This window comes from Leptosomus discolor, chromosome 4 (assembly GCF_034619465.1).
Source record: "Leptosomus discolor isolate bLepDis1 chromosome 4, bLepDis1.hap2, whole genome shotgun sequence".
NCBI classification, from domain to species: Eukaryota; Metazoa; Chordata; class Aves; order Leptosomiformes; family Leptosomidae; genus Leptosomus; species Leptosomus discolor.
Window position 1 is genome coordinate 14,068,573 of NC_141394.1, and position 125,959 is coordinate 14,194,531.

The 125,959-nt window shown below is 39.1% G+C and overlaps 1 protein-coding gene across 3 annotated transcripts; it reads left to right on the forward strand.

Annotated features, from left to right (window-relative positions):
* Nucleotides 1–13,260: 13,260 nt before the first annotated feature.
* On the forward strand, nt 13,261–108,531 carry PTPN13 (protein tyrosine phosphatase non-receptor type 13). Of its 3 annotated transcripts, none has more exons than XM_086464763.1 (47): nt 13,261–13,375; nt 22,717–22,886; nt 29,334–29,399; nt 31,836–32,021; nt 34,232–34,325; nt 46,749–47,312; nt 57,112–57,207; nt 59,082–59,181; nt 65,634–65,853; nt 67,072–67,146; nt 67,255–67,429; nt 68,423–68,576; nt 68,720–68,858; nt 69,269–69,421; nt 70,780–70,962; nt 72,153–72,315; nt 75,448–75,871; nt 76,044–76,141; nt 78,119–78,175; nt 79,452–79,544; nt 80,867–80,974; nt 81,706–81,837; nt 82,235–82,701; nt 83,691–83,834; nt 85,738–85,831; nt 86,633–86,718; nt 87,573–87,735; nt 88,677–88,891; nt 88,985–89,083; nt 90,582–90,943; nt 91,141–91,315; nt 92,639–92,797; nt 94,736–94,907; nt 95,010–95,220; nt 96,132–96,202; nt 97,319–97,380; nt 98,042–98,198; nt 98,527–98,703; nt 100,030–100,112; nt 101,311–101,366; nt 102,453–102,556; nt 103,672–103,850; nt 104,419–104,509; nt 105,172–105,509; nt 106,041–106,256; nt 107,386–107,448; nt 108,454–108,531. In XM_086464763.1, exons 1-47 carry the CDS (start codon nt 13,261–13,263, stop codon nt 108,529–108,531), a joined length of 7,587 nt encoding a protein of 2,528 aa, XP_086320889.1. The 3 variants fall into 3 exon arrangements, with proteins under 3 accessions (XP_086320889.1, XP_009954076.2, XP_086320891.1); XM_009955774.2 differs by having other exon boundaries at nt 103,702–103,850; XM_086464765.1 differs by having other exon boundaries at nt 98,533–98,703; nt 103,702–103,850.
* The last annotated feature ends 17,428 nt before the right edge of the window (nt 108,532–125,959 follow it).

The following is a 125,959-nucleotide window of genomic DNA, read 5'->3' on the forward strand; positions in this document are numbered from 1 at the left end:
CATGGACCATCTCTCTGTCTTTACTATAGATCAGGCAATCTGTTTTGTGTGGAAGGTCTAGTTAAGAGTTCTGTAAATCACCATTGTAGGTTTTTCATGTTGCTATCAAATTATACTGAAGCTTATGCTCTTTGTGGTGAGTGTCCTTTTCACACTCCGAATCCCATTCACTTTCTTGGCTCAGAAACATAAGCTTGGTAAGGATTTGAAGCTGGGCAGCACTAACGGGTAGATGAATCTCTTGTGAAAGAGAAATGGCACGTTTTCTCATCTGAAAGGGAAAGGACTAATAATCACATCACCTTTGAGGGCAGTTGAGACATGGGGAATATCATGGCTGTAGGACTGAATAAATTATGCGGAGTCTCTGAATTTAAGATGAATCATAAATTGGGTGTGTGTTAGAAATTTGTTCAAGGGGCAGTATAGTCAATTTAACAATTGTTAAGTCGTAAACAGCACACTGAATCATGCAGTATATAATTATATATTTTTCTGAAGTGCGGTGAGCAGAGTGACAGGCTGAGGGACTCTAGTTAACTGGTCAGGTTCTGATTAACTTGTATAATTTTGGTACAAAGCCATATGTGCTGTGTCAACTTGTGTTTTAGTTCAGTAGCAAATAACCATAGGCATTCCAAGTCTTCAAGTGGCTTTGTCTACTAATTAATCTGGAGCTAAAACCTCCTAATTGCAGGATTTAAACTAGACAGTATAAGCTGCTCGGAAGGTTTTTTGGCCTCCATAAAGAGCTCATTTAAAAAGCAAGCATCCGTGACCAAAAGACTTCATGTTTTATGTGGAATCTTTCAACTGAGAGGTATCTCTAGACGTCCTGCTAAATCAGTGGGTGATAGTTGTCACATGGACTGTACTGTTCCCAATATTTGGTCTATACTGCATCTACAGAGTTGAGTGGAGCAGATGGGCAATCAGTAGGTAAATCTTGATATGTGTTATCAGTTGCAGGAAATGGATCAACTGTGGGTGGTTGGATAAGGAAAGTCTACCTTTAAAAAAAGCAGTATTCAATACCTGCAAGATGGTGGTGAGTAACATGCTTAGAAACCCTGCTAAGGATAGATTTAACAGAGAACCTAAATGGCTTGAGAACGTGAGAAATACTGGTGTATGGAAACACCAGCAGCAGATGATTGAGAATTTTGTGAAATCCTGTAATGAACTAGTAAGGAATAATATCCTTCTTATAGAGCTTCTCTTCCTTTTACTGGGCAATGTGTCTGTTTCACAGCATGAAAGTATATGCTGCATGTTTTCTGCTCTCAGGTTTTTTTATGTCCTGCAAGTTGGTTACTAGTCTGTATGCAAAGAACAGGTACAACTTTAGCATTAAATTAATTTATGTGTGCGTGAGTATGGAAGGAAGTGAAGAAAGAAGGCATCTGCAATCTGAGAGGACAAACGATCACCTTAGTTGTCATGGATTCTGTGCTTGGGACAAGCAGGTGTTAGGCAGAAGAAGGAATCTCCACGTCTGCACTGTGTGCATCTCACTCAGAGCTCAATTATCTTCTGTATTACCAGTTTTTTTCATTATTGATTTCACTGAATACTGTTTAATATAGTTCATGTCTGGACCTTATTAGTAGCTCACCTGAATTACATTACATTGACAGATGCTCGGTTACTGGGTGAAAAAATGAGGTGTATCCTGTTCAAGGACATTAATGAATTTCCAACAGTCTGCTCCTCAGCTCAGTGTCACTTCACAAAGGGGAAACGTTATATATCACTTGAACAGCAGCTAAGTGCTTTCAAGAAATAGCAGTTAAATAGGTTACTTTTTCCCTGGAAAGTTGGTCACTTATGGAGAGAACTTGCCATGAAGTCTCTTACGAGGTCAGGTGTATACACAGATGGTGAATGCCATTGAAATGTTTCTCAAGAAATAATCCTACCCTTGAAGACTTGTTAGTGCTACACTTGCAGTACCATGCATGTAGAATGAAGAGCTGGTTTCTGGACAGATGGAAGTCTTGTTACTACAGTTGTAGCCCACCTGCTGGTATCAAATCGGTTTTCACAAATGCTTACAGAATCTTGCTTTAAGTCTGCCTTGGCCAAAACCTTTAATAGGCTTTGGAGACCCTCTAACAAGGCTTTCACGTAGTTGATGTTGACTTCTTGAAATAGATCAGTGTTCCTGCCCCTTTACAACTCCATTTCTCCTTCAGGGTTTTTCTCCTGTCCTGCAGCAGAAACTTAAAACAAAATTGAATTGTTTGGTGTATATGAAGTATGCACATGCAGACAAATGCATATGTACATCTTATATAGACAGATGGTAGCACAATACAGGCATATGTATATGCATGTATATATGTGTGGGGACACATACTTTCTCAGATGGGTGTGCACTATAAAAAGCACATTCTTCCTGAAGGCTGACGTAAAGTTCAGAGAGCCAGGTATGTAATCTCACTTGCCAGTGCTTCTCATTTCCTTAGAATTAGTCTGCCTTCATTTGAGGAGAATATTATGAGGCAGCAGCGTATCATTTGTTGTCTTTCTGATTGCTCTATGTAGAAACAGTCCTTCAATGGACAACTTAAATCCAGCCAGCTGCCTGTTCACATCTCTGCTATTCCCTCAGAGCATACGTGTTTCCTGATCAGGTCTCAGTGTGAAAAGGGGGTATCAAGATATCTCTGTTTTGAAGGGGTAGTTCACTTTAAGTTAGCTCTCACTTGGAAATGTATGAAGTTGCTTTATAAAAGTTAGTCACTGATTCCACCTGTTTAAAATTTCTTTAGCATAAATCTTTGTATATATTTTCACACCTGACGGGAGGATAATGTGCCGTAAATATTTTTAGTTGTATTTCTGGGCATATGAGAAGTATAAATCTCATGGCTTTACTACCATGTCTGAGTAGAGAAAGGCTCTCTGAAAGCAAAATTACTTTTTCTTTTTTCTGCTACAGAATAGTGAAGAATAAGACTTGATTTGCTACTGTGCTTGAATTAACATTTTTTCAGCTTACAGATAAGTATAGCAAGGATCTCTCAGCTTATGCCTTGTCCTAAAGATGCAGCTCTTCTTGTGTATGCAGTTCTTGACAGCTGAAATGTAGGCCTATGTTCCATCTTGTCTGTTTTTAAGGGTAGAAATCCGACTTTCACAATAAGAATTAGTCATCACTTGTATGAGTAATGGCTTTACTCCCAGACAGTGAGTTCACAGATAAGATATCCGTGGTGTCATCTAGCTGCAGACCTTGTAATGTTCTGTTCCTTTTGCCATGTCTCCCTTCTTTCTGCTGCCCCCCCCCCCCCTCCTCCCAAATGAATGAAAAAATCATGACTGTCTGGGCAAGCAGCACACTCTTTTTTGCCCACCTGCGGCAAGTCCTAGGATTCTGTTGCACTGCTTGTATTGTGGAGCATATGCAGTTGCTAAAAGAAATTAAATTTCCAAGGAATTGGGAATATTACTGTCTTGACATTAAAGACTGAAGAAATGGTGCAAGATGGATCCTCCAGATATACAGCACCCTCAGGCATCCTAAAGTTTGAGAACATGATCGCTTCCTTCCCCTAGCTGTAGGCCTGCTTCAGAATGTTCCTGACAGTTAGCGGGAACTAAAATGTCATTCAGGATCATGGCTGAGGGGAGTGTTGTTATTCAGGAGACAGTCCATCTCCATCAGTAATTGTTTGGATTCTCATCAGCTGTTTTCACCAAGAGTCATAAGCAAAAAAAAAAAAATTGGGAGTGAGGATGTAGATTGACTTAGGGCGTTGGATAAAAAAGCCATTGGGTGATTTGTATCAGCGGATTAGTTGAAGAGAACACTTGCTAAGTGGTAACTTCTAAATTGGTTGGGCTCATTTTTTTTTTTGGTTTTCATAGCAGAAAAAGTACAAACAAGTGCAGTTTAGTAGAAATACTGGTAGATGGAGTGATCCATGTGGGAGTTTGTTAGCTCTCATATTGAGCTAATCTGTACTTAAAAAAATCCATGTGTTGTCGCAGTGCAGCTTCTTTGCCTGTATACGCCTAAGGTAAAGCAGTGCTGGAGGAACCAGATGCAGATAGATGTAATTTTCGAACTTGTTCTGTTACTTGGCCAGGTTTTTTTTCTTCTGGATATCTCGTTTGTTGCCGGATGTTGTTTCCTTCCCAGGCAAGTCATATGAAGTAGCTGTTAATATGATCTGTCCTCTGGATACTAGAGGTGTATTGTGGTTGAGTACACAAAGTTATGCTCCCTGCTAGCAGATCACTTTCTTGTTGTGAGTGTGCAAGGGTGCTACTTTCAAACTAAAACCACAACAGAATTGTTTCTGAAACCAGTACATTTCTCACGAGTACTATATGTTAGATTGTTCTAATGTATAGAGAAACTGTTTTGGTGCCATACTAAAGTATCTCTTCTGCTAATTTCTTTTTCCAAAATGTCTGGTGCTCAAGTGTATAAGGCTGACAAATATTTTTTGCTCACATCTACCCTTCTCCCACAGGGGGAAGAAATTTTTAAAAAGTGAACCCTGAGGTTCACCTACCATAACAACAGCAAAAGCTATTTTTTTGAAGGATAGGATGTGAATATATAGGATTAAAGAGTGGTTTTGAAATAATGTATGGTGGGGTCAGTCTTCATACGTGTTAAGAGTATGTTGACTTTATCAGTGATTTACAAATATACTACAGTCCTAACACTATTACTGAGGTTGGTGGATGTTAAAAATTTTCTTCCCAATATTTTAACACATTAATATTGTGATATTTCTATACTTATCTGACAGTAAGCAATTTTCTGAGTAAAAAAAAAAAACCAAACCAAAAGCAAGCTGTAAAGCTTCCTGAAGTTGGCTTTCTAATGCCACATTCAAGAAATTTCAGGACTCTTACTCTCTTGGCAGATCGTGCTTAATTTCTTGCTTATCCAATTGTGCTGCCTTCATTTACGCTGGTTATTGCGTTGCTGCAAGGGGCTGTTGTACTGAAAAGAGGCATTTATAAAGCAAGGTACCATTCCACGTTACTGAGACTGGAAGGATTAATATGTAACAGAATCTGAACCTTTCTAGAGAGTGCTAGAGAGTTTATCTAATGTACTAAACGTCTTATCGCTTCATTACCACAGGAAAGACCTTAAGCTAAGCTTTTAAAAAACCACTCTGGAGTAAGTTTATCCATTAGGGAAGTTATCTGTTGAGCAATACTGGCTTAATTTGCACCTGTTAAATGAGTGAAACTTGTAGAGTCACTGAGTTTCTAGCCTGTGCCAATTTGTGTCTTGGTGTTAAATACTTGATCATTATTCTTCTCAAACATTGGGGACTGAATACAAAGAAAATCATCTTCGTGGTGGTATGAAAAACCAGTTACTCTGTACAATATTTGACTTGCTCATCAGAGCCTCATTTTCTTACTTGTAGATACCTTTAAAATGCCACAGATGATGGGAAGTAGTACTTATTGACTCGGAATAATGTGTTGTGTGTGTGCTACTGGTTCTGCTCCTCTGACAATAACTTTCATTCCCTCTTCAGCTGTGCTGAGAGCTGCAAGTGAATAAGGACAGACTTCAGTCATGACCTTTTTATAGTATGTGAGGAATGCATTGCTCTTGCATGCAACAATGGAATAACTGCTGGACAAAAGCTGGAGGTGCCATTCTTAGTTTCTCTCTGCATAGTCTGTCCTTGCTGCGACAACAGTGTGTATCACTCGCATAGACGTGGCAACAGTTGTGTACCCCAGTGTATTTCATGAAGAGCATTACTGTCACTGTGCACTGAAAAAAAGCAGTATGGAAGGACACCAAGGAAGGCATCTTCATCAAGGCTGCTGTACAGCCTGGAATTTCTCATAAGTGAAGTTATATGGTAGACAGTACATCACCGCATCATGCAGTTGTGTTTTCAATAGTAAGACGTATTTTGCTTGTGATTATTTTGTGTCATTAGAAGAATTTAATGTTACACGTGAATAAGAGTATTGTTGGTTGATCTGCTATATAAAAAGTGTTACTATTGCCAAGCTGTCTTGCAGTCCTGAAATTTCTGCTTTTCCATTTATAAAGCTTGTCTTAGTCACAGGTCCTCTGTTCCTACTTAGCAATTAAAATGAAAGTTGCAAGTATGAGAATCACACCAAGGAGACATGCCTCTCCGAGGTGGAGCAGATCAACAGCAAAATAAGGGAGTTGCCCAAGGATCTTATACTGACAATTAAACTGAGAGAGGGGTACAGGAGTCATGCCCCAATTTATGTGGATTAAGCTTACTTTGTAGTGATAATTATATACTCTTCTGAATACAATTTTAATATCAGATGTGAAATGTCAGCTACGCTGATGTATAAAAGAACCTTCTACAGTTGCCTAGAAAACATGACTTTCATTATTATATATGTTTTGGACTGGATTTACTAGTTTGCCTTACACAAAGCCTCAGATAAACTTGTTTATCTGGTTCTGGTGATAGAGAGACAGAAAAGCAAGGGAGGGAGTCAGCAGTAACCCTTGCTTGTCTTCCATTGTGAGTTCAGTTCAGTGCCAAAAGCTGATTCCACCTTCCAGGAAAGCAAGCAAGCACTTCTGGAGTGGAATAAACACTGCTTGCCCTGGAGGGAGGTGCAAGCCAAGATTCTCAATATATTACATTGTTCTGTCTTCCAGACATGGGAATACAAAACTGATTTAAGGCTTTGGAAGGAGAAATGGTAATATCTCATCTGTTACAGTGAGTGTGAGAGCATCTGTATGCTCAAAGAAAAGGCCGATGGTGCCTATACTTCTGGAAGGGTCCTCACATTCTTTATGTTTTATCATGAATTTGAGCTAGTTTCTGATCCTTTACTTAGGAGGTTTGAGCTGAAGCAGCAAGCTATCAGTTTGAAAAGGAAATGCAATTTAAAAGAAATTTTCTTGGTATAGTTTGAGGACTGACCCAGGAGCATGCAGCTGTTTTGCTGGTACTTCATCCTGTCTGACTACAGGAGAGAAAAAGGAGAACATGGAAGGAAAAATGTGAGTGGAAGAAACTACTCTCTTCCACAACTCAGGGGAGGAAGTTCTTGGGTGTTCTAATCTCTGCTGACCTGTCCAAAATGAAGGAGGAAGGAATAGCGGTTGAATGAAAAGCACTGCGGAAGTGTGTGTGTTCGCAAAAACTTAGATTTACACAATTTCTGGCAGCTATTTAGAAACTTAAAAAACCCAGGGAGAGACAGGATTTGCATCTTGTGGGGCTTTTTGTCCCCTCTTCATATCTATAGAAGTGAAAAACGTCATGGCACAAGGGTTTGTTTCCTTATCCTTCCAGACGATAAATGAGAATAATATGCAGTAATTATCTTGAGAGCAGGATTCTAAAAAAAAAAAAAAAAAAAAAAAAAGATAATTCTTTAAACACAGTTCACTTGATTAGTTTGTATATGTACCTTGATTGCATACTTGACTTGAATATTTGCAAATAATGCCTTATTTTGTGGACAGTCTATGCAAATGCAGCTGTAGAAAACCACATTTTATGTACATACATCTAAGTGTGTGCATGTCTGAAAATAAAGTTTCAAAGACTGCTGAAGCACAAGCTTTCTAACGTGGCTCCAAGGTTCTGCACTTAAGTACAGTTTCAGCAACAGTATTATTGGGGATAAACTAATTGATAGATGCATTCCAGGTCTTCTTCGGGCGGGCGTGTAAGATGAGGGTCAATGTAAATAAATAGGATAGATGGCAGCATTTTGAAAGTACAGGGCGTGGTAATGACTCCAGATGCTTAGGTTCTGAAGTGGGAGAGGCCAGACTTTCAAAATTGTTTAGGTATAGCTTCAGTTCAGTTTCATTGGGATTTGTGCATATTGAGTGCTTTTAGAAAGCACTTCACACTCAGTCAGTGATGAATAAAAGTGTCAGTGTTTTATTTTTAGGCAGCTAATCATACCTTTAGAAAGGTGAATTTTAAGAGGTTCTTTTGGGCAAAATTGTCTTGTTGAATGAGCTTCTGCTTTCAGGCATTTGTGTCTACAGAGGCGAGGCTGAGAAAGGGCTCTTTGCTTATCTGCTAAAAGAACTTGGAAATTGCCACTTTTTGCCTAAGTGTATCTGTGGAGCAAAGGGGCAATAACACTCGTATTTGGGACAAATAAAGTCAGCTAGCAGTGTTGTATATAGGAGATGCCTGATGTTCCATAGGTGATGTGCTTTTAACACGGGTTGTTTGGACTGTAGAGTGTAGGGGCAAGGAGGTTACTGAGTTTGCTTTACAGGGAAGAGACAGAACTACACATCCCACTTATCAGGGAGTGTATAAATTGTCTGCCTTAGAGGGAGGAGCTGGCAGTTGGTCCTTATGAGGTAAACAGGCTTTTTAAAGGAGGTGTTTGAGATATGGGAGAGGCCTTTGGCTTAAGCAGCATTCTTTCTTGGAACTGTGCTGCCTGTATGGCTTAGGGCTGAATGGTGTGGAGGGTGAGAAATTGCACTCAGGGCTTGTTGATACAAATGATTTACATCGGAATTTACTCTCTTGTCCTGGAGCAAGAGAGCTGCCTCCACATGATGCAACTCCTTTCCTGTGGAAATTGTGCTCCTGTATGGTCCTGTAAGAGTAAATTCTGTCCCAGAGAAAGCAACCAGAAAGTAATGTTCGTATCTCCAGTGTTAACTAATTTGTCCACTGTCTTCCTACATTGTCTTGTGTTCTCTGCTGTGTGAATGTCCCATTTTTGGATGTTCTGTGGTTTTGAGGTGTATGGGGAATCCCCACCTTCACAGTTCATGTTGAGTTCGTACCACCTAGCCCTTTGACATGCCTCCTGATCATGGCTGCACCTGGACTTCTCACCTTGTGAAGCAAGGTGCAGAAACAAGATATGCTTAGCTTTGTAAGTCTCCTGATGCCATCTCCAGCACGTTGATGTGGCTTCATATTAAGATGCCACCATAATACTTACAAGGAAAATCAAAGTGAACTGATCTGTAGAAGGTGTACCTTTCAATGTTCTTTAATCTGTCCATTTTTGTTAGAAGGACTGAAGAGGAACAGGGACACAGATCTTTCCTACCTTGAATGAAGAGCAGACAGGGAGAGGACTCATTGCAAGAAAGTGGCCTGACAGCAGTCCATTGAGAGCTCTGCTCATCTAGATTTCTTTGCCAGTCAACTTGATATCCTGAAAAACACAGGGACTGCCAGAAGCTTCTTTGGAAGTTTGAAGCAGGCTAGTTTGTACTGTTAATAAAAAAGGAAAGTCTTCATTTTACTTGCAGTTTTGTGTTCTGTCGTTTTAGGCAAATACTATTCAGCTTTCCTGAGATCCGCTCACTGTCTCTCCTTGGATTAGCCCCTCTTTGCTCAACTGAAATCAGCTAGAAGTTTACGCTTGATGGAGATAACTCATCTCTACTCTGTCTTCTCTTTCCTGCATTTTAAGAGGTTGCTATTCTTAGTCTGTTGTCCTCTGTTGCTACCACCCAGGTTCCTTTCTCTGAGTTCTTAGCCATAGGAGTTTAAATACAGATTTTAAGTAGTGATTCATTTTAATTGGAAAATGAACATTATGCAACTATATAGCCATGGATGTAACTCCTTAGAGGGCTAAGTTGTGAAGATAGGCAGCCCATATAGTTTTGATATAGTATTCTACAAAAGCTTTGTATGTTTTTCTTTTAAATAAATTACTTGATACTGTCGTTCTGTTGCAATTTATCAAAATGTTCAGGCATTACACAAAACCAAAAGCTTTTGTATATTGAGCACTTAACACTTCAGCTTCTGTATTCACAAAGGATCGGACGCTATTGAAGGCTTCCAGAATCTTAGGAGACAGCAAATTCAGAAGAATTGTGTGTTCCAAACATTATCATTCCTACAAATTTCTCCTTGTGAAAAACATGTGTCGTAAACAAGCTGATGGGGAAGAAGTATAATTTGAGCCAGGCACTTTCACTGTCAACTTCATTGTGTTAACTTCATGGTGCCTGACTACTAACAGGTGGACTGTACAGATGGAGAACTCTGGCCATGCATTTGCCAGCAAACATTTCACCCCAACTTGTTTCAGTGAGTTCCTTGGTGACAGAGAACAGTTTTGTGGAAGTTTCTTTAATCTTCATAACCAATGTGTTGCCCTGCTCTTTGCTGTGACTGACAAGCACTGCGGCTTTCCGATAGTTTTGAGGAAGAAAAGTTACAGGAGAAGTTACCAAAACAAAGTTACCGAAAAGTTACTGAAACAGATAAACTTCAATGACAGTCCATTCAAATCCCAACTCATGCAGTTTTGCATGTGGCTGTGTTTGTAATGACTGATGTTTTGTTGTGTTGTGCTTGAGCTTTCAAAACCAATTTGAAATGGTTTGGGTTTGGTGCATCGTGATGTTTATTTTTATTTGTCAGGCTACTACTATCTGTAATATACAAGATCTTATTGCTTACACTGCTACAGCTGAGGCCTGTGTGGCTGGGTTGGATATTCATGCACATTTACTGTGATCAAGAAACTGTTTTCTGTAGGATTCTTTTACTGTTGCCGTGGTGTGTTTGGGAGTTTGAGTAGACATGCTTATGGTCTCTGTAGTGACATATCGTAGGGAATTAGCTTATATCTGCTACAGAACAGTCCACACTATTTAATCACAGCTGAAGGAATTCGGATTTTGCAGGATGAAGAAAAGGGGAGTGGGAGAAAAGGATTTTGGGGGAGATTCTTGGTGGTAGTGTTATGTATGCTCAGCATACTTCCTTTACAATATTTAGCATAAAAAGTTTTCATTTGCAGATCATGTATTTTTAGTCCCTAGGAGAAGATGAAATCTTGTAATCTGAATAATCCATTTTGATTCTAGATGTACATACTGAAATTTGAGACAGTGCCATGAAATCACAAAATTCCCTGGTACAGGTGATAGACCAGGTATATGTGAATCTCATACTGACTAGGAACGTGTTTATCTCTGGCTTTACATCCATTTATTGCAAGTCTGTATTAGTCCCTAGCTTTCAATTTTGAGTGGTGTATTTAGTTTTTGGGGATTCAGATTTCATCTTTCTTTTAAATGTGCTCTGGATCTGTTTTCCCTTCCATTATCTTTTGATGATGACTTTTCACAGAATCACAGAATGTTAGAACATTAGTTGTTAAAAATATATCTGGCTTAGAAAATATGCAGAATAATTGAGTACTAAAAACTGACAAGCTGTGAAGTAGGGAAAAATAAACTGTCAGTGATGAGATGTAGCCAACAATATGTAATTTTTCAATAGCGTAGTATAGAATTCTAGCTGAAGAAGCTCTGGGTAGTCCTTTAGCAAGTATCTTCAAAGCCTTTGTTCTCAGCTAGAAAATGCAGGATATTCAGCCTTTTATATTGCCATTGTATGGGTATAAGCCTGGTTATCTGGAAGTAAAAAGACCATGGAAGGCATAAAACTGCCTAGATAGTTGGGAAACTAAATATAGCTAGTCAGCCTGTCCTCCTTGCAAATTGTTAGATTAATATCCATGAGTGTGCCTCTGAGCCAGGATTGCATGCTATTGGGGAGGCTCTGGCTAGTTTTTTGGAAGGGAGCAGGAGGAACCTCCAGCAGTACTGTTGGGTCATCTAAAGCTGTTGACAGCAGTTACTCATCTTGGGACAATATACATTGCTTGTGGAACTGTATTTTCCATTTCCAGCAGCAACTTTGTAGCCTTTGAGACCTAACAAACTCATCACTGATGATTGATGATATAGCTTAGGCTCTTACTGAAGCTCAGTGCCTCAAGATTTTATTGTTTGGGCTTTGGAGAGAAGCAGAGAGATAAGTGACTGCAGCGGCATCTCAATCAGAAATATAAATTGGCTTGAGTGCTCAGTCTAAGAACATTCAGTGTCCATAGAAAGCTGAAGTAATTAGGCAGACACTTTATTTATTTGCTCCTGAGCTTACCAGAATGATGAAGCTTTGCCTTTGTCAGAATATTTAGGGATGTGTTCTCCAGTTTTCAAAATGGTTTTGGACAACTGAGTATCGTGTTGTGGTATGGTGAAAATGGCTTAACTCTTTGAAAAAATATTAAATCCTGACCCCTTTTAGATAGGGGAGGAAGTCTTTATTTGTTTTCTGGGGGTGTAATAAGTAGAGCACCAGTAACGATTTTACTTTGTTTTCTTAAATGTATGAAGAAGCTGAACAAAGGAAGTAACCGTCAGATCCACAGCTAGCTAGCTTGCTTGTTTGCAGGTAGTGGTGCTTCTTACTTGGCCTTGAGATAGGAAAGGAAGCTCTTCTGATGTATTTTCACAGGGCTTTTTATACTAACAGCAATGTAACTGACTTAAGCCTGTCAAAATAATGTTAATAGCTGATTTGCATTAATAAACCTGTAAATACTAATCATTGTATCATTTTTTTTTTTTATTTATTTTATTTTATTTATTTTTTTTAAACAGCAAATTCTTGCCTGTAGCAGCAGGAGTAGGGAGGTGATCATACCCCTGTACTTGGCATTGGGGAAGGCCACAGCTGTGTTCAGTTTTGGGCTCCTCAATACAAGAAGGACATTGAGGTGCTGGAGAGAGTGCAGGGAAGAGCAACAAAGATGGTGAAAGGCCTAGAGAATAAGTCTTATGAATAGCAGCTGAGGGAACTGGAACTATTTGGCCTTAAGAAAAGGAGGCTGAGGGGAGACCTTATTGCTCTCTACAGCTACCTGAGAGCACATTGTAGAGAGGTAGGTGCTGGTCTCTCTTCACAGGTAATTAATGATAGAACAAGAGGGAACAGATTCAAGCTGCACCAGAGTAGGTTTAGGCTAGACATTAGGAAAAATTTTTTCACTGGAAGGGTCATCAGGCATTGGAATAGGCTGCCCGGGAAGGAGGCTGAGTCACCATCCCCTAGTGTGTTTAAAGGTCATTTAGATGTGGTGCTTGGTTTAGGGATGTACTTCGTAGTGTAATGTTGATGGTTGGACTTGATGATCTCAAAGGTCTTTTCCAACCTGAATGATTCTATGATTCTGTGACTAATGCCAGCTTGTTGAGTTTATTGATTTAGTAGCCTACAATATTAATATGGATCATTGTTTTCTTAACCCAAGTTTTTCTTCTTCATAATAGCAAGTGCTTAAAGTTCTTTATCATCATGGTGAGTATTTTGTAGTATTTATATTTGATGGGTTCTATTAATGTTAGAGAGTTTTTGTACTTGAAAGTTGACTATTGCTACTTGAGTACTACACACAAGGAGAAAGTAACTCGTGTATTCTTAAATCAGTCTGTCTCATTTCCCAGGTAACATGCATGTGTCACTGGCAGAGGCTCTGGAGGTTCGGGGGGGGCCATTGCAAGAAGAGGAAATATGGGCTATTTTGAATCAAAGTGCAGAGAGCCTTCAAGAACTCTTCAGAAAAGGTAAGCTTTTTTAAAGACTGATATATGCAGAACTGGAAACATCTTGGTTATGTTTGTGTCATGTAAGTGAACTCCCTTGTTCTTCCTGGGCTCTGAACCCAAATAATACTTGCTCCTAGGTTATCTTTGGGTAAAGTGCCTATCTGCACCCCAGCCCAAAGGATGTTTTCAACCATCACTTCATGTTCTCTCAGGACCTGTGGCACGTTCAATTTCATGTGACAACTTCGCTTTGGTAGGAAGCTACCAACAGAGTCTTTGCCTTATTTTGGACTCATTGAAATGAGATAGAAACACAGAAAGAATTATAAATAAGTCTGAGACCATTGGAGCACTTTGGTCTGGGACATACAAATAGGTACAATACAGTACAGTTATGACCAGTCTGCTCTGAAGAGATTTAGTCTCAAGCAAGACAAAGGTGAACCACTGAAAACTTTGACCAGAGGGCTAGATATCATTTTCCAGAATGCAATTAGCGAGACATATATAGGTACTGAGAGGATTGTGGTGGCTTGTTGTACTTTAAAGGAGTAGAAGTAAGTATTTCTTATCCTACACCCCTCAACTTAGTGGGCTCTGCAGAACTGCTAATGATTATGTGTTTTAGCACTAAGTTTAAGTATGGAACCCTCCCTCTTCCTTATGTTTTCCTTTCTTTAATATCTGCAAATCCTTAAGCCCATTTCCCCCTTTTTTGATTTTGATAGCAATAAAAGCTTAACTCAAAGATGTCAGAAAAATTCAATATTTAATCTGACTTCAGATAGATGTGTTCCTATGATGCATCTTAGTATTTCAGCAAATTTGTGGGAGTCATTTCCTTATATCTAAGCATGGATATATAAGCTTGTTCAGTTTTATTCAGGAAAAACTAAAAGCTCGCACTTTGAACATAGCCATTGTTTTGCCACATTGCTATGCAAGGGGCACATCTTCATTATTGAGGGCAAAATGTATTGTATTTTTTGCATGTGTTTGGCTTCCAAGATTGGTTTCATCAAGATTCAACACTTGAGTTGTTTCGGGTTTTGTTTTTTTTTTAAGATCTGTTTTAGGCAGTCTGTCTTGTACATTGTTCAACTTCTGAAAGTGGGCTGTGTTGATACTCACAAAGTCTCCAAAGAAGGCAGATGTGGGCAGAAACTGCCATATGGCATTTGAATTCTCGTCGCACTTGAATTAGCATTATAAATATGAAATTTTATCGACTTCTCTGAAATATTTTTTGGTAGGCAAATTATGGGTAGTTTTGATATTTCATACAAATTTCCCCTTTACCATGAGCTTACAGCCCATGTGTGACAAGAAGTGTTCCTTATTGGGAATGCGGAATTTATTGTTGCGATTTGACTGACTGTCCTGTCCCTTTGCTTCTTGTATTGCAAGAAAGGGAAAGCTGGCATCTGCTTTCCTCTCCCTTTCTCTCTTTGTTGTCTCTGAGAGAATCAGAGGAATAATTTTTTTATTATTTTTTTTTTAAAGAGGGCATATTGTTGAGACCAAGTGAGACCTTTACTAAAGAGAGATCTTGAATGATTAAAGGATTACTCCTGTACGCTTTACAGGAATCAACAAGTTGTGCTCCACCTTGAAATCTACCTGAAAGATCACAGTAGCATGAGTATGTAGTAGTGAAACCACTTAAGACATTATCCTAGGTCTAAATTCTTTTCAAGAAGGTAGTCTCCACTGAAAATAAGAGCTCACCCTTTCGTAGCCTGAGAGTAGTGCAGAAAAGAGTTATCGTAATTAATATGAAGGCTGCATGTAAGCATTGAGAATGAGAAACACAGTCAGCCCCCCTTCAGAGGGACAAGTACTGAAAGATGAGCGTGCAAAATGAAAGCTTGCCCCAGGACTTCTGGTATGTGCTTTTAAGGTAGGGCAACGTTTGCCAGCCAAGCCTGGCTAAGGTGGCAGAAGCTTCTGGTCTTAACTGCCTATCAGCAAAGGCTAAAACACTAATTCAGGTAAAATCAGTGCCCAAAGAATCTGTCTGTTCTTGGAGATGAAGCTGTTTTATTGAATTGTTTTTCTGCTACTTCAGCAAACTGTTTTCAGTTGTGTAGTATTAATTAACCTGGGGTATAGCCCTGTGGTAAAATGCACTTCAAGAGACACCCAAATGAAAGAGCTTTACTATGTAGCTAAGGTTGACAGACCTCCCAGCAAGATTAGGATAACCAGACAGTTTTCAATGAAGAGTTGGCTTCACTATGGAAACAATGTAGAAACCTTTTTTAGTCGTCATCTTGAATATCAGTTTCTGTGCTGGATTGTAAAGATGCGATGCAGAGATGCAGTAACAGAGAAGAATGCAGAGGTTCATGTAGGCTTGTCTGATTCAGTTTTGTTACTTTTTTTGTGGAGGACTAGTAGCAAATGGGGGATCCTAGAGAAGTGCTCTTCTCCTTGGTCAAATTTCAGCCCTAATATACACCATGGAAGAGCTAATCTATGACAGAGGATGGGTTTCCAAAATTTTTCAGAATTGACCAGTTGCTCCTGGACAGAGGGCAGTGAGATAATCTTTTAGCTTCTGCAATTTCACAGCGTGCTCAGTTCTGACCAGTCTCAGAGGGGCTCTTTTCTTCCTCCTTCTATAGCTCTGGAGTCCCTGACCATGTTGTTCTGTAACAAAACGAAAGCTTTGATGAGCATTTTCTGTGTTGTGTTTCATTAACAAAATAAAATAAGGTATATTGTTCAACAGTTTGTGGTCCAATTGTTTTGAAATGAGGGGGATAAAAAGGCCATGGAAAGCCTTAACTCTTAAGTTGCCATCTGTTGGCAGCCTCCCCATAGCAGCCTAGCAACCACACACGCTTAAAGGAATTATCATCCTGAGTAACCATTTATTTATTTATGTAATCCTGGTAGAGTTTTGATAGTCTGTTTGAGCTTGAGAATCCTTGCTATTACTCCATCAACTGAGAACAAATAATTTGTTACTTAAAACTTGTTTCAGGAAATTAGGGAAAAATGCCCAAAACAAGCTTCTGTTACAGATTTGGTGACTTCTTGATTTATAAAAGTTTTGTATGTCTTTTAGTGAGTCTATCTTCTTATCCATCAAAACACTGAATAAAAGAATCATAGAATGAAAATCCGTGACTTACATGGCTAATCACATACCATACCGTGTCTAATTCAGTGACCAATACAGAAATGTGCATATTTTTATGCCTATTTTTGTATTTACAATTCTAACAGACGTTGAACTCTTTAAAAATACAAATTGATTTCAATCTTTATAAGCAATAAAAGAGTAGATTGAAATGCCCAGTTGTTAATCACTGATTTAGATCAACTCTGGTAGCTGTCTTGTCAGTGTATTATAAGCTGTTAAACGGAGGAGAAAGACAATGTAGTACTCAGTTGCAGATCTGACATAAATTGTACTAGTGACGTTGAGATTAATCTGGAGATTTGAAAAGGCCGATACCAGACCTGCCCTTCTCTTCAATCTGTTTAATTGTCTGCAGTAACTATTTTGTTGTTGAGAGGGTGTATCAGTTGTTTCAGACATGCTCTATCTTGTCCTTGGTACTCCATGAGGTCAAAGGAACAGATCTTTGAAGTGAAGTATCTCAAATGTAAGAATAAGTGTAAGGAGCATGCTATGATCTCTGCTGCTGAGAATTATAAACCATGCATCCCTCTAATTTTGTAGGTTTAACTGAAAAAGACTTATCAAAACTTGAAAGACTTCATATGTTGCTCAGGCCACTCCTAGGCTAAAGTGTGTGTTGTGGATTCTGAAAATAGTTGGACCTTATGTTTCAAACATGTCAAAACATGTTTAAAAGGAGGGGGAAGAGAAGGGGAAAATATTAGTGATAATAGAAAGGTAGGTTGAGCAAAGAGAGACTTTACAAGTTGATTGTTTTGCAAATTTGTATATGGGAAATGATTTATGTAAAGAGAAGTGATACCCTCTGAAAGTGGATGTGAAGGACAATTGTGGTTTTTTAGGGACCTGTAAATCTTGTTGCCAGTAATATTGTTGCATCTGCTTAGCTTGGGTAAGTATCACGAAAAGAAGGAAGGTGAAGTATGAAATATGTTGATGGGAACTATTTAGTGATGGGTCCCAAGCAGTCATAGACCTAGAAGGGATGGAGGAGGAAATGGATTGTTTTGGTTGACAAGAGGGAAAATGCAATAGGGAAAAAAAAAATAATCCTAATTTTCCAGCCACTCCTTGCTGGCAGGTGTTAAATGATTGTTTTTTCCCTTTGCCAATAACTATTGAGGAATGGTTTTCTTTCACCTTCTGATAACTTCTGGTTGCTCAGAAGGAAAGAGATTAGGCTTTTGTGGGTTTTAGTAAGGTTTTTGTTTTGGTTTTTTTTTTTAACACAACCCCACTCCCCCACCCCCCAAATGAATCCCAGTTACTACTTGCGCTCTTTCCAGAACTCTGCTGGTTGTGGTAAAGGTAACAAAGTGTAGTGTGGTGTTATGCTGACCAGGGAGCAACTCAGGAACAATATGGATGATCTCAGAAATTAGTTGTTCACCCTATTTCTTGCTCCAGTATTCTCAGGAAAGAGTAAATTTCAGTTAGCCTCTCAGTGTTTCTCCTGCTGTTTTTCCAAGTGGCTCAGTATCACATTGGAACTCTCTGCTCAGTCCATAGTGCCAAAGGGGGAGGGAGCAGAAGTGCTGTAATGCTGCTTCCCCTGCACACCAGGCATGCAGGGACATGTTGCACCGGCTCAGAGGAGTATAGCGCATAGAGCGTAAGTGGTCCCTTGTGCTGGCATAATCCTGGCCTGTCTAGAGACACATTGGTCGTCTGCCTGCCTCCAACCTGGCCCAAGCATAGAAATCTTCAATTTCCTGTGCACTAGGAGAAATCTTACTTGTGTCAGTGAGGGCTATACAGAAAAGCAAAGAGAAAGATGAGTGTTGAAAGTCTTGTGTATGTTTTTGGATTGTTCTGTGCTTTTTAAATGTATTTCTTTTGTGTCCTGTAAGAGCTGAAATGTACATCACTTCCAACCATTTTTGCTAACGGCTGTGGCCTAAGAGAGAAGTAGGAAAAAAAAAACCAAAAATGAAGGAGCTTGAATTGTGTATGTAGTTTGGGAATTCAAAATTAACTGCCATCAATATTGTAAAATGGTTCTGTTTTAAATTTCTGCCTAAATGTACTGCCCCTTACAATGGGGGGGGGGGGGGGGTTCATCTTTGGCTACTTGTACCCTGTTAAACCATGTAAAGGACTGTTCTAAGAGTCTTTCATTTGTTTGGCACATGCTGTGTAGCTGAAGATTATTTCAGGTTTTATTGCATTTAAAGCCAATTCACACTCTCACTTTAAGTCAGACTACGTTTTTGTCTCTGTCTTGGCACTGCTTGATGAACTTGTGCTCTCACAAGTGTTTTGTTACCAAGTTGCGTAGTTCTGGAGTTAGCTCAGAGGGCTGGCAGCTCTAGCGCAGTTGAAAGCCTACTGGATAGAAAATTGACCAGGGGCCATATCCTGAACGCCAGTGTTTTAGAGTGGTTTGAATCTCTTTTTTTTTTTTTCTTTTTTTTCTTTTTCTTTTTCCTCTATATTTTGAGGAGTATGTTTCCCTTACTGCTCTTGTAAATTTTTCTGAAAGCCTAAACAGACGATGACATGAATATTATGACTGGAAACTGGTTTCTGTTGTTTTCCTATGGTTCCTGGCTATTTGATGCATTGCATCTTTGTTACTTTTTTTTTTCTTATGTTACAAACACGTGAAAGGGTAAGAGCAGTGTTACTTAAAAATATTTTTCTTAGGTTAAATCTGCATGGTAGGAGCTTTCAGACAGTTGTCTTGGATTGCGATGCATGCCCTAAGGAAATGAAGAATGAGTTATTTTATTCAAAATCAACCCTTTTTCTAAACTTACAGTTAATCACATTCATTATACCTTGCTTCAGATCATGAAGACTATTGAATGTGGATAGAAGTATTTCACATGGATCAATAAATTCAGCCTCTACATCTGTGGAGGACAAATGCATGCTCAAAAGTTTGTTTAAATTAGTATTGGGAAGACTTCAGGCTGTGGGGTTTTATATTGTTCTTAAAACTAAATCATGTTTTTGTCTCATTACCTCTTGTTTCTGTAGTATGTTTCAGAATATGAAGAGTTCATATGTATTTAAAGTCTTTGTCATACAAAATGTTAAGTTAAGAATAAAGCCTCCACATTACTTAACATTCCTGAGTTGGGGTTTTTATGCAGAAATCTTACAATATTTGAATTTTTTTTTTTTTTGTATCAGTGGTGTACACACACAGAACTAGTGAAAACTCCAGTAGTTACCTGCAGGGTTATTTTTGGAAGTTGATGGCCAACTAAGGTCGTCTTTCTAAAAATGTTTTGCTATATATAATGTAATATTTTCTCATGTATGTATAATAGGAAGGGTCGGAGGAAGCGGGGTTAGAGGTGTAGTGTAAAATGTCATCTGTTGGGGCTGGGAGGAACAGATAACGTTATTTTTGTTCTTAAATTAAAATTTTATTTAGTTCAGTCGATTGAACTCAATTTCAACTACTTCTGCAATACGTGGTGTTTAAAGTTCTTGCTGGGGGAGTTTTCTTCAGCTTATTTTTAAATGTATATATTTGATAGTTTTTACACAATATGAGGTATTTCTGAACTCTGGCTTTGACGTTGCCACTGCTAAGAGAAGGTGTCTGTAGAGGTAATGTTGTTTGCTTCATGCCAAGTGTGTTGCTACACACTGCAGCGAAACCATGATCTTGGACATGATGGATTATTTTTACTACTGTATCAAGTGGATATTTTATCCTGGTCATTAAAGAGTGTGATTCCAGGCTTAAATCTTTTTGTAGCTAGGGGTTGATTGGATTAGTGTGGGGAAGAGGGAGGGTGTGTACTGTGGCATAAGGATTGGTAATTGATGTCTGCATGAAATTTAGAATTTCTTCTCTTGGCCAAATTTGTATGATGTTGTTCAGGTAGCTCAGCAGATGCAATTCTTTGTTGTCAGTTGGATTGTATTTTTTTATAACACCTTGATGCATTCAATATTGGGAAGTATTTGAAATCACACTGGAGGAGGTCTAGAAACAGAAAGATACTTGTACAGCTTGTTAGTTGAGCCGTATGTTTTATTTAGTTTAGCTTATATTGACGTTGGTAGATTCAAGTAACATGGTGCTTTGTCCCTTGTGATTTTACTTACTGAAATAGGATAGGAAAACCCACTGAGATCTTGTCTTCTGTGTATAGGAGAGAGATTATCACATACGGTTTCGTCTTCATTTTTTTTAGGGTGTTTTATGTGATTTTAGACTTTTTTTTGGTTTTAATGTGACAAAGACCTCTGGTTTCCATGGGGGAGCTCAGCGGTTCTGTGTGAGAGCGTAAATTAGTTTAGACGACGAGATACCATCCATCAATTACTTCTTTTGGATCCAGGGGAGAAAGCTGGAGCAATGAAATACATTCCCCTGAGGCAAGAAGGCTGAGCCTCTCTTCTACGTCATAAAAATCAGAGTAGGGGGCGAAACCAGTTCAGCACTGTGAATCCTAAGCTTGTAGTACTGGCTTTCAGCAAAGTACAGTGGTATTTTAAAATTCATTAGAAAAACTGTAGCAAACTCCTTTGTTTCTCAGGTGGTTAAACAAGTTGCAATAACTACTTGAAGTAGACTCTGTACGATTTTTCCATTTCTAGCGTGTTTGTTGCCCTCAATGGTCTCTCTTCCTTTTTAAAGCAAAACTTTGCAATAGCTATTTAAGTATGTTCAGTCAAATGTATGTGTTAGTCTTAGACTGAAAAATGAATTATTAGGTTCTCTACCAAATGATATCTCTTATACACATCGGTAAGAGGGGAAACTTTCTGAGCTTCAGGATCTGAAAGTTGAGGTGGTTTTTCTGTATAATTGTACTACCAAGTTATTAGTATAGTTTTGCTTTGGTGTCACGGAATGTAGAAGGCCTAAAAGGATTCTTCTTTTGGAGGGAGTTGAAGAAATTGAAGGACCCAGTTGGTAGATCCTTTTACATCTGATACCTGCAAGCAGTAATTTAATACATTTCCTAGGAGATTAGAAATATTCTAGATTACAAGATAATTGAGTAGGCTAGGAACCAGCACTGTAGGAACATCCTGAGCTGATAGGAGAGTGGAAAATGTTAGTGGTGGAGCTGAAGGAGGAAATTATTATTCTGTTGTTGCTTACTATGTAGAGGGAAAAGGAAGACTTAGCCTTGAAATGCATGTTTCCTCAGATGTTTGATATATTGTGTGGCAGAAAACAGAGCAATTGCCTCTTTGCCTATGGAAAAATAACAGTTAACTTTTATTTTTACTTAGAAGCTTATGTCTCCTTCAGTGTTGTTTGAAGGAGTAGAAAAAAATATTTTGACTCTCTTTTGTGTCTCTCTTTCTTGCCTTAGTTAACTTTTACTTTCAAGGTGGATTTTGGGGTTTAACACCTTACTCTGTGTGTGCAGCCTGTTTCTTCCCTTTCCCCCCTGCTGCCTCCCCCCCGCCTTTTTTTTTTTTTTTTTTGGTAGGTCTGTGGCCAGAAGTTTGACAGCAGTGTTATCAGACATCAGAAACCTAGCTGGCAAATTGCATATTCATGGTATAGGAAGTTTTCTTTGCTGTTTTGGTTCTCTGATTTCAGTGCTTGTTTAGCTATTTTCAGGTGTTATTCACAGGGTTGGCATGAGTGATCTTACTAAGGTTTCAGGTTTATTCTTTGCCCACTTCCATTGCTGCCTAGAATTATTTTTTCTTTTTCACTTTTGAAATTTTTTTTTTCTTTAGGCTAAAAAAGACTTCTGTGCCCCCAAAATTCACCATTTTATCCTGTTCTATCAGCTACTCTAATAAGGAGTATTTCCTTTCTCTACTAACTTTGCCCTCTCTCTTCAGAACATTGCTGCTGCAGCAGTGCTGTATTAGCATAGCAGCTAACTCCAGTCTTATTGTAGGAGTTAGCCTTAATGACATGTACCCTACAAAACATGATCCTGTTACATGTTGACTGTAACATAAATGAATTAACTGAGGACAGCAGAGCTTGTAAATATTTTAGCAGGCTCTTCCTGAGTTTGGTTGTGGGAATTATAGCAAAGAATAGTCAAAAAAGATAGGCGTTACTCCTTAGTGTGATTAAAATTGAAATGGTGGTTGTGATTGTGAAGCACCATAGGTGGAAAATGAAGCATTAATCTATTCCATTAATAATATGTAGGCTAATATTAAATGTGTCTTTGAGCAAATGAAATAACATCAAGGAAGGGCATCAAACAATGTTGCTTTAATTTCAGGGTTGTTTGGTTTTTCTTCCTTTCAAATGCAGCTGATCCTGCTTCTCTGGGATTCATCATTTCTCCATGGTCTCTCCTGTTGCTTCCATCTGGCAGTGTATCATTTACTGATGAAAATACCTCCCAACAAGACCTGCGAGCATTCACAGCACCAGAGGTTCTGCAGAACCATTCTCTACCATCTCTGTCAGATATTGAAAAGGTACAGTACCTCTTCCTTGGCAGACAGCTGTTGTCTTTTGCTGTTGATCACTTCACAAAATAGCCTTAAACTGTCTCCCCTGTGGTTCTTGGTTTGTATGTGTAGTTGTTGATTTATTTTGTGAGAGGGAGAGGGATCCTCCTACTTTCTTCTTGTCCATAAAAGTGGAATAGTGGTTGTGGTTTGTATGCACATATGAAGTGTCTGTGCAGGTCACTGTCACATGTGTGCTAGTGACAGCCATACTTGGGCAATGGCTGCACAGAATAACTGACCATCGAACTAGTAGTAAGCAATACTTGGCCTTTTTCTGAAAGATTTCAGTGTCAATTTTTTTAAACTTTTTTGGCAAAATGCATCTGAGGGGTAAGCAAAAGTATCACAAAAAATGGGATATTCCTACACTGATGTCAGAAGAAAAAGTTTGTTTTAATTAACATAAGTATTCCTCAGTTGTGTGCAAAATTGTTCCTTTCCACCTTCCTTTTTTAACTCCTGTCCAAGGGTGGATGTTCAGGCAGGTAAAGTGTGATCTCCAGGTGACTGATATGCACAATCAAAATGACTAGCTTATCAAATGTTTTCTTAACAATAATTTGTTGCAGATGGTAATGCTTTCCCCAGAAAACCATTCCCTCGGCCTAGTCAAAGATATTTAGACGTGGGAGTAGGAAGGAAGCTGAGCTCTATTTCGGTGTCCTTGGCTTCTCTGGATCAATGATCCTTAGAGAAGGAAGCTAGCTGCAGCTAGTGTTGCAATCTGGGAACAATTATGATGTTTGGCAGTCTTCCTCCAGGAAGAACAGCAACATGCTCTTATTCCAGAGGAAACCAGTGTTGGCATCATTTGCTGTTGTGTGCATAGGAACTACTAAAACATGTTTTTCTGTGTTGAATATTTTGTGTTTGCAGCTTTTTTTCTTCTAAATCTTGTATATAGTTGGTTTTCTTTTGGACTGTATCACTGAATACCTACCAAAAATCGCTGTTTCCTCAGTTGCTTGCAAGCCCTTTAGACATCCTTCTTGCCCCATGGTATACTCAGAATTAATGGTATAATAAAATATGTATATAATTTTATCTGACAGAACTATAAGCAATTAGTAATCTAGGTTCAAAGTTTTAATAGAGAAGTAAAAATAACACTGTCATCACTGCAAATTTGGGATCACTTCTTGAGGACACAGCTGCCAAGCTCTGTAGTCATACTGTTGGAATTGTTTATCTTCTTTGAAGAGAGACAACACTGAAGACAGTAAGGTTACCTCTCCTGCCAACGGAAGTTAATATACAAAACAAGCCTTTAAAAACACCAGAAAAAAGTTTTGAAATTACATGTTTGTGACCTTTGTCAGAGCTGATTGCATTCTTTGTTCTGTGCCAGTATTCATTCTGTGTGTTACTTTTTTGTTTTTGAAATAAATAGAGAACAGTTACTATTAAGAGCCATGGAATGATGTTTCTTAATCTTTAGGAGGGGAATACTCAGAGGGACCACTGTGGCCTGTAAACGCCAGCACACAGCATATCAATAGGCCATGACCAAATACTGGCATTCTGCACATACACAGCATTGATTAATCCTCTCTGATTATGACTGGGTCAATTTATTTCGTTATATCAGTATAACCTTGCTTGCTGGAAGGTGATAACAAAATTAAGACTCTAGGCAGCAGCAACTATGTTGCTGTTTTCGTTGGGAAACAATTGAATGTGGAAATAGACATAAAGCTTTGGCTTTACGTAAGCAAATTACTCATACAGTCACATATAAACTAAATAAAACCCTTTAGCTTGTGATATTCAGCTTTAGTGTTAGGTTGAAGCTTCAGGCTTTGGGCTTGAGATGAATTAACCTGTTTTGTGTTTGAACTCTACTTGATTTCTGTGATGTTTTGCAAACACTGGGGGGAAGAAGTTAACTGTTCTGATAGCCTGGGATGGTACAAAAACATTTGAGGAAAACTTGCTGCTACCATTCTTGTTCTCAGTTTAAAGCCTTGTGGATAAATCACACAGCTGTTCTCCCAGTATTGTAGTCATATCTGGGTACAGTGAAGGACAGTCACAATCTGAAGATGGGATCTGAGTTACTCATCTGGCATTTGCTCATGTGAGACCCTCCAGCTGAATTCTTAGAAATGTACCGCTGTGTACAAAGAATTGAAGTCTTTTTAACGATTGCAATGGTATATGCCAGTGTATGTAAAAATAATCTTTGATAATGCATCAGGGAAAATAAAAGACCGGAGTAGCTGGAGTACTGGCCTATAATCCCCTGGTTGAGAACTACACTTTATAGTACATTTGTGCAAAATGATTCAAGTGTTATCAGTCCTCTTGGCCTTGCTTGTATGGAAGGAGAAAGCTACTGAAACATAGCTTTGTACAAAAACTTTTGTCCTGTTACGGCTTTTTTTGTTGAAGTTAGTAAGGCTGTGAAATAGCTTATATGCACATCCTTCTTTTTTTGACTGTTTCCCTTTACGTTTTTCTTAAACTGTGTGTTGGATGGTACGCTGGTTATTTGTCTTGATGTGTTTACTTCATGTTTCTTAGATCTTGCTTTGCACATGCTGACTGAGATGACTTTTAACATATTCAAACTTTTTTTGCTTTGTTCTGTCACAACTTGCTGTAGTTCACTGAATTCATTTACTGGGAATCTTCAGTGTTGTCCTTCTTGGTTGTTCTGAAATCGGACCATGTCTGAAAGCTGCTGAAGCCAGAAAAACATCTTGTTTCTTAAGGTCTTGTAACAGTGTGACTGGGTTGCATTAATCTCTTGAGTTATGACTTTAGTTGCTAACAGAAAGTAGCAGTGTATTCAAGGATAAATATTAGAAAAAATGATAGTCAGTCAATGGATACCCTTTTGATTCCAAGACACCCAGTCAATTGGAATACAAAATAAGTCTGAGATAACTGCAAGCTTATTGGAAATAGAGTAAGCAAGCCATTCAAAATTATAATGAAAGATTAATTTGGGAAATGAATTGAACGTTGATTTATGTATTGTAGAAAAAATTAGAAGTATCATAATACAAAAATTAACTAGAGATTTTTAATAAATGCTTTCATTTTTAAGATATGCATGTTACGTGCCTCTAAATCAAATGTTACCTCATCTGGAGAGAGAGAAGGGTGTTTTAAATATGATCATTTATTAGGTAGTATTGTCCAAAACCACTTAGGAGTTACTGGTCATTTGAAATTCGCAAAATTGTTGGGTTTTTAGAACCATTTTTCAATAGATGGTTTTTGCCTAGTTTTCATGATGGAATTATCGCTTCCGTAAGGAACTTGATGTAATGCTGCACACACCTTTTTTTTCTTTTCCCTTCCTGAGTATCTGACACAACCTAAGGCTGTCAAACTATAATGAGCAGTTAGAAATTTCTAAGGGAAACTGTCAAAACACCAGTCAAGCAGCAATATGACTGATTTTTGAAGTTAAGATATATGAAGTAGGAGAGAATTGCATGATATGTGTGCAGGCATTACGTTAAAATCCAAGAATGAGTTTAACTGGTATGTAGTGGATACATTTTTGTTTTCTATCTAGTAGTGGCTTATAAGTAACTTTGAAATGCTGTACTTGAAAAACATCCTTAATTTAATACAAGACTTGAAATACCATTGATGGAGTTGACAGAGTACCTCATCACAAGGTGTTTCACTTAGCTTTTATTTTGAAAGCTGGTTTCAGATAGATTAGTAAGGTAGCATGCTTTAGTTTAGAGGTCTGATTGCATGGTTGTACAAAACTATTTTGTTGAGGATGATGCACTTTTTGAGTTTGGAAATATTTTCCCTTATGTTGAAGCTTAGAATTATAGAATATCCTGAGTTGGAAGGGTCCCAGAAGGATCATCGAGTCCAACTCCAGGTTCCACAGAGGGCAACCCAAAAATTAAATCATACGTCTAAGAGTGTTGTCCAAATGCTTCTTGAACACCAACGGACTTAGGACTGTGACCGCTTCTCTGATTAGAATTAACAATTTTGGTAATAGACTTTTGAAGTGCTGTTCTTGCATTTTTGGGGGATGGGAGAGGTTGAGAGTCTTTTTTTGTTTGCACTTTTTGTTTGTTTGTTTTTTCTATGTGGTAGTTGTTTTCGGTATTTTTTTCTGAAAAGGTTTTTTTGCATGCATTGTTATCCTGAAAGTATATTGACCTTTTTCTGTGTAGCTGTGGTATATCTGGATATGTAAGGAAGACTTTCTAGTATTTCAGTTGAAAGGGTAATGGGTAATAAACCAGATACAGAACGATTTTTTTTGGTATTTGAAAGATAATGTTTCTGGTTGAATGGGGCAGCGGTATTAACTGAGAACCCTTGATGCTTGTCTGTGACTTCTGTCCTATTCTGTTCTTTGCATGGAACAGAGAGAGACCTTACTTCTGTGGCCAGTGCTTTCTTTCAGGGAGAGGAGGCTGATGGGTGAGCCTGTGTTAGGTACACAGTGATGGCGACATATTTATGTCTAGCATAAAGCTGTGTTTCATCTGCACCTGTGTACAGCACTGCTGCAGTCCTGCCAGAACAGGCCACTGGCTACAAAATTTGCCTCCTTATTTTCCCTTCTGAGCGCAATTGCAACGAAATTCTCCAGCATTCTTCTCCAGCTTTATCACAAAGAAAAACATTGTTTCTCTATTTTTCTCTACCTGAGTATCCTTCTTGCAAATCTGTGTTTGAATGCACACCAGCTGACCCTGTTCCTCTGTCTTCAGTGTTTGTCAGTCAGCTGGACTGCACCATACCAGTGAGTAACCATGTGTCAGCAGTATCTGGTATATTGCTGCCTTATACTGATGGAAACCTTTCTGTCCTGTGCTGATTCGTATGCTGTGCTAGACAGAGACCATCCCACAAGATTTAAGTGGCAGAAGTTTAGGACTGAAGTACTTGGAATCATAGAATCATTAGGTTGGAATAGACTTCTGAGATCAAGTCCAACTGTCGACCTAATACCACCATGCCCACTAAACCATGTCCCAGAGTGCCACATCTACATGTTTTTTTTATGAATAAAGCGTGATGAATATGTGAGAACAATTTTAATAGCATGTTGCTTTCAGGTGTATTTAGTATTTACTTCCTTACCATGTCACAAGGCTTTGTATTGCTCTTCCGAACACAGAAAAAGGAAACTTTTTTCTGTTTTACAATAGAAATCTAAAAATACATCGTATTTGCGTTTCTGGGTTAATTCCTGGCACAGTGCAGTAATGGTATAATGTCTTTCAAGCAATCTGGTCTAAAAAGAAAAACACTTATGCGTCATCCTTTTTCTGAGCCTTCGAGAATATGTTTTCTTGTCTTGAGTAGGCTAAGAGACTCCTCAGTACAGAAATGAATTCTCTTGTACAACCTTAAACTAGTTCTAGATGTGTGATTTTTAACAATTCTACATACTTAGTATGGGAAGAAGATGATTTTTATAATTTCATAGGTTCTGTTGAGTCCGTCCATTACCTTTGTGCATTCAATTTACACCTAAGTTTTTAAAATCTGTCTATGAAGTACCTGAGTCTGGACAGATCTTGTTGATGTATATCCCTAAGACTTAAGTAAGATATTTTGATTTTAGTTAGTGAAGAGTATGACATAAGCAAATCACTTCTAATTTATCTCTGTCCCTGTAATTGTTGTTCATTGCCTGCACAATTATTTAATAAACTTGTTGCTTTACATAGCACAAATATTAGTAATAACTTGGTAGAAAGAGCCATCACTAGTGTATGTTACCTATACAGTCCAGAAAAACTGCTTTTTTTATGCACTTGCCTGTTTTATTTTCACAGTCACCTACAGGGGCAGTATGTGTTTGTGCTCTTAATTCTGCAGTATTTAAAGGTCTTATTCCCTGTCTTGATGGGCTTAATATGTTAAAGATATATTGATGTCATTAATGTTGATATTATTCATTAATTATATGTGTAATGATTAATATTTGTATCTTAAAATATCAATAATAGATTAAGATGACTGCTTTATACATTGATACTCTTATGTTCATTCCTTTTTTCTCTGTGATCCCAATCTTAGCGATCTCTTGACAGACTACTATTTTGAGTCCTGCTAAGGTCTGCCTTGCCTTCAGACTGAAATTTTAAGGATCCTTGGACACAACCATGCAGTCTGATCCAGGCTGCTCGCATGGATTAGGTGTGCTTCTGGCTTCAATGTGAGATGAAAGCTTAAAACTGAACAGAGAGGACAGAGGCACTGATTAGATGCAGTACATTTTGTAGCAGTAGGATTTGCTTCTCTGACCCTCATGGAAAAGGAGAAGAACAATTTGAAAGACAACTGAGTTTAAATACCAGGAATATATATAGGCAAAATGATGTTAAGTTAGTTGCTCTACTTGAAAGTTCTGCTTTGCATTTACAGTCCCGTTCAATGGGTTGACGATTGTCTTGTGTCTTATGACAGGTCCATATTTATTCTCTCGGTATGGCACTCTTTTGGGGAGCTGACCATGAAGTTCCTCAAAGTCAGGTAAGTTTTGCTTAATATTGCAACTTCAGACTTGATAGTTTGACTGAATCTGCATTTGAGTTAACATGGCATAGTGTCATCATGAGACACTCAAGAGTAAGATTTCTTTCCTGTTTTTGAGAGCTTTTTCCTGTGGAGTGTGTGAGGGTGGTGGTAGTGTCTTACAGAAAGAAGGTGCTGATACTAGTTTCTGTTAATTTCCATGAAGATATATCTGGGCTAGTCTATCCTGTAGTGTCACAGGCTGAAAGACAACAGTTTAAGCTGCTGATAGAGGAGAAAATGATTTGTTTTGGTTTAGGCTTATATAAAAACAAATATTTAAATAACATTATTGCTTTAGTCATAATAAAGCAACTTGTTCTCTAACCTGCTGTAACTTCTGTGAGTCTGGACTTGGCACATACAGATAGTTACATTCGACATGAAAGGGTACGAATTGTTTGGAACAGGGAGGAGACTCTTCATACTGACTTGTCACTCAATGCAGACACAGTTGCAGGCTGCTTAGAGCCGAGTGTTACTACTCAATCAGGTTATTTCACACACCCAGCAAAACTTCTAGAGTGTCTTTCCAAAACTAACTGAAGATGATGTAATTTATCATCTTCCTGGGTGCTCCCTTCCCAGCCCCTAATTAAACTTCTAGAAGTCAATATCTAAAAGAGTGAAAATAAGATGAAATGTATCCAAAAAAGCATTTAATGATGGACTTGCAGTTGCGGGATTTGCCAAAGCGTTGTGCGGTTTCAAGGAGATAAGCTATTTCTGTTTCATGTTTGGGTTCAGTATTAATAGTTGGTGTTATGTATAAGGGTGAGGAAGAAAATTTTGAAAGGCTCTTTGGCAATTTAAGTGTTCAGTTCCTAATAGTTTATTTAACAGAGTGGTAGCTGGTTTCTCAGTTGTTCTGATTTGGAAGCAGCTGCCTGAATGCAAAAGTCAGAAAATTTGAAGCTATGACTGTTTTAGGGGTGCTTATTTGTAATGCTTACTGTGCCTGCCCCAAAAGCCCCAGTGTTTTCTTAGACAGCTATCCCTTTTCTTTGCTCTCCTGTCTTGTAGGAGATGAAAGGAACTGTATTCAGCAGTAGTGGGAGAGTGACTTAAGGTAGGTAGGGGTAGGTGTTCAGCAGAATGTAGGCATGAACTGAAATCCCCTTTTTCTTTGTTTATTCCTTTTATATTAGATCGTAGTAACAGGTTCACAGGTAATGCAAGGGGAAGGAGTGCTCTGTCTTTTGATATGACAATATTTTTCCAAAGACTGTGGTGAGGCATGCCTTGAAAGAAGAGGGGAGCAAAAGTCTAGATTTACCTTTGGGATGGTCTCATGTGGTGCCCCTGCCCTGTGGAGTTAGTGGAGGCAAAAGGACAGTCTGTGTATGGCATTAATTTTAAGTATTAATTTGCATGTGCAGATTTTCCCCATTTTTAATTTTTTTTTTCCATATTTGACTGCCTGTGGTGATTAATGAGCTGCTTCTCTGCTGGGAGTGTGGTTGAATACAAGAGTAAGGTTTACGGTTAATTAGAATTGCTAAACATGTAGGTGGGAAAAGCCTATGTTAATTAAATCAGGGTGGTCCATAATACTTTTTTTTTTTTTTATGGTACAGTTTAAGAGTACTGATACAGGGAAGATTGTAATGATTTGAAGTGCTCCGTGATGCAAAAAGCACGACAATGTTTGTACTTTGTGGGTAACCACCCACTTTGGGAGTGCTGCGCATCAGAAATCTCAAGTCCTAAGTGCCTGCAGCATCTGAGAACAAGTGTTATCACTGACTATTTCGTACCCTGAGGAGTGATATTCCACGTACAGTGTGCTGGATTAACTGAATGGGCAGAGGAGAATTAAATCTAGATTGTTCTTAACCGTAAGGGGGGTGTACTGCAGTTATGGAGCTCCGCTTCCTTAACCTGTGGCTTTGCTGTTTTATTCCTTACTTTTTTGTTGATATTGTTTGATGATGTCACTGGACTTTGGGAATTTTAACACTGCTGCTGCTGTAGCAAATGAGCATAGCAGACAGAGGGTTACAAAAGGGTTGTAATGAGGATTGAACTTTATGCTTGTGACTGGCAGAATGTTCAAAAGCTACAAAGAAAATTTCCCCTGTATGTTTTCACTAGTCATTAAGCACTTAAGAAAGGAAGGCATTGGTGTCCTGACCTTACAGATCAGGTAGCTTCTTTGGACCAGATTGTTGCTGAGGAGCAATGAAATCTAGATGCTGAGTGCCTGTCCCCTGATCTACAGCCGCTATTTTCTCACCACCTAGATGATGACTTTCAAATTGGCACTTGGATAATATAGGCAATAAGTCTCGTGAATAGTTATTTCACTGTGTTGAATGTCTTTTGTTTCTGTGTGCCCCACAAGTCACTATTAAAACTGATTCTCCTGTCCCTGCTGTTTTTGTTTGTCACTAGCCTATCAAACTTGGAGATCATCTCAACAGCATACTCCTCGGAATGTGTGAAGATGTCATATATGCCCGTGTATCTGTACGGACTGTTCTGGATGCTTGCAGTGCCCACATAAGGAACAGTAACTGTGCCCCTTCTTTTTCATATGTGAAACAGTTGGTCAAACTGGTTCTGGGAAGCCTGTCTGGGGTAAGTCTGTGTCAGCATTTGATGAATAATAAAGATGAGCAGGAAGAGAGCAAAGGTGGTAATTCAGAGTCACTCTGCAGTCATTTTTCCTCTTGTTTTATTGTGTTGCAATTTTGAGTGTTGAAAAGAGAGAATTGCTTCTCTCGCCTTGCAACAGTTTATGCACTTGACAGTTGCTCCTGGAATATGCATTCACAACTGCTGTTTTTGAGGAGGATAATTTTGTGAACTGTTTGTCTTCACTGAAAGAAAAGTAGGGAAAAACAGGAGAGCAAAAAAGATGATGAACAGAAAGGAAGGCAATAAGTAGTCAATATTGTTAGATAGTTCTCTGGCCAATATTTGCTTTCCTTGTGTTCTGTTTATAATTAAACAAATGCCGAGCAGTTTATTATTTCTTGAATGATATCCCATAATGATCCTGAATTTTATCTGATTTTATATCATTATAGCTCCTTTTTTTTCCCCCCTCATAGGGTTTATGGCAATGTAAAAATTGATGTCTGGAGAAACAGCACTGTAATTGCAAGAAAAATGCTTGACTTGATAATGCTTCCTTTTTTTAAAAAAAGAAGTTATGATCTAATTGTTAGATAGTTTCTTCATAAATCTGGTTTGGAAATGCTTGCATGAGGTGAGAGGTCCCTGCATTTGTCTAATATTTGGCAGCAGCCGATTATGACAGACCTCCAGAAATAGTGCTGAGCCTGAGCTCCACAAAGCATTGTCTAGTCTGTGAAGTTATGTCTGTCAGTCGGGTGCTCCTTGCCATAATGTCTGAAGTCTTGTGTAGTTGCCAAGTGGAGCTAGTCTGTGATTGAATGAAATAAAGGCCTACAAGGCCTTAATCAGTGAAGCTATTAAAGATCCAAACCTTAAATCAGGCCATGAGCTATAGAAACAGCCACTGTGGAGAGGGAGTCATTAGTCTCCAAGTTCTTAATGGCCCTTTCTGCTTAGCAAATTTTCTGCTTTTCCTCATCATCTTCTTGTCAACAGGCTTTGAGAGGGAGTCTGAGGTTAGTGTGACAGACTAATCTAGACCAGCCTGCCAAAGACAGCAGTAGTGGTCCCAAGTGCACATACTGAAATCCAATGGAGACCTGAATCCAGAAGCGTGTTCATGTCTCCTATACCATGTTGATAATGAAGGCGCGGGACTATTGGCACTTATCCAGTGATGAAGTTTTGCTAATCTTTGAGATTTCCTCCGTCAGTAACCTTTTTAACCTAATTTTTAACCTAATTCATAATGTGTCACTGCATTGGCTTTGCAAGAAGACAAGAATAAAAGAGTCAAATAGAACCGAGTGTTCAAAGGCTAGAGAGGTCTTAGCTCTAGAACTGGTCATTTGGTGGTCTACGAAGCACAGATAAGAGGTCCTGTTTGAATGTTTTCACTTTCCATGTTAATATACTCTGTAAAGGGCGATATGGCACAGGACCGATTCAATCTGTTTAATGTTAATTGAGTTGCATTGTAACTGTAATGGATAAAAGGCTGCTTGACTTCTCCTTCCCATCTCCCAGCTAAGCCGCTGTCCAGGTTATGCTGATTCCCACCATAAGAAAACATCTCACTGAAGATTCTTCATTGTAGCAAATAATCTCTTCTTTGAATGATTGTACACATGAAACAATTGGGGGGGGGGGGGGAAGTAGTGATTAAAAAAAATGTTAATGGGAGTAGTTAAGCTTGACACACAAAAGGAATGTGCCTCGGGCTAAAGAAGAGACTTGCCAAAAACGCATGAGATTTTACATGTGTAATAAGTTGTGTGAGGTATCAGCCTAAAACTACCGTGTACAAGACAGTTCTTCCTGTTACACAGAAAACTCATCAGACCCATCACAAGTTCCAGTCATGTTGCAACCATGGAACATGATTTTCAAGTGTTGCTGTCTCTTCAGTTTGCTGTAGGGCTGGAATGTCTTTGAGTTACAAACTTGTGAGTTTAATTTACACTTAGTGGAAAAAAGTAGACCAAGTGTGTAGTAAAAATATGCACTAATTATTCAAATACGGATAATTCTAGGGGATGTTCTCACTGATGAACCTGGTTTTTATAAAAAAAGTTTGAACTTCCACTCTGAACTTGAACTTAACTGTTTGACACTGACTTATGTTGTGCATTTACGTAACGGTCACTTGTTTCAAACCAATGTGAGCTCTTTAAATATTTGACTTTGCATGGCTGCCTGTTTTGCAGGTGGATCAACTCTCTTGCAATGGAGATAGAAAATTGCAGCCAGACAGGAGCCAGGCTATTCGGGAGAGACTGAGGGGAAAAGGGCTTCCCACAGGTAAGTGCTTCATAGCAGTAAGGGTTATGGCAATAAATACAGCCCTGTGGAAGACCAAATTTGTGTGGATTTTGTGGCAAAAGACATTGACTAGTGTAGAATTTGCTGACATTGACAGAACTCTGGTGGCTCAGTGTCTAGCTAAGTGTTGGTGATGGTGGCATAAGAATAATTGTTTCAAGAAAATAAATGTCTTTTTCCATTCCAGTGTTGATGGTAGGAACAGGTTTTAAAGGTTCTCAGTCAAAAGTTTTGTTTCTGGAGAAAGGGAATCGTTAGCTAGGGGAACAGGAAGCAGCTTTCCTTAGTTCCCTTTTTCCTGTGGACTCTGCTTTTTCTTCATAGGTCTCACTGCACACAGCCTCTTTCCCTGCTTCCCAGGCAGCCCTGAACTCTCTTTTTCTGCACAAAAAGCTTTTTTTCTGTCTCCTCATTTTTCCTGAAGAGAGGTATTATATGTTCCATCACAGTTCTGCTGTGCTTTTGACAGTGTGTGGTGGACATGGAGGCCAGGTAGGATTCTAAACACTTCAGGGAAGTAAGGAAAGAGGAAAGCAGGGGACAGAGAGGAAACAGAGTGTTTCAGAGGCAGACTGTTGCTGTTGCTGCTGTGGAGGAAAAGGGATAAAGAGATGTAGGTTGACAGCTGATGCTGGGTATGACTTCATTAGATGTCCTTGTTTAAGTTCAGTGGCAGAATCGGCTTTGGGCTAGGCTTCTCAGACAAGAGGTTGTATTCTTCCAAAAGACTGGTCTCTTATTTTTCTGGAAGAATTGTGGGGCTGGGTAGGAGCATCTTATAAGGCATCAGCTTGGACTACTCTAAGACGTTGCAATGCAGGCAGTGAGATGTGATAATCAGGTGAGACCATTCTGGCCTTAAAATGTTCACCTGTAAATGGAGTATCTCAGTGCTAGAATGTGACATCACCCACAAATACTCAACACCGTAAGTGTTAGCAACACAGGGTTTTCATCCACCTCACATTATCTCTCTGCCTATTTACCACCAGTAAGCTTGGAACAAAGTTATGTTGCTGATGTGCTTGAGCAGCTCCTCTGGTTTTTTTAGTTTTGTGTCAAGCAACAGTGCAGTGAATTGCAGGAGCTGAAATAATACATGGAGTTGCCAGTGGCAACAGAAACTGCGAAAGTTAGGCAAGCCAGTGGTGGTCTTCCTTTATTAATTGTCTTGGGATGAGTCCTAGGTAAGGTTTTTCTATCAAAAATTAGCCTAATGTCAGTGGTTGCCAGCCCTTCCAGTATGGCACTGTGTGTTTAGGAACAGTTTCTGGTACAGGCTGGCTCTTTGATTTCTGGCGCAAATGCACTGTTCAGACTGCTTTCTCAGGGTTTTGGTTTCTTATTAGTTTTTTCTTCTTTTCCAGAATATTTTTGTAGCAATAGGAAGATCTGTAGGAATACAGAGTTTGGGACTGGGTCGGTCTGGTTGACTGGATTTGGAAACCATGTAATGCCTTTTTTTTTCTGAACTTAAGCTTTTTGTTAAAATGAATTCTTACGCTGGTTCCCACTGATTTTATAAGGCTTGTACCAGAACCTTATTGTTCTGATTGTTAAATTGTTTTGTTTTGTTTGTTTTTTTTTACCCCTATTCTTCCCAATTTCTGGTGTTGTCATACTCAGTTTCTTTACATACCTTTGTTCTTTTGCCAGTACTAACCTATTCTGTATTTCCCTATTCCTCCGCTTTTTTTTGCTTTTTTAAAAAACCTTTATTTGTGCACACTACCATTTGACTACTGCCTCAAGCTTTGTCATTTCCATACCCTTTTTCCATCATCTATTCTGCTTTTTATTCCATGATCATCGTAAGGTGCATGTTTTGATAATGGTCAGAATATTTGTTAAGTTTTGGAGACATAGCAAGATTGTCTTTAAATTCTGTTCTTACTGAATTAGGAACCCTGATTGTTCTTTTCTTTGTTGTTTCTAGTTTTGTTTTCACTAATATCATTGAACAGTCTTTTGCTGGTTTGCTTTTCATTTTCTTAGAAAATCCCAAACTTTTGTTGTTCATTTGTTTTCCTATCCACAACTTGGTTTCAGCTTTTTAGCAGATTGCACTCCCCTCAGAAGTAATGTTTGTGCCCAAAGTCTTAAGTACAGCTAAACAAAAAAGCTTTTGGTTTAGGTTCTACTAAATTTTGGAGATCGATGTGGTAGTTCCGACCAGTATCTCCATGGCTTTCTGTCTCGGTACTAGGGTGAATAACATCCCTGTAATGTCTGAAACTTTCTCTGATGACTATGTCTTTAACTTAAAGGATATAGACTAGATGATCTAACTACTGTTTTTCTGGTGTATCCGCTGACTTGAAAAAAATGTCACGGCTGGAATTTTTGTTCCTCTCATCCCTGCTTTTTTTGAATCGCTTAGTATGTATGTCTTCTGAGGTGTTGAGAGGTGTTGCTTTTTATTTTAACTACCAAAAAGTTCAGTTGGGATGCTGTGTCTGAATCTGTGAAGGACTGTGGAGCTGAATGTTTGTCTCGCTACTGCATGCTCACTTGCCTTCTGGCTCTGCCTAGGATTTCCAGGATGCCAAGCAGAACAGGTTCCCTGCAGTGTGTGCACTTGTGAAATCACTGGACCATGGAAGAACGACCAGAGTTAAGGGCTGTTTGTCCACTTGGCTCAGCTGCTATCAACCAGTAATTTCAACATAAGATTTAAGTGACCTCAGTCAAAATCACTTTTTGAAAGGTTTCTCTTTTTAGGGAACATCACATTGTCTGAAGAGATCTAGTTAAACATAATCTTTACTAAAACAATATTTGTGAAATGAGTGAACTTGATAACCCCTAGACAATAAAGTTGGGTGAACAGTCCTCATCCTTTAAACCCTGTTTCAGTTAAGTTGATTGAAAGTGCATGCGTGTGTAGAGTTACAAATAATGTGTGGCACCACAGGGAATGAATGTTTGTGCATCACTGTTGCAGTGCAAACATTTTTTTGTCTGCATCACTCCAAGCCTGGTCCTGAAGTTATGAGTTACTAACGAGATGCTCTTGAATACTTGATTTCTCCTATTTTTGTCAAGATGAACTGTCAACCAGCAAAAATGTTTTTCATTTACTGTGTGGATTTTATAATATTTTGGTGTTACGCTCCTTTCTTCCCCCTGTCCCTCAAGGTAGAAAATCTTTTTCATGTTTTCTGTTATTTGAGTCTTTATTTTCAGAAAAGAAGATAAATTGAAGTCAATCATTCCTTTATTTTTATGTTCTGTCCTGCTTCCACTCAACCTGTTTCACTTTCTCTATATCACATTAATTACCTGTGGAACTCTCGATATTATTTTTCTCCTTTTCCCTAGAGGGTTTACAACCCTCTTGGCTCTCCCAAAACCTTTCCCAATTCTGCTTCTGTTATCAGTACCATTTCGTGGCATGTCTTAATAGCACCATCTTACTTCTCTGTCTTTCAGTGTTAGATAAATTCCTTGATCTCCACTTCACTGAGACCTCAAGAATACGGAATATCAGTAAAATACAAAACAGAACAAAACAAAACCCCTCACAACCAAACTGACTCTAGCTGTTTTCAGTTCCACTTATCATATATACTGAGTTATTTATTTGAATGTTAGTGAGGACACAATGAAATGGGTGTCTGATATTAATGACAGATGGCTCACATTTGATTCAGGGCAATTTAATGCTCTGTTATATCTTTTTCTGGAATGGTTTGCTGGTGCAAATTCTGCCAGTAATGGCACAGATCAGCTGCCCTGGGGGCACAGCTTCTAGATTTATGGAAAAACGAGCTGTGGAATGTTTTACTAATTATACCAATGATAATCTTATAGATTGAGGAGCCACAAACAGAAAGCCAGATGAGGGCTTAAGAAAAAATAGTAATGGCAGAAGGAAAAAAAAAAAAAAAAAAAAAGAGAAACCAACTCAGAAAATCAGATCCCTTTTTTCCTCTGTTGACACTGTACTGTTCTGCTGCTGTGTGTGGTTGAAATATACGCCTGCTATTCCAATTGCGAAACACCAGACACCTAGGAAGGTAGGAAGCTACTAGGCAGGATTACGATTCTGAATGAATGGCCTTTCTAATAAGTTAGAAGTTACGTCAGTCATCTTTTGTCTAAATATTTGGGTTTAACTTCCTCTGAGAAAACATTTTGGGCCCAGTTTAGCACTGGGACACTTCAGGGGCGGGGGGGCACCGCATAAGGACGTGTCTAATTTTGTCAGCATATTTAATGAAGTAAATGTGATGAGCAGAAGTCTGTCCTGGAGAGGATGGAAGACTTGTCTGATGCTCTGATGTGAAGTTCTGTTGAGTCATTGTGACAATCTTTAAGAGCGTTTTCAATGACTAGAATAGCTGTCATATGGAGAAAAAAGTAGCAGAGAGCTAAGGCATTTATTACGAACTTAAGAGTATCAGAATGTTACTACGAGTATTTAACTTCAGATAGCCAATAAATTATGCTAAGTTCATGAATATAGAGATGATTCGGCAAGAGAGATGTGCTCCTAGTTGGAGAGTAGCAAACTAATACCTTAGCTATTTGCGGTCTTTGAAAATGAAAATGAAAGATGTAAGATTTTTGCTTTAAGTCTTTGAAAGTCATTAATGTTAAGATCAGTTTTCCATACTGTGGTCATCCAAATTATAATTGCTGGGGCTTTATTGTTGGCTTAGGACAAATGTTTTGAAATTATTTTTCTACTTCACGTGTTTAAATTGGATTTTTTACTCTCCTGTGTTCTGAGGTTGGATATTTTCAGCTATTCATTTCCGTCTTTGTCTTGAAGGTAATTATTAAATTAATAAATAGCTTCATGTTAATATTCTACCCAATTAAATTTATTTTTTATCTCTTTCATGACTCGCTTTCTGTGGCAGGGCTGACTGCATAAGTAGTTTATTTTGAATTAGTATTACAGAATGTTTGCTTTTAGTCAAGTCATACTCAGAACACAGTATTTAGGAACTGACTTAGCCAGCAGAAATAGAAGTGGTGAAACCTGGTATGAGTCATCTGAATCGGTAACTCAAAACACATTAGACCTTAAGAGGCCTTCAAGAATTATTTGTGGAAGCTGCTTGATAAAATTCTTTGGGTGTGACAGAAGGCTAACTAACTGTGAGACTCTTCCAAACATAAAGCAAGAATTAATTCACCATGTTACTCTGACACAAACTATGGCATTCATCCTTCAAAAGGATGCATGGTCTACTTAAAGCCCAGTTGAAATCTCTGTAACTTGTACGTGCCTGACAGCCTGCTTCCCAGCCCTCTAGTAATTGAAAACCTGTACCTTGTGTGTGTTTATTTACAAAGTTCCAACTTATGTTGATGATCTGTAAACACCAAGAGCTTTGCAGAGATATTTCATCATGTAAAGAGATTTAGCTGACAGGTATCTTGGCTTTGCTTTCCTACTACGAGGATCTCCGATTTTAACTCTACTTGTGCAATGTGGTAGACTGTCATGAGTTAACCTTGTATGTTACAATGCTCAGTTGTATTGTGCAAAATTCTGACCTTCATCTCTGCCAAAAAAATATATGCCACATGAATACAGGCTTGAAATGAATTTAAAAGATTGTTAAGGTTCACCTTAACTGTATGTAACAGGAAATAATTGGAAGTACTGAACAAAATTTTAGATGTCGATTAAACTCCCTGCTTAATTAGACTACACGCGTTGTCAGGTGCAGCAAAAATGGTAGGTGTTGCAAACTGAATAAAAGATTCTAAGGTTGAATGAAGTTACTTTTAACTTTAACAAGAAATTCTAGCATTTAGTTACCATTCTCCGGAATATCAATTACTAATGTAGCTGCCCAGCAAAAACTCTCAGACAAAAGGAAATGTACCCTTTTGCTTTTGATGCAGGGAAATCGATTGTGGATCATATTTTAGTTCCTGATCTAGGTGAAAATGTAGCTTTTAGTCTATAAAGAAATGGTTTATAGCGATGACCTCCGTGTGCGAACTGAAACAGCTTACTCATTTTCTTGCTAAATGCAACCACACAGGTGTAACTTATCAAAAAATGCAGCACAAACTTAATTCCATTGACTTGAAAATCTCTCATCTGGAAATATTTTTTTTCTTTCCCCTGTCTCTTCAGTACTAGAAAAAAAGAACTGAGTAGGTGGAGAATAACTTCCAGAGTTCAGCAAAACTAAATGCGGGCCAGATGAAGATTTCTTGTTTAAAAAAAAAAAAAATTTAAAAAATCTTTCACGCTCCAGAAACTATGCTTGTTTTATTCCAGTATGTGTTTCTGTTTGCATCTAGCAGTACTGGTGGTTGATGTTGGTAGAGATCTTTTAAGTATAGTTGCTACTGCTTTACTGAGCGTCCAGCCTGGCAGTCACAATGGTGCTGAGGACAAACTGAGAACTCTGAAGACAAAACAAGAATGGACACAAATATGAGTGAGGAAACAAACCAGAGGTGTCAAATGCTGCCTCTGTGCAGAAAAGCAGCTGTATCACTGAGCTTCTCCTGGGGTATGCAGAAATCCAGGAAGGGAATAGCTGGGTGGCCCGTTGCATACTTGGTTGAGAAACATACCAAAAAAAAAAAAAATTGTCCCATAAACCCAAGTGGAAAAGAGGAATGGTGCAGTTGTCTTTTCTGCAGAGGTGCTGATGAAGGGAAGAGGTAAAGTGTGGCATTTATGAAGTGCTACTTGGCAAGGTTCGCTACCACTGATGCCTGGTTTCTGGAGCTATTTGGTTTTTTGATAGAGGAGAAATGTCAGTCCAAAGCAGAATGCAAATTGTTCTACAGGATTTATAGCTTGGCCATTACTTACAGTGCTTTCAACAGTCCATGTGTCCAGATTATTTCTTCCTTCGCAAAGAATGCATTGTTTTAGGAGTAATTCTGTCTGAAAGTTGGATTTTCTTCACAATTTGAAAAAGTAAAAGAAAGGAGGAGTTGCCGTTCCTAGCAGTCAACCCACAGGCCACATCTGGCTCTGTTGTCTTCTGTTTGGCTCTTAGCCTGCCCCAAAGGGATTGCAAATCCAGCTCCTCCATCAGCTACCCACTCATATTTGAGAAACTAACCACATTGTCTTGGGATGAGGATTTTTCTGTAATTCCATTTTCTGTACAAAGATGGTGTGGGAGATGTTTTTTAAACTCCTTTATAATAATTTCCTCTTTCAGACATTCCAGTCTGGCAGCGATGGTGTGTGCTTTCACACACATAGGGGCAATCTCTCGCTGTCCTCCCCCAACTCCTGTCTCTTTCTTGCCAGCCCCTGCGCCCCACATACGTGTGTGCATGTGTATGTCCATAAGCTTTGCTAAAATGGAGCTGAAAAAGGCATTCTGTTTTGTGCAAACAAAAGGAGGCAATCAGAAAGACTTTAAAGAAACTTAACCTGAGTTTATTCAGTAAAAACAGATACAGTATGCAATGGCACTGACCATGTTTGCACTTACATAATATTTGATTAATCGCCTGTATGATCAAGCTGGTACACAAGTAGTTGCAGACGGACTGAATTTAGTTAGGACCAGATAACAACTCTCTTGCTCAGAGGAAAATCAACCAGATTACTGTAAGTGTGAGTAAAAGATAGTTTGTGAATGACACTGATAATGGTGTCAAAGAGAGTGTAGTTGCATTCGTAACTGAAGACACCAAAGGAAGCAGAGCCATGGTCATTTAGCAAATGTAACATCTACCAGTTGAAGGTGTGTGGAAAAATAGATTTTCATTTTAGCACCACAAGGGAATTCTGTTGCGAACTCTTGATGATGAATTGCTATTTTTATTGTATATGTTCCCTCACTATATATTATACTTTGGAATCGTGCAATTACTATAATTGCATTTGAGTTATTTATAGTAATTATAAATAATTGCAGTAATGTAACATCGAGTGGAGAATAAACACCCAAGGGCAAGAATCCAGATAGCATTCAAAGGACTTTAGCGGAGAAGTAATTGGGGAAGGGGAAAGCATGCCTTTTGAAGTTACTTACGTGCTCTAGTATCTTAATTGTTAATGGCTTGTCCTATCACCGTCACTGACATGTAGGGAAGCACTTGTCAGTCCTGTTATACTCTTGGATAACTGAAAGGTGGAGTAGCTCTGTGTGGTCTCAGGTGAGATACTTAATGTCTTTAGTGAAGCCGAGATACTTCAGACGGGTCTCCAGAGTTTCCATTACAAATGCAAGCTTTTTTTTTTTTTTTTTTTTTTAAATGAAGGTCATAAGGTGAGTCTCTCCATCCATTATAATTTAAAGACATAAAAGTTCTATTATGCAGTCAGATTCCTTTTGATCATTAGTTGAATCTTTATTCTTTACAAAATATTTATAATTTTTTACTGGTAGTTCTTCCTTTCATTTTCCCACACATTTCATCATAAAAGCTGGGAAATAAAAGTTGGTGGATAAACTATGTATAGGCTTAATGAGTTTGGATTTGTGTATCCCATTCAACTGAAAATACATGCATTAAAGAAGGCTATATGATTCCAGTCTGCTCTGTTCTGGAGGCGTACTATTAGCTGAAAACTAGACATATGAACCTCATGCTGAAGGAGACTTACTGCAATCATTTAAGACCCTTGATCTAAGTAACGCTGAGATAGTGTGTTGAGGAGGTTCAGGACAAAAAGGTAAAAATACCTTAACAGTTGATTTTGTGACTTACAAAGTCTATAATAGTACTTTAAATAAGTAAGGACAGGTTTAAGTTATTAAAGATACAAGAATTAGGCTACACTGCCTAATCCGATTTTTTCACTGGTATCTGCAATTGAGTTGCTTCTGCACTGAGAAGTCTTGTCCTTGATCATTGACCTCTGCTCTCTGGTACCAAGAGCATCATGCGTTCTTGGCTGATGTAAAGTACGGGTCTGAAGGTTCTGTATTGCTGCTTTGTTTCAGTTTGCCTTCTTAGGATGCCCAACTTGAGCAGGCTGTGCACCTGCTTGCCCACTAGTGTCTTCTTTACCTTTCTTTGAGGATAATTCTTAAACAGCTCATGTTGACACTATGAGACACTTTGGGGAGAGCTTGTTGAAATGATGTTATGTAGAGAGGGATGGATTTTGCAAAGGTGGGAAGAAGTGCCAAGACTGGTGAAAAGCAGAAGTGGGAATGGGGAGAGCAATAAAGGAAAGATGAAGGATACCCAAGAGAATTTTACAGTCTCAAGGTTGAATACTAAGGACAGCTGTAGATTCCTTTTGGTACTATGTTAAAAACTCATGTTGACTGTATAAGTCAGTGTAGATATGAGTTAGACAGCAGAGTGGAAGAGCAGCGTGGAAGTAGAATGCCTCCTGCACTGCTTCCTAATGGGACAACTCATGTGCTGTCTCATCACACAGTTAGCTGAATGAGTGGCAAAGCTGTAGCTGTGAGTACTTTCCCAGTCACTACTGATGAGATAGCACTCATGGCATTCATTTTTTCTCATGAGGAAGCCCCAGGTGTGTGGATGACTTGGGGAACAGAAAGCATCTCTTGCGTGCTGAGGCAAGGAGCTTGTATCTTCTGAGCCTCTGCATGAACCAGAGGCAGCTTCTGTTACATCTAGTCTGAATGCTACAAGTCCATGGAAACTACAGCTTTGGTGAGGAGGATGCTCTTTCCCCTCTTACACTCGTTTGCACTGACAGCTGGGTTCTTTCACTGCAGTTCTGACCAGCATACAACAGATAGATTTATGTCTCTGGGTGTGCTATGGTGAGGATACCCACTGGTACTTAAAGTACGTTGTGGGCCTTTTCACTGAATGTGATCCTGAAACAAGATAACACTTCAATGTGCACGGTTGAAGTTCTTCTAAGAATGTTCTTATAAGTCGTGACCAATGATGTACCAAAAAATCTTGAATTTACAGCCTCCATAGTATATTGGAGTTGCAGCTATCTGTTTCTCTTGGGTTTTTCTGCTTTGTTTGCCACTATTTTGTTCAATAAGGTCTTGTGCATGTAAAGATTTTCAGTGTTGAAGAGGTGTGGTGGTTTTGGGGTTTTTTACATTTTAACAAGATACGTGAAAACACTGTAGAGGAGGTTGTTTTTGGTTTTTCTGCCTAAAATTATCTTGGAACTCTCGTTATTGGGGAGGATTCTTGGAGCTCCTTTTTATTTGCTTTTTTGGTGACCATCTTAAATACTGCATTATTTTGGGTTTTATCTCTCTCACAAATGACTGAGTTAAAATCCTGTTTAGGAATGTCTGTCCTTGATGTGCATGTATGTGAATTTGAAGTATGTGTTTGCAGAATAGGTATCATCCTGCTGCTTTGGAAAGATAGTGGAAACTTCACAGTGAATGGCTATTTTTAAAAGGCGTGTGTGTGTGTGTGTGTGAATATTATATGTAATTCACCAGCCTTATGAGGGATATATAGTCTGAGAATAAGATAATAATACAAGGTTTACCTGGCCACAAAGATAATTATGTTTTATTGAGTTTAGGATTAAAGCCGTATTTGTAAAATATGAAGTGATGTGTGAGATCCTTTCAGAAGATTAGTTCATTCTCATTGGCAAAGCTTTTTGTTTTATTCTCTTGGCTGGAACATGTAGGAACTGTGTAATTACTTACAAGACACTTTTTAGACAATCCAAACCCCAACGTTTTACCATCATGTATTTGTGTGTTGGTAAGAAGCAAGGAGCTTCTTGGTTGTGTTTAGCTTTAGTCTTGCTTTTTTTTTTTTTGCAAACACTTGTTGTTAGTTTAGTATCACAGAAATAGAAACTGAAAACTAACAACCTCTGTGCAAGTAGAATATCAGAGTTGAAAGGTGTAAAGCCATAAGCTTTTAAAGCATTTCTGAGTACAATTATGAGCATCCTTAAAGTGTTTAGTGAAACTCAATTCGAGAAGATAATAAACTCTAGATAAAGATCAGCAGGACCCTACTGTGCAAGTGGAGCAATTGATTTCAATTGTCTTTGGAGGACCAGCAGGCAAGCACCATAGAGCCGTCTTTGGGAGTAGTAGATACTGCACAGTAATTTACTTTGAGCTCATGACTGCTTTTTTTGTGAGGATGTCTTTCAGGCTGCTGCTTCTTAAAGATGTACATGGTAGTATCACAGTAGAGAAGGAGCTAACTCTAGAAACAGCATCACATCCCATACTGGCTCCACCTAGGTGAGCAAGCATTGCTTAGGCAACCCAGCATGGAATAGTTTTAGTTGAGTTTTGTCATCAGGAGTACCATGATGAGGTCAAGATTGCCATATTAGTGCAGTGTATATGCTGCAGATCGGAAAAGGTTAGACTTCTTAATAATTTTTGCAATGTACTTGGTCAGCTGGAGTTACGAGTAGATTACTGCCTGTGTGATATCTACAATAGACTTTGGATTTTCGCAACTTTAGTAATGCAGAAGCGTTAAAGAATTTTAGTTTGCTAACAGAAAGTAAGTAGCAGTTGGGTAGTCTTTAATACTGTTTTTTCTCTGTGATTTACAATAGTTACAATTCTTTTACTTTGAAATCAGGAAGGATTAAGAACATGGAAGGTAAACTTGTAGGTTATCTGTTAGTATTAAGAAATGTGATTGTACTTTACCCATGTTTGTAATTAATTTTGTAAAATCAAGCTAATACGTTGAGAAAATGTTATGCCCGAGACATACATGATCATCAAAACTTCTCCATGAACACGGTATGATATTCTTCAGAGAGCACATATTTCATTGATACTGTTCCACCTCTGACAGTTTCTTTTATTCTGGAAATAATTTCATGGTAAGGGAGAGGGAGAAGAGAGAGTATTCATTAGTATTGGATGATCCATTTATTAATAAAACATGAAGTATACAGGCTCATAGACTCACTTAGATCTTAGAAGCTTGGTTGGGGGAGACTGTCATCACCAAAAGTAGTCATTAAAGGAAGATCCGGGATTTTTAAAATTCCTAAGTACACAGTCATAATTCTCTTACTACTGACACTACTGCAGGGCATCTGTAAATCTGTAGAACAAACCTGGACTTGCCATTAAAAGTTGTAGGTGGTATCTTTGGGTGTGAGAGGAATGGCTGATTTCAGATTGTTCATTAAACTTTTGTTTTGGTGATAGTCCAGCCTATTTTCAAAATAAACTAATGAGAAAAATAAAACTAATGTGAAGAATACTTTAGGCATGTATATGATAGTGTTTTCATTTGTTTTTAAATGTTAATGCTGAATTATAGTAGGCCATAATTTTTTCTTGAGCACTTCAGAAATAAAAGAAAGAAAATGCCTGTCAGATAGGAAGTAGTTGGAATTCTGTCTTTATTAACTGAAGCAGCCCTTTAAGTAGCAGGCTCAATGTTTTGCATAGCAAGATCAAGGCCAAAATGTGTGCTCAGTGTGCACTTGTATTGCATTCTTGTGTATTAAGTACAAAATTACATACATGAAATGTCTCTTTATTCCAGGGAAAACGTTGGTGGTCGATGCACCTCATGGACACAAAGCTCATTTCTCTCAACAGACTATGCTTAACAAAGGACTGAGCAAGTCTATGGGATTTCTGTCCGTTAGAGGAACACAAGGCGAGGAGGATTTTTTCCAGGGCATTTCCACAGATTACACCTTGGGACAGGAAGATGTTTTCTGTCCTCATAGATGTAAAACCAGTGAGTTTCAAAATAAAGGTCACCTTCATACAGATGTCACTCCCAAGCGGAAAGTATGGGCTTCCTCCACAGATTTGCTTTGCACAACTGACAAGGCAGCTGAGAGTGACCATGCGGGAGGCTCTTGCAGGCACAGCCATCAGTGTGAAGCATTTACAGTACGGACTTCTACTACTACCAGAAACAAGGAAGCAAGATACTCTGATGGGAGCATAGCACTGGATGTCTTTGGCCCGCAGAAACTGGACCAAACACAGCATGTGCCTGAGACATCGACTTCTGCAGCCATATCAAGTGCCTTTGACAGGATAAGAGAGAGACAGAAGAAGCTGCAGCTTCTGAGGGAAGCCATGAATGTGGAAGGTTAGTGAAGCTTTTTGATTTTCTGAATATTCCAGTCATTAAATAAACAAAGATATCTTTATAATGAATTTTAATTCTCTTGTAGCAGCTCTTGAAATGTTGAGATCTTTGCTTCATCTTCTTTTTTTAGGTAAAGTGAAAGCATTGGCATGGCTGTTGCCAATAAAGATAAATGTGTTTGTCCAGATTGCTTACCCAATGAAAATAGTTGATCTTTGTAAGTCAGCCAGTATCAAGTTCATCAATTAAAATTTAGAAAAAGAAAAAAAAGTTGGTAACAGCCAATTGTCAAGTAATTTTACTTGAAGAAAAATCCTCATCTCCAGCTATTAGGGATAGATTTATACCCCAGAGGTCTTTATGCAGAACCCTGTAAGAGGAACTGCATATTTCATTTGCTATGAAAATGTAACGTGATTTTCAGTTGGATAGAAACTGAGAGCATAGTCAGATTCAGCTTGTGATAGGCCAGAAGGCATAACTTAGTCATTAAAGGTATACAGTAGAAGAGCTGTATGTACAGAGTTAGCTCAGTCATTTATTCAGGTGAATTCAAAATCGATACAGTTGAAAATTCATGGCTTCCTGTCCGTTGTGTGACAGAAATAACTGTGTGCAAAAAACCAACTTTTGCCTCCTTTTCCTGCACTGAGGTATAAACACGTCCTTATTAAGGACAGGTGATAAAGCCTTTTATCAAAGTTGAATTTCTAAAAATCCCTCTTCATGCCCCTTATGGCCATCTCAGGTGATGCTTATATGGCAGTTAGCATAGGAAGCCCATTCCTTCTTTCCTATGAAGGTGAGCCTTGAGCTCCAGGAAGAAGGAGAGTTATTGAAATAGCATAGGCAGTTTAAAAAGCTACGGTGATTTCTGTTCAAATTGTACAGACAAGACAGCTGGAGGGGTTTTTCTGCTATCAAATTAGTATCTTCTGATGAGAGTTACATTGTAGTGTGGAGGAAGGAACATAAACAGAAGTGGTACTGTGGAGATACCATTGTTTATCTCAATAGAAGTTCACCATGTGTCATTATCAACTGGGATGTCTGATGAGGTATGGGGAGGGTTGGTTGGTTTCTGCTTTAAGACTCTGAAATTGATGCGGACCAGCTCAAGTATGAGTCAACTTTGATCTTTGGAGATAAGCAACTGACAAAGTTTAAGGGGAGGCCACTCCCTGCATTGGGAAAGCTCAATAGCCTTGTTGTTCAGGAGCGCAGGTTTGTGTTGCACAACACCAAAACCAGAAGCTTGACCAAACCGATGGATGAGCAAGAGTTTATCATTCTCATTCAAACAGATTGGGAAATGGCAGAAAACATAACGTGCCTATGCCTTGTAGACTGAGATGGTTCAGATATGTGAAACTACTCAATTCATAAAGGGAATGGGTGAAAGTGTAGTCAAAGTAAACCAGGAACAAGGGCTTCGTAGCCACAGGAGCTGAGTGACAAATCTGTATAGGGGAGATTGAGGCAATAGATAATGGCTCACTGCCCATCCTTCTGAATTCACAGTCATCACTTGCTGGAAAAAAATGAAGATACTTTCTCAACAGGTAGGTGGGTTGCAATGTTCTCATCTTACAAGTTTTCTACTTTCAACAGAGGAAAGAGGTATGTTTCAGTCTTGAATTGAAGTTAGGAGTGTGTGTCTGCCATTTTTTTTTAGGCTCTCCATTATTGGCTTTTTTGGTCAGTTAACTACTTAAAGAAAAGTTTTCTCCAGAAAAGTTTTCTCCAGAACCTAATTGTGAATATGAGTTTTTAACAAGAGCCAGTTTAAAAGGAGTATTTTAGTAAGACAGAGGGAGAATACTTTTTCACATAGGAGTTAGTTGCTGTTGTGTTTTACAGGGCTTGAGAAGCCTGACTGAAAGTATTCTGTTCCACCTTAATGAGCATATGCAAAAGCCTTAATACATAAAGTCTGCTAGTCTATTTAAAGCCTCCTTTTCCGCCTCCTTTTCCGCCTCCTTTTCCACCTCCTTTTCTGCCATTCTATATTTTTTTACTATTCCTTATCTCACATCTCGTTTACAATGGATGAGTCCCTTGATCTTTCATAAAAAGAGTCTGTTGCTAGTTTTGTGTGTCAAAGAAATGAAAAATACAGTCTGAATTTCTTGTGCATTACCGTTGTATGTAATTTTCAAGCACTTAGTGGGTAGACAGATATTTCCAAATGTCAGGCATTGTCAAGTGTGTGTGGAATTGCTCTTCTGAGATAAACCCAGCCTAGCTGAGTGATATGAGCAACTGCATGGAAAGTTGCTCATATCAGCAGTCTTGATAAAGGTAGCAGTGGCAGTTTCTTGGGCAGCACTTGATGCGAGGGTATCTTGCTGCCCACAGCAGGTAGTCACATAGTGGATAGGTGGGCAACAACTAGAAATGGAGTGGAAAGAAGTCCACAGAACGTGACAGCAACTACTACTGTTTCCCTATGTGGGACACAGCACAACCTCAAAGGAGAGGCATTGAAAAGAAAAACAAAGAAAGAGAATAAGGTATTTTGAAAATTTGCAGAATCAGGAAAAAGGGTTCTGTTCAGCTTGAGCGGGGAGGAATGGGCTAAGAGTCACAGGAACAGGGTTGGTGGTTGGGTTTAGTAGAGAGGACACACTCTGCCTTCTCTCTGGTAGGTTTGGGGATATTTTCCATTTGGTTGAGTCTAGGTCTAGGTTACAGTTAAGTCTGTGTAAGATGTAATAAGCGTCTGCTTTCAGCTGCACATTGTTTTTCAGTTTTTGAATTGTGAATTGGCATTGGACTCTCTGCGGGTTAAACTTGGCCAGATAAAACTTTACTCCCCAAACTGTCAAGGAAATTAAGTGACATGTGGCTTATTTCTTCTTTAACTTATTTTGAGTTAAGCTGGCAAACTATTTGTTATTCATAAAACCTTAAGGAGCTGACTGTCTTGGAAAAAGAAAATGTTCTCATGCACAGGCTGTGGTATGCCAAGCTTTTACTCAGAACAGATTTTTACGATCCACATTATAAACTCATGAAAAGTAGAGTTTATAGTGGAAAGAATGACAGACCTTTAATTACAGCTGTGCTGTAAAGGAGCAATTAGTCTGCAACTCACTACAATCTAAACTGCACTATAATCTACAGTTGGAATGTCTCAGATTTAGCCTCAAAAGCCTTCCAAAGACAGTGTGATTGCAAGTGCCTTGCTTATGAATTTGCTGGTTTATATGTTCTTCTGCTGTATAGTTTCAGGGTTGAGGTTTTTTGTCTCTTGTGTACTCAAGATGATTGTTTATGCTTAGGTGCTTAGCCAGATGAGGGGGGAAGGGAAAGAGACTGCTCTTTGAGTTCAGATGTAGCCAATTCTGAACACTAAGAACAGACTCCAAAAATATGTCTTAATCTTGCCAAGAGATGGGAGAGTAAATTCTGCATCTCTGCTGTTATTGTTCATTCTTGCTTTTGTTATGTAGGTTTTGTGAGCTTAGGCAGAATTGTTTAGAGTTGTGAAGTTGTTAGGTGTTAAACCCAAGGAGTTTATCTGTTCCAGGAGAGGAAATTTTGGTTTTGTTGTTCTTTTGAAATTTGGAAGTTGTTGCTTGGCACCAACTGCTAGTGTTCCATTTCAGAGAGAAAATAATATTCTACCTTTTACATTTTGTAAGCCTGCATTGCCACTCAAGAACGTGAAGGCATCATCTGTTCCACTTTGCTCCCATCTTTGCATTCTCACCTGCAAAACTAATTGTATGTTCTGAGAGGTATGAAGTGTAAACACATTTCAGTTTTCGTATCTCAGGCCTGCCTTCAAATGGCACAATAGCAAGGCACAAAGCTGTGAAATAGTAGCTTTGTATGAATCTCTTCCTTTTATTTGCTTAGACAGCTGCCCCTACCCTTGTTTTGAGCATATGCATAATTAAAAGTGAATTGGTTTGTGTTACAGGAGTGAACGCGCATCCTTTTTTGTATGCAGCTTTTCTTATGAGGATGTTGTAAATGAGATGCATGAGGGAGCAAGGCGTAAAGATTGCCTATGTCCTGGTGGAATATAGGAGCACAAAACCAGTTAGGAGAGTAGGAATGTAGCTGGCTGTGGGTTAAATAGCAGTCAGGGAGGATACCAAAAATCTTGCTGAAGCTTTGGAATGCTGAATCCAGGGGTGGGGGAATGGAGGTGGTTTGGGAATATTCTCAAGCCTTTGTCAAGGGTTTTTGCAGTTAGGAAACATGTGAATCCCAGAGCCTCAACTTGTGTTTATCCCCCTTTCTTTTTTACCTTTGATTTTTCCAACTGAAAACCCAGATTATTAAGTCCTCTTTTTTTTTTTTTTTTTTTTTTTTTTCTTTTTTGTCCACTTACTGCTCTTTGCTTCATACAGTCAACAAGAAGAGGCAGTAATATTCTGTGTTTCTAGGGATGGGTCTCTGCCTCTGAAGTCGTCTTTGTCTTTATCTCACAAAACAATGTTTTCGTTAGCTACCCTGAAGACTCATCTGGACCCCATATTACAACTGCATGTGTTTAGGTGGGGGGCTGCAGTTAGGCATATTTTAAACGTCTGGATTTTGAAAGCTCTCTTAGTTTGAAGCTCCATTTTTGAATAAGGGGAAATTTCTGCAGGTCAGCTGTTGTTAGTAAATTTATCCCAGCAAATTAAGCCCCAGGGATTTGGATTTGGGAGCTTCTGTAGCAGTGGGTTAAATGGGAGATTAGATTTAGGGCAAAAGAGGAATAGCTGCTTTACAATCTTACCTCTGTAAATTCAATAAAGTGTGTATACTTTCTTTTTCTCTTGAATTCTATGTACTTAATTCATGTATAGGCTAAGCAGAGGAAATGCAAGTCATCCACAACGGTATATCTGTTTGCATGTGAAAGCAAATTAAGGCTTAGTTTACACATGTCTTATGACCATTGTGCTGCAGAATGATTTAAATTCAGTGGTGATGAAATGGATTCTCATGTGGTTGGTATGTCTGATAAGGGTAAGGTTCAGTTAGAACAATGTTCAGAAATTGTGTTAATGAAGCTGAAGGGTAGGATAATGGACTGATACTATTTTAGATAGAAAACTTTCAGTTGTTAACTTTACTGAGACTACAGAAGTTGGCTTTTCAAGGAAAAAGAAATGTTTGTGGGATTTCTGTAAAGTACAAGTACTCTGGCATCACCCACTATTATTTTTGTTTTGAATTACATAGTTTAACATAAGGTAGTAAAACAGCTCTTACAATTCCATAATTGCACAGCAAGGTGTCATCTCTGTCTGGGTTATCAAGCTTTCAACAGCTCACACATTCTGGGATTATCAATTTTTAATCAACACATTACATTCTCAGTTGGATAAAACATTTAAATTAAAACAAACAGTTTTCAGTCTGTGTCCATTTACATACCTTATACTGGATGGCATGATCCAGATTCAGAAAAGAAAGGTGTCTAAGTACAAGACACTGAGTGCTTATCAGACCGCAGAGTTGTTATTTTTAATCTGGCTGGTTTTCCTTGCCAGCCTAGCCCCAGAGATGTACGTTTTCTGCAATTTTACAAGGCTCTGTTTCTTCCTGTCACTCAGATCCTGCTAGACCCTATGTATCAGATGTCTGTTAGGCTCTCTAGGGAGTTGCCTGGGTGGCTGGTGACTTCGGCTGCATGTACAGCTTTTTCATTTAGAATATGGGTGGTGGAAATCTTGCAAGGTAAAATGAGCCTGCTCCCCTGGAAGGCTGAATGGATTAGTTTCCCTTGTTCTTGTTGGATACAAATCCTTACCAGGGATTTACTGTGGATCTCTGTGTTCTTCCTGTTAAACCTGTGCTGCCTTGCATAAGATAATTCAAGTTTTCCTAGATAAAAAGAGGAAAAGGAAGAGTAAATATGACTCTAACTTATTGATTCAACTCTTGTGAAAGAAGCAAGTCCCAGCCTCTCTTAAAGGACAGTTAATATGTTTTAAGTGGTGTTATAGTAACACTCCTATGTAAGAAAGACACCCACCAATAAACCTCAAAGAGCAAATGAGATCCTTCCCTGTAGTGAAGCTGCCTGTTTAACTCTGCCCTCTTCTCTGTACTTTTCCTTCTCTGTACAGCCAGTAATAATTCTGTGACAATGTGTATTTGAAAACCTGTGTACCTAATGTGAGTCATGTGTTCAGGATAATGACATTCCAGGCTAAATGTGGTTCTCTGATTTCTGTTGAAGTTGGCTGCGGTGGGGCTTTCTGTAAATTACTTGTCTGGGCTTGCATGTCTTGCCTTGCATAAATAGTGTGTTTTGTTATTTTATGCTACATTAGATGCCTGTAAGGTTGTGCTCTGGTGGCTTTGATAGGGAGTTTAGAAAAGCACTACTGCAGCACTAGGCAGCACAAACACAGATTCTTCAAGTTGTAATGCTTCATTCTCTCTGCATCATGCTGCTGCTGCATGTTAACTTATATTATTAGTACAAGTTTTATATATTTATTTTAGTTATGGACTCTTAAAACATGCTTAAACTCAGCTTTGTTTTTCTACTAAGGTATGAAATGACTTGAAGTGTTCTGGTAAGAGACTGTAATCTAAGCACTGAAATGTTAAGAAGGGTAACTGGTGGAATCATTTTTGCTACAATGTGCTTGATATTTCTAGAAGTTAAATCAATTCTGAAGTCTCTCTTCAGTCACCAAAACTAAAAAAGAAAAAAAAAAACAAAAACAAAAAAAAAGGAAAAAAACCCACAACACCACAAAAGTAAACACCCCACAAAACAAAACAACAAAGCATGGCCATTCAAAAATCCCAGGAAAAATTGTTTTATTGTTGTCTTTGGCTTTTATTGATGTCATGTTTCAGTTCCTTCCCAGACAGACAGGCTAGAAGTTTTCCCTCATTTTTGAAACTAGTGTATGAAAAGCTTAACTTTAACTTGATCCCAGAATTGGAACTTTCTGACCTTTGGAAGCCAGTTCTTAATTAGAAGTTTGACTTGGACATGATCCAGATGCCTTCTCTGAAGTTAAATCCTAATATGATATGTTAGAATTGAGGAGAGTTTGCTGGAGGAGAGGAGACAGCATAAATTATTTAGGTAGTTTTGCAAGCATTATAGATGCAGTAGTCTCAGTATTTACAGTTTAATTGAATGTTTGCAGGTCTGCAGTCCATAGCCTGTCCATGCCCCAGAAAAGATAAAGCTTGGTTAAAAGGTGTTGGGGGGATGTGCAAGGCGTGTACATAGACATGTACATACCAGCAGAGAACTGGAAGGTAGTTGCCAAAGAGAGGATGTCCCAGCAGCAAACAATTCCACCTCTGTATATATATTTCCCTAAACTGAGCAAAGCGAAGAAAAATCTAGAAGAATTACTCCAAATTTCAGGCTTCTTAATTGCCTTTAAATTTTGTCCTTAGGTTGAACAGGCTGATATTCATTGATGCAGCCCCATGTGGAAAGGTTGTAAAATGCCTCCAGAAGATGAGAATACCTTTGCTTGTGTTATTGTGATGAGTTGTATGGCCTTGCTTAAGGGAGAAAGATGTGACAAGAAAAGAAGGTAGTCCCACCTCTGTCTCTACTTGTGAATGATGGGATAATAGGTTTAAAGCTAGCTGGGACTTATGTGGCGGTCTGTGAAAACATTGAGAGAAGCAGTGATTGGGAGTCCTGCTTTATGTTTCTTGGCTCACGAACTTACCCGTTGGCCTACAGCAGGGTCCTAACTCCTGCTAACAGGATAAGTCAAGAGAAGTCAGATACCCTGCAGAGTCAGATATAACCCTACCACATACAAACAATTATTTTGTGGTTTAACTGTGTATTTCTGGTTTACCATTTTTTGCAAAATTTCATGTCTTGAAGAACCAGGAGGGAGCCACAATTTGTGTGCGATTCAGGAAGCCCAAGCTGCTGACTAAATGGGGAAAAAAAAAAAAAGTTTAAAATCTCATGTTGTATTTTATTGTTCCCTTTCCATCCTATTGCTTCAAAGTCAGTTTAGCAGACTTGAAAAACCTACAGCTAATAAAACTACTGGGAAAGAGGAGATCTGTTTTCAGTTAAACATTTCTGTACTGTAGCTCTGGTATCATGTTTGGATTAATGCCTCACTTAAAGGGATGGGAGGATTATAAAAATACATCTCCAAAAGCTAACCACTGAATTTGTGTTTTATTTTCCTTGTTAGGCAAGTAATTGCTAGATTGGCGGTAGATTTCTTTGTTGTAAAATCCAGAATGCTGAAGTAGCCATTGTGAAAGACTGAAGCAACCCCACCCCCGCACGCTCCCCCCAGTGAATTCTCTTCATCTTGCTGTAGGTTGGTTTGCGAATGCGCAAGTTGTATTGCTCCTTTTCTGAGACCAATGTGAAATGTCCTTAGGATTAATTGGGTTTTATGCTGCTAAAATGGGCAACTGTGATGGGCTGGTGGGAGGAGTTGGTTTCATGGGTTCATTGGTGACTTTCCTTGCTTTTCCCCGTTTTCTAAAAGAATCGTGTATTTGGTGGGACAGTAGGGAACCTTACAACCCAAATGAACTGGTAGAAACGAGGGAGATCCTGGCTTTTAAGGAAGAAGGTTTTGGAAATACTCCAAAATTAACATGAACTAGTTTTTAGCCTCGGTGTACTGCATTATCTTGTATTTTTTTCATGCCTTTTTCCTATTTGGAGTTTTCCCTTCTTCTGTAGGAAGTACGAATGAGTAGTACTGTGGCCTGTATGTCTAACTTTTCCTCTGACCTGATGCAGGTTATTCCACAAGTTTACTGTTCTTGCAGGATTTTTCACGAGGCGTTTTGTTTTCTAGATGTGGGAAGTTGGAACCTCCGGCTTCCTTTTGGCAGCGTCCAGACTCATCTGCTGATGTATTCCCTATTCTGTATTCTTAACATTTTATATTCCTTGCTGTAGTCATTTGCACTTGTCTTCACAGCAGTTACATGTGTTTTCTCTATATCATCACTTTTATTTTCAAAAACATTAACTGTTGGACCAGAGACAGCCTTCTGCAAATAAAGATACCGGAAGTTTTCTCTCACTTAGACAGTGAAGCATTGGTAATCCCAAAATGTAGGGACTTTTTTGTTTTGTTTTTGGCTTTTATGCACACTATGTGGTTGGTTGTTGGCTTGTGCATAGGAAAGTTTCTGGAGTTTGTTGCAAATGTTGGTACATACCCCTTCTGTGGAGTCCTTTGCTCCAGTATGTTATTTAAAGAATCCACTGAGAATAGGAACTGAGACTGCTATATTGATTTCTCATCACGTGCATTTAGCTATTCTGGTTAATTAAATATCCTATAAGGACTTATTAATTGATTGTTAATCATATTTTGTGGATGTTGAAGGTGAGCTGAATGGATTAGGATTTTCTGGTTCCTGCTTTTTTTTTGTCTCTGGTTATTTTTCCTTTTTCATTGTGAAGGAACCAGGGTTCTGAGTCCTGGTGGTTTCTTTCTACACACGAGGGGTGCGCCGAATGTTTTCATCAGTTTTGTTTGCAGGAGGGATTGGTTTTTGTCTTGGGCTTTGTTGGGTTTTTAAATATTAGTTTAAATTTGGAAGTGGTGATGAGAGAAGTTCAGAGGAGGTGGCTCTGTTACGACAGCCAAGAGAGGACAGGCAGACCACAGAACCCTCGGGCTTCAGGGACAGAATGGAACTGCACAGCATCCACTGAGTGTTTGCTTTACGACTTCAAAGCCACAGGAGGCATTTTAAAAGGTTTTCAAAAGATTTCAAAAAATTTCAAATGTTTTATTTGTGTTTGGTTTTTTGCATTAGAACTGTTGCTCTCTTACTCTTCTGATACCCTGATTTAAACTTCCAGAGCCTTTGAGAAGGTACAAATCTTACCACAGCGATGTTTATAGTACTTCGAGCGAAAGTCCATCTGTTATTTCTTCGGAACCAGATTTCAGGCAAGGTAAGACCTGCATGTAAAACGAACAGATGAACAAAAAAAACCCACCACAAAAAAAAGGGGGGAAAAAAACCAAACCAAACAAACCCCACACAGAAAACCTGAAGAAAAAAGTTCAAGGTGAAAAATAAACCCCAAAAGTATGAAGTTAAATCTTTAGTAGGAGGTTTGATAATTACCACTAATATGAAGTTGTAAGATGATCTCATGTAATTACAATATTGTGTACAGCTTACCATAATTGGCAGTCTGTTCAGAAATTAGTTTGACATTTAGCGCTCTGGAAGGGAACTTGGTAGGAAAAGCTGGAAATGGTTCACTTTTTACTGTAGTTCTTACTTTAAATAGCATGCTGTCTTCAGAGGCACAAAAATGATTGAGTTGTTAGTATACACTAACAGTAAATTGCAAAAGCTTTGTATGGCACAAACACGGTTTAATTATTTTTGTATCAATGGATTTTACCATGAGGGTTAAATGGTTGATAATTTATAGGCAAAGGATTTCAATTGAATGCAAAAGTAGTACATACTGCAGGCTGTTTGTATGATAAATTTAAGCAAGTTATATGGAATCAATGGCTTGGAAAAGCATGAGATGGTTTGATGGGTTGTTTGCCGATATATGGTAGGAAGGGGTTTTTTTATGCAGTGGAAGCACAGCATGGAAGGAAATGCTTGGAGCATTTTTTGAAAGAAGTGCTAAGAATTGTGAAAAGAAGTCAAGAGGAGAGCACAGTTGATGAAACGATCAGCTTTGCAGAATCATTATAAGAGACGGAGACAAACCATTTGATGAAAATCAGGAAAGAAAGCAATAGTTAGGAAGCTACAGTATAGCTGCACCATATATATTCTGTATGCACAGAATTCCAACTCAGCCTCCCTGTACTTAGTGTGCTCTCAACGTTCCTTGTCTTTGTCTACCCTCCCGCTCACTGAGCTAGAAGCCTAAGGAGCAGTAATAAGTAGCAAGCCTCCTGTAAATGCATTTCCCTTCATTTTCTTGCCGTTTAGAACAGGCTGTTTGCATTCCAGTCTAAAGTCAGCAGATCCTAAGTTGGTACAGGCAAGAGAGAGCTGCTTTCTGGCTACTTACTAGTGGACTCAGTGAAATGGCTGTCAAAAATAACTGTTTCTAAATCAATGTGGTTGTAATGTGTTCTGCAAGAGCACTCCTGCTAGCTCTGTTTATTGAGGGTATAGTATGAGGGTATAGTAAGAGATGAAAGTGAAGTAGTTTGCAAAACCAAGCTCTAAGTATAGCATCTGAGGTGCTGCTACAGAAAGATGTACCAGCAAAGGATGTAACTATTACAAAGCAGTTTAGTATATTGCCAAAAGAAAGAAAAAAAAAAAAATTATAAATTATAAGGAGGAGTCAGATTCCAGGGACAAAAATTAAACATGGGAGCTCAGCAACATACATACTGGTTTCTTAACTCCCTTCTTGAGAACTGGATGCATAATTACTTTACCTAACTGCTCTATTATCTATTCTGGAGTGGATTTGTATGATGTCTTTGCTGTGTATGTGTCTCAGCTCATGGCTGATAAAGAAATTTGTCGCCTTGGGAAGTTGGCTATGCAATTGTGTGGGGGGATTTTTTATTGTGGCTTCTTTTTGGCCTTCCTTAGTATTCTTCTTCAAAGGACTTTTGTAGTGCAGCTGTCTTCATTGGGGGAAACTGTAAGATTGCTTTGAAATCAAGTTCATAATGCTAGTTTATCTAATACTGTAATGCCATTGTGCAGAACACATGAATCTAATTCCTTCTAAGTAATCTCTTATGACTGATAAATCCTTGATTTTTGGATGGGATTACTCTGTGTGCTTTGCTGCCCAGTCAGGTATTAATTTGTCTTTTTGTTTGCTAGTGAGAAGAAGTGAAGCTTTCAAGAGAGATGATGCCAGTGGTGCTTTGCCAGGTGCTGATGATATCTCCACATCAAGTCAAGCTAATTCTCAGAGGGCAAGGTAAACCCCTGTGAAAACAACGTGTCTTGGACTGCTTTGTCCTTATCAAAGAAAGTGTTCTAAATCTCCAAGCAAATTTTTCACTCCCATCCCAGCTTCTGTTGAAGGTTTTAAAAACTAGCACTTGGTACTTGAAAGAAAATAGCATTTCAGAATTACAGTTTTCAGTCTGAAATAGAAGTCTCATGATGCACTGTGATATAGAGGTAAGTATACCAGTTAGGAGTCCAAGTTCAGTTCCCATATTTAATGGAGACTGGGTTGTACTCTGTCAAGTTACTGTATCTATCAGAAGGTCAGGGGCTATGTTCTGCTTGGAAACCTTAATATTTTTTATTTTTATTTTTAATAGACTTTTCTAAAATAAAGTTTTGAAAAGTATTACTATTAATACAGATTAATTTGCATTTTTTCTTTTAATAAGAAAATTATAGCATGCTTATTTCTTTGAAATAAGGCAAAAACCATACGTTTGGTTATTCTGGCAAACTCTTAGTTTATGCTGTTGTGTTTGGATTCATATTTTTTTAATACCTAATTGATACTCTACTTTTTTTTAATAAATGAGGCATGCCAATTTAGTAATAATTTGTGCTTTTGGAATTTATTTTTCTGTGCTGTGTATTTGAATATTTCATTGGTTTGGGGTTTATTTTTTCAAATGATGTTTATCAATATTGCTTTAAAAAGTAGGTTTTGCTTTGTACATCACCTTAATGCAGCATCCTTGTACAGCAGAAGTGTATCTTGCTATACCTGTTAGGTTTTCAGAGTGCTTCCATTCTAAATGTTTGAGAATTTTTATTGGCATTCTGCTTTTAGATAGAAAATTTTCTTATTCTAGTCTCTGACAGATGCTGAATCACCTTGGACTATTTTATCAAAATTATTCTCATAATCTTTTTAATAAGGGAAAAAGACAAAAAAAAGGAAAAGATACACATATTTTCTCCCTCTTCTGCCACCATGTTACAACAACAAAACCTTCTTTTGGCAGCTTTTTGCGTTGTTTGGAGTAAGTCGGGGGAAAGATTGCTGCTGTGCTCAGTATTTTGGGATTTTTATATGGTTTTGGTGTAAGTTGGATGGGAATCCTGCTGTGTCCTACTGAAAACACTTAGAGGTATCTGAGGATTGGAACTGTTTCAGGTGATGTGGCAAGGCTGTCAGATGCATCCTCTGTGTTCATTTAACAGATAGGATGATGTACAGTGAAGTAGGGCTTAAAGCCACGCTTTGAACATGAAATGAAATGAAAATAAACTAACATCTGCTTCTCGCACTATATTGTGTGCCTTAAATGGATCTGAGTAAGGCAGGGTCCGGATGAGCTGTGTATGAATGCAGATGAAGAAGAGAATACCTACTTGGAAATCTTATAGCTTTTGGTGATCTGCTGAGCAGCTCCACTGGTTTTCTTACTACTTACACTTTGCCTGAAAAATGCAAAGTCATTTAGAAATATATATGATGGCATTTCTTGCAGGGAAGGAGCATTTAGGCATTGCTTAGCTGGGTCAACATTGCTTTGGCAGGAATATGGTATCTACTTGTGTAACAGCACATGCGTTATGTGCAAGCAGTCTTAGAAATCCAGCCTGTCCTGATGTAAGAGGATTTTGGCTAGTATGTGAGTTTTTAGGGCAAATTTTCAAGAACTCGGGTTACAGGTTTATGTTCCCTGTAACCCTGATTAAGCAGCTGTAAATTTCTGCTTTGCATTTTATGCTGTCTTAGCACCACACTAAAATGGCAAAGTAGACTATTACTACTGTGTGTACAGAATGAGCATATAGCTCTCAACTTATTTGCCTTTTTTTTTTTCTTTTGTTGGACACTGCTAAGTCAACCTGCCTTCTTCTTTGACTTGAGCCCAGGAAAGCTGCCAATTCAACACTGTAGCTATGCTTCAAAATAAAGCGGCAGTAATTTGTGGATGCTGATAGAGAACTTTTGTTTCTATTTACAAAATGTTTCAGAAACGGAAAGCAGTATGTGGTGTGTAAATGAGTCGCTTTGTAAATGAATCAGGCCTATTATGCAAGTTAAAATGCCATGGTAAAACAGTACGTACTTTCTCATGGTTCGTTTTACATTATTTTACTTTATATTGCTTTAAGACTGGTACCTTTAATGGATGTAATTTGTATTTGTGTGAAATCTAGAAGGAAAATATTGTAAGTGCTGTGTAGACTCATCTGTTGTGCTTAGCAGTGGAATGAATTTTACATGTATGTAATTATACAGTCTTACTTCAAGGCTTAGTATTTTTTTGAATCTCCTATTTCTGCTTGGCCTTTCTTTGTGCCTTTGCTAAAAGATACAACTCTGCACTTGCACAAAAATGTCGTGGTAGGGTACCAGAGATAGTTCTTTACTGATTATCATAATTGTTTTCCATTTTCATAAGGTGAAGAAGCTGGGGTTTTTTATCTATGTACCAGACTATTAACTATAGCAAAGATGGAAAAATGAGGCTGAGCTTCTGAAAGCCAGTTTTACTAGCTTTTTTTGTAGATGTAATGAGGAATAGGAAAGCAGCCATGAGCAGAATTTGGTCCTAAAATAATACTTAGATAATATCTCTGTTAATTATGTGAGCTGAATGGAAAACAGTGCATGCTCTCTTGCTCTCTCTCTCTCTGTCTTCAACAGCTGTTAAAACTTTCCAGTGCTAACAAGTGTAAAAAGGAATACCATCAAAGATGGTACCTAGTTAAGCAGGGAGATTTCTAAGAAAGTAACTTAGTATTTTTATCCAGAACATTGCATGTTGCTGCCTTAAAATGTCCTGTGTTACAGAAGACCATGTCTTTTATAACTTTAGAAACATAAGCTCTCAAAGTAAAACTCTTCATAACAAGTTCCAAGGAGCAGATTCTCAGAGTTGACATTTCTCTTGCTGTCGTTTGATTTCAGGGTTTGGGGAAGTATATGTAACTTGATCCATTACTTGAATTCCATCAGCACATGGGAGCATGTTTCGGTGTTTTTCTCTGTGTTCAGAGATACCATCTGTACTTCAATACATATTAAATTTACTGCTCCTGTGGTATGTCCTTGGAGGCATTCTGCTTAATTATTCATGGAATTATCCTAGTAAAACTGAGTTGTAAATCAAATAAGAGGATTTGTTTTGAGGGAGTCCGCCACCAATATTAAAAAAAAAAAAAAAAAAAAGAAGTCGGGCTCTTCAGAGTTAACCGTCTGCGTAACTCGTGCTGTTTGGGAGAGCTGGCCTGCTCTTAAACTAGCAGAAGCCATAGGTTTTTTCAGTAGTACACTCAAAACCCTTCTCATGGTCTGTGACTGTCGTTATCCTTTAAACTTCTTGGAATGTTTTCCTCATGGCAATGGATACTTTTGTCTGTGTTTCCTCTTTGCTGCTTATATTCCCTATATTTGTCCCTTTTTTTTTTTCTTTTTTTTGTTTTTCTTCCTTTACTATTTCTTCCTTTTTCTCTCCAGGAGCAGCAGCTGACATGGATCTCTTCCTTCTGTTGCCTTTTTCTTCCACTAGATTTCATTTCCATATCCTTCCTACCTTACCAAAAGGCATCTTTCTCAGTCTATTCCTGACTTTTCCACTGCACTAATCATTAGAGAATGCCTTCCTGCTTCCCTTCTTCCAACTTCCTTCTCTGATCCAATACCTGCTAATTTCTTGGTAAGTACACTGGGTGAGGAGTTAATTTGCTTCCCTGTTTTATAGGAGTCAGCCTTCCAGGTGACTGCTCACCTACTGTCTTCAGGTTAATAAGTGACTGTGAGATTCTGGTTTGCAGTCAGACATTGATGAAAATACTGGGTAGCAGCCAAGTACTTCTAATAAAGTACCATAAGAAACACACTTTTATGATGTTACCATTTAGGAATGTAATTTGGATTTTTTTGTCGCTGTTGTTGGAGTAATAATACTTGCATATTATGGACTTCATGGAAGAGCTCTACCTGTATCTGTCAACAGTATCTCCTCTGCTGTAGAATGAGATATGTTCCTTGTCTTGGAACCTAAAGAGTGAATCATTCCCTCTGTGGAAAATTGACAGTCTGACCAAGCCAGAGTTAGATTTCGTTACCTAGGGTACTGAAGTGGGCTGATTGCTGGTTGGTGACAGTGCTTATATACCAAATTAGGAAAACTGTTAAACCATTAGGGTTTTGAGCTTCCTCCCTGGACACCTCACACCCAACCCAATTTTCAGAGAAACTAATACATGGCAGTGAAGATGATAAACCAACATAATGATAATACTTTACACAGTAACTTATGATTACTTCTATTGCACAAAGCTATATGTTACTAAAAAGGCAAAATTTTTTTCTGCAGTAGGGGTTTTCACATTAGCAAGTGTTTTCAGATACAGCCATGCTGCATCGTGTCTATCTGTTTCATATCATCTTTGATAATTCATAGATATTTATGTTCAGAAAGTGTTTGGTTTTGTTTTATTTCAGAGCCCATCCTTAGACCTTGATCTGAAGGGCGCTCGTGGGAGTATTTACCTTAGTTCGTTGTGAATATTCCCACATATGTCGATCTTAATAAGCTTCCTTTTGATGAAAAGCTAAGCATGTGCACAAGTCTTTGCAGGTCTGAGGCCTTTTCTCATTACTTTGTCCTTTTAGGTGCAAGTTACTAGGTCTGTTGCAGAAAGGAACAGAGGAGTGAAAAGGGAAGCGATGCTGTGAAATCTGTGCACAGTGGAAAAGATAATGTGCTTACATTAATACATTTTTCTGTAACTACTCTATATCTTCCCTGAAATTCTGTTTGAGGAACTTCAGCATTGTTTGCCTCAGTTTGTGGTGCATTAGTGGATTTTGTTGTTTGGACTCTCATGATAAGTCTTATTTTAGTGCTGATTTTGTATGCTAACCAATTAAACTAATTAAACTTTAGTATTAATTAAGAGAATGTGGTGCACTGTTCACACTATTGGCATTCATTAGAAACTTTGCTGTAGGAAGATTAAAAAAAAAATTGAAATCATGTCTGCCAATTAGCATAGACAACCGTACTGTCTGGACAGGTGCATTTTCTCTTAGTTTATTAACTGATTTGTCATTCACCAAACATATCTTTTAAAAAGTAGGTACATAAATTTCGTGTCTTTAAAAGTCTGTAGATTACCTTTTACTACAAAGGACTGTACGTCAGTGTCAGTGCAGGACTTACTCTACATTTATCTGTATTGCTAAAACTTCAGTGCAATGATATGCAAGCTTCAAAACACTTTCTTTGCTCTTTCATGTTTTTCATTACTCTAGTGTACCATCTAAACTCTTAGCTTAGGACTGCTAAAAGTGTCTTTGATGGATGAAAGTTAGTTTCCTCTGTCCATTTGTATTTAAAAATTGCACCTGTAAAGTCATGTTAACATAACAGAGGGAGAACTCTTTTTTTCTGGTTTTAGGATGTCTAAAGAAGCCTTGATTAGATTGTATTTAGTTTGGGGTTTAAAGGTGCTTTTCTGGAAGTGTGGGACAGAGGGAGGAGAGTGGAAGTTGGTTTTATTTTTCTCCGATTTCTCCTTTCTTTGCATTTCCTAACCTCCTGATTTTCAAATAAAAAAAAATTACTTCTGTTCACCCAAAATGGGACATGGAGTTCTTTCCTTCTACAGAGAATAGAACTGGTAGGACATTTGTCATCCATGCCTGCTGAGAAAAGAACTGGAGGATAGGTTGCTGATGGGGTTTTTTGTTTTTCTCTTCTTCCCCCCCCTTTGGATTATTAATTTAGACTCTAATTTATTTTTTGTGGTGGCTGTGTACCGACCGAATCATTATTAGGAATTTAAAAAAAGGGATTTTTTTTTCAGCAAAATAAGATGATGAAAACATTAGAGTATGATATTTAAAATAAATATGTGTATAGTATGTTGATACATATAAAATATTTCCATAAATATTTCAAGCTACACTACTGCTTGGGAAAAATCAGGGAATAAATAACTGCTGTGCAAAGAGTTTGTAAAGAATTGCTAAGAGGAAATGATTGGAGCAATATTTACTTATATAAGTATACTGCTACTGTAGTTTTTTTCTTTAATGACATATTCTTGAGCATGCCTTTTTCACAGTCTCTGCTTTAACAGAGAAATTAAGGTATTTTCAAAGAATTAATATTTTTCTTCCTCCTGTGTGTTCACTGGTTTTGTACTGATTCACAGGGTTTGTAGTGTCAGGTATTTTTTAGACTGCAGCTGAGCCTATATTTTTCATATGAATAAATGACAGGCAGCTGGAGAAACTTGATGTGTTTGCTCATTTTATGTATTGATGGATTGCTGTAGATTGCTAATCTCCTGTCTACTGAATAAATGTTGTGTTTAATGTAGTATTTGATAACTAGTTTTTTGTTCTGGATTTCCACTTATGTAAGTGCCTAAAACAGCAGAATGTCCTGGGCATACCTACTAATGTCGTCCTCTCTGACTATATCGTAGGCAACATGAAGCACCATTTGAAGGGAGTCTGGTAAGTCAAGAAGTGATGCTAAAGCGTCAGGAAGAAGAAATGATGCAACTGCAAGCTAGAATGGCTCTCAGGCAGTCCCGACCTAACCTCTATCCGGGAGATGCAATTAAGTCCTCAATGCTTGACATCACCAGAGATCCACTGAGAGAAATAGCCCTGGAAACAGCCATGACACAAAGAAAACTGAGGGTAATGCCCTGATCTCAGGTGAACTCTTATTTTCATTGAAACAGAGAAGTGTCTTGACTGAAAATCTTTAGTATGTGGGATTCATAATGAACAGTCCTCAGCAGATTAAATACTAGGTGTTTGGTGTTGCCCTGATAGGAAAGATGTGCTCTCACAGAGGTTTTGTGGCATTAGTGACTATGCAGTCTAAAGCAGTGTCAAGAGATGCTAAAACAGACAGCAAGCCTTAACTAAAGGTTGCATTGATTAAACAATACAGCGTCCTAACAAAGGTGAGGTGTAGTTTTCTCCTGTATTCTATGGTGTGGATGTGGATGTGTCCCATCAGCATCAAAGTTTATTAAATGAGCAAGTTGGGAAGGTAAAGAAAGGCGGAAAGTATGCATTTGATCCTTGGGTTCACCCTGAATCTCTGTGCAAACTCGCCTTTCCTTTCCTGGCTATCTTGGTATGGGGATGAAATATAAGATTACAGAGAAAGAGGGAGATAAGTATAGAGTGGCTGATGTTTAGAAGAGATGATGGCTTGATGTCCTCTGCTGCTGCCTTCAGTGAATTGGATTTATTTATTGGGTTTTTTTTTAAAGATAGGAAAACTTGAAACAAGACTTGGTTGAATTTGCTGTCCTGATTGAGGGTGATAGTTCCTGTATCTGTCTCCAGTCCATAGCACTTCCACCAGTTAGTTCATGTGGGCTTTAACTAATCAGGTTTGTTCCCTGCTGCCAGCCCTTAAGAGGTTTACATGGAAATGTTTCACATATAGTACACAGTAGGTAGCAGCCAATGAAGATTTTCCTCAAAAGGTGAATCTTGGGCAGAGATTCGTCAAGGCAGAATTGCCACCAAGGCAGAAAACCTTAGTAATGTCAGACAGTTGCTCACTGATAAAAGCCCAAGTGGTCCCAATATGCATGCAACCTACACCCTGTATTTTAAGGAAAGACATATAATATTACAGTGTTGCCTTTTTGCCCGCCAAAAGAAGGAAAATATAGAGAGGAATAATGTCACCAGCACTGTAGCTTGCCAGTGGTATCTGGCATGCATGCTGGCAAAATCAGATTCTTTACACTTGCCACCTCATCAGAGAAATCCAGTACAATTTTTTAGCTTAGGCTTTTGGTTTTTCTTTGGTATTTACAGGGCAGGAATTAACTGTGTCTCAGTCTGTTGTTCCAGCAACACAGTGTTCATTCATACTCTTGTGATTCGCAGAATTTCTTTGGGCCCGAGTTTGTGAAAATGACAATTGAGCCGTTCATCTCATTGGACCTACCAAAGTCTATCTTGGTAAGAAAGGGGCTATTCAGCAATCAGTGAAAGGCAAAGTGTGTTAAAAAAACAAATGCGCTTTTATCGCAAGTGTGAACGTTGGGTCTTTTATTTCACAAAATGTAGACTAAGAAAGGGAAGAATGATGACACCAGGCGAAAAGTAAATGTGATGCTTCTAAGTGGGCAGAAGCTGGAGCTGACCTGCGATACCAAAACGATATGTAAAGATGTCTTTGATATGGTTGTTGCCCATATTGGCTTGGTGGAGCACCACTTGTTTGGATTGGCTGCTTTAAGAGGTAAGAATAATGATTTGATATAGTTGACAGATACGGAATAAGAAGAATTATCTACATGGTGTTGAGAAAAGATAAGAAGAGACTGCTTGGCATCTACAAAGCATTTAGTTTGAGTTACGTTCTCTTGTGTTGGGGCAAAATACATTCCTCAATGAAGAACAACTTTGCACAATAAAATTACACGTTTGACTGAGTAGTGGCAGCTCGTCTTGGGCAGCCTTTTCCCTTTGGTTGCTGAGCTTTCTCCCCTTGTGTTTGTTGCCTTCACTCTGATTAGTACCCCTCAGAGGACACAAATGGCTTTGGGTTCTGTTAATATGCCCTAGGCAATGTTGCAGCCTCTGGCGGAGGCAGACCCGTTGGGATGCATAAAAGGGCCCCTTGTATAGAGAGAACAAATCAGACCAGATGCTGGACTTTCCCCACCCATTGGGTAGAAGGTCATTGTGGCAGAACTAATGTGGTCAGACCCTAGTTTCCTGTCAGCCTGTCTCATAGGCTGCTGCAGAACTGTAGCGCTCAGAAAATTGGCGTAAGATAGAAGCCCTTAGCAGCCCAAGAGCTTGCTCTATCCATGGCAGGATCCTGGTGCTCTTGGCAATTTAGAAAGCCGTGAAAACATGTTGCAGAAATGTAAATGGGAGTAGTAAGGGAGGGAAAGAATGACAAGAAATGACAGGAGTTGGATTTGCTATGGGATAAAAAATTTGAAATTTTAAAGAAACTCTAGCTCTTATTTTGTAGCTATCATGGAAAGCAACTTTTTTTTTTCCCCACTAGCGTCCTTAGCATAACTATAAAATTATTTCTTTTGTCCTTATTCAGTGTTCCCTTTAATAATTATTGTGCTTATAAGCCATTGTTAGTCAATAGAAAACCTTACTGTTCAAAAACAGATTTCAGAATTGTAAATCTGGTCTCGATCCTCCAGCTGGAGAAAATACTTGGTTTTAGTGTTCTTACCCATACACTTCCCTTTAACATTTATGGCAGACAATGAATTTTTCTTCGTTGATCCTGACATAAAGCTAAGTAAAGTAGCTCCAGAAGGATGGAAAGAAGAACCGAAGAAAAAGAACAAGCCCCCTGTCAACTTCACTCTGTTTTTTCGCATAAAGTTTTTTGTGGATGATGTCAGTCTTATACAGTGAGTGTATGAAATTTTGTTTAACCCCTTAAGCCCTTAATTTATGGATAGAAATTGGATATTAATCAAATACTGGAAATTTGCTATAACCAGAAGAGTACCAAAGATGGTATGGGGGTTTTTGTTTTGTTTTCCTGTTCTAGGCATACGCTGACCTGTCACCAGTATTATCTACAGTTGCGGAAGGACATCCTGGAAGACAGGATGCACTGTGATGATGAGACAGCCTTATTACTGGCATCCCTAGCTCTCCAAGCTGAGTATGGAGATTACCAGGCAGAGGTACACCACCAATTTCACCTTTGAGAAACTGTGTTCTTGCTGCTTAGTTAAAGAATGGACTGTGAGCTGCCACACATGCTTCACAGCTCTGCCCTGGACTGGAAGCTCAGCTGATATGCTGTTGGCAATTTTTGCTGTTGTCAAGTTTTGTTTTAGTCTTAACACGGGGCTGTTGCAGAATCTAGTTCAAGGTCTGGGTGTTGAACCCTCTCTCTTCAGTGGAAGTAGTGTCAGGCTTGAATGGGAAGAAAGCGTAAGTGAAATTAAGTTCTGGGTCAGGGTTGAGATTCTGAATCACTCCTCTTACTCAGTTGTAACTTATGATTCTCTGTAAAATGAATATTTATACTTCGTTCATGCTCATTGAGTAGTATATGGAGATGCCATCCCAAAAATGTTTCATGTTGTAGGTGCATGGAATGTCGTATTTCAGACTAGAACACTATGTCCCGGCTAGAGTAATGGAGAAATTAGATCTATCCTACATCAAGGAAGAGCTGCCAAAATTGCATAGCACTTATGTGGGTGCATCTGAAAAAGAGACAGAGTTAGAGTTTTTGAAGGTAAGTGGGCAGCAGTTTGTTTCCTTAATCTGTGACTTAAAAAATTCCTTGTGGGAGTATAGGTGCATGGATTTCAAGCAAAAGCACAGGAAAACACCTCAGGTTCTGAATAACACTGAAAGGAAGGAAGCTGAGAAGATGTTCTGAAAGACACATCACTACAGGTGAAAAGAAGTCATAATAGAAGGGAAGGAAGTCCTTTCATTTTTTTTCCCAATCAGTAATCTTCCTGCTTTAGCTCAAAATAGTTAAAAGCAACTATTGATCCTCATGTTTGCTGTGAAGGAAGCTATGATTATGAGGCAACACACCCTGCATTTGCTATGTCCTTTGTTCTTTGAGGGGAAAAAAAAAAAATTATGAAAAGTTTTGTTACAGCCAATATTGTTTATGGTACTTATTATGAAGCAAGCCAGAAGCATTACCAAGCAGACTTCCTTATTCAGGTACTATGTAAGATGATAGGAAAACTATAATCACAGATATATTTAGTTTATTCTAAAAGGACCTATTAAGAAATGTAATTATGGGGTTTGCTGCTGTTGCTCGTGAGATGATGATCAGGCACTGCCTTGATACAATGGCTGCAAACGAGTTCAGGGGTTGATGGTTTGCTGCTGAGACGCTGGAGGTAGCCATTACGCTGTAATTCCACAGTCACACTGTGGTTCCACGTACTCTTTGAGGTTGTGATGGAAAAGGCACTCATCTGACTTTGCCCTTTCTAAGGCTGTTGCTTGTTTGGCAGAAGTTTCTTGTAGCTTAACTATAGAGAACAAGAGTAGGGGACTTGATCCTAGCTAAACCTAGCCTGACTGGGGGTGGGAAGAGCAGTTAGCTTCCCTCGTTTGATTAATTACATCCATCTCTTATGCCAGTACTCAAGAGACAGCAGGAATGAATGACTGGGAGTGCAAAGTGAGTGAAACTGTCTTTTGGGTTATGATGCCTTTAATGTGACCACAGAATTGCAGTGTTAATCTAATTCTGTGTTTAAGAAATGTGTCAGTAACAAGAGCATCTGGCTAGTTAAAGTTTGTTGCCAATAATTGCTGTGTGCAAGTTTGACTTACAGGCATTCGTGTTTCATACTTTTGTTGTTTGATTTTAATAAATGCTAGGTTCATTTCCTCTAGTGTTGGGCAGGTCAAGAAATACTACCAAGACTTATAACCCTCTAGAGCAGCTGATGTGTCTGTTGTAACTTCTGTTAACTGTGTAAGTTGAATCACCAGGTAGAGAGCATATAGGCATATATTAAAATATTTATATAGAGGTATAATATATATATAAGTATAAAAAATGTTAATAGCCTTAACTTCGTATTCTTAGAAGTTTCATTGCATTGATCTGTACAGTTGTGTCAGAGGCTTACAGAATATGGGGTTCATCTTCATCATGTGTTGCCTGAGAAAAGATCCCAAACAGGTATCCTTCTGGGAGTGTGCTCCAAAGGAGTTGTTATTTTTGAAGTTCACAATAGTGCCCGCACACCTGTACTACGCTTCCCATGGAGAGAGACAAAGAAAATATCCTTTAGTGTAAGTCTGTCTCTTTTCCTTTATCTGTGTGTACATGTCTGTACTTGTATCTCCAGATACTGGTTTTGCATGTTTGTTATTTTTGCAAATTAAGCTGCTGGTATACAGCATAATCTGACTACATTTTTTGTGGTTGAGTTGCATTATGGGATTGAAATAGGAGTTTTGGTATTTCAAATATTATTTTTTTTTCCTTCTTATTTGTTTGTATTCTATGTTGCTGAGGTTCCAGCCTCAGAAGAGAGTTTGGCACCTGTATTTTGACAAATCTGTATTTGTGAAATGTGGCTTCCATGTCTTGTAAGGAAAGAGCTATTATGAAGATAGATCAAGGGACCGTCTTAGCATGGGGAGGAGCTCTGCCCGTTTACTCCATTTCTAGGCAGTCTGCTCATGCTGCCATATGGGACAGGGGTAGTGAAGGAGCACCAGAGTGAGAATCCTGCATTAGAGGGATACTGGCAAGTGCCAGTACTCAGTGTAACTAGAAAATGCACCTATGTTGCTTTTAAGTTGTTAGATTTCCAAGAGTAGTGAAGTTAAACAATAATGGATGATGGGGCTGTCACTTGATCTGGACAATATCAGGCAGCTTTATTGGGTACACCGTAATCTGGTTGTCGTGTGTCAGTTTTTGATGAGGTGTTGAGCTTTAAATGGTTTTCTTTGTACAGGTGTTGAAAACAGTACTTCTAACTGTCTGATACCTTATTGAAAAGCTACAGCCTGTTTCATCTGTGATATGATTTTTGCTAGAATTGGTAAATTGAAGTCTGAAAATTACTAAAAAGATAAATTTAAGACCTGGATCAGTAACTGATAGATTTCATAATTAGATGAGCATCTGGTTCTTTTTCTCGAGTAGCAGCCCTTGTGACTTCCTCGGAGCGTTTTGAAAACCCCATCCTGCAAAATGCAATAGTTCTGGTTGCCATTAGTCAGCAATAACAGGAACAGATATTGATTAAATAATAATAAACTACTGTCTCAGCTAGCCCAGAAATAGATTTAAAGTGCTACTTTGTAAATCTCAAATCACTTTCAACACCTATTTTAACAGAAATCTCTCCCATCAGTGCATTTTGCTTCAGGAAAGTTTGAATGCTGTAACTGTGCACCAGCAAATACAAAATTCTTTGTAGGCTAAAAGAAATCATTGTCTTCAACTTTTCTCTTTCTCCATCGTGCAGAAGAAGAAAATAACTTTGCAGAACACGTCAGATGGTATCAAGCATGCATTTCAGACTGATAATAGTAAGACTTGCCAGTATCTTTTGCATCTCTGCTCTTCCCAGCATAAGTTCCAACTGCAGATGAGAACTAGGCAGAGCAACCAAGACACTCAGGACATTGGTAAGAACTGCGATGCGATGTTTTTTATGATTGGTTTTTAATAGCAATCTATATGTATTTTTGTAAGGAGAAAAACTGAACTTGAGCTTCAGTAGTTCTGCTGGGTGCTACATATGTGTAGCTCTACATTTGAAGGGTTTATGCTATAAAGACAATCTGCTAGCTAAGTTTGTTTAGGTTTTCTTTAAGGGGGAAAAAAAGGTTGGTAGATCACACAGAGCTGGCACACAGCAGCCTCTCTAATATAAAAGGAATCTAAAAATAGATCACTAAGTACTTTACCGTTTGATTAATGGCTTTTGGCTTTTTTTCAGAAAGAACTTGAAGACACTTTAATAGGATTTTTACCTTTTGCTCAATATGAAATTAGTGATTTGATAATGTGGCATTACAGATAAAATGGTGTGATCATGTGAGGGCAAATACAATAGGGAGCATTTCATGATGCTACATCTGTAAGCTGAGGGTGTAGCTCTCATTATTCCACTTAGTATTTGGTGGAGATAGCAAGGAGTAACACTGATGCTAGTCAATTTTCTTCAGAATTGCTGTCTAATTTCTGTGTATAATAGAAAACGTAAAGGTGTTCTTTTTCGATAGAAGATACTAATTGGAGAATGCAGTCACTGAAAAAAACCCTCTGTACTAATTTCTTAACTATTTGGAGCAGAGCTCGCTTGGCTGGCTGGCGTTCAGCGCGGCCTGGCAGTGCTATTTTGGGCGATCTGCCTGCTCATTCTTTCTTTGTTCCCTGTTTTTATCTGTCTGCATTCCAGTTGCTGTTAATCCAGACTTCCACCAGCATAGATGGGATGGATTTTGACCCCATAGCTGCAGAGATTGTGATCTCTAATTTAAAAAAAAATCAAGGGGGAGTAGGGAAAGGCATGTGGCAATTATGCAGCCTTTTTTCTGTTCTGTTGGGCTCAGACAACATAGTGCAAAGAAATAGGACCAAGTGACTTAAAGTCTTTGTACTGTTGTCTAACTTAGTGCTTGCGTATCCTGAATTGCACAGAAAAGCAGTACATGAAAGGCTTTCTTGGCTAGGCAAACTTGGTTGCTCTTACAGATGCAGTATGTGTTGTGCTTCGGGAGTCTGGAAAATGATAGTTTGCTTCTCTGTGCAGTGCAGATCCCTTGGAATTCAGAGGTGTCAAATTTCATCAGTCATTCATAATCAGGAGGAAATAAATCAGTATTATTATTAATTCCATTACACTTGGCTATTAAAAATAATTCAAACAAAGTTTGCTTTTTTCGTAACTTATCTAAATTGATTAGCCATGTTTCTCTTTCCTGCATATATATATATATGCATATAGCAATAGAGTTACTAGTATAATATTTTTTAAAAGAGAAAGTATTGTAATACAAGTAAGAGAAAACAATGATGAAGCAGCTAGTCAAAATAGCATATTGATTATAAATATTGCTTGCTTTTGTTAGAACAGTGAAATCCCAGGCAGTATTTAGGAAGCATTATTCTTGGCCCGCAGAAGCATCACGTTGTTTGTTGGGTTTTTTTCTAGAGCCTTTAAACTGTCAGTAAAAACTGGTGGTTGGAAGTGCTCAGCAAAACAGTGAAGAAAAGGGCATGTGATAAGAGCTGTCATTGACAGCTTCTGTCAGGAAACTGAGATTTGGGGACCTCTGGTCTGTTCAAGCAAAACCATTCTTATGTAGCTCATAGCCTTTCTGGTGGCTATGGCTAGAGGAGGTATTTGATGTGGGTAAGGAAGTGGTAGTTGTATACTAATTCACCTTCCATAACTAAATCTTCTCAAGCTGTATGCCTGTTACAGAGAAAGTATGAGTTACTGTTGCAGTTAATTCCTGTCCTAGATATTGAAGGAAGAAATGTCTTTCAGAATGGCAGTGCTGAGGTGGCATTTGCCAAATACACTATTTAATGGTGGATACTTCAGTGATTAGTAAAGCTCATGGATGATGTGTACCAAAAAGTAGCATTTTCCGTTTGAGTTACAGTGCAGCTTCCTAGTGCAGCTTTTTTTCTAGCTGTAAAAAAACCACTAGTTAGCCGTAAATCAGAAATATATATGCAGTTGAAGATTGCTTTTCCTCAGACTTCCCTATTGACTGACTCCAGGACAACAGTGAAGTTTATGAAGGGTTCAGATGGCCTGATTTCCTTTAAAAGCTGTAACCAGCAAACATGTTGCCACAGCTTATCAAGTTTCTATGTGAGAGCCAAGCCACAGGAACTTAACTGCTAGCCTTAGGAGGCAGTTAGGCTGATAGAAATGAGACCTGCTTAGCTTTGCTCTGAATGAAGAGAGGGTTAGGCTAAGTTGTATTATCTTGCATTTGCTTTCAGCTAAGAACATCCACCCAGACAGTTCCCACAACTCAGCTGACAGTAATTTAATTACAATCCAAAACCTGTTTCTCTCTGCTGCTTAGGGGAATCCTAGTTCATGACTCAGAGAGTCTGGCAAACCCCAGTCAACACTTTCTCTTCTGTGCTAAAACATCTGGGATGTTTCTGGCAGGTAAGGTCCCCAAGTGCACCTGAGTGAACTGGTGCTCTTTAATCAGGTAGAGATGCTGCCAAGCCCAGATAACTTTGCAGCTGTACTCTAAGTGTAGCAGGGACTCAATACAAAGAAAACTAAACAATGGATGGGTGGAAGTTTGCTAGGATCTGACAGTGTAGAGGTGGAGGAGCCCTATTTGTTCAAATTCTGGAAAAGGTTTGTATGAGCAGGTTAAAGTGTAGTCTTTGGGGTCACTTGGCTTGAGGATACTACTTGCTTTGCAGAAAGAGATGATGTACCTGTATGTAAGGCACAGCAGTTATATACAGGGAATACGAGTCTTCGTACTAATAAGGGGATAAATATTCTGCTATTTTGTGGTTTTGGACTTTAGTGCAGTAGATGGTCAGATTGGTGTAATGTCATAAACTCCAAACTTTGCTTCCTGAGCAAACTGCATGGTGGTTGTTCGTATGTATCTGATGATGGTATGTACTTCTGAGCATCGGGAGAAAACATGCTTTGTGTGAATTGGTTGTTTAAAATGCATGCTTTACACAAGTAGGTCACGTTAGCTCTGCTGTATAACTTAAATTTGTTTGGTTTTTGTTTTTTAAAAAAAAAACCCACACAGAAAGGGCTTCATTTAGGAGCCTAAACCTTCATGCGGACTCTGTCAAGGGTTTCAACATGGGACGAGCAATCAGTACTGGTAGCCTGGCCAGCAGCACTTTGAACCGACTTGCTGTTCGACCTCTGTCTGTTCAAGCAGAGATTCTGAAGAGGCTGTCCTGCTCTGAGCTCTCACTCTTCCAGCCACTTCCTGGCTCTTTAAAAGACAAGAATGAGAAGACTCTGTGGGAGGAAAGACCCAGGGTTATGAGCAAGTCATTTCATGATCTAAGTCAGAGCCACATCTCGGTTTACCCCCCAAGGAAAAATACTGTTACTGCTTTGGACTCTTCCCCCAAAAAAATAGAAGACATCATGGGAAGAGTCTTTCAGCAAATGCCAAAATTTGATACTGGATCAGCAGCGGGAGCATTAAAGCTGAGCAAGTAAGAGTTTCTCTGACTGCCCTACAATATCTTTGTGTACAGTCAATGTACATTTTGCATCAGTTTTGATTTATTATTCATACCATTATTTTATTACATTGATCCTTCCCTTCCCTCTCCCAACTTCCTCTTCACTCTGTCTGGTTCCCCTTCTTTCCTTCTCCCCTTTAAGTTCAAAATCTCATGCAGGTTTAAGTAGAAGCCCTGAAAGAAAGAAAAATGAATCAGACTCATCATCCACTGAAGATACCGGTCAAGCCTATGTTGTAGGTCAGCATGCAAAAAATAATATTACTGTAGTTACTAACTAACCTCTAAAATTGCTTGGAGCATAATGCTTTGATGTAGATAATAACCGATGGTAATATTTTGATTTGAAAAAGGGAGCAGAGTATTATGTGTTAAAGTAATCCAGGCCAATTGCCTGTTGTTTCTGAACAATTGTTGCAATGAATTAAAAAAAAAAAAAAACCCCTCCTTTGGAGAACACCGATCTGTACACAGCTGTGCAAAGTTTTAGTACTTGACAGTAAAAGCTGCTCAGAAAACATCTTCCATTTTGTCACTTCAGACTGCCATTTTATTGTATGAATCTTTTAATAATTTGCTAGTCTTCACAGTGTGTTTGTCAAGCTTGAACTTTTTTTAGTGTTTTCTGTGGAAAGGGTGCAGGTAGTGATTTTTGGAATTGTGCGCGGTTTGGCATAAGCTGGCTATTGGCTATTACCTCTGAGCAGTAACTGCACAGTTCTTTTTCTGTTTGGTCTCGTTTGGATATAATGAATTATGTACAATATTTTTGCAGTGCATTGGGTGTTGTAATGAGCTAAGCCAGATGTACTTACTCCATCTTCTTGGCAAGGATTGGATTGCACACAGACAGACTTACTAGGCAGTAAAAATGCAGAGTTTACGTTTTTTAAAAAAAAAAAAAAAAGAAGATTCAGAGTAGCGAAATAGACTTAAACTCACATTAATTTTTAGTATCTGTGTGTCATCAGTTTGTGGTTGTAGGAGGTCCCCTGTTACAATAATAGAAACTACAATGACGGAAACATTTGCAACCTTAGCTTGGTTTTGTTGCTTTGCTTTTGTTTAATATTAAAATATTGAGTAGTTACAGAACATCAGAAAAACTGGAAAAGATTAAGTTTGGGGGGCGTGGTATAAACAAACTTGCAAAAAAACCTGAACAAACAATCATTAAAAAAAAAAAAAAACACCACAGTGTGACATACTGTGACATACGAACACTTACTGCATATACCTCCACTTCACTTGAAACCAGGACTGACTTGGGAACCATGCTTTTTCAATGTCAAGAACATGAGCTACTGAAGAGTCAAATGAGGCATGCAGTTTCTGCAGTGACTGCTTGCAGCCATTTAGCCTGTGCTTTTAGCTTTACAATTAGTGTTATCACGGGCTTCCCCATAGTCTTCTGGGCAGCAATTCTGATAAGAATCTTAGCTGCATGTCAGAAAGTCCTGCTGAATCACATTGCCTGCGCTGAGGGACATGCATTCTTTGCGTGATGAAACTCATCAGCTGAAACTTTAGCATTCAGAGGTTTATAACAGGCCAGGACTGCTTTCCTAAGAAGCTTTAATTATGTTACCTCATTTACTTTCATAACTTAGTACATTTATTATTTTATCCTGTAAATATGCAAATATGGCCATATTTGCTTGGCATTGATCATTCCCAAGAAAATATGATTCTATGTGCAAACCAATTTAAATAGAAATACTTGTTTCAAATGGCTTGTTACTACAGCTACTTACTTATTACTGTACAAAATCTTACAAGTCTCCTGTTGTGTTGGTTTATTAGGTTAGGCATATTCATCCATCCAATCCTGTTAGAAGATTTAGTCTTCACTTAGTTTCTTAAAGATCCATTAATTTTATCTGAAGTTAACAGTGGTTCTCAAGGCCAAATCTCTGTCCTTTCTTTAATTCTTTGCCTTTGCATGAGCTACCGTCTATCTGAACCTTGAACTACAAAAAAGTACATGAACAATTTGGATTTGCTAATCCAAAACTACTTCCATGTTTATTCATTTTTAAAATAAGTTATCTGATATTATGAATGAGCTCATGCGTACTATGTAGTCTGAAATACTTCTTGGTAGCTTTTGTATGGAAAAAAAATTACAACAGTGTTATAATTTTTATTATAATTATTTATTATAACACTGTTGTAATTCTAATATGTAATTGTAACATGCTTCCATTCGTGTCACAGGCGTTAGCATGAATACTTCAGGAAATCTTCCATCATCAGCGCTGTTAAAAGAGAGCGGTAAGTGATAAATAATATGCCTATAGAAATAATTCAGTCAGTTTGTGAAGCACTTGACTGTTCCACATGTCCTGTTTCTTTGCTGTTCTTTAATGAAATACCTCTCCCAGTTAGTTGGCTAGGACTTTTTCCTAAATACAACTCCTTATATTTCTTTTGGATTATTTCTTGGGCAAGAGTGACAACTGTATGTAATATTTTTCAAATATGCATAGTGTCTAATTTGAGACTTGAAGGGTGCTGTTACCTTACATACCATGCTCTTCAAAGATCATTTCCTTTGTGAGGTTACTGGTTCTGTAGAGCCTGAGAAGACTGTGTTTTCTTTTTAGTTCTTTTACTCTTTTGTTTTGACTTTGTTTTGTGGGAGAAAAACTCCGTCTTCAGGTGATGCAGTCTTTCACACTCTCTTGCACCACTGTTTTCTGCTTGTACCAGTGTGTAGAGCTCAGTAGGTTTTTGCCCTTGTGGAATTGCATGTTCCACTTAAGGTGAAAGTATGCCAGGTACTCCAGACCAAACGAGTTGTATCTTCCCTAGGTAGCAAATTCACGAGTTCAGACTTAGAGTACGTTGTCATTTCCTGAAGTTTCAGGAGATTGGGGTTTTTTTTGCCAAATCGTGTTCCTTCTGTCTCGTAAGTGCCTGGGTCTACTTCAGCCTGTTGGGAACCCTCAGGAGTCACATACATCTGTTTTGCGTTCAAATTTTGGAAGAGGTAAAAGCAGCAGTCTGTGGAGTTGCAAATGAGGAAATACATTTAAACAAGATGTGTTTTAGTAGATGTTTTTAATGTTGGGGTTTTTTTTAATGAAGAACCACCATTAAGGCAACTCACTAAGTAGCCTTTTAGTAACTTCATATAATAAGCCTCAGTTTCACTTTTACCAACGTGCTTATGTCCTGCCTACCTGGGCAGGGCACATAACCACAGTTCTAAATGCTTTGCTGAACTGAGACTAATAAATTTGTAGATTATAGGGCTCAATTGTGTTCCAGGAGACTATGCTAGGTGCTTTTCTTAGGAGGAATAAAAGATTTTAATTGCTGAAGAAGGGAGTGAGTTATAACGGTGGTGGTTTGTTTGCATGGGTTTTTTGTTGTGTTTTTTTTTTTATTTGGGCATGGCTTGGAAGATGAAAGTTGGACCCACTAGTTCAGAACAGCTTTTCAAGTTATCAGAGGAGTAATGTGTTTTTTAAAGGAATAGAACTTCAAGGCAAACCTGAAGGGAAGTATTCAGGTAGTGACTGATCATGAAATGTTGGCTTTTCAGATGACTCTCTGCAAACAACACAGAACAGAGTTGCCTCACCAGAAAGAGAGATCACTTTGGTGAACTTGAAAAAGGATGAAAAATTTGGCTTAGGTAAGTGGCTTTAAAATTGTTGTTGCCATGTGTGTTCCTAGAAACAAACAAAAGTTCTCTGGTCTGTATTTAAGTATTTATTGTATCACTGAGGAAAGCAATGCAGACAGTAGCTGGATTTTGAAGGCATTTGAGATGGACTTACGTGATAGTGCCTGCTACTGATTTGAGTGGTGTTAAGCAAATCTGTTTTCTCAGTTTTGCTATATTGTAAGTGTAGGATAATATTTATATTGTGAACTAGTCATCCTAAAATTTGGCCTTTAAAGTTTATCTGTGTGTTCAGGTACAAGATTTTTGTCTATGTGGACACCTCACAGCTGTGACAGCTTGAAGGCTTTAAAAAAAAGACATTGTAAAGCCACTATGAGCTAACTGTGGAGTGTTTTTCTTACTCTTATAATATCATGAGATAGAGCACTAATTTGAGGTTTAAGGAGCCTGGAAGATGAGGTATTTGCATTCTGTTCCTCCTTCTACCACTGAGTTTTTTCGTAAAGCCACATAATTTTTCCCTGTATGAGGAATGAATAATTTGGTGTCAGTGTTGCGCTTTAGGGAGGCTTATGTCCTTAAGGACATTGTTCTGTCTATCATTCAAAATAGAACTGTTGTGTAAATTTGAAGAAGGGAAAAAGCCTACAAGACAGTAATATTTACTGTTTACCCTGCACAGTAACATAAGAGTTGACCAAAAAGGAAAGAAATTCGTACAGAATGCACTGTTTCTTCTCTTTCTTCCCCATGCAGTCTGAGGTACTTTGCTGTTTTAGCTAGACTAGAGATGACCTAGAAGATGGTATCTTCTATTTTATTCTTTTTTTGTTTTGAATATCCTTCCCAGGTTTACCTGGTAGAATTAGCAGAAATAGATTAGAAGCCTCAAAAGGAAACAGGGAGTTGAAAAACAGTTCTTAAGACCAGGGCCAAACATTTAGGTGAAGCATCTAACAACAGAGAAAACCAGAAATTTTTAGGTAAGAGAAAATACATTCATCTAGTCAGCGAATCTATATTTAACGCAGTCTGTTTGTGTGTGTTTCTCTTGCAACAGTTGCCTTCTGTAGCCTTTGCTGGAGTTTTCTGGGAAGCCAGCTAGACAAAGTCTGAACTGCTTGCTCAAAGAGAGAATGCAATAAAGCTTAATCAAAAAAAGATTTACCATTTACTTTCATGTAGACTTCTTTGGGCTGAGTAGGTTTTTTTACTTTATGTTTATTAGAATGATTAACTTTTTATCTGTTCCGAAATACAGACCTGTATTGTGTTAAGTTACACTGTGATCGCTGCTATTTTTGCCTGCTTTGGGCCTTTTTTAATAGGCTTTCAAATAGTCGGCGGAGAGAAGACAGGGAAACTCGATCTGGGAATTTTTATTCATTCAGTTATTCCTGGAGGCCCAGCTGATTTGGAAGGATCTCTAAAACCAGGTGAATAGTGTACATAAGATGAGGTGTATACATGAAAGAAAACGCAAAACACGTATGTAGTACCATTTCCATCTATGGATGTGGGCATCAGTCCCTTAACAAATGCTGACCTTCCGTTACCTCCTTTATAATTTCTCAAAACTCCTTTGTTAAACTATATGAAAACAAAAATCATTCAAATCAAAGTAAAGATAATAAAGCTTGAAGTAGCAGAAAATTAAAGTTACATATAAAGGCTTTATTGGCTCTCTGTAGATGCTTTGTAATTTCAATTTTTTCAAACTCCAGATCCATACTTTTATTTTGGAAAAAGTGAATGTAACCATATGGCTACTATAGTGGAGAGAAAAAAAGAAAGATGATGTATTTTATTTAATATCTGCTTTCTTTTTCTTTTTGTTTTCATCTGTGCCTTGAACTGAACTGCATATTGCTTGTTTCACTTCTTGATTTTTGCTTTTGCATGTGTTTTTCTTACAGCAGAAGAGAAGGTAGAAATCATAATACGGAAAGGTTTGGCAGGTTTATAAAGAAGAAATATTCATAACCAGTTCTTGTGGTTTATTTTGTTTACGTTTTTTAATGGTTAGGCTTTGTTATTCCAGCATCACTTGAATGTTAGTAATTTTTAATCCACGTATTGTGTAGATTTTCAGACCTATACTCCACATTCTTACCGATGGATAAAAATGTAGATGTTAGATTGTATCTGAACAAACCTTTTTGTGCAGGACACCGACTAATATCCGTAAATAGCACAAGTTTAGAAGGCGTCAGCCACCATGCAGCATTGGAAATTTTGGAGAATGCACCTGAAAACGTGACACTTGTTATCTCTCAGCCCAAGGACAAGCTGTCCAAAGGTACGGAGAGAAATATTCCTTATTATTAAAGAGTTATTCTTTGAGTTTGAGCACTCTGCTTTCTCTGACACCTTTTGTAAAGCACTTTCTGTGTTTCTTTAAAATTACAAATCTAATCAACTGAGATAGCCGTAAAACATCACCCCAAGTGCAGTCACTTCTGTAAACAACCCCAGCTAGTATATGCTTCAAATTGTGTTCTGAGAACACAATTTGAATGAAGAAGTTTGTTGTGGTAACCTTTGGTGACGACACACCAGTTGCATTGTAAACAGAAAGTGTTTGGCACAATATGAATGGGTAAAACCTTGTGTGGTTGCAAGCTGAGAAATTTGTGTCATACTGGAGATAAGATGTTACCAGCTACTTGATGACTGTCTTGTCTCCTGGTTTTCAGCATCGTCCAATGCTGCACACATCAGTAATGGAAACGGGGGTTATTTAAGGAGGCCATCATCGGTGCAGGACAATGAGGCAGAGTCCTCTTCAGAAGAACGCAACCAGTCCTGTTGTCATCAGAGGCCTGTTTCAGGGAGTTTGTCTGGTTTGTCAGGAGGCAAGCGGGACGGAAGTGTGAGCTCCCAGGATTCCAGAACCGAGAGTGCCAGCCTGTCTCAAAGCCAGACAGCCAGCTTCTTCGGGAAATGTGCAAGTGGTAGAGCCCAGCAGGATCCTCAGCATTACAGTGGGTCCCAGTCTGGGCTTTCTAAAATGAACGAGAAGAGAAGATCCTCATCTGACAGTTCTCGAGCAAAAAATAAAAGGCCTGGGCTAATGGAGTCTGTGGAATATTCTGACCGAGGGGATTCTGACATGGATGAAGCAACTTATTCCAGCAGTCAAGAGCACCAGCCAGCTAAAAAGGCATAGTGTATTTCATATGAATATTTCCCATCAGTATAATAGCAGTAGTGAAATAGCTGACTGTGGGTGTGAATAAGTGGAAAGGATGTGGCTGAAGGACAGCCTACCCTGCAGCTTATCCTTCTAATGGCAAATGCTAATAGCTAATTTCTAATAGTTTGGTGATTTTGTTCAAAATAAATGGAAAAAATCACTCCTGTAACTAGAAACAACTTCCCAGCTTTCCAGTGTCAATGAGATGGGCATGTCTTACTGGAGGCAGATTGTGCTTTGGAATGAACGTATAGTGCACTTGTTGATTCTGTAGAAAAACTCCTTTCCATTCTGTGTGTTTGTCCCATATGATCATAGTCTAGTGACCACCCCTAGAGGTAAGTTTATTCACCTGGCAGGTAAATTAAGTTTTTCCTAGATTAAAGTAGTAGTGATGCAACTGGAATGGGTAGCAGCAGAACTCCCTGTCTTTTGGGACTGATCTAATCCATGGAAAACTGCTCTTGTGTAGTGAAGTTCAGCAGTAAGCCGTGCTCTGAACAGACAGCTTGCTGCTTCACTGTTCCAAAAGTACGTAACGGCATATACCACAAATTTAGTTCCTAACTTGCAGTGATTCCTCTTTTCAGCTGATGGAGGTTATTCAGTCAAGTTGTGGCAGCTCCTGCAAATTAATCGAAGAGACCCTAGGCTGCCGTAATACTGAAGTACTGTAGTTTCTGTGTTCTGTGACCAACTCACTTTGACAATAAAGACTCGGCTGCTGAAGGTCAAGCGTATTTCTGTGCTAAACCTGTTCAATGGCAGCAATGGAAGAGTGAAAGCAATAAGCCCTATGAGTCTTACTAATTGGTACTTTGCCATGTGGACTCCTTTTGGCTGCATCTGACTCAAAAACACACTCTTTAGGGTCTTAACTGTAATCTTGTGTTCTAATGGCAAATCATTCTCTGTTTTGTTTGTTTCTTTTTCTTTTTCCTTTTTTTTTAATAAAGGAATCTTCCTCAACGAATACAGCAAAAAAAATGACTTCTAAAAACCCTTTAACAACACTTCTTAAACCTGGAGATATCTTTGAGGTTGAACTAGCCAAAAAAGATAACGGCTTGGGAATAAGTGTCACGGTACTGTTTGACAAGGTTTTTAGATGTTTTCTCATTTTCTCTACTCCCAGCAACCCATTAAATTGCTAAATTACAAGGAAGCAAAATATTTTCTGAAGTCACTGTTAAGTATATAGTTTTACTGATGTGTGATTAATTACCAAAAGTACTATTTTTATATCCCTTTTCTTGTCACCTCCCCTTTTAAGTAGCTCTCATTTGTTGTTTTATGGTAGAGCCCCAAAGTCCTAATAGAATCTTATCACAAACGCTGCTTTGTGAGTAGAAAACGCAAGATGATCTTTGTCCCTTGCTGCCTAATAATGTGACAGATTTACAAGGGAAGGAAATAAGACCTTCCCTGACTGGCATCGCAGGCGGTGGAAGCAGTAGTGTTACTTAAGAGTATCTATGCATGTCCGCACACATACACCTTGTTCGGTGTTCTCCCTCTGCTGGATAAAAGGCAGAAAGCAAAAAAATACTGAAATCCAAATAAGATCTGGCTGACACTGCTTTCTTACAATACGAGACAAAAATGTATTTTTAATTGACTAATTTCTCTCTGGGCTATAAAATTTTGAAGGTAGTTTATGTTTAGGGTCTGCCATACTGTAGAGTGGCACTTCAGTCAAGAAGAGAATGATTTGTAACTGATAGGCACACATTTTTCACCGCTTCTATTCTTGCATTGTGTTCAAAAATACATTCTCTGGTTGATTGATTGCTGAACTACATGGCAATTTGAAAAAGGAAAAGTTGCTTAAATTGTAACAATAGAGAGCAGTTTATTAGCTGTAGTTCAAAACTGGTGGCTTTCACTGGCTGTTTATACCTAAAACTAAGTTGACCTTTTCTCAAACTTAGATAGGCATGTAGGTGGAGTGCCAGTTTGCAAGCCTAACACTGTGTTCATATATATGGCTAGTATTCTAAGAGGAGCAGAATGAAATTCTATTATTTTAGCATCCCAATCTAATCAAAGTCATATAGTTTTGTCAAGCTTATAACTTGATACATCTGGAGGAGCAAAGGTTCAGCAGGAGTTGGTTATTGAATAGCATCAAGCCTGCTGTATGCATGCATTGGTTTTGTAGAAAATGTTATATGTCGACCGATGCAAAGTTTTCCCCTAAAGGATGACCAAGTGGTATCTTCATTGACCTTTGCTTTTTCAGCCTCCCTTCTGCCCCTTGCATTGCTGTCCTGTACAGTGGTGAAAAGAGGTGTACAATTAGCTCTGTGGTTTTTTACATGTAATAGTTTGTGCTTTGGGAGTGAATGTTAATATACTGTTGGTCTCCCTCTTCTGTCCACATTTGTGGAGAAGCACTGATAGTGCATCAGTGAGTGAGCCAGAATCATGCAATGGTTTGGGTTGGAAGGGATCTTTAAAGATCATCCCCCTGCAATAAGCAGAAAGTCTAAGGCCCTCCAAAAAACAGTGCCATTGAGCTTGAGCAGATTTTTTTCAGCTTAGACCTTCAAACATGTATGAGCTTAGAGAAAGCAGCACTCCTTAGTTTCCTGTTACATCAGAGAGGTTGTACTAGTGTAGGACATTGCATGGGTATGCATCTTCTGCTTTGGAATGCTGTGCTGTCACACGTCTCTGAGCTTTGATATGCATGCAAGCATGTGAAGTCCAGCGTAATGCAGACATGTTCTGCTCAAGTTCATTAACTTATTTTGGGTGCATTTGCATTGTGATGCATCTGGTTTTACAATATTCCCACCCCAGCTTCATTTGTCATAAAATGCATGATGGCAAAAACATGCTTTGTGTAATATTTTGGTTTTGATAGTTTGGCTGTTCTTTTTACAAGCCAGTAGCCCAAGTGCTTCCTGAGTACAGTTTTCCTTGTGTGACACTGCGTTTAATTACTATGTATTCTAACTGTAAAAAGACTAACAATTTCTATTTTTGCTTTCCATTTAGGGTGGTGTAAATACTAGCATAAGGCATGGTGGTATTTATGTGAAAGCAATTATTCCTGAGGGTGCAGCTGAAGCAGATGGCAGAATAGAAAAAGGTATTATTTCAGTTCTTTTAGTTAGGACTCTTATTGTGAAAAAAGGGCCGATAACTGTCTGTGGTGGACTTGACGATAGGCTGTGGCCTAGAAGCTAGGAAGTCTGTTTGCCTCCTTTCGTTGTACCTTTTTCACTGGAAAGAAGAGCTGTTTTTCCAAGCTACTGTATTTGCAGTTGTCTTTTTAAATATTGCCTTGATAGCTTCCAGGTGAAGCTTAAAAAAAAGTGGAGAACTGCAGAATGAACAGAAAACTCCTGAGACTGTGGGGGTGGTGGGAATAGGAGATAGGCTGCAGGATTTTTTTTTTTTTTTTTTTTTCCCTAATGCAGCTTTCTGTTCCAGCTGTGGAGAGAGAGAGGGTTTTTTATTACTTGTGGCCTTCTTGCTTGGCATGCTGGGCAACTCAATACGGAAAACCATTGTAATTGGTACAGCTTTTCTTATTTGTAAGCCAGGCCACATTCTTCACTGAGGTGAGAATTCCCACTCTAGACCAAGATTTGTTTTTAATAAAGAATCTGAGCTTTGTGGCAGGCTATCATTCTGATGCATAACACTAACTTTAACATGGGGTTATTCCATAGACTCAGAGAATCATTTAGGTTGCAAAAGACATTTAAGATCATTGAGTCCCACCGGGTAGTTTAGTTGCAAAGTTCTCCTCTTGACTCAGAGTGTGGAGGGGAGGGAGTATTTACTTAACTGTCCCTGTTAACTGAGGCTTCAGGGGTTTTATGCATCTTTTTTATAGATGATGTTCTGCCTACTTTTTCTTAAATTATTAATGAATCATTTGTAGGTGACCGTGTGCTTTCCGTCAATGGGATTAGTTTGGAAGGTGCTACCCATAAGCAAGCTGTTGAAACACTGAGAAACACTGGGCAGGTAAGCAGCTGCTGGTTCTACTCCCATCCATAGTAAACCAGATCCTCATGAGTGAAAAGAGGTAAAGGAACCTGAAGACTGGAATTCTCCCCAGCGTCCTGGTTGCTTTAGGTGTGCTTTCTTAGACTCCTTGGCTTCCTGGGCCTCAAGTCTCACTGCCCACCCTAGTGAAAATCTGGCTCTGTGTGTGTGAGAGGTCTGCATGGAATTGGTTTCTCCTTCTCCGTGGGCTTCATAGGAAGGAAGGCCAGGTGCACAGGTTGGAAGACAGCTGTAGCACCGTGTTGCATACGGGTCCTGAACCTGAACCACTGAGGAGACAAGGGCCTCCATATATATATCTCTGTGTTTGCATGCTGTGTCAGCAGCTTTAATTGAGTCCTGGCCTTTTTGGATAGCAATTGATTCTGTTAATGGTGTTTTCTCATTTAATAGTGCTATTTATGGCAGCTGCTTCTTATGTGGAAGTACATGCACACCTGAAAATAGCCAGTGAACATACACATTCATAGCTGCTAAGGACTACTGTTTGTGCTCACTTTATAAAATGCTTTTAACTCTATTCCCTGTGCACATGCGAAAATGATGCTGCCTTTGACACTTCTTAACCCCCTTACAGCCTTATTGGGAGAAAACCCTTTCTTACTCTTGCAACTCCATTAGTGTATTTTGGGAGTTGTCACTTACAGCTCTTAAAATAAGGAACAAATGGAGGATATATGGGGAGGGAGGTGTCTATAAAGTTTGCTGCTGTAAAACGTAGGATGCTGACAAGTTAGAAAGAAACATGTACTTTAGATTGTGCTCTCTCCATGGCTCTTGCCAGTTAACTGGACAATGTTTCATCTCTTTAGGTGGTGCATCTGCTGTTGGAAAAAGGTCAGCTTTCAGTTGCCAAGGTTCATGCTCCAGTAACACCACAATGCACACCTCCAAATCAGGTGGTGCAATGCGACCCACAGGAGAAACCAGAGACAAAAACTACAAATGCCAAAGATTACAGCTTTGTCACTGCAGGTCAGGTCACACAGGACAACTTGTCTGAACTGTCTGAACTAAAGCATCCTTTAGTTTTTATAACATCTTTCTTCAATTCTTCTGTAAAATAGAAAGACAAGACAAGAGAAAGAGCTGGTAGGAATCCATACTGAGCCCTTGTACATAATGCAGTCTCTTCCTTTTTGTGCTCTTGCATTTGTATTTAAGATTTCCTTTCACATCTTGGTAACTTTGTTTAGTTACTATTAACTTTGCTCTCTGACCATTCCTTGTTGTTTCCCCATTTCACCAGACTTGCAGGCCAGGGCTGTAGCAAGGTTGGAGTAAAAGAGGTGCTTCTGTCTCTGGTGCTGCTAAGAAGTGCCAAGGGAAGGTTAAGATACTTGTATGTAAATGAGAGCTGCTGTAGGTCCTGCTGTTCCTGTCTAGCTGAGAGAAGACATCAAGGGTTGGATGAAGAGACAAGAGGGATTTGTGTAGCTGACTAGAGGTTGGCGTTTTTCAGCTTCTCTTGCTGGAGACCTGTTAAAGTGAAGGGAAGCCTACCCAGATGAGGAAAGAACTGCAGATACCTTTTTGGTCTTCCTGCATGGGATTTATCCTGTCTGCCAGGAATTCCAGTTACTGCCCTCACTAATGTCTGATGAGGGGCCAGAAAGGTTGTGTCACTCTGTGCTTTAACAGGCTCTTTAACAGGACTTCCTGGGGAACAGTATTTTGGAGACACCCTGGTTTTCTGTGTAGGTTTCATCAGGGCAAGCCAGCAGGCTGACAAGTCATGATCAGCTTTTTGTCCTCTTTAACTTGGAGGGATATTTTAGATAACACTTATGTTCAGTAAAGTGGAAGAACCCTGTGAGGGGAAGAGTTCATGTTATCCTGTCTGGAGTAAGAGTGCCAGCCACTTTTTCATAGCCTGCATGCTGTAGGAAATAATAAGTTACTGTTTTCTTTTGCAGAGAACACATTTGAGGTAAAGCTGTTGAAGAATAGCTCGGGCCTTGGGTTCAGTTTCTGCCGTGAAGATAACCTTACCCCAGAGCAACTGGGCTCAACTATTGTGAGGGTGAAAAAGCTCTTCCCTGGGCAGCCTGCTGCAGAAAGTGGGCAGATAGAAATTGGGGACGTCATTCTGAAAGTGAATGGGGCATCGCTAAAGGGTTTATCCCAGCAGGTTTGTATCCCAATTAGTAGTGAAACTCATGTTGTGGTAGTCCTGCAAGTCTTGGAGGTCTGTGTCTAATAATGAATCCCACTGTGGCCATAGGAGGTCATCTCTGCTCTGAGGGGAACGTCTCCAGAAGTCTCTCTTCTCCTTTGTCGGCCACCATCTGGTATACTGCCAGATATTGATCCTTCTTTATTGGTAAGGTGTATGGCGTATATTTTTTTTTTTTAATTGCTGTTTGAAAGTTCATTTATTCGGTCTGGTGGGTGGGTTAAATGCAAGATGCAGAGGGAAAGATGGGGAGGGTGCTCACAGAAACATGGTTCTTATAGTAAAATCCCTTAGGAGTGTACTGAGCATTTTCTGGAAAGGTGAAGAGAATGCAGGGCTTTTTTTTATTTTATTTTTTTTTTCCTCTGTGCTTAAGACATTGGAAATTGGTATAATACACTGTTCCTGTGGTGGGGATTTCTTTGCAGCCCAATGGTTTGAAGTTGATCTCAAGTGGAATTGGATATTTCTGTAATGTATGTGAAGAATATTCTGCAAAACACCAATTTTTCTGGTTTTGATGCATGTAAAACCAGGGAAAAGGTTGCCATATTTACTTATTGGAAATTAGATGTGTCTCAAAGAGTATTTTCAAAATGCTCCAATAAGTAAATTGAAAGAACAGAAGGCCATTTTAGGATTCTCGGACAAAGTGGAAATTAAATGTGTTTCAGCAAAAGAGAATGTAGAGGGGAAATTGCCTGAAAAGTAGGCTTTCAATAATACAGGAAAGTGTAAAACTAGTGGAGACAAGTCTTCAATTTAAGTTATTTTAACATCATTTTCAAATGATAGAAACCATTCCAGTGTGATGACAGAAACTTAAATGTACATATACAAATTTAAGTCAAGTTAAAATTAGAGTAAGAGAGAAGTAACTGAACAAACTAACAATGCAAATAACTAGTCCTGTAATGAATGAGTTTGTAGCATGAAGTAACTTTAATAAAACAATGCATATATTAAAAGAAGAGGAAAAAGCAATAAACAAATGACAATATTTCTTTATAACATTATCACAGATCAGTGTGTTCATGAACACAAGAATTTGGCCATTAACATGCAAATGAATCTTTTAGACTTTGTGTCTGCTAGCTGCTATAATTTGGGGAATATGTGATTATTGGCAAAACTGTTCTTCATTCTCATGGGAGTTAATAACTTGGCTGAACAGTCTTCATTTGGTGTAAATTACTGTAGTTTTTATAGTCTGTAACATAGGTGTTTGCTTGAAAGCTTCCCTTTTTCCCTTCTGTGTGAAATTAGTTTGACATCAGTTGCACTGTTAAGCATCTACAGCGTGTTCTGATTGGAAGGGATTTCATGGTAATTGCCTAGATGACTGCTGGGTGTAGCTTAAAGGCATCTGTTGGTAGACTCTCCCAGGCTAAAGCCGAATATGCTTGTTTTCCTTAGATGAATTTGCAGTTCTTTAGCAGTATATATTTCAAAGTTCTGCATACTTTGTCTTGGCCAAGTTGCACTGAACTTGGTGGAACTGTGCTACAATATGTTTACACAGTTGAGGCAACATCTAAATGGAAGGAGCCACTGACTAAGTGCTGTTGGTAATTTTATGCAGTCTTTGCAACTTTTTGTCATCAAAACTGGAGTTTGATGAATGAAATGTCCTTGGTCTCTGTAGACTCCCATCCATTCACCCCTACAAGTATTTCCAGATGTCAGCAGAGAAGTTTCCAGTCCATCAAATGGAGAACAAGGTGACAGCTCAGATGAAAATGAAACAACTGATCCAAGCAAGAAAAGGTTAAAATCTCCCTCTAGAAGAGACAGCTACAGTGACAGCAGCAGGAGTGGTGATGAGGAGGTGATAGACTCAGCAGCACAGGTGGGCCTTGGCTGGAGTTCTGTGCTATACCAAACTTCAGATGAAGCTATGACACAGGCACATAGTCAGTATGAGGCACACGGTGGTCAGAAGGAGGCTATTCGCACCATCTTGTATTCTGATCAAGAGGCTCCTAGCAAGTCAGAGCTTGAGGACAGGTATGCTGGTTATAATGATCCTCATAATATTGCAGAATGTGTTTACAAAAATAGTTTATTGGACCTATTCATAGAAATAGTAATTTTGTTTTGCTTTTTAAATCTGCGTAAAGTCAATATTGGTCCATGTATTCATTTATATGGGTGACAGCCATGTTGTGTAAGCTGATCCTTGTTTTTTTCTTCTTTATCTGTAGCAATCTGCCATTGGATTTGCCACTGATCCCAACGTGTAGAACTGTTCCTGATGTTACCACATCTGTTTTAATAAATGACTGTTATGCTACTCCTGCTTCTGAGCTGACTCCACACCTGGGAGGAGTGGTTTCATTACTCAGCCAGTTGGAAAAAAATGCTGAAGAATATGAGCCAGTAATTTACTATTTCTGTCTTTCAGTAGCATGAATGTACCAGCTGCTGTGGCTAGCTGAAAGTTTTTAGCCGTGGTGTTGGGAGTGACTGGATAGAAGTTAGGCATATTAATTTACAAATAGGATAGTTACAGATCATACTTGCACTGGCCTGGGCATGTGCCTTATAAATGGCACACATACATGTGCCATTTGTAACCAGTGAACTGCAGCTGCTCATCCAAATCTCTGCAGCCATTTTCTGTCTGGGCTCTTGAGGAGTTGATGTATTTCCTCTGTCAATATGGAGGCATCCATGTATACATAGGTAGATGTGTTTATGTCTGTTTCGTGTGTCATTTCAGCCTGGAAAACTTGGCATTAATTATTTACCTACCTCTAAATATTGTACTCAGATGAAGGTTAAATGGCAGATATCTTGCGTCTGCCCTGTTAGGTTTTTGTTTGGTTGTTCAGAGATCAGGGGATGAATCGGGGCAACAGGGACATCAGGAGACCCTGTTCTTTGCTGCGTTTATATCTAAAAACCCTAAAGACTTTCTGCTCAGCTGCAAAATGCAACATATTTTTGAGACTCTTCTGAGATAGCTTCTTGCTGCCCCAGAAATATGTTGTGTATCAGAAGGGACTTCTGCTTCCATATCATCACATCATCTATTCAAAGATTTAAAAAACTGAAAATTGAGCTTTAATATGACTCAATTATGAGAGTCTTTCAGGTTACAAACCTGTTGTAGCCCATACTCCATTTTGAAAAGAAACAAACCGTCCCTTCTTCAGAAGTTTTTCTCAAACCTTCCTGGTGCTCTGTGAGTTTCTGTGCAAATGAGGCAGATCTATATCTTTCAAATCAAAATTCATGCAAATTAAAATAGGCAAAACATGTCTGTGTGTTCAGTCCCAAGATAAGCTATGGTATGGTATATCATTGTAGGAAAATACGTTCACCTACTTTCTTCAGTTGAATAATTCCTGATGTGTTGTCTTATTTGAAAAATACAGAGCCTTTTTTATATATGGCAGCTAGTTGAGGGTAAAATAAGGTATCGGTTTTGGCATGTACCATCACAATTTTGTTTAGAACATAGACCTTTGACCCAAGGTTAGTTCCATGCCAAACAACAGTCCATCTGAGTTCATTAGAGGTGCTTACTTGAAGCAGCTAAGCTGAGCCTGCTAAGACATATGCCTTTGTACTGTCCAGGCTTGTGTTCCACTTAAACCGATAGGTAAATCAGTTGTCTGTTTCTAACTGTCTTAAATTCAGTAAAACATTCAAATTGCTTGTTTGTCTGTGTTGTAAAGTGCTATTTTCTTCCCATAGGAAGTAGAGCTCCAAGTCACTATGACAAAGTCAGAAAAGGGTAGTCTGGGGTTTACAGTGACCAAAGGTAACGATAATGTTGGCTGCTACATTCACGACATTGTTCAGGATCCTGCCAAAAGTGATGGGAGATTACGACCTGGAGACCGACTGATAAAAGTGAGAGAATTAATGTTTTCAGATATAGGAATTGCATAAAAAGGACAAATTTAAGTCAAAAAAAAAAAGGGAACTCTGTTGTGGGCCAAAGTAAATGTGGTTAAGGAACAAAAGCATGCACCTTCTGAGAGGCATAATTTGATAACACTTAGACAAAAGAAATAGAAGTATGAGAACATGTGAGAAGATTGCTGAAGGGAGTTATGGTATGTCCCACAGCTAGGCATGTTTGCAGCTGCTATTCATGATGGCAAAAAATGGTATAAAAAGAAAAGCTTTCATTGATTAAGTAAGACGGTTGATCAGATACGTGGAGGGTTGTTGGTCAAACACATCAATGGCTAGCATAGTATTAGGAAATAGATTTTAATCAATTTGCTGTAGAAGAGTTTACCAGGTACATATCATGTAGTACAGATGTTTGTCATAGAATCATAAAATAGTTTGGGTTGGAAGGGGCCTTTAAAGGTCAACTGGTCCAGCCCCCCTGCGGTAAGCAGGGACATCTTCTACTAGATCAGGTTGCTCAGAGCCCTGTCCAACCTGACCTTGAATGTTTCCAGGGATGGGGCATCTACCACCTCTCTGGGCAACCTGTTCCAGTATTTCACTACTGTCGTTGTAAAAAATTTCTTCCTTGTATCTAGTCTGAATCTTAAGATTCATGTCATAGAATGGTTTGGGTTGGAAGGGACCTTAAAGACGATCTAATTCTACCCCAACCACCATGGGCAGAGACACCTTTCACTAGACCAGGTTGCTCAAAGCCCCATTCAACCTCTACCCTCTTTTAGTTTAAAACCATTACCCCTTGTCCTGTCTCAACAGGCCCAACTAAAAAATCTCTCCCCATCTTTCCTATAAGCTGTCTTTAAGTACTGAAAGGTTGCAATAAGGTCTCACTGGAACCTTCTCTTCTCCAGACTAAACAGTGCAAACTCTTTCTGGCTGTCCTCATAGGAGAGGTGTTCCATCCCTCTCATCACTTTGTGGCCCTCCTCTGAACCCACTTCAACAGGTCCATGTGTTTCTTGTGCTGAGGACTCCAGAGCTGGATGCACTACTTCAGGTGGGGTCTCACCAGAGTAGAGCAGAGGGACAGAATCACCTCCCTCGACCTGCTGGCCATGCTTCTTTTGATGCAGCTCAGGATACCGTTGGCTTTCTGGGCTGCGAGCGCACATTGCCAGCTCGTGTTCTCCTCTACAGGGCTGCTCTCAATTCCTTCATCCCCCAGCCTGTATTGATATCAGGGATTGCCCCAGCCAAGATGCAGGACCTTGCATTTGGCCTTGTTGAACCTCACGGAGGTGTATGTACATGGGCCCACTTCTCAAGCTTGACCAGGTCTGTCCAAATGGCATCCTGTCCCTTATAGTATTAACTTCTGATTGCCTGAAGACTTGCATTTAGGCTTACAGGGACTGTAAGCAATAGTGATGAAATGCATAACACGGAGCACGTGTGTGTTGTTGCTAGATCAGGGCACTGAAGTACTGCTGAATACTTAAACCTTAATAAAGTTAGGCAAATACACATCAAATTTGATTAGGTTGGGTCATCTTGAACTAGATGATCTTTGAGGTCTCTTCCAACCAAAACCATTCTAGGTTGTGAGTCAAGACTCTCAGGTGTTGGCCTATGCAGTTAGAGCATTCCAATTTTTTAAATAGGAACAGCAAAATAATATACCTCTTCAGATTGTTTAATATTTTGACATTTGGACTGTAAACTTCTTCGCTTGTCAAAGTTCAGTTACGTTTATGTGTTCTGTCTCCTTGGGTAAGTATGATGAGCTACAACTGTTGTCTTTATTAAGCATCTATTGTTTTGTCCTATAATGTCAAATGTCAATAATAGGAACAGTGGTAGATGTTTCTGCAGTAATGTTTTACTTGGATCCTAATAAGGAGATCTCTGTTGCTTTTATTTTTGTAGGTTAATGACATTGATGTCACTAACATGAGTCATACTGATGCAGTAAACTTTCTCCGCGCTGCCCCAAAGACTGTCAGATTAGTGCTAGGGCGTGTTTTGGAGTTACCGAAGATGCCACTGTTGCCTCATTTACTGCCTGATATTACACTAACGTGCCATAAGGAGGAACTAGGTAACACAGAAGTATACTGCTTTTTCTCTAAAGGAAAATGTTTTCACTTAGTTACAAAGAAAGTACTTGATTATTTCTTCCCTTGTTTTTTAACCCGCAAAGGTTTGTTGTTATCAGGAGGTCATGACAGCCTTTACCAAGTTGTGTATGTTAGTGACATTCTCCCCAAGTCGGTTGCTGCCAGAGAGGAGAGTCTCCATGTACTAGATATTATCCATTACATTAATGGAGTAAGCACACAGGGAATGACTCTGAAGGAAGCCAAAAGAATGCTGGAAACACACCTTCCGAAAGTGGTGCTCAAAGCGACCAGGTATGTTTTGGAAGCAAATGCTTCCCTGTACTTCTTGTTTTTCTCACATGATTGTATGGGTGTATGGGTAAAACATGTTTCTGGTATGACAACTAATTCACCAGAGTGGCACTAGGTGGCATGTTACTGACAGGTGCTACAAAAAGGGTCTGTGTATTTGTGGGTTTTGTGCTTCAGAAGGGTATTTAGTACTTACTGTGCTTTGTTTTTCCTGGGAAGACAAGGCTGTGCCCAGCTATTAAGTGCAAGTGTTCAAAATACTGTTTTCAAAATATGACACAGGTTATTTAAATAAAATAACTCCTTCTTATCAAAACTGCTGGGAGTTCTATAGTCATAAAAAGGAGATAAAATGTTGGTTTGTGCTTAAATAGTTCTGCCATCACATGGATGTCCCAGCACACTGGTGAATGTCAAAACCCTATGGCACATACTAGTGTGCTGCTGTATTTTCACAGATCCCTGCCGCTACTTTTATGGCAATACAGTAGTCTAAAAATACTCTCCAGATTATTCTGTTTCAATATTTACCTGGGGCTGAAACATTTACTTCATTTTTTTTTAAGTCTTCAAGCCATGCCTGCCATTCTTTGCATCCTCTCTCCTTTTCTCCTTCCCACTCTGTTTAATCTCAGAAGGGGAAGGTGTTGCAAAGTCCCAAGGCGACAAGGTCAAATCTTTTTGTCAGAATCTAGAAGGAAAGTCCAGCTCTAACGAACTCTTTGGTGCTGTCTGAAGTAGGAACTAACCTAACTACCAGTGCTTAATTTCTCTCATTGAATATTTTAAGTACTCCAAATATGTTGTAACAGAAAGCACAATTAGCAGTTTTACTCGTTATTTACATCAATATCTAATGATTACCATGATTTTTTTTATTAAAAAAATTCTGTAAACGTTTCTTTTCATAGAGATGGTCATGCAGTGCTTCCAAAATCCAGAAGTCCTGATAGCTCAAATCCAAGGCCAATGAAAGCTAATGGTAAGATTTGCTTGCTCACTTATTGCAAGTGAAATGCACATGTTCATAAAAATGAAAGAACTCATATGGGCCTTAAGATACCATCCTAGTCCAGTGGCTGCACTAGAACTCCACTTACTGAGATCAGCCAGCAGGTGTTTGCTTGATCTTCCTTTAAAATAGATTTAACAATAGTATCTTTGTGATTCCATTTCCCTTGTACTTTAGAAATTCTCGCTAATATCAAGCCTAAGTCTTTCAAGGAGTTCAAAAAAATCAATCAATTCATTATCATCATCATAATAGTTAATAATAATAATAATGTTGTTGTTGTTTCCTCTGACCAGGCATAAAAATACCAGTTTGTTACATTTTAAAGAGCTTCAGGTCTCCCATTATTCTTCTCTTTTTCATGCCCAAATTGATTTTATTGCTCCTCTCCAGTTTGTTTACATCTCACTATTTTCCTCTTCAAATGTGGTGCTTCTGGTCCCACACACTAGTGCCAAGCAGACAGGAAGAATTATTTCCAGGGTTGTGTAGACAGTATTCCTGTTAATACATTCCGAGTGAGATTAACTTCCATTTGCTAAATAGTTCCTCTTCACTCACTTAGATTCAGGATCCTTTACCACCTACACTTGATTCTATGCAGAGCAACTGCTTATGCGATTACTTACCATCTTAAGCATTTGTTTTTTCTTTGAAATGTGGCGCTTTGCATTTGTCTTGAATCATCATAGTCCTGTTTTTCGTGCTTCCTTTAATGTATCTAGATAACTTTGAGTATTGATCTTGCCTTATGATATTATTGCAACTCTTACAGTTTAGTGTTGCTCACGTGTTTTCCAAGTATGCTACACGTTTCAAAAAACTTAATCAAGATATTCATTAGGAATAAGCCCTGTAACTAAATCTTGGAAGACCTCACTTAAAAAAAAAAAAGCCGTTATAAAATGTAGTCCAACAGAATTAAGTTTGGCAATGCCCAGTAACCAGGCAGGCATAAATGTTACTCATTTCATAACATAATATTAAATATCTTATTTCTTTAATAAAAATAATTGATGGAGGCTGATTTAATTTCTGTGGAAAAGTTGCTGTGAAGTAGTTGGGTTTTTTCCCATTTTTGTTTAGGGTGTTCCTGTGGTGATCCCTATGATAAAACAGAAAAGACAACTGATGCTTGTGGGCCCAAGGTAAATATTCTTCTATTGTGCCTGTTATTAACCAGAGAAAAGGATCTACTTTACACACATTTTTTTAAAAATAAATACATAAACAATCCATTAATGAAAGTATGCAAACTCTGTGATGTGAATAAGCAGTAAACATAATAAATATGTAAGTTCTTTGAATTGATCTCTTTCTTTGGGACTGCTTTCTCAAAAGACAGATGGTCTTATGAGAAGGATGCAAGACTATGATCCAGAGAACTCCATTCTTTCACAGTTTCTGCAGATGGTTGCATATTACTTTTACTAGGAGGTTTTTTCTTTTTTTCTCCCTTTGTTTTTTCTGAGAAATGGTGTGTTTTGGGACCAAAAGTATTGAAGCTTGCATACATTTTACAGAGGTTATAATAATGTTAAATACTATTACATGTTCTCTTGTAGTTGCTTCTTCATCGCCATGTGTTTCTTTTTCCATAGCTGCTTTAAATTTTTTTTTATTTGCTCTTTTCATGTGAACCTTCTAATACACCTAAGAGCTGCCCACCCATCACCCAGCTATCTCAGATGATAATATGATAAGAACATTTGTCACTAAGTAGAGCAGTGAACTTTTTAAGGGCCGCTTGCTGCTTCATCAAACTGCCAGACACTTTGAGTTAATTTGTACCGTTCTTCACTTCCTTAGATAAATGGCAATGGCATCCTAGGACCTTCTCAGTCAAATGCAGAAAACAATATCCATCACACAAAAGGACTAATGAATCTCTCAGGATCTGGAGATGCGCCTTCCCTTGGCTTTACCAGTCAGATATCAGATTTCTCTAAACACAGTGACAAATCAGGTAAGAGGAGGTGAGATGGGGGACAGCATTATTCAGTCTTTAGTGTACAAGTACAAGAGAATCAAGGCATTGTTCAGTAGGCTGAAAGAAGTCCACGTTGGGCTGGCAGTCAATTTTACATCATCTCCATATTGTGTGCTCTGCTTTAGAGTAATTAGTTGATGTTGGAAGTAGTTTTATGTAAATTGGATTCTGTGTTAAAGAGAAATGAAGGAAAGCAGTGATAACAGCTAGAAATAGTGCCATGATGTCTGCTCCTTAAGCTTTTTTTTTTCCCAAAAAACATCCTAATTGGGATACTTGTCATTTTATACTATTTCTCTTTTAGAAACAGAGGTTCCAGATGATGAGTATTATGATGAGGATGATCACAATGAAGTTGTCCAGTATCTGTTGGATGTTGTAGATGAGGAAGCCCAGAACCTCTTAAATCGTAATAATGCAGCTTCAGAGTCTCAGAGCCTTCTACATCTCAAGAAGGCCGCATCAGAAGAGCACCTGCCAGGTAACACGATCCATTAAAAAAGTGCATCGTTAACAGCAAAATACTTCTTGAAACAAGGTGCCAAGTAAGCAAATGATTTGGCAAGAAGGAGGGTTGACATTGAATTGATGTGTGAATTGAACGTTTCCCAAGTAGAACACAGACAAATGGTTGCTGATTCCAGTGAACTTCAGATGCAATTTAGTAAGTCAAGTTCTGGTTTGATAAATCTGAGTTTTAAGTAATCTGGTAAAATGAGTCCCATTCTGTAATTGTTTCTTGAGTGGAATTTATGTTGTTTAGGTATCTGATTCTGCAGCTACAGTCCAGTTGAAATGCTGAAGTGTTTCAACATTTCATTGATTACAGATTGCACAACTTGAAAATGTGTTGTGATCTTTCAAAACCAAACAATTTGCCAACCTGCTTTGTCTCTTCTAGAAAAACTAATTTTTTTAGTACCTGCTTCTGTCTGTACACCTTTCTTTTCCTTTATTCCATGTCCTCAGTTCTATTTGTTACTAACTGAAATTTAGCGTGGAGTAGGATTTGTAGTTACTTTGTGGTGTTGCACTATGTATGTATGTACGCTCCAAAAGTTCAAGCAAGGTGCTTACTACTCCTGTAGTTGTTCCTTCTAGAACTCAAGATTTACCTTCCAAAATTATAATTTTCAGCTCTTTGGCTGCTCTTTAAGTTTGTTGGATTATTTTCATTAGTCATAATGTTAGAAATCAGGGAACACTGAGGTTCTGGCTGTGCCAGGACCTCAGCTGAGGAATATCATTGGAGCTCCACTACTTCCAATTTCTTGTAGCTAGGATCCAGCCTTTGCAACTGAAGATTAATTGAATCCATAAGATATGGCAGCAGAGAACTACTGTAGCAGACAGATACAAGTCTGATTTTATCCAGCACGTCTTAATTAGGTCTTCTTAATACAAAAAGTAAGTAGAATCCTGGTTTAGACCCATGGCTGGTCTAAATGTAACTGAATTGTAGAAACACTATTGACATGGGAACCTGGCAACTTACTAGCACTAATCTGTCCGTCCATTGTGCTGTGGCACAGATATTCTGTTAGCTTTGCAAACAACCTCACATGTAATGACAGCTGTTCCTGTTAAAAAAAAAGAAGTAGCCTAAAGTCTGATTATCCTATACAGTAAGACCTCTTTTCCAACACACTGGTAGCAAAGGGACTTAAAAGATGTTTCTTGGTTATTCTGGCACCTGTATTGGCTGTGTAGTGCCAGACAGGTGTAACAGGATTCACATCTGTGAGAATGTGATTCCTGGGCATCTTTTGGTGTGTTTATGCTCTATCTTCTGATTTTCCTGTTCCAGTAGAGGTGAATGGAAAGCTGACAGAAGACAAGTCTGAAGACACAGACTGTGATGGTTCATCTTTACCTGAAGATTTTTTAGAGGTGGGATGGCGAGAAGCTGGCAGACGTTTGTCTCTTGATTTTGTTCTTTCAATTTATTATTTTCCTTATTGGCATAAAATTTGTGGAAATAACTTTACATGTCTTTTAAATAAAAACATATTTGTCGGTAGTAGCTGTAAATAGTGTACAATTTTTTTTAAAACAGTGTATGATTATTCTAACATAAATGAACTATGTAAGAGAAAAAAGTGTAGAGTTTATTTTGCACTGTTTCTCATGTAAAGCCCAACAGCTTTTTTTTTTCCAAAAAGGGCAATAATAAACTACCTTTTAGTGTTATTACAGGCACTTAATCTAAAAAATCTGCTTGATTCCTGCTCAGAGAAGAGAAGCAGTCACAATGAATGCTGTGTAGACTTAACTGTCCAAAATGTAAATTTGAGAGTTCTTTTCCTCCTACTTTTTGCTAGGATATGTTCATTAACTTGAGTAACTTTTATATGTGGTTTACCCTATATTATTGCGCATCCTGTTTTCCATCAGTCACTAGATGCCCAGGGTTTGTCTTGTATCTATCCAGCACATCCTGGCTGTTGCAGCTTTCTGTCCAATTGGAAGAGCTGAGAGTCAAATCAGGAATCTGACTCTGCGTCAGTGTGCTCTAGGAGATCCACAAGTAAAATTCTCTGAGTGTGGCAGTAGAAACTTGCAATCTGGCCTAATAAATATAAATGGGTTTGTAGAGTTTTTCTTGAAAGGAGGATCAAAATGCCTTTTCTCTGCTGGGTCTTCATTGTCTGTTGAGGAAGGTGCATATAGGAGTACCTGTCATTTAGAGGTAAAGCCCTGTTCTGTTCTATATTGCAGTATAGAACAGGAGGCAGAAGTTTTCACTATCAAACTTACCTCATAAAAGGTTTTTAAGTATGAGAAACAAAAAAAAAAGTCAACTGGAGAAAACTTAGATGGCTCTATTGCTGCTGTGAGTCAGGAATGATTTTTAAGATGGCATTTTGGGCTTATCACAGTAGAGCCTCTTTCCAAGTGCTCAGTGTTCTCTTTGTCAGTTATTTTGGGTTAATGAGATGTCTGAAAAAGGAAGGTCTTTCATTATGTGCTGCTTTGAACTTAGTACCCTTCAGAAATAGTCTCTGTAATTGTTAATTGTTTAAAATTTGCAGTGGGTGAGTGTTACAACTATGTCCTTTAATGTGTTTTGAAATATTTCTTCCACTAGCCAACACATGTAAATGGTTGTGAAGACTCTTGTGAAGTAAAAGCTTTGCCAGAAAGGTAAGACTCCTTGAACCAAGATTTGCTTGAAAGCATACCTGTGAAGTCTGAAACTGAAGAGGGATGTGTTATACCAAAAGAAAAACACACAAACGAAACCACCCCGAAACAAAAACAAACCCAATAAAATATCCGTGCAATGTCTTACTGAATTACTCTATTCTTTTTATTTAGAAGGTTATAATTTGCCAGAATACTAGTCAGGTTTATGTGGTACTATGCCCTAGTTTTATTTATTCCTTTGACATGTGGGTATAACAAGTAACTGGGCTGTGTTCAAATGGCTCCAGATAACTTAATTTACATTGTACTAATGATTTGGTACTTGCATGTCAATGCTGTCTTCAGTTTGAGTCTTTACAAGCTTCATTAATGTTATTTCATCTGGTTTTAGAGCACAGAAACTAAACCGTATAGTTCCACTGGTCCATCTGTTCCCATTTGGGTGGTTAGGGCTTTTTTTTTTTTTTTTTTTTTTACATGGAAAACTAAGGATATGTCTGGCCAAGTTACTAGCTGTCCCTTTGAGCCACCTTGAATTTTGGCAGTGCCCAAGATGGTTTTTCTTTGTGAAATAATTGCAGTCCTTAGTCTAAGTGAAGCTTCAGTCAAAGTGTATATACTTCTTTTTATGTTTTGATTAAGTTTCTGGGAAGTTTTGGGTTGAGACTTGGCACAAGCAGCAACATTATGACCTGAAATACTTAGTATGTTCATCACCATCTTCAACAAAGCTAGAAAACTTGCAATTGAAAAATAGATATTCTAGTGTGTAGGTAGTGAATTATGTGAATGATACAAATCTGCTATTGGATGTTATTTGACTGCTTAGACTTCAAAAAGTAATTGCAGTAATAGATTCGTGTCTTCCTGGCTCTTTTTCCACTGTTACATTTTTCAAATCCCTGCTGGGAGTTTAAAAAAGGGAAAAAAAGGTGTTATTTTTGAGATATACTAGTATGGATCCAGTCCAGAAATACTTGTAGGTATAAATTACTTTCTGGTGAATTTATATTAGATTGCAAATGTCTTTAGTTATTTCTAGGTGTTCTTTCTTACTTCTGTACCTTCCATATCCTCTTACAGATCTCCTCCACAACCTCCCTTGAGCCAAGCAGATGAAGATGAAATCACATGGGGAAGTGATGAACTGCCAATTGAATCAGTCAGCCAGGAATATGTAAATAAAGGCAAGAACTTTTAAGAAATAATCAGTGGAAAACTGAGGATCACATTGAATAGAAAAAATGTCAGAAATTAATTTTAAAATGTCATGGATATGTCTTGAGGGTGTAATGATAGATATAGCAGGAAATCTAACAGCTCAGCAACACACTGGAAAGGATCTTTACAACTTTCTGTAATAAATATGTAAGTTAGTAGGAATAAATACTGGCGACATTGCACCTGTAGAGTTGAAGCCAGCTGAGATGCTTTCTTCCATAGTATCCATCTGACAAAAGCTGTAACCATATAGATGTTCGACCATGATCAGATCAATATATTATCTGCTTCACATAAAGGCTACTTCATGCTCAAATTGGGCAATATTTTTTAATTTGTCTTGACTTTCATTCTTCCACTGCTGCTCAACATGGCAGAGTGGAACACTGCTCAATTTGCATTTGGCAGAATCTACTCTTTACTTCTTGAGATAGCACAAGAAATATCAGTTCCTGAAATTCATCTACAGCAGCCTTTTGTCTGCATTCATTAAAAAAGAAAAGGATAATCTGCGTAGACCTTTAGACTAAGTAAGTAGATTTAAGACACTTTTAATTGCAATGCCAGAGAGACTCTTGGTTTATTAATTTTGTTGTGCTTCAGAGAAACACTGAAGGCCTGATAGGAAGCGAGCTTTATTGGAAAAAAAGATGTATAACAATTCTTACAATTACCACTGGAAACACATTTTAAGTGTAAGTGCTAAATCAAAGTCCCAGGCTGTAATGTTTAAGTGGAGAGTTCTGAATTCATCCCTGTGTGCATTCCTCAGTTTTGTAGGTTATTGTGTGAAGAACTTGTATTTAAAATGTATTTGAAGTTTGTTTCACTGTATTTATTGGAAGTTCAGGAAAATACTCCCTTTGGTTCCTAGGTTCATGAAAGCTGATTTTGAACCATACTGATTTTGTTAGTTAGTTTGGTTTTGCCTGTCAAACTGAGAGGACATCTGTATTCTTTCTGGTATATGGGAGACATTCAAGAGAAAACAGGTGGTACAGTGGTGAACAGCAACAAAGAAATCCAAATTGCGCTAAAGGTTTTTAAGTTTCCCTAGTTTTAACTGTTTAAATATATACAGTTATGTCAATCAGTCTTGTTCTTCTGCTAGGTTTCCCTTTAGTGACCAATGAAGAGATCTCTGCACTCCCTACTGTGAATGTGCTCCCAGGAGGCAAGTACTCAGGAGCCAAATTGAAGTCAGTGATAAGGATGTTGCGTGGATTGCTGGAACAAGGAGTCCCGTCTAAAGAGATTGAAGTGAGTAACTATTTGTCCTTTAAAGTCCTTTTTTCTGGTATGAAACAGAAATAGAATGGCTGGTTCATCACTGCCTTAAATACCACAGCTCTTTAATTTGCAGCTCTAAAGCGATGAAAAGACTTCTTTTACCAAAGGCTTTTCTCCCTTCCCCCACTATCTTCTGAGAGATAAGATTCATTTGAACCGAGAATTCAATTCAAAAGTGTGTTTACATCATTCTTACTTCTGGTAAATTACCAAGTGACTATGACTAGTATAGATGGAAGTCTAGCTGCAGAATGTGAAAACAGCCTTTCCAAAGTCTTAAGTCAACAATGTTACACGATCTCTTTTCTTTGGGAGAATGAAATAAAATATTTACCATACAATAGTTGTTTTTTGATTTTGTTTGATTTTCTTAGCTATGTGAAATTAGATTCCTTGCTGTGATGGAATTATTTTACATATCCACATTAGGCTTTTTTTTTTTAATGGTTCTGTCTGTTAAAGACTTGGTTACTCAACTGCTCTTAATACTTCTTACCATTCAGCACTTTCTAATGCACGTGTAATTGCTTCTTTACAGAACCTTCAGGAGTTAAAACCTTTGGATCAGTGTTTGATTGGACAAGCAAAGGAGAATAGGAAAAAGAACAGATATAAAAACATACTTCCTTGTAAGTCCTAACTAATCTGAAGTTCACTGTGGATACTTTGTCACCACGTGTAGGAGTGGGATGGTTTCATTCCCAGTCTTAGTTCTGCTTCTAAGAGGGGAAAAAAAATAAATCTGCCACTCATTTTCTACATATTTAAAGCAAGCATTTATAAAGCGGTTTAAGATCGGTTAACAATAGACTACTGTAGTAGGTAGGGATGGATGTTCACAGATTCTTCGATTGTTTTGGCAGAGCCTGTTTCTTACATGAGATATATATATATATATGGAGCCAGACAAGATTTTTACACTTTTACCTGTATAAAAGTGGAAAAGCAGACACGTATACTATTGTCAGTAAATTTTCTGCAACAAAATTCTGTTCGTTAGGTGGGAGATGTGTGGAGAAGTGAGAACTGACAAAGGTTAGTTCAGAGTGATAAATATCAGTCTCTGTTTCAGAGGTGCTGCAGTTCAAATCATGTGTCCTGCCTGGCTGCTGATTTAGATTTCTCCCCTAGCCATCTTTTTTCTTTACTTGAAGAGAAGTACTGATTAGTATTCTAAAGCAAGTATTGCTAAGTAGTATGTGAGTGTGTAAGGCTCAGCATCTCTATTGTGTGAAAGTCTAATTATGTGCACACATAATATTGAGGTATTTTTGTTGTGTGGGTCTTGCAGATGATACCACTAGAGTACCTCTTGGGATTGAAGGTGGATACATCAATGCCAGCTTCATTCGCATGCCAGTGGGGAATGAAGAGTTCGTTTACATTGCCTGTCAAGGACCTCTCCCTACTACTGTAGCAGATTTCTGGCAAATGGTTTGGGAGCAAAACTGTACTGTGATTGCCATGATGACTCAGGAGGTTGAAGGAGAAAAGATAAAATGCCAGCGTTACTGGCCAGATGTACTCAATAAAACCATCATGATAAATGATAGACTACGACTTGCTCTTATAAGACTCCAGCAGCTGAAAGGCTTTATCATTAGAGTGCTGGAGCTAGAAGAAATTCAGGTAAGTGAATATAATTCTGCATTCTGAGATTTTTTTTCTGTGTTCGTATTTTTATCCTTGTACTTCTGGCTTGCTTGCTTTCAGCTGCAATGTCTACATCAAGATGACTTCTGCTCTTTGCCCAGTAACGATCACTGGGCAACTCTTCCTCACTGCAACTTGTCCTACCTTTATAAGAGATGGCATGTGGGCCAGGAGATGATTTCATTACCCTAAGGAGACTAAATTTTGGCTTCCTAAGTGCCTTTGGCCACAGAAACATACATAGGGATATGAAATTCACTAATAATTCAGTCTGGCTCGTTCATTCCTCTGTCTGATCAGCTCAATCTGCGTGGTGAACCTTATACTATACAATTACTTGCTGGTTATTTTCAGTTTAGCTCATTGTTTCTCTTGTTCTATTGAATTACAGAATACCTTCATTGGGCAAATCCCTCTCTTCTGAGACTGTTTCCTTTGGGAACTTACCTTTTATCTTTTTATTCTTCCCATGTGTTACATGTCGTTGTTATTGTTTTTAAACCTCAGACAGGTGAAGTACGGCACATTTCCCATCTGAACTTCATTGCCTGGCCTGACCATGACACCCCTTCTCAACCAGATGACCTGCTTACTTTTATCTCCTACATGCGGCATGTCCACAAATCGGGACCTATCATAACTCACTGCAGTGCAGGCATTGGACGATCGGGGACCCTTATTTGTATAGACGTTGTCCTAGGGTTGATCAGCAGAGACCTCGATGTGAGTACCCAAGAGAATGGGCTAAGCTGGGCTTTTGACTTGCAGGAAATGTGTTCCATTGGATCTGTTCAATTGTTTCAAAAGCATGGCATGTTCTTTAGAGTAGCAAGCTGGCTATGTCTTAATGTAACATAAATCAGGATGTAAAACAGCAGTAGCTGTGAAATTTTTCTTTGTTGATGATCCTGGGGTGGGGGGGAAGAGGTCTAGCGTCCACTGGTTCTTGGGTTAGCTCAGGGAATCTTAAGTGTCCTTCTTGTTGACACCTCAGCAGTCCAACATTGTTAGGTGCCACTTGAGGCATTCTAGAATGTGTTGCAAGGACATCTCCTACCATAGCAGACTTCTGGCGTATAGCTTTGGAACAACAGTGTGTGGCCGTGATGTCTTGGGCAATTGAAGGAAAAGTTAAAACACCTGTCTTACCTGGTTGGATGGACTCAGTGGAACTATCGTGTTAAATGGCATTAGGGCTGAGACTTGTGGCACTCCATCGGTCAGAGATCCATGAGCTGTTGGAGGGCAGCTAGAAGCCAACCAGAGTATCTGTTTAGGCAGCTGAATCAAAAACTCAGTGTACAAACATCTAAGCTGGAGATGAAGGTAAGTAAATTAACTTTTCTGGCACAACCAGGGATTTGCTTTCTAGGGTGATCCACAGGAGGGTGCTAGCTTCCTTATACTTATGTCCTTCAGTGGCCTGGTGTAGCAGATCTTTTTGTGAATTTATAGAGATGAGTTATGTCATGCTTAGCTCAGAGGTGTTTCTAAGCACCCACCAGGTGCTTGTAGACCTGGGGAAATAAAAAGTGTTTTGTTAGGTTGGACCAAGGGGCTCTCTTTTCTGCACACTCAGCTCCCAGTAAGAGTAAACAAGAGAGCCTGTGCACAGAGAAGAAAACAAAAGATGTTTGTGGCCCTGATGTAGGAGGGCCACATCCATATGGCCTAGGGACAGCACATGCTGGTTGTTGATACCAGGCATGCATAGGCGATAGTGAATTGTTATTTGTCTCACTACTAAATGTTTAATGGACCCAGTTGGATTCCTTGGTTTGGTGCTGGGTATGTTTCCTTTATATGCACCTGTGTCTTTGTCAAATGTTTAACTTGCTGTTTGTATTGGTAGTTTGACATCTCAGACCTGGTGCGCACGATGCGTCTGCAAAGACATGGGATGGTTCAAACAGAGGTGAGTCTGGCTTCCCCCAGTATGCGCTAAAGGAAAGATACTGGAGTTCTAACTGTGATGTGCCAGTAAACTATTCTGTGATGCACACAATGATTGTCTTTGTGCTCTCTAATGCAACGTTTGTGTCATGAGAAATTAAATCAGAGACGTACCAGTGAGTAGCAGTACATATTTAACAGCTATAAATGCATGCAATTTTTAACATGTTGTGCTGTTTTGATCTGTGGGGTTTGGTTTTTTTTTTTTTAAATGTGAGTTTTGGTCTTCAAAAGCATGTGTTATAGAGGAAATCAGCTGAGCCTTTTTTGGCTGAAAATTGCATTATAAACTGAAGAAAAGGCCTAACTGTAGCTGCTCTGAATCACTGATACTACCAGAGATGTCTTGATTCTCCTTTGGGGAGATAGTCAACCAGAAATTAAATTAATGTTTTAGGTAAAATCTAGAACTAGAGCTAATTAACTTTATGTTAGAGATGGACATCATAAGGTCTTGTTAAAATCTGCACTTTTTTCTTTGAATGGGAAGGAATTGTCAAATCATAGTTTAAAAAACAAAACTAAACCACAAAACTGTCAGCCCTGCCTCACACCTCAAAATGGGTATTAGCTCCCACAACTGTATCATGTAGATTAAGATAAGAAGAAGTTGCACTGTCATCTGAGTTCTGTATCAGTTGGCATTGATGCAAGACCTTGAAATTCACTTGCCATCTTCATTTCTACTTATATAAAGGACTTGCTCTGCTTGAGGTGGTTTTGGTATGAAAGGAGGGTAAATGTGCCATATAAAAATATATCTTTAGTGGCAGGGGAGTGCCTGTATTTGTTTTAAGTTGAGGTTGTGTGTTTCTCCATTGTGGGTTTTTTGTTTTGTGGCTTATTATTTACCTGTAGAAATAGTATTGAAATCAAGTGCTGTGCACCTGTGAAGTACAGGTGAGAGTGAATCACTTAGGTGGTGCAAGCATTTTTCACGTGTTCTGTGATTTCCTTTCCCTTGCAGGATCAGTACATTTTCTGCTATGAAGTTGTCCTTTATGTCCTGAATCATCTCCAACATGAAGAACAGAGAGGAAAATAAAATACTGAAGCAGAAGTACTTCTAAAATAAGGAAACAAGGAGATCCAGGGGCTCTCACATGTTTCCTTTGTTCCGCCAATGGTTTTCCGGTCCCTTTCATCAGTTGCTGTCAAATGTTTTTTCTATAAAGTCTCTCCATCGTTCCAAATAAGGTGTATAGTTATAAGGAAAAGGAATACCTTGTACAATACCACTAATGTCTTCAGCTCCACAGACACACATAGGAGATTTTTGTATAACAGTAAATAATATTTAATAAAGCTGCATTTTTTTGCAGCTCCCTTAATATGTGATAAAATACTGAAATAAAAATATTTTAACTTAAAAAAAAAAAAAAAAGAAAAAAGTGATCTTATAATACTTCCTGCAGTTCTGCAACTGTTTAGGGGGTATTTGTTTCTTATGGAGTGGGGGAGCAGGAGGGATGAAGCAGTATTTTTATCCTGGCAAACTTTATTACAAAGACATTTTACTAGTCTATTTTAAAAGCTTGTTTATGGCACAGAATTTTTGCCCTTTTAGGTACAGCTGTTTTATAGAGGGTATCTTGAATCAGCATTTAAGCTTTAAGAGATGCCTGTTAGCATAAAGATAGTAGTGAATATTTACTGTAAGTACCACAGTTAATAATGTTTACTTCATAGAGTTTCATGTATATATTTATATACTTTTACAAAAAAGCTGAATTATCAGGTGTCTAACCTTAAAACTGATTAGGTGTCTCCATTCTGTAAATAAAAAAAATAAAGCTAAAGTACACTGATCAGTGGGTCTGGGTATTTTTGTGTCCTTGTGACTGATTTTTCTTGGCCTGACAATGGCATCCTTCGTTGTGGGTGAATTTGCAACAAAAGGGCTCTGCACATTTTAAATTTTCAGTGTCCTTCTGTTCTTCAGTGTCCATTTGAAAAATGCAGAACTGTGGGTTCCTTTCTGCCAAGTTTCCACACTATGGTGAAAGGAAGAGAATATTTTCCTTCCCTCCTTGTTTTTCAGCATACCTGGGCATTGAGACCCGTATCGCATTTTTGGGGGCATGTTTGCACTTGGATACTATGGCAACAACGTATTCTACTCTGCTTAAAGCAACTGGGTTTGAAGTGGGAGGCAGGATATCAGGTCCTAAGTAACTCGGTGTTTTAGTGATATTGTAAACAGTCAAAACTGTTCTGAAAGGAAATCTTCATTTTATGCTCTATGGGAACCTTGGATGATAAGTAACTGCCATGAGCCAGCACAGGGAACCATTTGAGGGTTTCAGCAGTGTTCCTGTCCCAGAAGTCCCTACCGGCACTGAAGCTTGTGACTGGAGCTGTCAGGAAAGGTATAAGAGTACTAATTTGACAGCATTCTGCATTGCAATGGTGGAAATAAGTTCAGAGGCCTGTGATTACCCAAGGTTTTCACTCTTCAAAATAGTAGCCCACAGTGTTATGGTGTCCCAAAACTGAAACAGTCACTGTCTTGCTTGTTTAATGGTGTTATATCTAGCAATAGCGTGACTTAAAAAAGGAAGAGAGACTTTTTCACTTGTCACGGTAATACTATGTTTTTTATTCCCTTTAGCATATCAGCACAGTTGAAAAATTGTGCCTTTTTCAGAGCAGTGTAGTTTGAGGAAGGAGAACTAATTCTTTGTAGACAGAATCAGAGGCAAATTGACTAGCTATATTGACAATACACCTATATGAAGGAGCTTTAAAGTGAAGAAAGAAGATTTTTCAGGACTACATTTGTCAATAGGCAAAGTAAGTAAATGAGCTAGTTGATACACTGCTGCTACTGTTTTAACATAAATAGTGAGTTCAGAGGATTCGTGTATGTCTGGTTTTTAGAAACAAAAAAAATTGTTCTGGTAACTAGACATTATGGTTGAAGCAGTTGAATTCTTGCTTTAGATGTTTTCAGGTACATGCCAAACAATGTAGAAACAGGAACTGATTTTTGTATAGTATGCTACATTAAGCCCCGTTTGGTACAGCGCAGACAATCTGCATCAGATGACAGCTTACAGGAAACACAAATAGGTATAAGATTCCAGGATTTCCTGATATGGAGATCTATGGTATGTTACGGCATACAAAATTTCCTTTTAATGATGGGTGCGTAGAAAGGCAGAGGACAACTCAATTGACCTAACCTCTCCGTCCTCAGAAAAAGGAACCTCTCCCAGACAGTCTTTTCAGTTTCTGGGATGATTGTGCTTGGAAGGTGTGCGCATGATTAGTGACTAAGTAGACCTGGCTGTTCACCCTACCGATGTTTAAGTATGGTATTGTACCCCAACCCCAGAAGACCGGCTGGGAAACTCAGCTATCGCTACTCACCTATTAACTCTTCTAACTCTTTTTAAGAAACTGGGTATCTTTGGAGCAAAGCATCCTTGTCTGCACAAAAAGGACAAACGTGGCCCGTTTGCATCTGCCTTCAATCTGTTTGGTCCAGCTCTTACCGTCTGAAATCATCTTCCAGTGCCATTAGTATGTAGCTGAAAACAAGGTCATGCAGGAATAATATGGAGTTCCTACACTGAAGTTTTCTTGGCTAAATTCCTAATTACCCTGACTTTATGATAAAACAGATGGGCCCCAGTGGGAAGCATCCAGGTTTTCCGAAGAAGTCGTACGTGTATGATGAAAGATGGCATTGGCCTCTTTTGAGAAAGGGTCTGAATTTCTTTGGAGTTTTGGCTCAACCTTGAGGAACTGGATAGCTTGTAAAGATGGAGTGCTCCCTAGTCTAATACTTGTTGAGGACACTTGGGAGGGTGTCTGTTTTCTGCTGAGCAGGTGGAACTTGGCATCTGTGACACCAGATGTGGTCAGTTTGGTTGAAATAGACCTCACAGCTCAAAATTTATTACAAGAAAATGGACATGCTTATGCAGTGTGATTGCTTAAGCTTGGTTTCTGTGGGGAAGCTGGTTGGAAATATGTACCAATACTTATCTTCTTCTCCACAGGATTAGGCTACCTAACATCTTTATGACACCCTTGAAGAAATGAGAAGAAAACTGACTGAGAAGCTAGCTCCTTGAATGGAAAAAATGCTGTGTGCTTTCTTAGTATGCTGACTATATAATTTTTAGGGGGAAAAGATCTTGGGTGGCTTTTTTTTCTTCTTGTTCTTTTTTTCTCTGGAACTGTGATGTCTTGCTGAGTAAGTGACAAGGACATGCTCCACTGAAAGGGATTTTCCTTCTTATAGGTATCAGATTTTCAGCAGGAAGTTTACCAGACTAGGAAAAAACCTGATATATAACCCATTATGGTTCTAATTAAAGAACTGTCCTTGTCAACCCAAGAGAGAAAGGATCCTTTTTTTCTTCTAACCAGAATTAGCTGGCAGAAGCATATATGCTTTGCTACGTAAGCAGCCCTGTGCCATTAGTAGTTTTTCATACCTTTGTTTTTCTTGCTGGTCTTTTGTCTATGCAAGAGAAGGGCAACAGCCTGCGAAGGAGGAATTCCAGTTGCTCCTTGGAGACTGTTTTGAGGGCTCATTACTGTTGCTCCTTGGATGCTTCTAAGCAGCCTCTTTGTTTACAACTTGCATCCTTCTAAAACTAGCTATCTGGGGACTGTAAGTACTTCAGAATGATTGAAAAGTTTGCTGTGCGTAGGGAATGCTTTCCTTTCTCACATGTCCAGTGTTTTGCAGGAGGATCCTGAGAAGTGGTAGGAAAAGATTTAAGTGGAAGCAGACACGTAGCCAGGGTGTAGGCCTATATTTCTGTTAAAGCACTTGTCTGTCATCCTCTGATGATGCAAGCCCAAATAGAGGCCCATTCGCTTGGGTATTCAGGTTATTCTGCAGCTGCAAAAAGTCTTCTGTCTGTATGATGAGGTGGGACAGACTTTAGAGAACAATGAAAGATGACATGGGTGAAAGCTTGGGAGCTGGACAACTCTTTCTGTGAGAACTACATCATAGTGAAGGTGCTCTGTAGTGACTGCATGAGTGGCAGAGGCCAGTGTAATACTCACCCCTGCAAACCTCTTAAATGAAGGCACAAGAGAGTAGTTGGGCCAGGATAAGCGGTGTTTACAATTAACAGTTCAGAAGAAAATTTTAATCTAAGCTTTGAAGGTTCAAAAATGGCTGACTTGCAGGTGGTAAAATGCTTACAAATGCTTCTGACTTCCTCCATGTTAAAAACAAACAAACAAACAAAAACAAAAAAAGAAACCCCCCACAAACAACCCAAACCAAAACACGACTCTTCCACTGGGAAACTAAAGCAGCTTGGCCGCTTGTGTATGCTAGCAATTTTCTGGCTCGTGTCTTCTCAGTATTTCTCACGTAGGTGAACCTGCTTATAATATGCATGATGTCTTTTCTACAGTATCTAGGGATACAGAAACCTATGAGCTCAGGGCCAAGTTTTGTTAATTGAGTAGAAGGCACTTCACTAACATTCAGGAATGTTAGCCATCATCAGGATGCAAGTTTGCGTTTATGATATCCGTTGATAGTCAAGTCAGAACAAAGCTAGGGGCAAACGTAAAGTGGTTTGTGGCTGTTACCAGCCACAGTGGAGGATCTGTTCTGTACTGCCTTGCTAGTGCAGTTGATCGTGGCCAACTGAAGGGTAGACTCAGGGAAGTGTTGCTCATCATTTAAGCAGGTTTGAGAAGTGTAGCAAGGGCTCTGAATATTAAAGGTAGTGAGTTCTGTGGGGTTTCTGTGCTATATTATTTCATTTTACCTGTGATACAAGTGTGTCCAATGTAACCTAGCAGTTATTTTCACATAGAGTGTAAAAAAAGCGTATGTACCTATTGATTGAAGGGGAGGAAAAATGCACTAAACAATAAAAAAAAGCATAGCAGTGAAATAGAGAAATGCTTGATACACAGCTGTATACATCTCCATTTCTGAATTTAGACTTTTGTCTAGAAGATGAAATAGCAAATCAATGCATTCCCCCCTGTAATGTTCCAAAATCAAACTTGATACAAGGTAAAAGAAAGCAAATAAGCCCAGCAACAATGAAAACAGGTCTGTATTTGTCTGAAGGTGAGTCGAAGTGCTGTCATATATAAGGGTCTCTAGAAGAAAATGCACCTTTTGAGGTGTCAATGATTTCCTAAAAGCATGTTTGGGTCCTCTGTAAGAATCCCAGAGCAGAAGTGGTGCAGAGCTCAAAGAGGGCCTGGCACCTGGTCATTAACAGCAGCATGGCAGGCAGGTGGCTTAGAAATCCTGGTTGGGCTTGTGAGAGGAAGGTGGGGCTGAGTCTCAGAAACGGATTATTTCATCTGAGGGAGTGTTTCCTCTTCCAGGAGCAGAACAGTGCTCACTACCTTTAGCGAGCCCTTTTTATAAGGAGAAAAACAGCTGCACACGGTGATGGCATTGCTATCTTCCATGGTGAGGGAGTAATTCACCTTGAAGTCTGAGGTGGGGGTAAGGAGCACTGCTGCTTTGTTGGAGGGAAGGAAAAAAAAAAAAAAAAAAGGCAGAACACCAGCTTCTCTGGCTGGTATTTTGAGCTGAATTTGAACATCACTTATGCTTTATTTCTACTGATTTGTGTTGGTCAGCCAAATGGGTTCTGTGGGGAGCTTTGTTTCTTAATGCAATGTTGGTGAAGAGGTGGTTGGTTTTGTTTTAACAAAGTGCTGGAAAGATCTTGCCGGCTTAGAGAATATGATCTGAAGGATAAATCATTGGGATAGGAGCAGATTTAGTTGCCAATTTCCTCAAGCAGGTCCCAGGAAATGGATTTCATCTTTGTTTTACTACGATGACCTCCATAATCAATTTTTTTCTCTGGTAGGGCTCTGACTGCTACTTCAGTGTAATAGCCGCATTCCCAAACAAAGTGTTATCTCTAAACGTTAACTTGGTCACAGAAGCAGCCTGGTATTCAGTAACAAGGAGCTTTGTATGGACTAGTTTGGCTTCTCAGCTCTCTTTAAATCCAGATTGCGCATTTCCACACTGTCCTCAAGAACAGATACACTGGCATAGCCCGTAAAAAAAAAAAAAAGTACATGGCTTGTCCTACAGCTGCCTCTTCATATGTACTCATAATTCCTTTGAATCGTATATATTTTTATACATGCTTTTTACTTCTTTAGGGAAAAGTATTTGTTTAGCATTACAATTTTCTATTGCTGGGTTCTCTTCCACAGACTATAAACCATTTCTGTTCTTCATAAAAGTTTAGGTTGAAGGCACAAAAACCATCTCAGAATGGTTTCTCCTTTTAGCATTAAGATCATTGAAAAAGTTTCAGCGTTACCTCAGACCACTGTTATTACTGATTTTCCGTTTTTTGATGTATTTTGTTGAAGTAAGTTCAAGCGCCTTTCAGACCCAATTTTGCACTTTGGCAAAATGTGTATGGAGTCTGGCTGTGCTAGGGTTGCTTTTGGGTGACTGTCAATCAGAGTTTAACTGCTCTTTTCACTTTCCTCAGACAGCAATGCTGCCTGTTCTCCTTGAAATCTGTTGTTCTTTTGAAGCACTTGACAAAGTAGATTCACTTCACTTTCACATCACGTGGATGTTAGTTGCTTGTACACCTGACAAACCGTGCATGAAAGGGTCATATGAGACTCCCGTACTTGTGTATGCGGTAGTACTCTAGACAGCAAAAATACACTTTGGATATTGTCTCTGTGCCATGTGGCAAACTGAGAACTGGTTAAAGACAATCTGCTGGAGTGCTGGCGCGGGAAAGTGAAGTCCCTTGCCCTTCATGGTAACAGGTACAGTGTCTGTGCAAACCCCATGCAGATTACTCTGTCAGAAGTGTGGCTTTCTGGGACCACTTCTCAGAGCAGCAGAATATCCCTGTGTGTTGTGCAGGTGTGTTGTGACATGACCATCTGTCATCTCGGCCTCACACGGAACTGGCAGACTCTCAGTGTGTGCTTCTAAATGTATTCCATGTCTCTGGCCAGTACTGCAATCCCAAATGCAGGTGTTAGTCTTGTGCCCAGAAGACATTCCCATTCTTCTTCATCCTAGTCTATTTCTTTTCTTACCTCCTTTTGCTACAAGTCTCTGTTCCAACTCCTAGAACGTTGTTTGTGCCTTTGGTAAGGGGTAAATCCCACGGAGTGCTGAGATAAACTTTTGCTCCAGCCACTGCTTTTTCCAAAAGTAGAAGGTTATTTTGCAAACAGCAAAATTGGGTCTGAAGGCTTGGTTAATGACCTGTCTTTGTATATAGATTTAGTTGAAGAAGGTACACAAAGGAATTTGGGAAGTATACGAAGGAGTTCTGGGGTTCTGCTTTCCCATTGCCCCAGCAGTGAAACTGTCTGTAATAGCTGCAGCTCTGCCTTCAGCTGTGCATGCTCTATCTGTCATTGCAAGGAGTAGATCATTCATGAAGAGCAGGCAATGCTTCACATTATTGTTCTTGCCTTTCCTGACAGAGGTGGAATTCAAAGCTTCGGTAAAGGAGCCTGATTTTGGTTCTACCTCTAACAGTGTCGTTAGGCCAAGCCCACTGAAATTGGAGCCAAGTACATTGAGCATTTTGCATATAACAATTCTCTGTCTCCTTGAGGTGTGTAAATCAACTTCAATGTGCTAAACAAGCCTGCAAGAGTCTTTTGGAATCTGGACAGAGTTAGAGGATAAAGCGAAAGAGTACTTGGCTATGCAGAATTGCCTTCTCCACAGCTACTTTGACACTTGTCAAGCAAATAAATTTCTCATGTCAAATAGTTATGAGTTTAAAAATATCCTGGCCTTGAGTGGTCAAGAGTCAGGAGTGCAGCAGAACTGTAGCAACTCTTACCTTCTTGCGTCTCCCCGTATCTCCTGTGTGTGACCTTTTCTGGGCTAGAGAAGGAAGACTGCCTCTAGGGTATGGCCACCACAGGACCATCTGAAACTGGCCTTTCAAGCCTATTGGAGCTGGCCCCAAAGTGCGCAGGCAACTGATTGCCTGTCACCTTGTTTGTCTCATTATAGTTCATCTTTGCTCTGATGCCACACAGGCTACCAGTATGTTCAAAATAGGGACTGTCAGCCTGGCACATATAGTCTGTTTGGTTTCCTGTGCTGTCTGTCCATCTTAATATGTAAGTTGCAGGTTTCTTGAGGTTAAATCTGTCTTTAGTTTCTGGCATTGTTCAGTGTAGTCTTAGTACACAACAAGGCTTTTTTTAGCAGTTAGTTCTCTAACAATGAATAATAATGTCTCAAAGACCAGGGACCTCTGACTTGACAATTAAAATGAGTGGTCCGTTCTCCTTGATGTATCCATGAGAAAAATCTTAATTTACAATAAATCGAATGATAAAGTAAGGTCAAGTCCATTTATCTCAGTACATTTAACAAGTGCTGAATGCTCTGAAGCAGCTGTAACACTTCCTGTTAGCTCCTAAAGCTGGTTGTTAATATCATGACACAAAGGCATCATTTCCAGTTCTACTGTGGAAAAGGTTATCATGCTGATGCTACAGATAATAGGGGAATGAGTGGTTAACAGGAGGCATTTCCCCAACAGTAGTGTTCCTAGGGCACTGCCAGTCTTCCCCTCAGCACAATTTGATCCTGTTACCCAGTGGCCTAATGGGGAAATGATTCCCAAAGCACAGCTACCTGCTTTACTTAGCTTTTCTCAGTGAATCATAGAGCATTAGCAAGCAAGGTTAGATTTATGCAGGAGCTATGTGAGCCAAGCATACAGTTAAATAAGCAAGGTGGTCCATTCAAATGATAATTATTCCACATTCACCCCTTCCTGTAACCTGCTTTTTCATGCACAGCTGCTTTTTCATCCCAGCAGAGCCGTTTTTTTGTTTGTTTGTTTCAAATCCCTGAATCATTCAGCAGTTCTTAAGTGCTGTGGTAAGTCCTTACCATGACTGTTTTGTGCTCCCAGCAGCCCAGGCTACTTGCTCTGGGCCTTCTATTCTGTGGACTTTGTCTATAAACTGCTTGCCTAGCGACATGTAGCACCGACATGGTGATGGCTGTCTTAGAAATAACCATTATCTTAGGGCAGAATTCAACAGATATATTTGCCTGAGTGGGATTTGTGTGTCTAGCCACATGGATGTACTAGTAGGACTATTTGCCTTGTTTACCTTAAGAACATTTAGCCCCAAAATCACCTTTCTGTTTTTATTATCAAGCTTCTCTTCTGAGAGAGACATTATTTATATCTCTTGTGTGACCAGTGACTTGATGATTTACAGCACATAGGGATAATGCCATTTTGAAACTGTTTTCTATTGGTTTTTTCTGGATTCAGGCATGGTATGAGAGGCTCCTAGAGATACAATAACCTTCTTCTTCACTCCAAGGTTATGGAACTGGGCAGAAAACAAATACAACAAAGGGAAGCACATAGGTGCCTTATCATTCAAGATCTCCTGGCTCCCCTAGCACAATTTATTGTGCAGTCTTGCTGTGTCATGTTGTCCAGTTGCCTCATTCATTTAATTTGTTGAAATTTGCCAGTGTTCTTAGTACTAGGCAAAACCACAAATCAGCACCTGACCCAAAAAATGTATCATCTTATGTGTGCGGAGAGATGGATTATATTACATTCCAGTTTCTTTTGATAAAATTTCACCTTCAGGCCCAAAGGAGCTGTGGTGTGAAGGCACAGCTGAAAGGCTAGAATGGAAAGAAGTGGGGTTTATAAATGGCATTTTAAAAGTAGTATAATTTCCCCCTTCCTATGGAATGTAAAGTTGCCTTACTCACTGTGTATGAATCAGCTCCTCCAGGAGAGAGATCCAAGAGGGAAATGTGCCAAGCAATCATAATTGTAACAAAGTCCTTATGAAAGGCCTGGTCAAAGGATAGTGTTTATTTCAAAAGTTTCCTCCTCCATCTAGCTCTTGCCTTAGTCTTTCAAGCAGCGTTTGTGTGAGTGGCTGCTGTATGAGAAGGCTTCAGGCAGTTGGGGGTTTTGGTACTCGTGCTTGTCAGAGCAGAATTAAGAAGGTCTGAGTTAGGCTGATGTAAATGAGAACTGGAGGTCTGGCTTGGTTAAGAGGTCTGAGTGAAGTGTGACAAAGTTGGAGTCAGGACCTCGAGGGTTTGGGTTCAACTTCAACTCAGAGGGTCCGAGGGGTCATCTTGCACCAATTGTTGTGCCTTGCAGATTGGATGCAGTTTGCCATGTGAGCTTATTCATAGAACCATGGCATACCAGATTGGAAGGGACCTCAACGATCACCTGGTCCAACCTTTCATGGCAAAAGCACGGTCTAGACAAGATGGCCCAGCACCCTGTCCAGCTGTTTCTTATAAGTGTCCAATGCTGGGAAATCCATCACTGCTCTGGGGAGATTATTCCAATGATTGATTGTTCTCATTGTGAAAAATTTTCCTCTTCTGTCCAATCAGAATGTCCCCAGGAGTGACTTGTACCCATTGCCCCTCTCTTTTCCATGTGACTCCTTGTAAAGAGGGAGTCTCCACCTTCTTTGTAGCCACCCTTTAAATACTGAAACAGGGCAATAAGGTCTCCCCTAAGCCTTCTTTTCTCAAGGCTGAACAAACCCAGTTCTCTCAGCCTTTCCTCGTATGGCAGGCTTCCCAGTCCCCTGATCATCTTCGTGGCCCTTCTCTGGACTCTTTGCAGCCTGTCCACATCTTTTTTGTATAGCAGGGACAAAAACTGAACACGGTGTTCCAGGTGTGGCCTGACAAGTGCTGAGTAGAGTGGGATTGTGATAGGTAGAGACACGGACAATTTAAAGTGTCAAAATCCAATGCGAATTTTATTATATTAGCAAGCGAACAAGAGCAAAGGCAGCGCTGGGCGGCCGGGGAGTCTGCGCTCCGCCAACGGCTCGCAACTTCCCACCTCGTGTAAGCACATTATATACAGTCTCATTTCCTGCATTCGTGATGTCGCAATCAGGTCGATACTCTGCGCATGTTCCTTCTGTTGCTGGGGGGTCTTTCTCTGCCTCCTGGTGATCCTAAGGATGATGGCTGAAGGTCTTCCTCGTTGCCCTGTGGGTGGACTTATGCAAGAATGTGACTACTCAACCCCCTCAGCTACGGGTCCTGTTGACTTATGCAAGAATGTCCTTCTGTTGGGCTATCAAGCCTTGCGGGCACATAAATCTTCCATCCATACCTTCCCAAACAGGTTTAATGAACAAAGCACAATATGTTACTTATTACAGGATGATGACTTCTTTGTCTCTGATGGTGATGCCACTGTTGAGGCAAACCAGCATCCTGTTGGCTTTCTTTGCCACTGCAGCACGTTGTTCGCTCATATGAAGCTTGTTGCCCACCAGGACCCCCAGGTCTCTTTCCACAGACAGGTAGATCCCAGCCTGTGCTACACTCCTGGATTATGTTTCCCCAGGTGCAAGACTTTACATTTGTCTTTGTTGCACTTCATAAGATTCTTGTTAGCCCACTCTTCCAACCTATTCAGGTCTTCCTGCAGGGTGGCTCTCCCTTCCGAAGTGTCCACTTCCTCACTCAGTTTGGTATCATTGGCAAACTTCATCAGGGTACACTTGATCCCAGCATCCAGATCACTTATGAAGGTATTAAACAGCACTAGGCCCAATATCGATCCCTGGGGACCTCAGTTGTGACAGGTTTCCAGTTGAAAAGGAACTACCCTACCTAATTGGTTTAGGTCAATTCTATCAGTAATAGGCCCATTTCATTTGACATCCTTGAATTAAACTCTACAGGTAGCAATATAGCTTTATTAGCATTCATATTCTGGAGTCTGACTCAGTGCTGTCATTAATCCTGATAGGATTGTTGGGGTATACGAAATTCCTCCAAGAAACTGCTGCCATCAGAAGTTAAAATTAAAGTTCATTTAAAAAAAAAAAATGTATTTTTTAAAAGTTAAGCCACAGAAAGAAGAGTCAGTGCTTTAGTGCATGGCTTGGAGAAGTGGGTTTGCTTTTTTCTTTTTATTTAAATGATTACAGTAGGAGTTTTGAGCTAGAATCTTGCCCAACTTCAATTTACTTTTCATGCTCTTCAGCACTGCCCTTGAGAGGCAACTAGTGATCTAACAGACAGAGGGGATTTCCTGTGGGAGGTAAAAATGTCAAGTTGAATTGCCCACTCCTCAGTTTCACTGAAAGAGCATTCAAAAGCCATCTCCATACCTGCCAGGGGGTAGCTCAGGCTTCAGGCCACCCAGAACTTTTACCAGGTGAGAAGCTGAGATGTGTCGGGTTGTTTTTTATCTGTAGAGTAAGCATGAGTTTGCAAAACTGGAAATCAAGCACTTAAAAATAAGGCGAGTGCAAATACTTCTGCACTTTATTGTGTCATGTCCATATCCATTTTTATTCCTATTCTGTATCTCTGCATTCTGCATGGGGCTTCTGATAGGATTTGAGTAGACCTGTGTCAAATTCCAACTTACAACGAGTCGTATAGCCATGCTGCACTTTGGTTTCCCTTTTGTAAAATAATGATGCCAGAGTTCATTTTGTTGATGGCACCTTGAGGTTTTCTGATGGAAAGCCCTGCAGGAGCTCTGTTTTGCTACGTTTCAATTTACAACATGTTTTACTTCAACATTAAGTAATTAGTCCTTTTCTGAAGACACCACTGGAGCTAACTGTTAGTATCCACATTTTACACATGCCAAGTGACTATTTCAAGGCTGCGGTCAGTGTCATTGTCACAGGTCTGAGGGACCAATATAGTAAAGTCTCTTCAAGTCAACCAGATTTGAAGGCACACCTTTGAGAGCATAAGCTCCTAATCAGAAAGATCCTGTGCCAGAAAGCAAACAATACCTTCTTTTGGTGGTATCAGCCTTTCTCAATGGTTACAGCTCTGTGCAACATGACAACATGCCTCTTGGGGATGTCTTGACGAGCAGTTGTCGGATGCTTTCCCAGGTCTTGCAAAGCTCGTTCCATGGGGTCATGCCTGTGACATTTCCAGCAGAATAGAAAGAATAGATCTTATAGAAATGAAAACATAAAATCTGTGAGTCTTCACATTCTGTGAAGAAAATTTTCAGTATCTTCTGAATTTGCAGCCATTCCAGATGGTGCAGCTTTGCGGCTCATCTTCTCCATAGGTGTTGTCTTGGGAGAAAGGTGCTTAGTAAGACCCATACATCAGTAAAAATTAGTCCAAACCAAATCAATTCACATCAAAATTAGCATAAAGCAGAGACTAAGACATAGAGCTGTAACTCGGATCTTAGAATCACTAACAGTACATAAGCCTATTTTGTTGCATTGTTAAATTCTGTGAACAGAAAGAATTTTCTTACATGTATTCCCTGTTCTCTTTCTGGCTCCTTTTCCAGGAGCTTGAAGGCTCCTGGAAAAGATTTGGGGAAACTAAATTTTTTAAGTGCACAAGAGCCCCTGCTCATATGCATGCTGCAGGGCTCAGAGAAGGTTGATTTCTCCCCCTGAGTGCAACTATTGATTTAAATGTTCTTTGAACACAGCTGCTGGCTTAGCAGTGATGGTGAGGGACTGGCTCCAGAGGATAATGGAATTCTTCCAGTCCCAGGCCCCCTCCCGTCACCCCATTTGCTAATACAGGGAACAGAGGCATTGCGATCCTCAGTGTGTGTTCTCAAGGTCAACTCCTGTCTCCCACTCACTTTCACTAACGTGAGGCACCTACATCCTTTTTGAGGACAGGACTCAGGATTCCTGATAATTGAGAAATAAGGCAGGTTCCATCATGTGAGCCTGGTGTCTGTGCTCATATTACATTCATTGGAGGTCTAGTCACAGTGAAGTTAACAGAAAATTAAGACAACTACAATTAAGGCTCTATAATAAGAACTTGTAGGTTGAGAAATCATGCAGTTGATTCAGATGATACAGAATTGAATGAGGTTTTTTTCTTAATTCTACTTTTTGTATATGTTTAATCTGCCTTTATTCCTGGCGGGCTTGGGTGTTTGGTGGGGGGTTTTTCAGTGTTTGCTGTTACATATGATTTGCCATTGTATCTTGCACATGTTGGAGCCTGTTTTAGCACTCCTAGCTAGCTTCCTGGCATTAGCAAGCCAAATCTTCCATGATTCTGACACTCAAAGAGCATGAAGGGTCACCAGGAATCGTGAGCAAGAAGCTGACATCATTGGTATTCTTGTCTTAGTAGTATTGCTGTCCTTCTGCCTGGGTGAGGAAAAATCATCTCCCTGCCTTTTTTCCTCTTCTGTTTTGATGGTTTTATGTATGTCTTAGCTTCTTGAACTCTCTTTTATCATGTGTCTGGATGCCGCTCAACACTTTTGAGTCACACTCTCCTAATAACTAGTGATTAATATAATAGAGCAGTATAAAGGACAATGCTGTGCTGCTCAGAATGTCCTCTTTCTTGTGTAAATCGTGTTCCATAGCCTGCATCTAATGAAATTCACTTCTGTAGATGTGGCAAAGACTGAAGTAAACTACCATCTTTTCCTCAGTGCCTACCTACAAAAAGAGTTCCTATTAGCTTTAAAAATAAGAACCTTCAGGAAAGACCATCTACAGCTGTCTGTTATCTTGGCTTGTATTATCACAGGATTAATTGCTGTGGGCGGCATAGTGGATATAACACCAAAGTGTATGTCAGCAGCTGCTGCTGCCTGCAGGGTTTCTTGTTTTCTGTTCTGGTAGAGAATATGGAAAAGGAAGAAATTTGATGTCATGAGAAGTGGAAAGGATCAGGTGACTGGGGAATACAAGAGCTTTCAGGCTTACCTTATTGTGCCATATGAAGCGCTGTTTTATCAATACCTCCCTTCAAAGTCATGCCGTCATCCACCTGCCTATCAGAATCATGCAGCTCACTTGAAAATTAAGGCCTCGAAACCAATCATAAATGCTGGGTTTGGTGCATTTGCCTACTTAAAGTATTAACTTCTGGAACATTTCAGAAGTTGTAAACATCCACAAGTCCAGCTGCACCCATCCTCTTGAATATTCCTTTTACGGGCTGCTTGGGAAATGCTTTATAGGCTTAGCTTTGTACTGTCCTTCAGTTGTCATTCACAGAAAACATAGACTGTATCTTTGACCTGGAATCTCTGTGCACACAATACAGAGGATAAGGGATGCTGAACCTGGTGACTCTGCTGTTCTTCTGGCAGTCCTGGATTTCTCTTACTTCCTTTTTAAGAGAGAAAAACGCTACTGCAGCTTTAACTCCAGATTCTTAATACTTTGCTCTGCAAGCTGGATTCTGTGAATCGTTTTCTCTGCAAGAGGTCACCTCACAGTGCAAACTGCTGGTAAGGCCATTTTAATGGATTTTAAAGTATTAGTATTAATATTAATATTAGTAGTATTATTATTAAGAGCCTGCAGTGTGTCAAATTAATGTCAAGTGGAGAGGGTAAGGCTCCAGGAGGGCTTGCTGCCGATTCAGCTTTAAGCATAACTCTCTTTGAGGAGTAGGATAGCCATGTAATTCCTGTTGTTTGAGTGCTCTGTAGTGATGGTTTTGTGCTGAAATCCTACCTTTCTGCTGTGTAGTGAGTAGCCTGGCCAAGTACAAATTCTGTATCATGTGCATTATATTTCTCTGTTAGGAGAAGGGCAGACAAAAAAGTTTTCCGGAGGTGTGACTTCTGACAGCTAGGACACATCTCCACCATAAAACTGCCCATTTAACTTGGGTTCCCATCTGGGAAGCGTCTTTTCCCTGTAGAGCTGTCTGGCTGGTGTAAGCAAGGTTGGCCAAGTTCAACACCCAGTGGAGCAGAAGTGTATCAGAGACCAAGGGCTAGTGCATGGTTAGGAAGTGGCGCTACCATTGGGGCAGTTATTGATTCTAAAACCAGCTTTTCGAGGATTTCTTGGAGTTTCCTTTGAATCAGCTGCCTCCAACAAGTAATTGAAACAAGATCAGACAGAGAATCGGCATGAGCTGATGCAGAAGTTGCAATGTATCAGGCACAGCCAACCAGCACGCAGACATTGCACACACCAGTCACCGTACTTCTGTGAAACTCTTAGAAGGCATTTCAAAGTGTTATGATGTGGAGGGCATCTGTCCTTTTCTCCTTCTCACCTCAAGGATAAGAGTTAGGACAACTAAAATGTGTTCCCAAAATTATGTGCCTGTATAACAATCTGCTGACACTTCAAATTTGAACTCAAAATGAAGAAAAGAGAGTCTTATAAAATCAATATTTAAATAAAGTTGGAAAAAGCAGTTTTAAGACACTGGATAGCACTAGACTCACATTTTAACTCCAATGAGTCTGTATTTAGACTTGGAACATCCTAGGATCCCAGATGTTACTAATGAATTACTTATTTTCCTGGTCTTTCATACATTCTGAACTAATAGCTGCCACTAAAATAGTTGCTGTTGCTAGGAAATAATTTCTGCTAAAGAAATATTTCTTTACTGAAACAAAGGTTGTGTTAGGTGCTGTCTCCCTAACCGTAAGACCTCACGGTGGTGTTTTGCTATTCTATGTCCTGAAAGTTGCTATTTGCTCATGATTACTTGACTGTAGAAGCCAAGTGCCCAGGCACTGGTCAATGCGTTCATCTAGTGTTTTCCAGCCTAATGTAGGTTTACTGCAGGTTCTGTGATGAGATGCATTTCACATACTGTTTAGTTATTGGCTTGACCTGTTCAGTAAATCAAGAGCACCTACAGGAAGCTGTGTGAAGCAGAGAGTATTGTGGAAGTGGTTTCTCTCTGGTGAGGTTTCTCTCCTGTGTGCAGAAAGTGTATACATCCCAAGATCTACCTGCAGGATCTGGCACAGCTTTTCTGAATGTGTCTCAGCCTGCCTATGAGTGTATTGAGGGAGTTCTCTCATAGTCTGATATGAGTCATGTGGTGAAAATGTTTCTTTGCTTGTTAAGAAAAAAAAAGTCAAGAGACTATGGCCAAGAGGCTTCTCAGTCAGTCAGCTCTTCCAGTGTTTCTGTTCCTACTGTTTTGCTTCCTACACTAATGAACTCCTTAGGAACACACAACATATTTGAAGATAAGATCCTCCTCATTTGCTTCTGGAGTTTGAGCAGAAATACAAGACAAGAACTTACAAGTCTTGTGCATGTACTTGTGTGATGATACGAAAGCACGTCTTTGATAAAGTAGCTTCATTGCATCTTGCTTCTGTGTATGAAAATTTTCTAGCTAATTGGAAAGACTTTATTTAGGTAAGGTTGGCATGCCTGAACCTTTAACATAGGTATTAGGTAGTCCTTGGGGCAGATCAGGATCTACGCATCCAGCAGCCCTTGCACTCCACAGCAGCCCCTGTCGCCTGACCCTACAATGCCATGCAAGAACAATGCCAAGGGGCCTTTTATTTCCCTCCCACCAAGTACACCTCTCTTCCCAGGGAGGACAGCACGTTCTCCGCTCCCCTCTTGGATTATTTCTTAGCTCGGTAACACCTTTCCAAGCTATAACTTCTCTTTCATAGCCCGTCAATAGTGCAATAAAGGAGGACAATATTGGCAGTGCAAAGCACACATGTTCCTGGCCTTTGCCAAAAGGTCACACCGCT

Coding starts and splice junctions, on each gene's coding strand:
- PTPN13 (XM_086464763.1), top strand. CDS start 13,261: ATGCATGTGTCACTGGCAGAGGCTCTGGAGGTTCGGGGGGGGCCATTG. Junction 85,832..86,632: donor AGATGGCAGAATAGAAAAAG/GTATTATTTCAG, acceptor AATCATTTGTAG/GTGACCGTGTGCTTTCCGTC. Junction 102,557..103,671: donor CCAGGAATATGTAAATAAAG/GCAAGAACTTTT, acceptor AAATATATACAG/TTATGTCAATCAGTCTTGTT.